Below are 132,613 nucleotides of genomic sequence, written 5' to 3'. Positions count from 1 at the left end.
CGTAAATGCACTTTATCAACACTCATTTTAAAAGTAATCTTTCTCGAAGCAGTTTGTATCTGCACAAATTATTTTGGTTGGAATGAAAGCTGCACATGTCACCTTTCCAACGATCTGACTTACGTAGATAGTGGTATTAATGACAACACATTACGCCCGTTCTAACGCCATCTATTGCAACTCCGCACGAACTTTTGCACTCACCCAATATATTAAGATATTGTTTACAATTGTATTGGAGATTAAGTAACTGATCAAAAGCATAAGTTCATTAAAGTTGTGTACATTTTTTTTAACTAATTGCCTGGTGGGGAATTTATAACAATGTTATTTTGTGTTCACATTATTATAATCTAATAAAGAAAATTAGAAATAGCGGGGGGTTTTTTGAAACATTATGTAGAAAACTAAAATCCATAAGTAAATTGCTAATCTAATGAGAAGTCTATGTATTTTCTCAGTGGGTTCAAGTATCCCCCATGAAGGATCATGTATCCCTTAATGTGGGAATACATGATCCATTTATTAAAATATTGAAAAAAATTATTTTACCAAAACTGTCTGTTTAATATCAACTTAAAAAAAACTGTCTGATAGAGGAAAAAATTACAATTGTTTATGCAATTTTTTTAAAAAAACTGATAATTTGCAGCAGAGAAAAAAATTGAAAACTAAAGTTCAGATCAAGTATCCCCAGTCTCCCCTACATAATAAAATCACTAATATAATTTGAATACCTCATGAGGAATAAATCCGCTATTTTCAAAAAGAGATAAAAGCTTCTTGTCCGTCAGGTCTATTAAAGATTAAAAGTCCTGCTCACTCTTGTTTGAAAAACATGGTGCCTTTTTTCTCTGTATTACCCTGGTATCTGGTGCTGCTGGATACATTATCCTACCCTTTTCTAGCCCCTTGGAATTGCACTAACAGCACAGAGTGTGGTGGCCAACTCTAATGGATAAGACAGAATTCTCTAAAGATTTTTTCCAGAAAAGGATTGACTGACCGAGAAATGACAGCGTAAAATTCTAAAAAAACCTCAATATTAAAGAATGTCGGCAACAAAAATTTTGGACTAGAATAGCAATTGGTTTTCAACTTATAAGGGTTCCTGCAAATGGGTATTAAGTTAGAAAGGTTAGAGAAACCATCTAATGAAATTAGGTGAAAACCGAAGACCTTAGAAGAATTAATGTTAAATCACTGAATATACTTTTTTGCTTCAGCAATTGGAACTTCTCTGATAGGACTAAATCATCCCATCTTATTTTCAGCGCAGTCCCTTAAAGTTTTAAACTTGAATTTTGGTTGAAAAGGCTTCAAATTTGTTGTGTTTGGCTTGTCTTTTTATGCTTGCGATTTCTCAAAATATGACTTCACTTCACACCCGAGGGTCCCCTGTTCCTATCACAGTTGTGACTTGCCCAGATTAGGTAACCCCGGGAAGGCTCAAAATATGAGTGGAAGAAAAAGGTACCACGTCATAAGTTTTATTTCATACTTTTTCGTTAAACTATTTTTTCACTTAAACTTTTAATATCTCCACTCGAGTCCTTATTTTAACCTTTTTTGCAACTATGAATCTAGGACTAAAGGTTGCAAATAAGTTTTTATGTTTAAATACGTATTGGAATATTAATACTCAATAAATGAGAAGTTTTAACTTTTATTTTTATATTAATAAAATATTATTTTAATACACTTTATTCTGTTTTTGAAATTTACTTACCAACTACTATTTCACAAAAAAAAAAAAAAAGTTTTGGGCTGTAGGTACAGGATAGGAGGATATAAACCCAACCAATTCGGATTTAAAATGTCTATAAACATGAAATGCTGTATTTTTCAACCACAGCTGCTTTTAAAAGCTTTCGAATGTTTTTATAGCCCGACGGAGTAGCATAAATGTTATAAATTTTCACTTATCAACTGTACAAATACCATTTACGTTTCTAGGCAATTCTTGCAGTAATTCCGTCAAAACAGGCTAATGCTGAGAACGTCTGGCAGAAGAGATTTTTTATTTAAGACTGTGAGCACAAGGAAGCATCTTATCACTGTGTGTAGCTAGTCCTGGAAGTATCCTAAATTTATCTGCTTTATTACCTTGGAATGTACTGTGGATAAATGGAGCATCAAAAAGTGTCTTGTAAATTGTTCGTAGCAGAGCCAGGAATGCCTCAGAAAGACATTGAGCGCTATAAGTGTTGGCTGAATTTGTAAAATTCTAAAAAATTCTCAAGTTTGTCCTGCCACTGCCATGTTTTCGAATGTGCTTGGGTTCCGACTAGGTGGATTATTTCACTTTCCTGAAATCATCTTGCAGTAGTTCATTCCATTTTTCAGAACATCCCCTGTGGACCAACAGTGAAGGCATGACAAGAAGATTCTAGACATCCTGGGAACCAATTTAATGTGTTGGCCCGTCTCTTATCCAAAACTGAGCTCTTGTTAGCACACCCAATTTTCGGGTACATCTATACAAAACATTTGCTGATCTACTCTTTTGAGTTTGGACTAACAGTGAATAATTTATTGCAAAGCAGCGTCCCCCCGCCCACCCCATATCGTGTATAATCGCAAGCCCAAACAACTGGTTTTACAAAGATCCTATTGGCGTCTCTTCTTTTCATTTGCTGAAAGGACATGAATGTCTACAAGCATATGTATAGATTAAAAGTAGTCTTTTATAGTTTCATTACGGTAGTTCTAGTTCTGCAACAAACAACGCTCCATAATCTTTGCGATGGCTTACGATCAAAGGAAGTGTAAAACTTGAAACAGGACTAGATAAGCCAAATACAGTGAAGCACCGTTTATACGTTTTTGAAGGGACTGCATGAAAAAAGCGTACAAACGAAAAAACGTATAACAGGTATAGGTTAATGTGTATTAGACTTTGCAGGGACCAATTTTAAAAACGTATAAGAGAAACGTATAAATGGTGCTTCACTGTAATACCTTACTGCAGCGGTTCTTAACTTTTTCAATTGTGCGGCCCACCAGTTTTGTATAAAATGCCATTGCGGCCCATTAACTACTATATATTACTTGTACAGCCAAAATTTACTTTCTGGAGGAGAGGTGTAGAGGTGTGAAAGTGTGTTAAAAACAAGAATTCTGGGAGATGTAAATCCCCTTCTCCCCTCATACTTCAACACTGATGTTGGTATACTGTACACGAACAATTTTCAAAATAATTTTTAAGAAAGAAAATAACTTTATTGCATTTACTTATCTGGCATAGCTGTAAGAAAACTCAAAAACAAGTCATCAAAGTTAAAGCTCCATGAGATTTTCGACGCTTGTTTTACTCTTCGAGGAAGTTTATATATGGATTGAAACTGAATAGATTTTAGTCTCAAATAACTCGCAACATTCAATGCATTTCTGTATTACTTTTTTTTTTTTTTTTTTACTGCAATGAAAAGTCTCATAAAAAGCCGTAGGTTTTTAAAAACCTCCTCAAGTGTCTCAATTAACTGGTTAGTCATGCCAGTTCAACAAAGGAAGAGCATTTTTAACTTGGAAACTTGAAGCTAATACTGGTTTCTTTGGTAATTTTCTTTAAAGGAGTTTCTGTTTCATTAAATTTCATCTCTTCAATTATAGGGGAAAGTTCCTAAGAAATATAAAAAATGTTAAACCTAAAGTTCCTTATTGGCTACGAGTCAGGGAGAGCTTTTGAGTGATGGTATATCTAATAAGTGAATTTTCGCAAAAAAAAACGGAAAATTAAGATTCTAAGATTTATTGTGGTTCAGATTCTCGACCATTGTCCACGGCCGTGGACGCGTTTCGCGGCCCACGGGTTGGGAACCTCTGCCTTACTGTGATGTAATCTCGCTAACCATGTCGAGACGGCAGTGCGAGCGGTTGTAACCGTGGCGGCGGCCGAAGCGTTGTCGAACGCTAGTAGGTGACGTCATCGGCAAGTGTGGACATCGAAAACGCGTGCGGTGCTCATCCTTTGTGTACCAATTCCTTATTTCCGAGCATGCCATCGAAATGTCCGCGGTTCTTCTTTATTAAATTCACTCTCTTCCTGTTGGTGACTCTTCAAAGGGACAGAATTGAAACAGAAAAAGGCTCAAGGTAAGAACATCCCAATTATTCCGTACTCCGTCCCTGAAGTCCCATTTGTCGGGGAACTCCCCGACATCTAAAACAGATGAACCGTTAAAACGATAGGTGCGGGGGACTTCAGGGTGTCATTTCATGTCATTCTGCACTCAAGAAACAATAAATATATTCGAATAGTTGCGCCTAAAGTCACTATATGAGTCAGAGGCTATGTTCGCATAGAGCTACCGGTTACTCTATTCGAACATTAAGAATATGAATTGAAGAGCAGGGACTTTGCTGCTATTTCTCTCATTCAAACTATTGCGCTTTGGCGCCTAGTGATAGTGAAATAACAAGAAGCATAGCAATAAACAGTTTATATTATAAATTGTGATTTTTTTTCTCATAATTTTGACAGCATTTAATTTTGAAAGTGACTGCCAGAATTGATTGCGAATGCATAACATTCATACGGCTGAAACTTGGGTTCACTAACTTCCTACCCTAGAGATAACTTCTTTATAACTTCGGTTCATGTTAAAATGCTTTTTACCATTTCCAGTGTTATCAAATTTTTATGTTGAATCTTTGTCATTAGCATTCTGTGTAGCTTAAGAATTTCGGCTTGATATTTTTTCTAGAAGTTAATTAAACCTCTGAAATCATTCGCAATAATTTGTTGTCATAGAGTTATACTATATGAAATTGTACACAAAACATAGAAAATGAATACTTGGAGTCAGTTTTATTCTAGAAAAAATACTACTGAGTTTTTTTTTTCCTAATAAGAACTGCAGAACTACGTTTCAGATAACCAGAAATATTGCGTATTGTTAACCGTTCGTCTGTATACAAATTTTAATGCAAATTTGTTTCCATCGTCATATCATTTATCAGCATATCAGCTTTTCTAGAACATTCTTCAATATATTTTCTAGAACAGCTGCTAGGTATCCATTTTGTTTAACTATTTAATTTTGGAACGAAAATTTTAAATTGGTTAATTACACATAACATTTGCCAAGTGGTATTTGGTAATTCATTTTTACCTTAATTTTCTCCTGAGTTATTTGCATGGACAAATTCTCATGTTGCAATTTAATATATTGTATTTATTATTTTAAGATATAATATTGTTAATTTTGCGTTGTTCAACATTTATTTTTCAGGTGTATGAAGTAAACATGTGGTAAAATCCTGTTGGCAATTTAACGAACCAAATTTTGGAAATAGCCAAATGATGATTAAAAACGAAACAAAGAATGTCTTTTTTTGTTTTAAATGTCTCTCTAATTCTTACAATAACATTATTTATTATGCCAAATTTGGCCTATATAGGCTAAATTTGGCACATACCACTTTCTAGTTAAAACTGTTGAATCCTGTTTAAGCAGAAACAAAGACTCCTAAGATCTCCAACTCATATTAATATAAAATAGTGTTAGAAATTAGAATTTAATTCTTGGCACCATATTAAAAAATTTCCTGCATCAAAATGTACAACGTAGCTGTCATTTTTAATGAATCAATATGCATTCAATGATTATAAAAACATATATTTCACTGCTACGCATTGTCAATATTGTTTTTAAAAATGTCTGAAAATATGCAAGAGTATATTATAATTCAGGTTTAATCTGGGCATTAAATCAAAAATTTTTGTGACAAAATGCAAGTAACAACTGCTCGTTTCTAACACAAACATAGTCATAGAAGTTTTGGTACAATAAAATTTCACTGCAATGAAGTGTTTTCTATGGTTCCTACAACTTCGTTAAAAGGGATTTGACTGCATTTTTTATAAAACTGTTCATAAAATATTGATTTGTTAGTTTTTGCATTTTTTTGTATTATGATTATGTATGTGTTTATATAAAATGAAATTTATCTATTTTTATAGGTTTGCTATCAAGTAAAGATGCATCACTGTATGAATTAACAGGATTTACCCTCAATGCTTGTCATCTTTGTTCATATTCTACATGGGATAAATCAAATTTTAACAGACATGTTCGTCTTCACAGTGGAGAAAAACCATATGTTTGCACTGTTTGTGGAAAACGATTTACACTTAAAGCAAACCTCAAAGTGCATTTAAAAACTCACACTAAATAATATAACTGAACTTCACAAGACATGCAGTTTTATTCATGTAAATTATTTTATAATTTATTTTTTACGTAATGAGGTTTTCAGAAGTATTTTATTTGAAGCATTAATATTTTCTGTTTATTATGATTACTTTTAAAATGTATGACATCTTTTTCAACTTTCTCTATGGGATGCGTGGAAATAGCAAAGAAATGGTTTCTAAATACTCTAATAAAACTTAATACATTGAAGCTGATTTTTTTAATTGCATAATAGATCCAATGCCTTGTCACATCAGGGAGGAAAGATTAGAACACTCTCATGGGCAAATAAATTTAGCAGACGATTTTGATAATTTTAAGAGTAATTTCTGCATTATTATGCTTTTTTTGTCAAGCAACAAAAGTTGGTTGCCAGTTTTAAGGCTCTCTCAATTGATAATATTGAAAAAGGAGCAAGTATTATTTGAGAAATATACTTGTTTAATTGTGGTATTCTTCTCACTTTCAACTTGACATTTTTGCTATTGGCCACAATATAAGATTTAGGAGAAACACAGCATTTTTTTTTGGCAGAAAATTTTAAAATTATTTGAGCAGACAAATTTTATCTGTGTCTATATATGACAATCTTTCTAATTAATACCTCTCATTATTATAGCATTTGGGTGAAATTATATTGCATAGAGTGTGTTATTTAATTGACATTAACCCTTTCACAACGAGTTTTTTTTTTTTTTTTTTTTTTTTTTTTTAAACACGAAATCAATTTTGGCAGCATGAACTATCAGTAAAGGACATTAAAATGAAAAAACTAAGATGATATATTTTTCTGAAAATTTTAAACACCGATTTAGGACCGGGACACATATGTCCCATCAGTCTTCTCCACTGGGACATTTGTTTGCCAGTATTCTTCAATTAGTAATTGTGTAAAATAAAGCAATGGTTTTCTTGTCATAAAAATTTTATTATGAATGGTATGGTCTGAAACAATCAATGCATAGTTTAACATTACATGTCGTGCACATTATTTTAGTGCTCATATCCTTCTTGTTTTGTGCACATTTACGGCACCGTCATCCTGTTTGTGTTGTTACTAGCAGATGATCACCCACATTGAGTAAGCTTCGTGATGTTTTGAATGGATGTCCAGTTCCTCTGCGACGTTGATACTGTGCGTTGAGTTTTCTGGATGCCATCAAGAGTTCTGCAAGAGGTACAATGAAATCAAGCAGTGGGTTTTTTTTTTATATTTGAGTTTGCGGTACGTAATCCATGAATAGACCACTGTTGTCATCAATAGGCAAAAAATTTCCCTTTTCTACCACTTGCAAGATTTTGGATCTAATTTATAGAGATGTGCCATTTGGTCGTCCAGGTCTACGCCTCCCATAATTTTTTTGTAGAATTCAATTGCCTCAGGACACTCAAATTCTTCGTTGTTTCCATCTTGCATGGTGCAATTAACTTTTGCATATTTTGCTTTGTGGCAATTACTTAGAATCATCACTTCCTTTGAATCAAAAGCCACCTTGAAAACATTGTTCCATTTTGAGTTACGAGAAACTCAGACTCACCCTTTTTGTTTAGTTTTGTTGCACATTTAGGAACATCTTTGCGTGTCTTGATGTATGTTCCAACTGCAGGGTACTTCAAGGTTTCCATCAAGTGTGCAGTTGTTTATAAATCGATCAAACGCAAGAACCTTGAACTTCACCCTTTTCTTTTCCGGAATAAATGTTCATGTCATATACACAGTCCAGTCACATTCATGTGACCACCACGTACTTTCCACATCAGAGCTAAATAACCAATCACAGAAGACAGGTGGCAGCACAGTGCAGTTGAGTGTATATAAAAGGTGTGTGAGGGCTTCAGAAAACATTTCAATCGTTGGCGTAATGCAGAAAAGAAGCGATTTATCCGACGCCCAAAAGGGCATGATCATTGGCTTTCGGGCCAAGGGTGGAAGCATTTCCAAAACGGCTGAGTTTGTGAACTGTTCACCTGCCGCCGTGGTAAAAGTGTACCGTGCATGGCAAAATGGGACTGTCCAAAATCAGTGACGTGGCAAATGTGGTGCACCACGGGCCATAGATGACAGAGGCGAACGACGGTTGCGGAGATGCGTTCGGGCAGATAGACGGGCTACGGTTGAGCAACTGACCACCAAAATGAACCAAGGGGCTACCAAAAGTGTCTCCCAAACTACTATTCAGCGAACATTGCTGTGTCTGGGTCTCCGAAGCAGTCGCCTGGTTCGTGCACCTATGCTGACTGCTGTTCATCGACGACGAAGGCTAGAATTTGCACACCAGTACAGCAGCTGGACGTCCACTGAGTGGCGACAGGTAGCGTTTTCAGATGAATCGCGTTTTATGCTCCATTGGACAGATGGACGTTGGCGTATAAGGCGTGAAACCTCTGAAAGGAACCACCCTGCAACCATTGCCTGAACGGTCCAAGCTGGAGGCGGGAGCATTATGGTCTGGGGAATGTTTTCCTGGCATTCTCTGGGTTCACTGATCAATGTGGAAGGCGCAATGGATCAATACAAGTATGCATCGGTCCTTGCGGACCATGTCCACCCCTACATGCGCATTGTTTTTCCTCAAGATGATGGCATCTTCCAGCAAGACAATGCGAGGTGCCATACAGCTGCCAGTGTACGTGCGTGGCAGCTTTCTTCTGGTAGAAACATTTTTCAGCTGCTCAGTGCTTTCATAGAAACTTCTTAAAAATGCATTTGATTATTGAATTAATTAATAAAAACATCTCAACAAACACCTTTTATGGGGTTCTATAATTATGCAATCTTGGAGTGAGACAAGATAGTATTCAAAAGTTAAAACCATAAAAACATTTCTCTATAACTTCAAAGCAGTGATTTGACGACTGGAAGAATTTTTGCAAAACGATTGTTTCAATGGTGAAAAAGCTCATGCCTTTTAGCATGTATGACTTCGTTTGAATTTTTATTCAATTTGTTTGTATTGAGGAAAGTTTTTGAAAAATTCTTTACTCTATCTAAACATCTTTAATCCGCTACCCTTAATTTTTGGAGTATTCAAGCCACAGTTCAATCTACAATTGATCTGTTGTGCAAAATACTACCACCGTAGTTCAATCTACAATTGAAACTGAAAATAGATTTTACATAGATGTATATTTCAATCAAGTGTGAAACTTAAAAAAAAAAAAAACTCTTCCTTCCAGAGCACCAGGATGAGTTTACCGTCCTCCCCTGGCCAGCAAACTCACCTGACTTAAACCCAATCGAGCGTCTGTGGGACCATCTTGATCGAGTTGTTTGCGCCATGGATCCTCAACCGCGTAATCTAACGCAGCTGGCCATGGCATTAGAGTCGGCATGGCTCAACATCCCAGAGAACACCTTCAGGGACTTAAGTGACTCTCTTCCTGCACGTCTCACAGCAGTCCGCTCTGCAAAAGGTGGTTATTCTGGCTTTTGATAGATGGTCACATTAATGTGACTGGACTGTGTACATACGGTATTTTTGAGTCACACCGCTGCCAAATTTTTATCCCTCTTTTGATAGGTTTTAACAGCATATATTGTTTTAGAGATGAACGTCCCTTGAACTTCGTCATTGTTTTGTCAATAGACTGATATGAGCTTTCGCTTCGTCGCTGTTTGAAGGTTTGTTTGGGGCATGATACAACCTTGAGATGTAATATGTTTTACTATCATTTCTCGGCTTTTCTGGTTCAGCAAAATAGAATTTTGACAATAACGTTTTGCATCTGTCTCTTGAAATCGCATTTTTTATTGCTATGTTTCCCAAAGAAGGATTAGATGACCAATTATGAGAGATTTTCGGCACCTTATTGTAAGACATGACAAGCATGCAGCCAAGGACAAGCATAAATTCTGAGGGGTCTGTAGGGGGAATTTTTTGTCCTAACTTTTGAAGTCGTTGATTTGTGCATTGAGATATACAAATGATGAAGCTTTTTGGGAACATTTTGAGAAATACGTCCATTTTGGTAGTTGAATGGTTCATGGCGAATAACAAACTAGGGGATGACTCCACAGGAATTGTCATTCAGGGTTGAAAAGCTGAATCTGCATGAAACTATAAGATTGGTCTTTAGTCTCAAGTATTGGCTGATGGTATCTCGTCAACTGAAGAAAGTGATGCTGTATCAGAGTCACTCAAAACATTGTTGTTCTTTGTATTATGGGGATTGATATCTATCTCATACTCGTCAGAATCGGATGAGTGCTGCAAATTGTGTGCTGAATGTTGATAATCAGGATTATCTATGTCATCATTCAAGTCATAATCTTCGTCATCTAACTCCTAAAAGTTTTTTGATTTCTTCATCAGTCAGTCCCCGGCGTTGACTCATCTTTAGTTTGAATTAATTTCTAAAATCAAAATAATATGTAACAATTTCAGAAGAAACCGAAAAACAGAATATCAAGCTACATGATACATAGGACTGCTGGGACAATGTTTTCCCACTATCCAAAACGAGAGGGACACATATGTCCCAATAATAAAAATGGAAGTAAAAATTTGCAACTTACCAATTTATTAGAAATAATCCATTATATAAGTTACGTTCTAACCTTAGATTTATATTTCAATCAAAATTTAATCTAAAAAATGCGGTATTTTCCAAAAATGTAGCATCTACGTTCATAGCGTACAAAATACACTTCCAAAAGGCGGGAATAGCATTATCTACGGTCGTGGCACCTAACGTCAGTGAATGAAAATAAAGTCAAAAATATGGGCAGGACTGGTGGGAATATCTCCCATTAGACGAAGAAGAGTTGCCTTCCCAAAAGATTTTTTTGAAATTTGCTTATGACATATGTGTCCCGTAAGGCGGGAGAGGATTAAAAAAGATATTTTGCCATTGAATTCAAAGTAATTTGGTACTTAATATTTCTATACTTTAAAAAAGATAAATTGGTTTTAACGCATTCTAAAACACATTTTGAAAGAACGTCAAGAAAAATTGTATGAGGGGTTTTTACTTGGCACCATCTGCTCCAAAACTTTCTCTATCTGCCCTGCTTTTCTATGAGGAACTTTTTAGATCGCTGAATTGATATTTAATTTATTCATTAAATAAGTCTATTTCGATCTAGAGATACTTGAAAACCATGTATTTTCTCAAATACTTCATTTAAAATCATCTTTTTCTTGCTTGAAACTTTGACCCAATCTCCTGTTTTTTTATTTTTGTAAGGTTGGCAGGTCTACCTTGTTAAGTGAAATCTAGAAACTCACCATTAAAGTTTTAATCACGTACTTTTAATAATGCATTGTGAAATATATTATTGATTGTTTTTCTCTTCCAGTTAATATCCAGAAGGTTTCTTTTTCACAAAAAGTGCAGAGAACATTTTTATACTTTAATATCAGAACATGACTCAAGAATAACATTTAAAGTTCTCTAAAAGGGGGAGGAAAGCCTTTCTCATCTTTTATGTTTAACTCTGACTGTGTTCAGCCTCATGGGTTCATAGTACACTTTTGGGTTGCAATATAAATCCAAGTTTTGGAGTGTAGGTCAGTTTCACCTCTGATAAAGTTTTCCTAATATTTGTCTATTGCACAAAACAAGAAAAAGGAGGTAGACTCCCCTCTCTGTTGCAGTTTCACACATCAACAAAAATTTCATTCTGCTTGGGTCTTACTACCAAACAGCACATCCTTGAGGGTCACAGATCTGGATGACATTCTGGATTTAGGTCAGTTTGCCCTAGATATGAACCCAGGTAAAGCAATTTGGCTGCAACCGGGGTTCAAAGTTGTTATTTGGCTCCAGAAAAGAAATGGTTTTTCCTTTGAAATAAAACTTTTTTTTACCCTTTTCTTACATTGTAGTATGAGCCAATCAAATTCATTCTCAAGATAGAATGAATCCCCCCCCCCCCACCGCCTCTGTTGTACTGACAAGAGACACAAATTGGTCTTGAGGGGTAGTCCCAAAGTTTCAATTTCCATTGAAAACACGATTGCAGTTCTGGATCCTACAAATCAGTTGTTCAGATAACACAAATCTGGATAAACTTTTGAATTTAGGTTAGTTAGTACTAGATATGAGCCCAGGTAAAATAGTTTAAGTGTATAGGCTGTAATTTGGCACCAAAGAGGATCTAAATTTGCTTGTTGGCTCCTGAACTGCAATGGTGTTTTCTTTAGAATTTGAAATTTCGGCACAGTATTTGCTCTACTAATATCTGTTGGCATTAACTCTTGTTAGTAACAAAGGTAAAATTTATTCTATACTGTGAATACATTCAGTTGGGCGATACTGCAATGCAATATCAAAAGCGTAGAAAAAAAATAATTTCGAAAGAAAAACCATTGCTTTTCTGGAGCCAAACTAGAAGCTTTGAACCCTGTTACGGCCAAACTAGGGCCTATACAGTCAAACTGCTTAACACTCATTGATATATGTTTCTTAATTCCAAATTAGAATATTTTCCATGTTATGTTTCTATGTTCTTTCTCCCATTGTAATATACCTCTGTTTCAAATTTTGTGGCAACACGATGAATAGCTTTTTAATTTTCATAGATTTTTTTGTTTGTGACGTTAATTTTGAACATGAGTGTACTTTAAATGGTGCTGAAAATCAGGGCCACGAAGAGCCAAGGCAGACAGACTCATTGCTTACATTCGACGACCTCGACCGGTAGCTACCGGTCATTTGATCACGTGAAAGCTAATAATGTCAGCGGTTACTAACCAGTTGCTCACCAACCAATGCTTCATTGAACCTTTTCGGTTGATCACCGATTACTTGCGTGGACGAATAACGTGCAAATGAAAAATACTTATAATTGGGCAAAAATGTCACGTGGTGCAATCAACCAGCTTAACCAGGAATGACATCGGTAGCAACCAGTTAACCGGTAGCTCTCATAGGACTCTGCGATTAGTCACCGGCCAAGGCCGTTGAATGCACCCCTTGTCAGTTTGGTCGTCGAGCTCCTCTCCCCCCCATAAAACTTATCGAATTTATACTACTCTGATTCTTAGCCGGGCCCCGCTCATCCTATAAAACTTGTCACATGAAATATGTTTGAGCCCCTAGTTTCAAACTAAGCTGACCTGGCTTTTTGTCGGCCCTACCCGAAGTAGTAACTAAATATCCTCTTTTCGTGTTCATTTTTGACACATTGAAAAAGTCTTTTGAGAAGAAAGTAGCTGTTTTTTAACACCAAAAACTATTTAATAATTTAAGAAATCCTATACATATAATATTTAACAGTACTTAATTCTGAAAATATAATTTATTCTCATGAACTTTAAAATATCTAAATATAATGAAATCTTTATTTAGGTTTAATTATGATTGTTTTGTATATGTTTGTAATTTAAGTGCTGGTTTGTGTTTTCAATTAAATTTTGTTTAAATAAAATGGAATGTGTATTTGTTTGTTTTTCCAATTGTATTCACTGCTTTACTGTTTAGTTCCATTGAAGACAAGAGTGTTATTTATTTTTGACTGTTAGTTAATTTCTTATATTTTGTGTTTTATTTTTTCAAACTGTTACTTGCAGTATTTTTATATTTAAGCTTTTTTTAGTATAGATTTGAAATGTCATCATTGATAATTTAAATTAAAGAGTGGATCCAGTTTCTGGATTTGAAATATGACCACACAAATCAGAAGGGGAGAGGTCATAAGCGTAACGTATAAGTACAAATAGCTGTCTTCCCTCTTGATTTCTTGAAATTGAAGCCCCCAAAATGCAGTTTTAGGCTATCGTATTAGGCCTCAAAGTGGAAAGTTCAAGGCCCCTTTAATCCACTTGTTGGATTCACCCTTGCTTTGAAACAGATGATGGACAGTAGATTTTTATTTCACAAAATCAAAAGGAGTTATTTCTAGCATGTGAATTGCACATGGTACCTGGTTTTAATTAAGTTGATAACTATATGTTTCCAAAAATAATATCAAAAAATAAAACTTAGAAATCCTAAGTGCTTGTATGTAAAAAAAATTTTAAATATAATTTATGATTCTCAAAAATGCTCTTGAAGAGTAGGAGAAAATTATCAATAATACTAAATGGAAAATATTTAACAAAATGATTGCTATTGCACGATGCAAGAAATAAACTATATATTTATAAAAAAAAAAGGGAAATAGCTATTTACTTTTGAGTATTATCTGTATTGCACAGGCCATCTTACTGTCGGGTGTTTTCCCCTAAATAACGTATTATTCTTTTCTTTCTTTCTCTCTTCTCTTTTCTTTCTTTTTTTTTTTGAACTTATTACATCTTATGTTGTACACTCTGTATTATAATTATGCTGTGAACTATTAATTATTGACCTTTTTGTCTAGATCATCATCATAACATTTATGAATATTTTTTAGTTTCAACAACTAAAAATTATCTTGTATAATATGTTCCTTAGTAATTTTTGTACCATTTGATGCTTTATATTGTTCATCTGAGTTTACTGCCACTTTGGGGCCGCACATAATCCATAGTCTTTAAAATGTTCAACTTTTTTTGATGTATTATAATGTGTTACTTTGAACATTATGTATATATCTACTATTTATTGAAATATATATTTTTTTCAGGTTTACTAATTATAGACAGAGGGGTCTTGCCTTGTACAAGTTTTTCTTTGAACACCTGTCATATATGTTCTTATTCTACATGGGATAAATCAAACTTTAATAGACATGTGAGACTGCATAGTGGTGAAAGACCCTTTATTTGTGACTTATGTGATAAAAGATTTACTCTGAAAGCACATCTTAAAACTCATATGAAGACACATGCTAAATGACTGTTAAATGTGGTAAATTTTTGATTTTTCATGAAAATTAATTACATTTTTAAAGTTTGTAAGTTATTATTTTTGATGTGAATTATCATTACTTGTTTCTCTGTTATATCAATGCCTTGTTGGATTCTATTTACATGAGCATTTATGGAGGATAATACAAATACAAATATCACGACCAGCAACAGGCTCTGGGCACAGCTAGGCTGGTCCTAGTCAGTTCATTAGTTCCCAGTTACGATCAACGGCCCTCTTAAAGCCATAATTTTAAACAAGCTCTGTAATTTTTCCTAATTTCTAGGTTTGCCTGAGATTTGAATAGCTTAAAACAATGACCCCTTATTCTGTTTTCTGTGCAAAAATTTAATCAATTAACATCTTTTATTTTGATAAAATTAAGGGGGTATTCTAGTCTAGCAGCTCGATTTTTAGGCGATTTTTTTGCCCGTAATAAAAAACTGTAAACATTTTTAGTATCAATTTTTTATCAGTTTGTTATTGATACTTGAGAAGTATAAAAATGTATAATAGTGGGGAAACAAATTCAAAATTGAAATCAGAAGGGGCTGGCAGAGTGATGACTCAGTAAAAAAAGGTGTCTACTGGTTGATAAGATTCCAATCCTCCTGGCGATCTGAAACATGAAATTAAGGTTGATTCTTATTAAACAAGGATGTAGAATTGTTTGGGCGTAGCCGATTTGTAAAAAAAAAAAAAAAAAAAAACATTCATAAAATAGTGTCTTTTTGAAAAAAAAAAGGTCATTTTTGCCTCCTTTTTTCAATTTTAGTAATTTTTAAAAATTATAAAAAAAAAAAAAAATACCGAAACTGCTATGTGGAGACAAAGTTGATAGTACTAAGAAAGTCTGTACCAAATTTCAAATAAATCAGTGCATTAGAACTTGAGATATCTTTCAACTGTATTGAAAAAAGTAGTTTCGAGAAAAACGCGTTTCAAGTTTACAGTCACATTTCGGGCAGTCTGATTGGTTTAATGGTATGCTTATATTTTTTTGAACAGCCATCCTTGCCTTATGCATTGTTTATTCCTATACCTCAAAAGCTACATTTTGGTAGATCTTTCAGCCATAAGAGTAGTTCTGCCTTCTTTTGAAGCTTCGGAAACTTGTACCTTGGAGTGTTTGTCACTCTGTTGATCTCGCTTGCTAGCTTTTTCTTTACCTAAACAAAATTAACTTTAACTCTGGAAATAATTCAAATTACCGTAAATCCTCTTAGATGCTTATTCTTGACGGTCTAAACTTTGAAAATATGAAAAGAAAAAAAATCTATTTTTTTGAATTTCTAGACTAGCCCTTACACCCCTAGAACACCCTTAAACTATTGAATCATGTCCCCTCTAACTCTCCTTTGCTCCAGGCTACACATATCAAGCTTTTTAAGTCTGGTAGCATAATTTAAATCAGAAAGTCGTCCCCTCACTAGTCTAATAGCCCTTCTTTGAACCTTTTCCAATAAAGAAATATCTTTTCTGAGATAATGAGACCAAAACTGAACAGCATATTCCAAATGAGGTCTTAACAAACTCCTATATAAACGCAGAAGAATCTTCTTAAATTTGTTCGAAATGATCTATTGATAAACCCAAGCATTCTGTTGACTTTGTTACTAGAAATGTTGCGCTGTTGACTAAACTTGAAATCCTGATTTATTAAGACACTCAGATCAAGAACATTTCCTGCCTGACAAATGACTGAACCCTATAAACGATAACTCATAAACTTATTTCCATGACCTAAGTGTAACACTTGACATTTCCCTACATTAACTACCATACCCCACTTATCCACCCATTTAGTAATATGGTCTAAATCCTCTTGAAGCTGTTTTACTTGTTCTTCCTTTTCTACAATCTGCATAACTTTTACGTCATCAGCAAAACAATTCATGATTCCAGAAATATTTTCAGGAATGTCATTCATAAGAACAATGAACAAAAGAGGCCCTAAAATCCCTGAGGAACCCCACTTAAAACATCACTCCATTTAGAATGATTTCCCCTCACAACTACTCTTTGTTTCCTTCCAGTCAGCCAATTTCTAACCGAAAGTTTTTCCTCCTATTCCTATATCAGCTAGTTTGCTGAGAAGAGCAACATGCAGTACTTTATCAAAAGCTTTTTAAAAATTCATATAAATAACATCCACACACTTTCTGTTATCTAAAGCCGAGGTACCCTTGTCATAGATATTAAGCCATACTTTATTATTAATAATAAAACTTATTTGAAAACATGTATAAATAGGATGAAGAAAGGTACCTTTCCCTGTCTTCATTTTAATTGAAAAATCAAGTAATATTAAGTTGAGTTGTGGTCAAAATGTGAACAAAATTAAATGTTTTGAATTGAACTGGTAGGATTATTGTGGCTGATTTATATTCGATCTTTTTTAATGTAAGTAATACAAATATCTATATGCATAGGAGAAAGTAAATTTAAATATTTTTATAGGAATTCATTATTATGCAGTATATAAAACTGATCATCTTTAGTGATACTAAAGACATCCTGTATAATTTTTGTGCCGTTAAACTAGTAAAAATTATTATTTTTTAAATGTCTTTGAAAAAATGTAGTGAATTGCATTAAAACATTCATGAAACTTAAACAGATTGATGAGAGTACAATCGGATTGATAGTCATTTATGTGTTGATAATTATTTTCTGCAGTTCTACTAGTCACCCATTGTTAACAATATGACTTTTAAATAAAGCTAAAATCTTTTGTTTTGAGATGATGTGACGAATCTGATATCATATTGTGAAAATAATCAAATAAATAACATTCAGTATTTATTGGTTTGGTTATTGCATTGTGTCTCAAAACAGAGAACACAACTTAATTTTGGTACCACAGACTCAACTAGTACTAATGTCAGTGTTTTTATTTACAAACTTTTTTGAGAATTTGTGTTATAAAAATCTTTGGATTCTGACATTACATTATTTTATTCATGAACTGTATTTTTGGAAAATACATATAGTCTGAAATTACCAAAGTGCAGGAAATGCCAAGTACCAGATTCAAAAAATTTTCAGATTGTAGTTGACTGTAAACATCTTTGTTTCTTTTCTTTCCTTCCATTATTATTATTATTACTAAAAACTGTGATGACACTTTTGTGTGATTTTTTAAAATTTTTATGTTTTTAAATTTTTTTTTTTTTTTTAAATATTTCCAAATTTTTATTAGTATTTCTTTTGAGTGTCCTTCATATTTTGTAATGCATTGCTATTTATTGTAATTTGGGCTTGATAAACAAAAGCAAACACTTGTTTGGAGATGGAGAAAGCTGAGTAATTCAAATATCCAGAATAGCAAGTCCTGAGCAAACCGGATTGATAGTTATCTATTGTGTAAGCAGTAAATGTATATACACTGAAAACAAAAAATGTTTTGATCTATGCAGAATACTCTCCCAACAGTTATTCAGGGGGGGGGGGACAAGCTCATGCTTTCATTCCAAACTGCCCTGTTTGAAAATTGTTTTAACTTAACTATCTATTCAAATAACTTAGTTACATTATTTAGTTATTAGTCCTGTCATTATAGTAAGTTCACCTTGGAATTCGAGATACCCTGCTGTAAGTCTGTAAATACTTGTATATAAACCTACATTTGGTAGGATGTACGCAACTATTAAATTTCAAGGTCAAAGGTCACAAAAATCATTTTTTTGCGCTTTTTTTGTAAATATCTCATTTTCTATGGGTTTTTTGCTATTTGTATTTATTATCAATATTGTAGAATACAAAATTCTCTACAAATTTTCTTTAAAAAAATTTTTTTATACGGTGAACCGTTTCCGAGATAGAGGACGGACAGCGCGCGGTCACAGGATCACTGCAGTTCAACCGGTGCCTCCGGTTGAAAACGCGCCATATATAGTTGATGAACTATCGATACATCAATGATTATAAATATTTGTCAATTTTTATTAACTATTATATTGTATTTTATCATTTTTTTCCTAACCTATCCACTTTTTATTCAATATTAATTTACTTAACAACACTTACCTGTCCTTGTAATTGCAGAATTGTTAATGAAAATATAGGAATTATATTTGACCTAATTTTTAACCTAATTAATATTAATAACTTCTTACATGATGAAAAAAAAACAAATTATGAATTCATCTTTTTATTAAAAAATGTCATTCAATACATTTATTTTTATTAAAAGTAAAAAAATGGAATAAAGAGTACAAAAAATACAATTTATAATTTTAATCATCTTCTTCCTCATCATCGTCGTCGTCTTCCGGCTGATGGTAAATTTCTAACTAGTCTTCATTATCATCTTCAACGACATTTGTCTCAAGTTCTTCCATGATTTCGGGGTCAAAGGTTCCATCTTCGTTAATGTCACTCTGATATGGTAGAGCATTGAGACAAGCTTGCCCATTACAGTGGCCACAAGCTAAAGAGCATTGCAAGCCCGCTTTCCTGCATTCGCATCACGAACCACAACCACTCTTGCAGTTGCAGAAAATTGTATATAGATTTAATGCATGAAGAAAATGATAATATATAATATAATAGTTAATAAAAATTGACAAATATTTATCTCATATAATTGAAAACTGAGCGTACCTATGTATCTATATGTCCAAGCTTCTCCCAAACGACACTGAACTGACCATCAAACCAGGTATCGATGGATTCGTAATCTTCCCGTCTTCATGTTTGACTATTTAACATAATCCTCCGATAATAATTAGCGGAGATATCAATTAAAAACTTAATTATGACGCTTAGATTTCGACATCAAATCCCTATTTTTCGAAGGCTTTCCTCCATTTAAATTATCATTCAGTGCTTCATCTCATCTTTCCGCAACAATGCTTTAATTAAAATATAGCGGTGAAGAAAATCATTGAGATGAAAAATCTGTTGCCATTTTTTTTCTTGAATATGAACAGGTAAAATTCTTGTTTTTGTTTTGAGGCTTTTCCTGTAATCAGGGGATTTAAAATGTTTCCTTTTTGGGGTTTCACGCAAAATTTCAATGACTTTTTTTTTTGGTTCAAGCCTGAGTGTTAAACTCACGTCACTTGACATAACTTTTATTTTCGAGGTGGACCGTGCAAAGCCGGGCGACTCAGCTAGTAATCATTGATTTATCGATAGTTCATCAGCTATATATGGCGCGTTTTCGATTGGAGGCACCGGTTGACCTGAAAGTGATACTGTGACCGCGTGCTCTCCACCCTCTATCTCGAAAACGGTTCACCGTATTAAAAAAAATTTTCAAACAAAATTTGTAGAGAATTTTGTATTATACAATATTGATAATAAATACAGATAGCAGAAAACCCATAGGAAATGAGATATTTATGAAAAAAGCTCAAAAAACCAGATTTTTGTGACCTTTGACTTTGAAATTTAATAGTTGCGTACACCGTACCATATGTAGGTTTTGAGACAACTTTTAGGGTGTCAATATACAAGTATTTACAGACTTACAGCTGGGTATCTCGAATTCCGAGATTCTTACCTAATTTAAGGTTAAATGACTGGATTAATGCCCGTCTCTGCTCAGACTTTAAGTGCAATATGTTAACTGGGTGAGATGAACGTACAGTAGGCTTGCCAGACGTCCCGGTTTGACCGGGACAGTCTCGGATTTCAGTCAAAACTTCGGTGTCCCGGCCAGTTTACTTCATGTCCCGGAAAATGATAAATTTGATAAAATATGACCAAAAAAGTCTAAAAATAAGAAACTGAATTATTATTTTCAGGATAGTTAATTTGTCATTTATAACATTAACGTAAAAATTAATAAAATATTAGCTTGTTAAGATTTTTACAACAAGATTAAAAACGAAAAAAGTTCTGGCCAATTGAAAATGCATGAAAATATATTTCGATGTTTTTTTCCTCATTCATATAGTTTCTACTTACTTAAGTAAGAAAAAAATGCTTAAATTTATTTGCTTGTTTCATAGGTTTTGGTTCACCTCTGTTTTCGGTTCATAGTTAGTAACCATTTGTTCATAGCATTGAGAAGAAACTACTGACTAAAATAATAATCTAAAAACTAACCAAGAAAGAGCACCCTTCTGAATATCTGCGACACTGGGGGGGGGGGGGAGGCACTTCTGATGTCCCGGTTGAACATTTCAGAAATCTGGCAAGCCTAACGTACAGTAAACTCCCGATTATCCGCGGAATTGGGAGACAAGTGCCGTGGATAAACAGCAAAAAGGTTAAAATAAAGGACCAAAAAGGGAAAATTTTCCTTCTTCAAAAATTTGTATAAAGCTGTATTAATGCATTATACTTTCTTCAAACTGAAAATACATACAGTACAGTAAAAGTGTTTTGTATTTTTGCACAACAGAACTTAACATCAATAAAGGACAAGTGTATGTACCATGAAGAAAGCACAATAAATAAAACAAAACCAACGGACTTTATTTACAATTTTTTGACAAAAAAAAAGGGCCATTGGTATTTGCTTTTTACTGCAAAAACAGACGATCTTGATTGCTTAATGACTTGCGGTTAATCATAAGTTTACTGTATAACTAAGCCGTAGACTTAAAATCACTCTCAGCCAGCCTTTTTTCACCTGAGACTATATTCATGAAAACTATTTCATGCAGGCCACAGCTTCAATACTAAGGGCACCTTATAAACACGTGTTCTTGTAGTAATATAGCTGATTTTTCCAAACAAAGTCAATGGTTGATCAAATCTGAAATTAATTGTAAAAAGTAAAAGCAGCTGATATTTTTTGAACATGAAACGCACAGACTAACAAGTAATAAATCAGTATATTTAGTGTTATCGTTTGACTTGATACTGAGACTGCTGGTTTGGTTTGGCACACGGTACTAAATGACTTCTCTTTGAGGGAGAGGATAGCAAGAAAAAGAAGTAATTGGTCATGAAATACATTTTTGGGCTGGTTGGATTAGTTGTTATATTCTATTAAGCTTCTAAATTCAATATTTAGTGACTCTAGTTCTTTTGAATATTAAGCTACTTAAAATAGCTAGCTTTGCAGTAGTATTTATTAAATATACTTATTTTTTTAATTCACTGCACACATATATTCTATTAAAAACTAAGAAAAAGGAGGGGGGGTGGCAGGTGATTTTATTTAACTACTGTATTTAACAGTGCGTGCATTTCAAATTGATTTCGTTTTTGTTAGTTATTTTTTCAAGATGATTATAACTCAGGCACGCAATGAAAAATAAGTAAATTCTGAAAAAATGTTTTTAAATTGATGATTTGAATGGAGGAAAGCTTTGAAAAAACCTGTATTACTTTCTTATTTCAAAGTTTAAACAGTTTCAAAGATCCGTAATCTACAATTCTAAGCTTGCTTATATAAGTTCAGTCTTGAATATATATATTTCAAGCTTTATTAGCAATTAACTTTGTAATTACAGTATTCATTTTTGTTTTTGGCAATAAACAATTTAAAACGTCCCAAACTATCCATTTTTTTCTGATGTATTTGACTAATACTATCATAAGTATACATCAAATACACCGCCAGCTCAGTCAATTCCAGCTGGCGGTGTATTTCATGTATTTCTGCCTTAGCCCTGCTATTGGGCGGTAACTTACTGAATATCATAAGTATAGTTGATGTATCTATTGTATATATGATGCATAACCTAGAACCATGTGGAATAATGTAGTTATGAAATAGTGCAATAATTTTTCAAATAGGTGCAATGTTTTTAGAGATTATTCTCTGCATATAAACTGACTTATAGTATAAATTTGAATTTTTCCTTCTAATAAATATAAGTACAGTCGAACTCTGTTATAACAAATTCGGGATATCGATTGAAGTGAACCTTTTCAATGGTACTAATTGAATCCTTATATCATTAATGCATTTTCAAATGCTTGTATTGATCACCAAACGGTAGAAAATTGGCTTTAGAGATCCAAAAGTTTTCTAAAATTCCTGGATTTTCATTGCATTGATCCCAACAACATTTCTTTTACAAATTATTCCCTGTACAAACACCATCTCTTGCAAAAGATTGCCTTTCTCTTCGAAATATTCCATTCGAAATTGCATCCTGCACCTATTGCACTTTTGATAAAGCAACTACTTCCAAAGAGGAGAACTCTTTTCAGGCTCCTCTGTAGTGTTGCTGTTTCTAGTTGAGTGATGTGGTCAGTCATGTGATGTGTATGCTTTTTAGACAATGCACATGAATTTTGTGGTGAAACAAACTCTGGGAATCACTCTAGATTTTCCTTTCTGGAAAAAAAAGCCCCTATGTGCATACATATTTTTTTTCAAGCAGGAAGTGCAAGCTGTAAAGATGTTAACCAAAACAAAACATATGGTCAAAACGACTGTTTATTTTATTTTGCTTTTGACATTTGTTGTCCTGTGAAATGAAATGGGAAAAAAGGGAGTTGAATCGAACCAAGCGTTGCTACCAGAAATATATTGTACTAGTTTGTTGCCCTAAGATTTTATTCAAAATTGTCCTTCAAATAATAATAATAATAATAATAAATAACACTCACACATATGAAAAGAAAAAGGAGCAAGATTTAAAAAAAAATAATCCAAAATCCCGTCCAGTTAAAAAAATAAATAAATAAAAATATGAGACAAACCAAATAGAGAGAGAGAGAGGAAATATGAGCACATTCCAGTGTTACCAGTCTTCAGAGACAAAATTATAAATTTTAGATCCTAAAATTAGGGCATTAATGTAAAAAATGTGACACAAAATTTTTTAGTTATTATTATTAAAAATATATCTATATTTGATCAAAGAGGTGAAAATCTGAGGATCAGTCAAGGTTTTTTTATGAACTGTTGCCCGGCTGGAAGTTGAGGATCCCGCCCTTAAGTACATTTTTCAATTTCCCCCTTAGATCTCAAACCATATTGTGTATTTGTTTTAGACACTAAATTACTTATCCTTTAAAGAAATATTTTTAACTTCAACCCATTATAATCCCAATTTCAAACTAAGTGTTGTATAAAATGTTCTTTATTATTTAATTATTAATTTATTTATTTTGAAACTTTTTGAGAAATTTTTTTTGAAATTTATACTTAATTTAAATAAATGTGCTGTTAGGTGGCACTCCATCCAGCACTTCAACTTAGTTAGGCAGGATTCTTGGTCATTTAACTATTTTGGACTAAATTGGAACTTTTTCTGTGCCATATTTTAAAAATGGGTTGGTATTTTTGATGGGGAACAAAAGTAAAATACAACAAGTATACCAGTACAAATAAAAGCAATTAAACAGAGTTTGAAAGAGTCAATATTGTTTTTAACTCTTTTTTTTTAATTGCTTTTATTTGTACTGGTATACACATTGTCATATTTTACTCATAGTTCTTCGACTGTTTCTTTGTTACAAAGAACATACTCTCTACGTATATATGAACACAACATCAGCTCCAAATTTCATCAAAATTTGAGAAAGAAAAGTCAAATCAATGTATTGAATTGACATGGAAGGAATCACTCATAATTTTAAACTACTTCTTTGTTCCCCCCACGTGAGTTTCATTAACTATTTATCTTTAATGAAAGATATGAATTAACCCTCAATTCAGGGTTCGGTTTTTGACGTCAAAACCAGTTTTTGACATATGTTAAAAACCTGTAGAAAACTAAAACACAACCATTATTGATATTTTTTATAAACATATGAGACTCCTCATCCTGAAATATGATTTTATCATATTTTTTTTTAATCCTTTAAGTAAAATAAAAATTAAATTAAAAAAAATTTCATTAAAATAAAATAAATTCTTTAAAAGTAATGTGTATACCGCAAAAATAGTTACAAGCATTAAAACTTAAATCCAGTTTTTAAAGTGGCTCTGTTTAAACTATTTAATAACTAACAATTAGTTACAAGTAATTTTATCTATCTAAAAATCTTTCTGTATAATTACTTATGTAATATCCTTTTTCTTTGGAGTAAGAGCAAAACTAAATCGATTAGCAGGCAATGATTAATTATGAGTCAGCTAAATATTTTTAATGAATTTTTTTTCTTTTGTAAATCTAGAAGTGAAAAAATATCTTTTGTTGAAGAAAATGAATGTCTTCCAACAAAAGGTGCGGGTCTTAAGAGAGTTCGTCTCCAGCAAAACTATAACTATGTAAAAAAACTACTCTTAACACAAAAAATGATAGCTTTTTAAGCTGAATCTGCATCATAGCCAAGAAATTAGTGCTCGGTTCAGAATGCAGCAATAAGGTTAGTAAGGTCTAAGAAAACCCAATATTTCTGTCAAATTTGTACTACTCATAGTGCGTTTACATTCAAGCACATGTTGTTCAGCATTTATTGAGAGGATCTTCTCTAGTTTTGGATTGATCCATTCTAAACTTAGAAATAAACTTGATACATAAAAGGTTACAAAACTAGTATTTTTCTACTGCGGTCTCCAAGGGAAAAAAATATTAAGAATGATACTAAATAAAATAAGTGACTGTTAAATAAAGATGTCTATTTTATTAAGTCTGTTAGTTTGAAAGTATACTAGATAAATGAGCAATCTTCTTACAGCATTGGAAAATTAAAGGAATTAACAGTCAATAAGTTTAATTTTAGCTATTTATAATCACTATACTTTCTATTCTATAATAATAATAGCGCTTTCATTTATTTCTCTTTTTTTTTCTACAGACGAGCTGCCTGTTGAATCAAAATTATGCTTGGGATTGTTTACTGAACATCATTTTAGAATTCTGAAACTCCAAAAAATTATTCTAGTGTTTAAAATCAAAAACTATAAAACTATGATGAACGTTTTAATGTACTTTTGTAATCAATATTAAACTTAGTCAGGTTTTAGACAGAAGTTAAGGTTTTTGACAATTATGTCAAAAACCATGTAAGAAAGGATTTTTTTTTTTTTTTTTGATATGATGGTTTAAAACCGCGGTAAAAATTGGATAAATCCTACGACTGTCAAAAACTTGCCAACCCTGCCTTAATTAGATGCAGTGAAATTATAAATCTTGTTTGGCAAATTGAATTCCTTTCTCTTGCAGCTGACAAGAGCTCACGAATGAATTGCTTGATCTAAGTCATAAGCTTTTCCCAGATTGGTTACAGTTGATAATTTCAATGATTTTGGAGTTTGGGATAGTCTTCTAAATATAGATTCACATATCTCTACTTTTCTTTTTTTTTTCTTTTTTTTTTTTAATGAGCTTAAATACTGTCACAAGTGTTGTTTGTGAAGTCCCTCACTAGATTATCATCATTTCTCCAAATTGCTGTCTGGTCATCAGCTCTTCTCCAATGATGAAGATTTACAGATGAGTCACATATTAACTCTATTCCCAAACTGCTAGATGCTAGAATACAAAAATGTATCCTGTAGCATAACATGTTACAGTTACAGTGTTTATTAGGTTGAGAGGTAACTGATTGGTTGCTGTATCTATTCTATAAAAATTTCCAGGTAATTCTATTTTGTTTCTGTTCTCAGCCTGTCAGAAAATGTGCCTTCTGGAGGCCCCTTTCATATATGTATATAAATGGTTAGGAAATTTTTCAAAGTACTTCCTAGAAATTAATTGTGTATGAAAGTATTCATATTTTTGGAAAAAATTAGAATTCCAGCAATTGTATTTTTTTTTTGTTGAAACACCACTTGAAATTCTTTTGTAAGTTTATTAAAAATAATATTCTTTCTCTCTTTTTTTTTTTTTGAAAAATACAAAATAAATTAATATACAGATGAATAGTGATCAGTAAATTAAAAAGTAGAAGCAGTAATAAAATAAAATGTCATTTCGTCTTTACTGGGATTCAATAAAGAAACACAGTGAGAATGCCGACTCTTTTAAGTTTTCCATTTTGTAACTGAACAGTTATTAATATTTTATTTTTTTTACCTTAATCAATTATTTATTTATAGATTAAAAGAATTTTAATCAGTTTACAAATTGTTACTGCTGAAAGAAAATTTAGTTACTTTTTTATTATTTTCTAGTGTTTGTTTAGTGTACTCATCATTTAAAATCAGAAACTAACAATGGGACAATTCAAATGAAATTTGCACTTTTTTAAAAAATTGTATCTATATGTGTTACAATCTATGCAATAACTAGTATTGTTAACTACTAACTTGTCTCTAATGTGTAATTCTTTCTGTTGTATCAGTTACCGTAAATTTGATTCCTTATGTAGCATTTTATTCTTTTAAGCTTTTCTAGTAATTCCCAGAAAACATCTTTTTATATAAATCTTCCTAGTTTGAAGTATGTGTAATGACCTGCTGGTAAGAGTCCAATATGTTATTCAGTACCTTAGTAATGTTATATCACTTTAGTTTAAAACTTGCTTTTAGACAAAGTGCTATATTGCTTCTCAATACTACGCTGTGTTTTCAAAAAACTTACCATTCTGCTGTCATTTTTCAATTACTTTTGTTCATGCTGCTGCCATCTATTCAACTTTCTGGGTGCAAATGCATGTAGCTAATACAGAATCCAGTCACATTAATGTGACCACCTGTATATAGCCAGAATAACCACTTCTCGCAGAGTGGACTGCTGTGAGACATGCAGGAAGAGAGTCAATTTAGGTCCTGAAGGTGGCCACTGGGATGTTGAGCCATGCCGATTCCAGTGCTGTGGCCAGCTGCGCTAGATTGCACAGTTGAGGATCCATGGCACGAACAACTCGATTGAGATGTTCCCATGGATTCTTGATTGGGTTTTAGTCAGGTGAGTTTGCTGGTCAGGGGAAAATGGTAAACTCATCCAGGTGCTCCTCGAACCACACGCACGTACACTGCCAGCAGTATGGCACTTTGTACTGTCATGCTGGTAGATGCCATCATCTTGAGGAAAAACAAGGCGCATATGGATATGGTCTGCAATTACAGATGCGTACTTGTATTGATTTATCGTGCCTTCCACAATGATGAGTGAACCCAGAGAATGCCTCGAAAACATTCCCCAGACCATAAAAATGAACAGCGCCTTCAGCTTGGACCGTTCCGGCAATGGTTGCAGTATGTTTGCATTCAGAGGTTTCACACCTTATACGCCAACGTCCATCTGTCAAATGGAACAAAAAACATGACTCCTCGGGAAAACGGTACCAGTCGCCAGTGGACGTCCAGCTACGGTACTGGTGCACAAATTCCAGCCTTCGTCGTCGATGAACAACAGTCAGCATAGGTGCACGATGCAGGTGTCTGCTTCGAAGGCCCAGATGCAGCAACGTTCGCAGAATAGTAGTTTGGAAGACACTGTTGGGGTAGCCCCTTAGTTTATCTTGGTGGTCAGTTGCTCAACGGTAGCACGTCTATTTTCCCGAACGTATCTCCGCAGCCGTCATTCACTTCTGGCATCTACGACCGCCTGGTGCACTACATTTGTCACGTCACTGATTCTGTGCAGTCCCATTTTTCCATGCACAGTACAATTTTACCATGACAGCCTCGTGAACAGTTCACAAACTCAGTCGTTTCGGAAATGCTTCCACCCTTGGCCCCAAAGCCAATGATCATATGCCCTTTTGGACGTTGTATAAATCACTTCGTTTCTGCATTAAGTCAACGATTGAAATGTTTTCCGAAGCCCTCACATACCCTTTATATACCCTCAACTGCACCATGCTGCCAAGTGCCTTTCTATGATTAGTTACCTAATGTTGATACCGAAAGTACGTAGCAGTCACATTAATGTGTCTGGACTGTGTAGTTGGGGCAAACCTAACCTGGCAGCATTGTGTTATTAATAGTTGGAGCAAACCTAACATGGCAGCATCGTAATGCTGTGATTAGGATCTGTGTAGTCTTCACAAATCTGCCAGGTTAGGTTTGCACCAATTAGTAATACTCCCTAAGTTCTAGTGCCTTTAATCTATTCTGTTAAACATTGAAAATTGTGTTTGTGTTTTGAAGTCTCTTTTCAACTGTACTAAATAATGTTTTTGAAAATCATCCTTTATTTTAGTACATTTTTACCACAAATCCAGAGTTTCATGTACAGTGAAATACCATTAGAACAAACTTCAAAGGACAAGAAAATTTGTTCATGGTTACGGGAATTTCATTGTAATGGAATTCAAGCAATCTAACAGCAATGGATGGGGCAATCTAGGGACTAAAAGTATATCTCGTTGTATTGGTATTTGTTATAATGGCATTTCACTGTATATATATATAAAAGAATTCAACGGTTTCGTGAATAACTAAGAAAAAAGTATTTCTTTGTCTAACTTCCTAGTCTAAGTTGAATTTAGCTTTCCAATTTTCTAAACAAATGGATGTTACTGCTGGTGATATCTTTACTAATAATAAAGTTGAAAGTCTCTCTTTCCGGATCGCTCTCTATCTGTCAGGATCTCTGTGATGCTCATAGTACCTAGACTGTTCCTCCGATTTTCATTAAATTTGGCACAGAAATAGTTTGTAGCATAAAGGTGTGCACCTCGAAGCGATTTTTCAAAAATTCGATTTTGTCCTTTTTTATTCCAATTTTAAGAACATTTTCCCGAGAAAAATTATCATAAGATGGATGAGTAAATTGCCAAGTTATCATACTGTGGAACCTTAACATGGGCAAGCCAGTTGGCGAGAAATTCATCATACATTATTTGTAAATATACCGGCGAACCAAAAGACCCTTTAATTTTATACTGCAGGCAAAGCCGTGCGGGTGCCACTAGTGTATAATATTCTGAATGAGTTCTGTTAGAAATCTAATTATTAAGAATGAATTTAAAAAAATAATGCAACTAAAACAATTGGTAATTCATGAATTATGCTTTCTATTATTTTTACTTGCTTTTGAAAGAATACAGATATATCCCACTATACATGATTACATTCATATATACATGAGCACATTTCCTTCATAGCTAGCTTCTTTGTATTACACCATCTTCTTTTACCTTTATATTACACTGCAAATTTCAGTCTTTTTGTATTATAGGAGGAGGGACCCAAAAGTAACCAGATTTTGTTCTAAAATATTTATATATTAGTTTATTCACACAATTTCTTTTGTCTCTTTCAAATTGTTCCCCCTTAGATGAAATGCACTTGTTAATTCGTTTTTTCCACTGTTAGAAGCTCCGCTGTAACTCTTTAACTGTGACCATGTTCAGTGCCCGTTGCAAAGCAGTTTTTACAGCCTCTACATCATCAAAATGCTACAATTTCAGAATTTTTTTCGTGCTCGGGAACAGAAAAAGATCACAGGGGGCTAGGTCTGGTGAAAACGGGGGTCGAGGAAGGACTGGCCACCTCTGAGAGACCAAGTAGTGGTTAATTGTGAAGGCTAAGTGTACAGCAGCATTATCATGGTGAAGGAACCATTCTTCCGATCGCCCGCGGGAGCTCCAACTCACTCTTGTTTCTTCTAAAGTTTCATCAATTGTAAAACCACGAATCTCGTTAATTTTTTGGCAGATTTTTTCAACGTTTTCATCATTTTGAGACGTTAAAGGGCGCTCAGAACGAGCATGATCTTCAACACTCATGCATTTTAAAGTCCCAAACCACTTGAAAACTTGTGTACCGCTCATAGAATTGTCCTTGAAAGCTTGTTGAACCTTTTTGTAAGCTATTCCATTGCCGACTTTTCAAGCACGAAGCAAAATTTCAAGCTTACAGTTTGTTTTTTCAAATTTGCCATAATGAGTTCGCAAGCAGAAAGCAACAACACCCGAGAAAACTAACACTACGATCAGACGTTATCAACTACACTGACGCCACTTGCACAGCTGGTTTGTGAAGGTCTCTACTTAAGCCATCTAGCTGGAGAACTATACTACATCTAGAATTGGCATCTCACCATTAGTCCGGTTTCTTTTGGGTTCGCCCTCATATTTGATGGAATGTTAACCAACATTGTTTTTTATTGCTTTCTATTTGAAAATTATAAAATATTTCATTTTTTGGGAGGGGGGGGGGGGGGGAATAGTTTTTAAATTGAAATAGCTTTAAAACAAATGTTCTTTTTTAAAAGTTCTCATATTTTTTTCTCTTCTAGGATTTGATGGATTACTTGACAACATGGGAATAGCTTCAATGAAAATTTCTATGCATCAATGTACTGAATGCAATTATTCGACCATTCATAAGTCTAACTACAACAGACACATACGACTTCATAAGGGAGATAAACCTTTTGTGTGTACAATTTGCAGTAAAAGTTGTAGTTTAAAGGAAAATCTCAAAAAACATATGATGATTCATGGTGTGGGGAACTCGTTTCAATGTTCCATATGCTTTGAAATGTTTAAACATAAACGAGAGTTGCAGAGGCACTTTTCAGTACACAGTGCTGATGGTTAATAAAACTTGTTGTCTAAGATAAAAAACATATGCGAAATATATATGTAGCTTTGTTATGTACAGATACTCCTATTTTTACTGCTGCAGTAGTTCTTTCTATTTCATTGACTTTTGAATATTATCTTCAAAATAAATTTTTGATCCTTATTTTAATCCCTATTTTTTTAGGTACTTTTGCATGCATATAGTGATTATGCATTTCAGTTCTCCTTTTTAGCTTGGCTTTAGTAAATGATATATTTTTAAAGCTAAGTATGAGTTATTGTTTCAAATAATTGCTACATAAACAGTTACACATGCCTTTCATATTGGAAGTTTTTTCCTTATCTGCTGCATATTGATTTTGTTTTATTTGCTTGCATGTGAGATTTATTATAAAGAAAAATATATGTTATATCATACCCAAAAAATAGTTTTTCAGCAATTATTCGTTTTTTCTTTTTTTTTTATGATCGGCAATGAATCATATTGTATACTTTTATCTAAATACTTTAAAAAATAACTTCTAGGTAAAATTATTCATCATCAACAAACAGTTGTGTAAAAGATATTGCAATAATGCAATTGCTGTCGTGTATTATCTAGCTTACTTTTCATATATGTATAATCTAGGCTGAAAAGCTTCCTTGGATATATGCTTTTTGCAGTTTACCCTCTGATTCTGTCTTTTCTTTTTTCGTTCCACCTTTCGTGGAATATTTTTAGACACCTTGTTGTTTCTCAAAAGTTCACCCATGTCTACCCTAATGCATGAAATAAGGAACATTGGAATTTGAAGGTATTTCCTTGAGGAGTTAAGACAATCTGTTCCATCTCTAACGAGAAAGACTTAAACTGTTGAATTCATAGTTCTCGTTTTCAGTCATGTACAATGCTAAAACATCAGTTCTAGAATAAGCAATGCAACAGCTTGCTACTGAAAGATTAAAAAAAAACCTACTTTTGTTTTAGCTCAATTTCTCGAAATTGAGCTAGCTTTTTTGGATGTCTGGTTCGTTTTTGGCTGTTTTTCAAATCAAAAATTTAGAGAGCAAATAATAGCTCCGTGTAAAATTAATGCAGTCAGATCCCGACTTACGCGAGGGATGCGCTCCAAGACCCCTCACTCAAATTAAAATTTCGCGTTGTGGAACACCGTATGTTGAAATTCTTTTTATAAGCATACCTAATTACGGTGAAGCACCTTTTATAAGTTTCTCTTTTATACGTTTTTATCAATTATATGTTTTTAAAATTGGTCCCTGTAGAGTCTAATACACATTAACCTATACCTATTATACGTTTTTTCATTTGTACGCTTTTTTTGTACAGTCCCTTCAAAAATGTATAAACGGTGCTTCACTGTATTTCAGACATGTAGTTAACACCCCTCAAATTGTTCCAAACCATTTCTTAACTATATATTACCGTATCTTTTATAATGAAACCAAATTTTTACTGTATTTTTGGAAAAGCGTTACTATATAACATAAATTACTGTTATGAAGCACAAAATCTGATTGTTTTCATGATGTTTTTATTTTGCTCAGACACTACTCTGCGAGCCTCTGTATTAAATCTAAGTTCTGAACTTTTATCGAGTTCCTTTTCTTGAATTTTAATTGTACGTGTCAAACAAATTAATTGTACAATTCACTCATACCTAATTGTCGTGCTACCTTCGCAGCACTTTTCAATAGTTCAAGCATGTATATAATCTTGACCTTTTCTTTAATGGTCTGAAACATTCTCCTTTTCTTTCCGCTTTTGCCAACTTGGATGAAAAAGCGCATTTGAGAGCTCTTCTATTTTATCAACGTTCATATGTAGAACAGAAAAAACAAAAAGTTAAGAATCGGAGCGGTTATTTGTATAAACTAAAGCAAAGTGCTGTTTAGACTAATACAGTGTGTGAACTTCTACTTTCAGTGATGCTAAAGGGATGAAGGTCCATTCACAAAACCTATATTTAGTGCCAACGAAGCTTATTCTAACGCTCCGCTGCCCCTTTCCAAAAAAATTCATGCTGCAGGCGAGCAATTTGCCTCAGCAATAAAAAAATTAATTACTCAAGAAAAACTCGCGTTATAGCCATTTCGAGTAAATCGTATCGCATTGTAGCGGGATCCGATTGTAATGTCAAGATGGCATACTAAAGGAAACATTAAGAAAAATAGTTTTTGTGCAAGGTGCTGTGTTAATTTTGTGTAATTCCTGTTTTAAGTTCCAAGAAAATTCTGAATTTTGTGATTGATATTCTACACTGTATTTGCTGTGTAAAAATTGTGGTTTTGTTATGCTTTTTCATGTGACTGTTTTGTGTGCTTAAAAGTTGTATTTGTTTTGTAATAAGCATGAAAGGTAAAAATAGCATACTACTTATAATGTTATCCAAACTGAATAAAATGTTGTTACTGAACTGGAAAGCATTTGTGGTCATATAGTAATGTTGGATTGCATTTTTATGTTATCTATCATCTTATTGATGTTCAAAACGTTTTTTCTTACGTAGTGCAAATGTATTAGCAAGTCATATTGCCTATTATCACTTATCTATTATTATTTATTTATTTATTATTATTATTATTATTTTGAGTGATAAGAAGTTTTTATAAAACAACTTCCTAATAGAACACATTGTATTCTAAAGAAGAAAAAACTAAGAAAATTAAAATTTGAATTCATGATCATTTGTTCCCAAACAGTTTTTTGCAGTTTGATAAAACAAACAAAAGGTGTTTTTGTAAGGATTGGACTTTTTATGCTTTGTTGCTTCACTCTGATTTCTTCCAAAATTTTATCATTTGTCATGGCATAGCCTATTAAGGCTCTTGGGCCAGAAAACCTAATTCAACTAATCACCAATCCTCAAAAATTTCCAAGATAAGTGAATGAATTTCCACTAATCTTTTTAATCATTGCATTTTTGTTTGAAATATTTTGAAATTCATTAATTAACAAAAATTTAGAAAGATAAGAACATTCATGGAATATCTTTTGTAATTGTATGTTTATTGAATGAGTGTAAATAAGACTATCCTATGCTGTACAATTTATAATTTTAATTGTAGCTTACAATTGAGACAGATAAGATTAACATAAAAACAAAAATTGTCAAATTAATTTAGATTAATTCTTCCCAAAGGTGTGTTTTAAAAAATCCCAAACTAGCTGTGTGCATAGAATATTATGTATTTTCCTCTAATCTAATATTTTTACTAATAAATTTTCTTTTGCAGGCTATGAGCCATATCAAGACTTGAAAGGATTAAAATTTCGAATTTTAAAGCGTACATGCACAGTTTGTCCATACTCGACCTATGACAAATCAAACTTTAACAGACATCTTCGATTACACAGTGGTGATCGACCATATATTTGTTCAGTTTGTGGTAAGAGTTGCAGCTTAAAAGAGAATCTTAAAAAGCATTTGTTTTCACATAGAGCAAAATATCCCTATTTGTGCTCCATCTGTCTTCAAATATTCAAATGTGAAAAACAATATCAGTCGCATTATTTGTTGCATAATTTGTGATTTAACATTTAGTGTTATAGTTTTAAAAAAAGTAATATATTACACTTACTTATAAAATTATTGATTCTAATAAATTTTTGAACAGAGTAATCTGTTAAATGCTGTGTCAGTATGATTTTCATAAGGGTTAACATGGGTTCTTTTTATGTCCGTAGAAATTATGTATATATATCCCCCTCTCCCCATCATTGTGTTTTTTATTTGGGAGGTAAATGAAAAACAAAAGTAAAAATTTACAATCCGAAGTAAACATTTTCCTGAATAATGCCAACATTCCTGGCCACTTATGCTCTGGGGTTTGCAAGGGAATTTATTTTAAACTCTCCCTGCTAATACACATTAGGTACAACATGTAATAAATTCTTTTTTGCATATAATTTGGTAAAAAAAGGGGCATTTCAATTAGGCGAAGTATTGGAAATGTATGTAAAAGTATTATTTTGAAAAGAAGTTGTAAATTAAATTTCATAACTTTAGAATCTGGTTCCAGTTTGGCTTTCGAACTAAAGCTTTTTTACCAAATAAGTGGTTGACTGAAACTTAAGATTTTAATAACAGTTGAAAGTTTTTTCCCTGAAATATATTGATACCATAAAGTTCAGGCTGCTTGTCATATCTATCTGTCATCTATACCTGAGTTTGATTCTTGCAATTTCCCAGATATCAGATCCTCTGCTTTTCTTCTCCCCATCCCTGGAATGGGCATGGGAAAAACCTTACATTTATCTCATGATGTTTAGTCTCAAGTCTTCAGTCTTTAAAGAAGGGGTTAGTTGCAGAAAGTAAGTGATTTTTATGTTTCATTTTTAAGCTGAACACTGGCAAAAAGTGGTTTGCTTGTTGTGTATTATCACATAAATTTGCATGTCTAGCAATATTATGATTGTTTTCTTAAAAAATATAGTTAGTTCTACTAAAAATCAAGGTATATAGTTACACAAGTGATTTTCAAAACTTGAAACCCATCTTGTAATATTTTGTGGTTCAAAATTTTTTTTGTTGTTATAAAATTATAAGGTTTCTGTAATTAACAGTTAAAATATTAATTGATCTATTAATGTTCAATGCAGTACTTATTTAGTTAATATGAGGTATGTTTTGATTTTAAACATTTGATGCAATCGTTGAAGTGCATGCTGGGTGAAGTGAATTGGACTAAGTGAAATAGAGAGAAAGTTAGTTCATTTTATTTACTTATTCATTCATTTTATAAATCACCATCGTATTCATGCACTAATTAATTTATTTGCATTATTTCATTTATTAATTCACTTATTCATTCATTCACTTATTTTCTTATTCATTAACTATTTGATTCAATATTTATTAATTCATTTGTTTTATAAAAAATATTTTAAATAAAAAAAAAAAAATTTTAATTAAAAAATATTTATTTTTTATACTACCCCCTGTGTGAAAAAAGTTAAAACTTTTCCTTTTTTGAAGGTACAAATTTGTTGCCAAAAACAAAGATTTTGAAGCAAATTTTATTATAAAATGCATTTTTAATTTTTTATATATTGTACTTTTCAAAACAAGTTTCCATTTTGTTAATCTTGAAAAAAGTAAGTTATCATAAGTATGTCACTTTGCCCCACATTCCCTCATTAATAATAATTTTAGGACTACAAGTAAGTTATGTGGTGCCCACATCAATTTTATTTTTAACATCATGTATATGAAGACTTCATTAATGCTTTCTTACTTTGCATAGTTTGTGTAACACTCAAAGTTTTTGTAGGCTGCAATATTTTGCGTATTAAATCATTTTTTAATTACATTTGCTTTGAAAACTAAAACTAAGAGCATTTTTGAGAAATATTAGTATTTTTATCTGCATGCTAATTGTTTTGTGGTTTACCTTTTATGAATTAAATGCTAGAAAAAAAAGGAAAAAGGTTTACTTCTTTGACTATCTTGCTTTTTTTGTTTTTTCTGAGATGTATATTTAGTTGAACAATATGTGTGAAGTGTGAATTTCTGATTTCTAATTGGCCATGATCTGATTCATTTTATGATGAACTCTATTAATATATATTTTTTTAAATACTCAATAAACAGTTATATGTATTTATATTTGTGTGATGGCTTTTGATTGGTGTATTTTATCAGAAGCTGAGTGAAGTGGAATCATGTTTCATAGATTTGTATTTTCATTGCAAATGATAGATTTTTGTTTATTTGATACCTAGTTCTCTTTGTTTGCTTCTAAAATTTGATCTTGCATTGATTGTTGTTTAATCATTTATGTAAAAAGTTTATTTTTTCAGGGTTGCTCACCTGAAGGGGGGGGGGGTCTCTCACGCTTGAGGATCTTCATGGTATTTAAGGGGTGGCAACCCTGTATTTTGGATAATTCTCATTTTGTATTGATTATACAATTACCGGGGGTGCCAATCACCCTCAAAAGCAATGGTTTATCCTACGCCATGCCCCCTTCCTCCCCGCCCTGTTTTGAGCATCAGAATTGATATGCTCCCAAGGGTATGAATATGAGCATGATTCATGTGCTTATATCATTCCCTTACTATCATAACTCATATTCTCTAAAAAAGTTTCATAAATTATTTTTATGTGGTTAAATTTCATTTATGAGGGAGGGGGTCATGACATGGGAGGCCTTTATAGCATTTAAGAGTGCCATTGCTCTTGGGGGTGTGGGATTCTCTGCAGTGCATCTATGCCAATTAAATTCTTACCTCACATGTTAATCAGTTGAAAGAAGTTTTAGTCATGTGTACTTGTTTGTACAAGTTGTTGATAATGAACAATGAACCCTATGAAGCAAACATAATTGTCAGCCACATTATCACTGATTCAAGACTTGATTCATTACGTGAACAAGATGATAAAATGACTAGCTACAAGTACAAAAGGGATAATCAGCAATAGGATCTATCTCAAGTAGACTGTCATTGCATATCAATGAGCCTAGAGTGACAAGCTGCAAGTTACTGTATCTTCTTTAAAGCTGTACATAACATATGTTTTAAAAGTTTTTTTTTTTTTTTTTGAGTGAAGCCTAAATAATTAGAAATGATAATGTCTGATTCTGCCATCTCAGCAAAATTTTAATCATTATTCATTCCTATAAACGTAAACAGCTAAATCATGTGACTCGACCTTAATCACTATATATATATATTGATCCTTTTAAGCTTGAAATCATGATCGCAATAAGAAAATCAACTTATCAACTTTATAAGTACAAAATGCATTTCAAAGTAAACAGCACTTTAAAAAAATGGGAACACGGGCTTATTTTATTAATTTAGCGAAACTTTTATTTTCATCAAAAAAGTCTCCTTAAGACTCTATTTAGCACTTGTACATGGTCAAGAAGCATGTTAATGCATTTTAGGTTGTTTGCAAGAATGTTCTTTAAAATGTTGGTGCAAGGCTTTTGAATAGCCTCTACATCAGTACAGCACTTTCTTTGCATCTGCAAATGAATTTTTCCAAATAGGTAGAAGTTATACAGTACTGGATCAAGTGAATGCAGTGCGCAGTTAATGGTGAAAATATGATTTTGCCATTAACTTGAGAGTGATTTTTTTGGATTGATTCTTAAGTGTCAATTTATCCAGAACACAAGGGCCTATTTACTCCTATGGATAACACCATCTTCTTCATAGCTATTCTCTACTTTTTGTTTTATGGAGTTCGTCAATTTGATGGTGAGACATCCATATCTCTTTCTAAAATTTAAACATTTTCCTTCTTTGACCACAGAGAAAGGCTAAATTAACTATACCACCGTCAGAAACTTAATCATATCTCCTTCAAAAAATTTTTCTTGGCCAAGCCACTGCTACTTGTAAATTTCACTACAAGGTAATATTTCATTGCCATAACTTTGCTTTATCAATTAAAGTGTTTTGGTAAAAGTTGTTTGTTTGTTTTTTTGTTCAATAGGCATTTTGTAAATGTTTTGTATGAACGATATGATGACAAAAGTTATATTAATTTTCCCCAATCACAAAAGGTCTAAACATGTAAGTAAATAAATTATCTGCTCTGGCTCTCTTAAAAAAGGTCTGTTTGAGTTTTGTGAGTTAGCGAATGTAGGTATTTCTTGCTGTTATTTCAGGTTTACCCTCCAGATTTACTTGCATTTGTTCAAAATTTATCGTAGGTAAGGAGAAAAAAAAGTTACTTTAGGGTATTTCCAATGTAAAAATTGTTTTCAATCTTATCTAGGTTTTTCTAGACTTCAAGTGAGAAATGAATCTGCTGCTACTAAAGGTCTGTTGCCTCCACAAGCTGCCACAACATTTGCTTCAGGGTATGCTGAAGGAAGTAAGACAAATATTTTGAAACCACAGATGAGTAGCGACTCCTACCGGCTTTTCACTTGTGAAATATGCTTCAGACCTTTCAAACTGAAAGGAAACCTCAATAATCACATGAAGATTCACACAGGCGAACGTCCTTTTAAGTGCAGAACGTGTGGTAAAGCATTTGCCAGAAAATGGGACCTTAAAGTTCACTCAATTATTCATGCAAAATCACCTTGAAATATGCATTCTTGATAACATTGTTGTGTTTAAAAAAAAATCTATGTGTATAGTGCTATTTCTTTTCTCGTGTTCAGTATTAACTTTGTAATGAATGAAATCTTTTTTTCTTTCTTTCAAAATATTTTCTTTACTTAGTGGCTGTATTGCATTATTTTAAATGTGAATAATTTGTCAAAATTAGATTTTTTGCATATGAAAAATTGCTAAATTTGTGTTGACAGGTCAGAAAATGTTTTGTTTTTTATTTAAATGACAATAAATTCGAAACTATTTGTCATTGTCATGTTTTTATGTTTTTCATCAAAATGTGTGAAATGATTCAATTTTATGCTGAAAAAGAAAGTATGGTTATTGTTAAGGAACAATAAGAAACAGAAGGCAAGACCAGAGTTGTAAAAATTTGATTTATCTTTATTTTTATACCTGTTCACGATGTAACTCTTAAAATTTCAACTTACATAAAACTATTTTACATATAGTTAGCCATAGTCGTCGTTTATAGCAGGGCCTTATACAAGGGGGAGGTTTATAGGGTTCAAACCCCTTCCGAAAATGTTCATAACTATTTTAAATAATGCTTTTTGTTCATCATAAAGATTTCTCAACAAATGAGTTTGGGAAAACCCTCCCCGAAACAAAAGTCTGGTTACGGCCCTGGTTTATAATAACAACTCTGTTATGACCAGGATTGTAAAATCGGAGTCGGACCGATTTGGGGGCAAAGGATTCGGGAGTGAAAGGTTTAAAATTTCTTGAGTCGGAGTTGGTCATTTCCCCCCAAAGTCCACAACTTTGCCAGTGCTTGCAGAGTCCAAGTCGAAATAGAAGTTGGAATGATTTTGAAGTATAGGAGTCGGAGTTGAAGGTTCTAAAATGCTCGCAATCGGTTATTTTCCCTCTCACTCTACAGCCCTGGTTATGACATCAAAAAATTGCTGTCCTTTCAGTTGCCCATAAACAGTAATGATAATCATCTAACATAGCATTTGGTTATTATCATATATATTCTGGGACCTTCGATGACATCACAACAGAATTTCACTATTTATAATGATGTATTAATACCTTTTTGCTGAAGATACAATTAAGCTCCCTTATAATAAGCCCTTATTTAAAGAGAGAATCCACATTAAGTGAGGAAGCCAAAAAATTTTGGTTGCTGCAATGTTAAATCTTTTAGGAGCGTCCAAACTAAAGCAGATGAAAAAAGTAAAAAAAAGAGACGAAGGAGAAGAAATTGCGTGTGAAGCTGAGCCATCCTCAACAAACTTAAAGGTTTTTAATGCGCAGAAAAACTTGTAACTTTTTTCAAAGCTGCGCAAATGACATTGTTTCTTTCGTGCTAAATATACCTCGAACAACAATAACATAAGAAAGATACTGACATAGTTTGAAATAAATTAAATACTTTGGTACTGTACAAAAATAAAAGACAAACAAAACAAATACAGGGTGTTCCAAAAAAATGTATATGCTCTTTGAATGATTTTAATGGCCACAATTTTTATCGGTTTTCAACTGTGATGGCTTAAAATAATGTCTGAAGCAGGAGTAAAAGTTTTCAGTCTTCATTTAAAAAATCAAAGTGCTGTGAAATAGAATACGATAAAAGTATAAATAATCTGTGAATGAGTGAAATTTGAGAATTTGACATAATTTTGCTTTATTTTATTTAATCATACATTTTTCTTTGAGATATTTTGAATGTAACCAAGGATCAACACAGAAAAATGATCAGATTTCCGGATTTTTGTAAATGTTGTATGTAAATGTTCCATGCATTTTACACAATTTTAGATCACGGACAGTAAAATATTTTTAAAAAATCACCTTTCTTTACATTTTAAAGTACAATTTTCTATATTTTTCATACTATTACATGTGTAGGAAAAGGTTAAAAACTTGTTAATTCATTTAGGAAGTGTTGTTGGCTAACACTCGTACATGAGAACACTCACCCATTCATTTGAGTTATTAAAAGTCATTATTGATTAATATATGTAAAAAGAATTTGTGGGTTTCGCACCAGGTTTTTTTTTTTTTTTTTTGCAAAGCTAAAAACAGCAAGGGAAAAAAATCTAGCTGTTACCCGTGCTCTGAACTAATTTTGTGGCTAACTTTCATAAAAATTGATAGAATTGTCTTGACTTGTGAACCACAAATAGGCAAACATACTCTCACTTATATTATTTGTCAAGGTTTTGTGCTATTCAAATTTTGGAGTTTTGAATTGAAGTCACGATTACTGTATTTATATTTTCCTCTATGCAGCCAAACCATAGCTTTCAATTTAAAATGAAATGACAAATGAAAAACTTTAAGAAATAAATATTTGGTTGAACCGTTTTCCTGAACTTTGATTTACTTTTATAGGTTCCAGTGAGTATTCAGAAGTGCATTTGTCAGAACTAAATCTTAATGTACTTAAATGTTCAAACTGTGCTTACATGACTGCAAGGAAAGACCATTTCAGAACACACATGCTTGTTCACACTCGTGAGCGACCTTACCTTTGCAATGTTTGTCATAAAAGTTTCAGTCAGAAAGGAAATCTCCGAACCCATTTGAAAACCCATACTGGAGAAAAGCCATTTGGATGCCCTATCTGTCAAAGACGATTCTCCCAGAAACATTCTATGTTAGAGCATTATGGCTGTCATCTGAAGTAACTTGTTTTTATTTATGTTTTTATTTATTTTACTGTTGCTGTAACTGCTGTTAACACTTTCAGACGTGGCGTCCGGTATACCGGACGTGAACTTTAAACAGCTGCTAATCATTTATTAATTGAATAAATTACGCAATTTTTTTTCATAGTTAACTCTTTACAGTCTGCTTATTATTATCTGTGCAACAATTTTTCATTTTGAGATTGACAACATTAAGAAATAGGGATTGGGAGAATGGGACTGGCCCATTTTCCCAACCACAGATTCTTGTCGCAAAAGGGAGGGTTTTTTTTTTCTGATATTTTAAGAATATATAATTTTTAATTAATCATTTCAAATGCTTATATTATGTTTTGTTATTGTTTAGAGAATATTTTACAAAAAAATGTGTTTGATATTTCATCGTTTTTTTAATCTGAAATATGTATATTGGACGTCTCATAACTCTTTTAATTTTCACCTATAAACTTGAAATTTTGTCTATAAGATACTCTTTACCATAGTACTCTGTCTACCAAATAAAAACATTTTTGGTTGACTATTTCAAAATTCCGTGTGTAAACTTCCATTTACATATTTCTATTCTAACGATTTGTTATAAAATGCACCCATAAATAATAGGAAATCCTTTTTCTAAATTTCAACAAAAATATTTTATTTAAAAGTATTTTGTTGTTCTCTTATGTGTTACTTATATTTATGCATCATTCTTTGCAACTAATTTACTGAATTTTTATGATGAGGTTGCTATGGTTTCATCTAACAAAAAGTATATACAGTCTACTCCCGATTATCCGTGCTAATCACCAGGCTGCGTAGCACAGATAATCAAAAAACACGGGTAATCCGAAAAATCCTTTAAGGAATATGCAGGGTAACTGTTTAAGGTCAAAATTATAAAAAACTAAATAATATATATATATATACTCACACAAACCAAGAACTTTTCTTCGAAATTTATTGCTTAAAAAAATCGGTGATACATTTTTTTTCTTACTGCAATTATTTCTCCGTAATCGTAACCTCTTTCACTCATGTAATCCAATAAATGTTCCACAGATGGTAGAGTAGTAGAATGTGAAAATGTATTTTCTCCGTGTTCATCTTCGTTTTCGGTATCATCACTTGCGTTTGATTCAGTAACTAGTTCAATGATATTTTCGTCAGTTAGACATTGAAATCCTGATTCACATTCGTCGCTTTTAAACCACTCTTCAACATTTTCAGCGTCAACTGATTCAAAACCTTTGATTTCCTTAACTTCCTCAGTGATGTTATCGATATTATCTTCGGCAATCGAAGATGATTTTTCATCCAATGACTCTTGGATGGCCCCTAATGGACAATGCAACAATAGAACACATGAGGGTAGGACACGTGTCCAATTTGCCCTCTGTGCACGAATAGTACGGTACGCTTCGTATTACCTTGATTTTAGCGCCTGAAGGAGGCTTTAAAAAAGTGTAATTCCGAAATGATGCACGGATAATCCGCACACAGATATCAGGAGTATATTGTAGCTGTTGTTTTTATTGACTTTCAAGAAGCTTTTGATTAAGTTCCACAGGTTGCTATTTAAAAAGACTGGTTTATAGCAGTCGGTTACCGCCCGTAAACCAGGGCTAAGGCCTGGGCTAGAACTACATGCAATATACCAGATAGCCCATTCTGACTGCAGATTCGTTCTTAGTAGAACTGATCAGTCTGGATTAGTGAATAACCAAGCTGGGAGAAGATGTCATCTCATTGAAGTTAAGGGTGCCATTAAACTGGTAGATAAAGTAAATTTATCTCATCAGCGAGTTATTAGTATTCATCAGTCTCAGACTGATGCGTTCTAATAAGAACAAAACTGCAGTCGCTGGATGTGATAACTGGGCTGTCTGGTATATTGCATTTAGTTCTGCCTTAGATCTGGCTTAGGGGTGGTAACTTACGAGTTGGAGATAATTCTTGATAGTCTAAAAGTAAACAAGCCTGGTTGGCTTAAAATTTTTGATGTAAAAGAAATTCTGATACCAAACACTGGCAATTTGTCATTTAGTAACTTAAATTGGCTTATTTAAATGTTTTCTTGCTATTGTATTTCATGTTTTTATACATTAAATATTAGGACTCGACCGATGCATCAGCCTGGCCGATGCATCGGCGCCGATGGTTCAACAATTTAGCCATCGGCATCGGCGGCAACTTGCAGGAAACATCAGCCCATCGGCCTTAAAAACATCGAAAAGCCGATGGAACTGGCTGATGTTTTCGGGGAAAAAAAAACCTTTGCTGTTTTACTTTTTAATGCAAAGTAAAGGGAGTTATTGTTTACATATAAAATTATTTGCTTAAACTTCAGTATTAATTTCTATTTTAGTCACCCCTGAAAGAGTTTTTAGTACTGCATTCAGGTACCAAACAAGTTAATTATTGCGTTGTTTCTTGCGGCTGGATGTACGTATGTATCTCTCATAAGTCATAACTCAAAAATGGTAAGCTGTAGAAAGGTTAAAATTTCACTTGTGGGGTGTGGTACGTTCCAGTTTTGCACTTCCCTTTTTATTTTCAATCAGGTGTTCTAAGAAGTCTATTTACTCTTTTTTTGTGGCTATTATTTACTTATTTCAATACAAAACTGATATAGCGTCTCAGACTGACGATCATTTGGTGATACACTCTATAACAAAAAAATCGACACTCCTAGAACGAGTGATCCTATTGATACGAAAATTGGTGGATAGGAAGACAATGCACAGAATAGTAAATTATTAAATTCTTAGAACAATTGAATAACTTGTGTCAGAGTTACAGTAACAAGTTCAATAAGTTATTGACCCACCTCTAGCCTAGATACAAGCTTAGACACAACGTGGGAAACACCGATAAAGCTCCCGAAGGTTGTCCGCCGGTATTTCCGGCCAAATTAGCTCCAATTATCGGGCGAGGTTATCAACATTCCTTGCCAGATGCAATCGCCATCCCATCATATCCCAGACATGCTCGATGGGAGAGAGATCTGACGATCTGGCAGGCCACGGAAGAGTTTGACAAGCTTGCAGACAGTTCATATCAACACATGCCGTATGTTATCTGGCATTGTTCTGCTGAAAAAAAGCCGAGGGTACTGCAAAAGGAACGGCAACAAAACAGGTCTTAATATGTCGTCGACGTTCTGCACTATGCAGTAAGTGTACTTCTAATTACGGCCTAAGGGGTTAAGTTATCAAAGGAAATGGCACCCCAGACCATAATGCATTGTTGAGGGCCAGTGTGGCATGCAAGAGTGAAACCAGGATCCCTCCTCTGCCCTGGGTGTCTCCAAACACGTCTTCAATGATCGTCATGACACAGTTGGAAGCGGGATTCGTCGCTAAAGACTGTACATCCCCAGTCGGCACCATTGCAACTTGATCGAGCCATGCACCACTGTAATCTGGCTCCGCAGTGTGTAGGCGTCAGTGGCAGGTGGCATAACGGTCGGCGGCGAGCGTAGATTTGGTTGTCCCAACCGTCTGTAAATGGTCATGATGGACACTGGTGTTTCGGTTGAACGTCTGATGGTTCATAGAGATGAAGAAAGCGCTGTGACAGCTGATCAGACAATCACTCTGTCATCACGATCTGTTGTGACCCTAGGTCGACCGCTAACATCTTGATGCTGAACTCTGCCATTTTTCACCCATCCTTGCCAGCATCTTTGAATCGCCACATCGCTTCGACTCAAATGACGAGCGATTCTCCGATTTGACCAATCGGCCTCTTTCAATCCAATGATATGATCTCGTTTAAACTCTGACATGAGCTCGTAATGAACACGAACTATGCGACGAGGCATTTTTAAGTTGTTGAAAGGTAATCTGAATCGCAATCAAACCGAAAGTTTTAACAACTGTTGAAGAACCTCTCTTTATATACATCTGCTGGATGCACAGTTTCGATACGCTGGAGATCGAACTATTCATTCATTGGACACCAAATTTTAATCATTTGTACACCTAATCGAAACAATCATGCGTACAAAATTTCAAAGCAATCGGATGATTGCTTCTTGATGCGTCGATTTTTTTTGTTACAGAGTGTATATTGCCGAATTGGAGACCATAGAAACAAATCTGAAATGGCGAAACCGGTTTTGGTGTCATTTTGTTAGCTTCCCATTGAACCGACGGTAACTTTTAGAACATTTGCGTGCCCCTCCCCCTCAATGTATTTCTGAAATCAAACTCTAGTTACACTTTCAAGTTGTTTAAAACTAACACCATCCATAAAATTAGAGATCTTTTTTTCAGAAATAATCTATTGTTTAGGAAGAATTTAGAGCATTAATGTAAGAAATTGATTAAAGACGTTTTGAATGGTGACATAATTCGGAAATCAAAGGGACTTTTGAATTTTTTCAGGGTGGCGACAGATCAGGGAAATCAGGGAGATCAGGGAAAAGTCAGGGAACTTTATTAATCAGGGAAAAGTCAGGGAAATATCAGGGAATTTTGAAAAAATAACAAAAAATCAGGGAAAATTTATTTTATGAAGAAAATATTTTTTTTTTTTTGCTTTACAAAATTAAGTACTCTAATTCCCTACGCATTTTCTGCCAATGATCTGTTAAAAAAAAAAGTAAAATTAATGAGGTGTGATTATACACTGCCGCATATTTGTGCATCTTTTTTCCTCAACGTCAAAGTATTGAATCTTACTTATTAACCAAAGGATGAACTTCCTAAGATTGCTTCTGTGTCTGTTAGGTTGTTTATTTTACCTAGCTTGAAATTTCCTTTTACGCTTTCAATGCTATGTAAAATAAACAACCATACAGGCAAAGAAGAAGCCTTCATTAATGCCTTAGCTTCTTTGCCTTTATTCCGTTGTCTTGAAGTGATTAGCGTACTGTAATCACGATCTCAAGAAGAAATCTTTGGTTTTTGAATTAATACTATAAAAGCTTAAAAGTTATCACTTCTTTGCATTTTCAATTTAATTGCTAAAACTGAACTTTCAATTAAAAAAAACTTTGTTTTTTGCCGTTATACTATTTGTTGCCACCACAGATTATAAAGGTTTTCTTTTCTTCAGACTTAAGTGATTCTTTAATTTTATAACCAAGTTGTATTCTTTTATATGTTTTGAAATTAACTAATTGCTTTTTTTTCCTTTTTTTTTTCTTGCATTTCAAAGTTTTTTGTTACAAAAGCAATCTAAGATTTTTTTTTTTCATTACATACTGAAATGATTTTAAATAGAGTTAACTTGTGTACTTAAGAAAATTTTTTTATATTGTTAAAATGCTGTATTCATTCATTAAAACCTATGTTCTTGATTAGAGAAAAGCTCCCTATGAATGGATGTCAAATGGTTTCATCTGTTTTGCATAAATATTCTTTTCTTTCACTATTACTTGTTATTCTTGCAATTATTATTAAACTGTTTCAAAACTTAGTTCAAAATGACTTTAATTACTTTTTAGTTCTATCTTAAATACACATATGTTTTTAAGAGTAATTTTAATAGTTTCTTAAAATTCTCATGCTAAGTGGTTTCTGGAAGTGAAGTATTTTTTTTTTTAATTTTCTATAATCTTTCCATTGTAGAAAAATTAAATGTACTGTTTTGTATGTCCCCCCCCCCCCCACCAAAGATTGACTTGATATATTTTTTTAACCATTTTATTTAAAAAAAATTAACATCTTTTGAAAATATATCTTTAGTTCAACAACTTTACACAGCTTAAAACGTTAAAAATACTGCATTTTATACAGATATACAATGGATTTCAAGTAGAGCAAAGAAAGAAAACTATTATCATTGGTAACGTAAATCAGGGAAATTTGGTGAACTTAATCAGGGAAATCAGGGAAAAGTCAGGGAACTTTTTTTCACAGTTCCTGTCGCCACCCTGTTTTTCTTCGGAAGTGCTGAAGTCGACTCAGAAACTCTTCTGAGGCGTTGGTGGTAGCAGTTGTGTACTAAACAAATGAGGCCGAAGTTGGGAACGAAGTTTAATGTTGTGAGTTACTCGAAAATCAGCGGGTGATCCCCCCCCCCCCCCCCCGCACCTCCCTTGTCGTTTCAAGCATTTCTAAAATATTTAGCGATTATTTATTTTGCTCAAGAAATGTCATTTTGCGTATTTCTCATTCCTGTTTCATCTTTATTTCGTAATGCGCCATCTTTTTTGCATCATTTATAGCGATCGATTTTTTTTTTCTATTGTAAGTAACTATTTTCATGTATTTTTTTATAAAATCAATGGACGAGTTATTTTTGTTTTCATCATATTCTTAATAATGTCATAGAAAAGTTTTAAGGATTTTCTATTAAGCAATTTTTTAAATTTCAGCAAATTATTGTTAAATTAAAAAATTTACTTTGAACTTGTTTGTAGTGCTTCTTAAAAGATTTTAATCAATCAAATTGTTAAATATTATGTATGCAAGCATCAGATCAAGTAGTATATGTATTCAGTTCTTATTAACTTGGAGTAAATTTCGAGTTTGTTTATTGTAGCTGCGTTTTAAGAACCTCACTCTTTTCATGGCTATTTCTTTTTTCAGAAAAATTTATGTCACTGTTATAGCTTTTATGAAAAATGCAAATTTTTCTATTCATAAATTTTAAATAGGTACAAAAATATTCCTATTATGATTTAATATTGTAATTTACCTGTTACCTTTTTTGGTTAATTTCATGACTAAAAAGTGTCTACGTGCAATCTTTCCACTCTAATTGCGTAATTTGTTAACGGTTTTATATTTTTATTCTTTTTTTTTTGAAAGATTAAACAACATAACTTAAAGTTTTTTAACTATCTATAGTGTACATAATCCATACATTATTACAATATTGCTGAAATCTTAGTTATATGTTCAATTAAAAAAAAAAAAAATCAGTTGGTTATTGAACAGTGTCTTTGTTTTTCTTACTTTTTTTTTTTTTTTGGCTGTTGTTCTTTCTCTATCATTATACAACAGTCAGAAAAGAGAAGCATAACTACATCCTATATAGATTGAACGTAGTACAATTCAAAATTTCGGGGACAAGCTGTATAAAACTTTACCCAGAGTAGTTCACATTACCGAAGCACATGCACCTTCAAAGAGTCACCTTGAGGGACAAAGTACTTCTGCCAGTGTTCATATAACTTTTTGAAACACTCTTGGAAGCCTTTTTCGCAACCTACTATGATGCAGCTTTATCTTCTCCTGACGGAAGAAAGTGGCGTCCATACAAATGTTTTTTTTGCTGGGAACAGGTAAGAGTCACACGGAGCGAAGTCCAACAAAACGTTATGTTGGTATTTGTTTGTCATATCAGAGCATTGATCAATCAAACTGTGCATCCTCAACATGAAAGTTGCCTTCTTCCCCACGATGAATCTAAAGCAGCAGTGTCTTACAGGAGGTTGCGAAAATGGCTGCCAGGAGTGCTTCTAAAAGCTATACGAACGTTGGCAGAAGTGCATAGTCGTTCAAGGTGATTATTTTGTTGATAAATGTGCTTCGGTAATGTGAACTATTCAGGGTAAGGTTTTATATTGCTTGTCCTCGAACTTTTTGTTCATACTATGTACGTATGAGTTTTCAACTTACTATTTCATAATGTTTCTGAGTGACGCAAGTTTACGCGTATGAAGACATCACAAGAGAACTTGCGATAATTAACTAAGGAGGTGTTTAAAATGAATATTTTGGTCATCTATATGTTCTTAGGTACATATGCGTGTACAGATGTGCCGAAAAAACTTTTGAAGTTAATTGGGTGATCTTAAAATAGAAATTAGGTCGAAATTTGATTTTTTCTTTGTTTTTTGATTACAAGTCTTTATTCGTAGAAAGGAAGCAAAATGAAATGAATAAATGATCCTTTAAATCCCTGACAATGTTATTAGTTTATTTCCGTTAGTTTTTTTTTTTTTTGCCATCGGCCAGCGGCATCGGCAATCAGCCATTTGGAGAAAAACAATCGGCCATCGGCCATCTTTGAACAATCGGCCAACAATCGGCATCTGCCCATCGGCCAAAAAATGCCATCGGTCGAGCCCTATTAAATATAGTGACATATTATCAATCTATATTGTCATTTTACTGATTAATTTGATTTTGTCAAAACATGGCAAATGGTATATGCTTTCTCATTCAATTTTTGATATTTTATAAATATTTCTTTTTTTTTCTTCAAATGAATTGAAGTTTATGATACAGTGTGTCTGATGCAAATTCAAAATAAAAATTTCAAAGTATCAATGTAAAAGGCTTCTTATCTTCAATTTTTTATATGCATTACAAATATTTTTTTTTTTTTTTTTTGTGAGTAGAAACGAAATATCAATCTCGTTTTTGAAGGATTGAGAGATTGCTACCTGAAATACACTATTCAAGTGCAGTTGTATTTAAGCCGAGCACTCAAAAAAACTAGTTCATGAAATTCATTTCGTGAAAAGCAATTAAGAACCGACAAATTTAACTGCTACTTTTTTGCCGAGTATGATGAAGTTGTTTATATTCATTAAGGTAGTTTCATGCAGTTAGTTAGCAGTTTCATAACTTTTGTCTCTAAATCTAATTACGGTAGTTTCGGGAATAAGCGCCTCACCCAGGGTAAGCGCCGTACATTCCATAAGCGCACACCCAACATTAAACAACTTAAAAGCACAAACAGTAAAGAAAGCTGGATTAAATGTAAATAAAAAATATTTTTTTGTTTCTCGTTAGTTTTTTTAACTAACAATAATGAAATATCTTTTAAAATCCCCATTTTGTACTTTTTGCCTTTGGCATCCCTCGATTGGCCATTACTTTCAATGTTTAATTTATCCAATTTACAACAGCAAACACATCTCTCGTCAATGCCAAACTCTCTGGCAGCAATAGGATTTGCAATTGCTTCTGCCTTTATTACCTTAAACTTAAGGGCTGCAGTATAACTTTTCAATCGCTTAGGAGCCATTTCAAAAGCAACTTTGAAAAAATTCCATAAAAAAAGATAAGCTAAGAACGACTTGTGAGGGGGTGGTAAATTCCCTTTACAAATCTAGGCATCCATCCCCCTCCCTTACTAATACTTTTTGCTGCCTCCTCTCCCTGACCCCCTTCGCTCCAATGTGATAAGGCTTACTCGCTCACGTGGATCAGCGCTTCTCTCAGTGAAAAACATGCAATCGCTGACTCACCTTCCCTCCCCCTCTTTGCTTTATTTGTCGCCCAAGGTCTAAAGATTTCGCAAAATAAAAGGAAAAGATGTGGTGCCATCTATTAGCAACATTTTCAACTTTTTTTTTTAATTTGAAAATAAAAAAGACATCCACCGCACTCGTTATATGTGCCTCACCGCCAATTTTTTTACTATTTTTCTTGTATGCGGAATCGCTCTCATTCCGGAAAATACAGTATATATTTTTAGGAACTAAAATATTAATAATAGATTGAGAAATAACACATAAGTTGATAGTTTTTAAAATAAGAATAAGAAAAATTCGTAAAACAAGCCTAAAAAGCAGAACTAATTCAAGACGGACAGAGTCTGGAGTGCGGGGGGGGGGGGGGTACAAGTTAACAGATTTACTTTTTTAAAACAAATTTACAGTTCTTGGGGCAGTTGTTAAGAATGAAGGTCTGAATATTTATGTAAAATAAAAGAGGGTGAAAAAACAGAGAAAATTTTGTTAGAGAACTCAAATTTTGGTGAGAAAAAAAGTGTTTCAGAAGCATATTTTAAGAAATTACACTACTTTTCAGTCAGAAAATAGTTAACAAACTCATTACAGGAATAAATAATTGTGAAAAACATTGGTGATTCATGTAAGGTGCAAAGTAAAGATTGTAACAATTTTATGTGTTTTTTTTTGCAACTGAAGTGAAAAGTTTTGATTGGAACTTATACATCACATAAAAGACTTCATCCCACTCAATCCATTGGAGCCATATAAATGTTTTTACTAGAAATAATCATCCTGGAAGTTTGCACTCCAAACATGATATAAAAACTGGGGACAAGCATAAATTGTTTTTTTTTTTTTTTTTCATCAATACAATTCATTTTTTCTAAAACAAAAGTCAATTCTCATAGATAAACATAAAACATGTTCCTACATTTTGTATTTTATATGCTTTATAATGCACAGGATTTTTTTTTTTTTTTAATTTGCTTTTTGAACATCTGACAGTTGCTGACATGCTTTTGAATCGATGAAAAGAGTTCTAGTGTCAAAGATTCAAGTAAAACCTCGAAATTTTATCATGGATTGCATATGCAACAAAGTTCACTATATGAAAACTGTTTTTTTTTTTTTTTTCAATTGGAAGTGCTTGTAAAATTCATCTAAATTAGCACTTTTCCTCATTTTTAGATATAAATAAGCACAAAAATGGAAATGCAAAAGTGCATATCCTCATTTGCAAACATTTGTAAAGGTTGTTCTGACTTTTTCTCACATTCAAGCTTCTGGTGGTGAAAGAGGCATTTCCATGAACAAGAAAATTAATAAAACAAAGGATGGGTCAAAGATGAGTTTGAAACTCAAGTTTCACTTGGAGTAATAAAAGACTGAAAGATATAGCAGACAATTCAGATGTACATAAAGAAATCAAATGAACTTCAATTACAAAGCAACACAATTTAGAGAACAAATAAGAAAGCCTAGAAGAAATGGAGGGGGGGGGGGGGGTTGTGGGAATTGATCACTTTAAATCCTGTAAAAGTTATGACACAGTCTGTGCTGCTCCTAAAACCCAATTTTTCTTTAAATTCCGCTATTGAGTTTTAGCGTCACTAGTGATTAAATGACCTCTCTTTCTTCTATCTTTTAAACTTTTTACTTCAAATTTTAGTATAACAATTTTCTTGTATGGTATTAAGTTTTCTGAAAGGATTTTTTTTGTATATAAAGAAGTACCTCCTTTAAGGGACAATTTTTTTTTTTCTGGTCCCAGGGTCATTGAATAGGGACCTCCATTTTTTTGCCTCTGATTAAAGAAAACTAGGCTAAAGGAACAATCGGAGAGAAAAAATACAAAAACTATAGATAAATGAACTTAAAATATTGAATTTACTGGGGTTCAAGGTTTGCTTTTTGTCTAAATTTTACTGGTGAAAGCTTGGCATCAATATACAGGGTGTTTCTGAACTGTTGGACAAGTCTTTAAGGGGTGATAATACACATAAGGACAAAAATATAATGGCCAAACGTATTCCGAAGGAGATAGGCGCCATTAAAGTTTAGGGTCCAAAATTTGAAATGATCATAACGAACGGAAAAATTGGTTGATTCGTTTGCGGTTTTCACTAAAATTTTTTTTTATCAACATTTTCTTGAAAATAAATCTTGAAGATGTAGTTTAAAAAATGCCGATAGAGGGCACTTTGAACTTTGCAGTAACGAGCAACTATTTTTTACCACTATTTTTGAATCTCGTTAGATTTTTTCTAATGCTTGAACTTAAATTTTCAGCTCAAAATCAGAATCATTGGGCTTGATTAAGTTGCACAAACTGAATTGTGTTCAGAAGTTGAAATATTGTCTCACAAAAAAATACATTTGCCCAGAAGGAAACTTACGATCTTAACGAAAATTAAATTGAATATTACCTATAACAAGATAAGGAAATGATTACAAATTCAGAACAAAAGATTGTTTTATCAAGAAGTTATGACACAATAAAGGTTACAAAACCGTAAGTTGTATAGCCTCCTCTAGCTTACTTAAGTCCACTATTACCCCTGTAGTTTGCTTGGGGAGAGTTCAGAAGAAATCAGATACGCTGTGATGAGTTTATCCCCTGTAATGTAGAAATCAAGTTTAGTACATAGGAAATCAATACTTGAAATAAAATATCCTTTGAGAAACTACCCCTTTTCTCTAACTTTGAAGCAAAGATCTATTTAATGTCATATAAAGAGATTTAATGGAATAATAGCTATACAAAAATGCAGCATGTTTAAGTTCAAATATAAATATATCTGTGAATATAATGACCAGTTACAGACATTGAACCCAGCTAGACTGGTCCTAGACATTTTATTACACAGCAATAAAATAGGTTTCATGAATAATTTCGAAGGTGTTATTCAAACCACTTCAAAGTCTTACAAATGTGTTTGAATGAAGATGTTTCAACATTTATTATAGTAATTATTTTGGTTACATTATGCTAGCCTCTCAAAAAGTATCTCATCAACCTCAAATCAAGAGACCAAGTTTTTGTTGCAAATTCATGCCTTAAACATGTGTTCTTTGCAAAATCTGTCATAATATTCTATAATTAGTACCGGTTTGTGAACTTACTTTGTATGGTTATTGTAGCTAATAAATTTTCTTTGTGATGTAAGCATTCAAAGTTTTGCTTGGTTTTAATAATTTGACTTTGTATAATTCTGTACTTAACAAAAGCACTTATGCATATTTGTCTTTGCAGATTCAAGATTTATCTTCCAAAACCATCCCAAAAGTTTGAAGATGACCTTCCTCTTTTTTCATGCACTGTTTGTGAATATGTGACAAGTGTTCAGCATAACTTCAACAGGCATATGAAAAGACACTCAGTTCAACCACTTCACTTCTGTGAAGTGTGTCACAAAGGTTTCAAACAAAAACTAACCTTAAAACTCATCTGAGAGTTCACACTGGAGAGCGACCTTTTGTATGTAAAATTTGTTCAAAATCATTTGCAAGAAATGAAAGTTTGAAATTACATAGTGTTTCTCATTTTCGAGAGTTCAAATAAAAGGCATGGAAATATGAATTTTGTGTTTCTCATCCTTCAATTTACGCAATTTTTCTGTTTGAAAAAAATGCATAAGGGGTAATCAGCATTGGCATTTCAAATGAGGATCACTAGGAACCCTAACAGAATTGATTATTATTTAACAAATTAATGCTACTTATTTATTCATTTTAGTTTTTGAATAAGTAATTTATAAATTATGGTATAACCAACTGAAATTCATCACATCCTAGACAGCACTGCCAGTGTTATATATTGTGTAGGTCATTCCAATGCAGAAAAGGAAAGTTAGGTTTGCACTTGTTAAAAGTCACTCTATGAAACTATGTTTTAAAAAGTAAGCATATGAATAATTTGAAAATAGAATGTAGTGAATTTGTGAAAACCAAAACTTTCTAGATTTGGTTCAACACGCTACGGCAGATAACATTTGCTCCTGGGGACGGGGATTTGGGAAATAAAGTCACAAATTGACGTGCAGTTATGTTAGTATGCAGTAGGACTCCAAACATCCAAATCAAATGGGACCGAACCCGATTTGGATAATAAAAACTTCAAATAATTGGATTTTTTGCAAAAAAAAAAAATGTGGGAAGGGGGGGGGGATTCCAAAAAAGGGCCTAGTTTTATAACTGCATGTATGTTGAAAATGGGGGGGGGGGGATTTTGTCTGAGGAAAAGAGTTTTTTATCAAATTAATTAAATGAGTGACAAATGGCAGCCAATAACTGAAGTGCACTATAAGACGGCAACTCATCGTGGCAACAATGTTAGCACTGCACCTACACCAGTTTCTGCGTACAGACAGAACCATTATTTTTCAAATTGCAATAAGTTTCCATCTTCATTTTGTGTATCTGACGTTCTTAAAGCGATTTGGATGATCGGAGTTCGGATAATTGGAGTTCTACTTCACTAGGACTTGAGATATGGCTTAAAACCAGTAATTCTAAGGAGGGTTTAACATCTAAACCCCTCTTGCTCTCCACTGATTTAACCTCATTAATTGTAAAATCAGTGGAGCAGCCAGAAAAAGAATTTGGAGGGGGATATGTTTAAATTTGGAGTGAGTATAACCTCCCTCCCTGAATATACCATTGTGTAAAATAATGTGTTGAAGTAGAACAGTTTCAGGAAAGTAAGAAGTCAAAATCCCCTCTGAAGTTAAATAAGAAAATCGTATGCACTATAAAATGAAATGATCATGAAAAATAAATACAGTCCTATTTAATAGATCGATTGGGAAATTTAAGTGAGAAAGAATGGTGTAAAGTAATAGAAATATGTTTTGCCTGCTATAGATTATTAATGGTTTAATTATACTGTGATATTGTTATCGTATTTGCATAAAATGTATCATTTTTAATAGTTCATGTATCATTATTTGGTTACCATAACACTCAAGTCAAAAGCACGCAAATACACTAGCATCAGTTTCATTGATATACAGATGTATTTTGTGTTTGCATTTATTGGTGATGCAGAAAAATTGCAATTCCACTCTGAGCAATCTTAGCTGCGTATGTAAAGATATGGTGGAAATAATGTTTTTCATTAATGTACTACAGTAAGAAACTGAAAAGTTTATAGTAATTTTCCTCTATTGACTACCTGTAATGTCAATTAACTGCTTGCTTCAATGAAACTATATTTGAAGCTACAGTGAAATGTTAATACAGTGGAGGGTCAAAAAATCACACAACTTGGGAGAGGTGGCTGTTTGGATTTTGGGATTTTGCAGGTTCAGACCACAAAGAAACAAAATTCTGAGCAAGCTAGTATCTTAAAATTGGAAAATTAAAATAGCAAAGTATTTTTGTTGTATTTCTTTAGATGATCTTTTTTTAGCCTGCTTTCCATAAAAGTGAAAGTAGCATAAAAAAAAAACATGCAAGAAGGCTTAACACATCTTTAAAATATCGCTAAAAAAAAAAAAAAAAGTCAAAAATAAGCAAAATAATTAAATAAATGGCAAAAAAATAAAAATTGGAAAGTAGGGTATTAAGATGCGGAAAATGTGGTCTGTTGGTCTCTCTGTAAGAACTTAAAAGCAAATTTGCTTCAAACAAACTTAGTTTGAAAAATCTCTTGACAAAGAACATGTATAGATTTTTTTTATTTGTTCAGTTTTTCGTTTAATTTTGAACAGTGCAAAAAAAAAAGTAACATTTTCGCCTATGAGAGAATTTAAGGCAAATATATATCCCTAACTTAAAGACGGATTTGCTTCAAACAAACTATGTTGGAAAAAGCTCTTGATGAAGAACCGATTTCGACTCTGACTCTTGAAATTTAAACTCTTGACTCCAACTCTGCAGCCCTGGTTTCTACTAGGAAATAACAATTTTTTATATTATTTGTTTTTATTTTCATTCTAAAATTTTAATTTTTTAAATCTATTTTTGGCAATGGGAAACATAAAGGGAAATTCCGAGTCCTTTATATTTTAACAGAATGAGCTGTGGAGACGGTTTTGTTTTTTTGATGATAAAAATGATTGATTAAAGTGGTCGTTTTTTTCTAAAGTTTTTTTTTTCACAACTTGAAAAAAATAAAATACGAGGCACTTTATTTTTACATGGAAGAGCATAACAAAAGATTTTTTTTTAAATAAATTTGATGTAATGTATTTATTTTGATAAGCTTTTATTTATAACCAAAATATTTGTTAGCAACAATTTGAAAAGTTTTTAAAAAATGTATCAAAACTATCTCAATGGTTCGTTATTCACCAGTAGTTTCAATTTGCTGAATAAAACTTCGAATTTTACTGGATAATAAAATATGAGCATGCACACATATATACATGTAATGAGAAAAAGACATTAAACATCTTTTTTTTTTTAAATGACAGTTTTGCAATGCAATCTCCAAATTTGCCAAAACATCAGACAAAATTTGCCAACTAAACAAATGTTTTGAAAGGTCACAGTGACCTCTCTGCAGAGCACGCCAGAATATTTTTGCAATCAAATCCACTCAATACGTGCATTTCTTCACAACAAACAAAATCAAACAAAAATATTCCTGAATTTTGGAAATATACAAAAAGTAAGAAAAGGCAAAGCAGAAAAATAGTGAGCATGAACATTTACTGTTTATGAGTATTTTCATTATTCCCATTTGTTGACCACCTATTCTAGTTACAGAATTTAGTTTCATTTCTACTTGCAAAGTACATTATTTTTCATGGATACTACTTTTTTGAAATTCATTTTTATTTTTTGATTGCCTTAGCAATTAGTTAAAATGTTAGAAATAAGTCATAAATCATGAGTGTAATTATATATTTAAGGGGATTTAATCAGATGACATGTGTTATTTCGACAATTAGATAAAAGTAAAAGGGTGGAAATATGATTTTCTTCTCCCAAAGAAGTTGTCCCTGAGTTATCAATTCTATATAACAGAGATTAAAAATGACTTCTATGACTGCTATACTTTTTGTGTTCTTATTAGTGATTGGCAAATTTTGAGTAACCATTTTTTTTCAATCTAGGTAACCACACAGCAAATGGTGACTGAATCAACTTTTTTTGGGACCTTTTCATTAATTTTTTCTTCTCATTTACATTTTTATTGTCAATTTTTTAAAAAATTCTAAAATAAAATGCTTGCTATTTTTTGCTAAAATTCTATAAAAATTACTGTATTATTCCATATTTTTTTTGAGACACTTAATCTATTTTTATTTACAGGTTATAGCAGTCACACCGCAAAGAACTTAAGAAGCTCTTCTGATGTTTTTATGTGCAATGTGTGTAACTATAAAACAACACGTGCAGATCACTTTAGGCGTCATACATTGGTGCACTCTGGTGATCGCCCTTTTAGTTGTGAAGTATGTACTAAAAGTTTCACCCAGAAAGAGCATTTGAGGACTCATTTAAGGATTCATACTGGTGAACGTCCGTTCCAATGCACCATTTGCCTTAGAACATTCGCTCATAAACAATCCTTGCAAATGCATTATATTACTCACCTCAAATAATATTTAATATAATTATTTGTCATTACAGATATTATCTCATTACATTCAAACTTATGTCGCACACTTTGATTTGGTGGTACTTTAAATACTTCATTGAAAAATTGTAATGAACTTTGTTGTGGATTCAGTATTTAAATGACAACTTATGATTTCTTTTGAAAATATCCTTTTTGTTCTAGAATCAAATCAACAATAAGAAAATATAAGCAAGACAGTAGCTTAATCAATGGTAGAAAGTATTCAGTTCCTTCATCTTGATTTTTAAGAGGATCTGTGCCCTTAAATAAAGTTTTGTTTCAGGTTAAGATAGATTTTTTTCTTATTTGAAATTGTAGCCAGGCTTTATGACCATTTTATTGCAGATGCTGTTTCAGAAATAATTTCTGAGTATTAGCACACACCAGTTGAAAAGAAAAATATGAAATTAATTTCTCATAAAATTTTCTATTATAAATTTTAAAAACATTTTTATTCTGTGTAAGATCTTGTCAAATTAATTAATCTACTTTTAATATTAGTTAATATAATTGTATGCTTTCCTTGTAATTTAAGATAATTCAATAATTTAAGCTTTGTCTTATAGGTGGTAAGTTATATTTTTTATGCTCAGAAAAAGAAAAACCTTTACTATATTCAACTCTTTTTATGATATTTTTTGTTTGTGACTAATTTACTAGACCAGCTAATTTTGTAAGATGTGCTTCGTATTTAACAGTCAGTCATTGTGTTTTGCTTGCTATATTGAGTTTGTATTTGTCATAAATGTTGTTTGGTAATGATTTTTCTTTTCTTTTTTTAATCATTTAAAAATGAAAAGGTTTTGTAGAAATGTTTGCATGCCAAAATAAATAAATACATCAATGAATAAGTAGTAGAGTTTAAAAAGTAAAGAGAATGAATTTAGTAGCCAGTAGCTTGTCTGGAAGATGCTAGAGCTTTTGTGCGCCTATTTATATTACTCTGTCTAAACCCTTACATACTGAAGCTATATTATAAAATTACTAATGCACTAAGTTTTTTAATATTTTTCCTACAATTTTAGTTTGTCATTACCACAAGGATGAGAAAAAAACTGGTTGTGTAAACTTCAATTTAAAGAGGTTTGATTATTTATACGTTAAATAACGTCAATTTATAAAATATTTGTTTGCAGTTTCAGAGAAATGCTTGACTTAATGCATGTAAAGATATTTTTGGATGTGAGTATTTATGTGTGTGGCGCTAAATAAACTTTTAAGTGATAGAAAAATAAATATTGTAATGCTGTAAGATGAGCAGTTAAATTGCTGTAAACTAACTGACTTTTAAGATAGCATCTTTGCTTGTTTTATTGTCTTCATTGTACTTTTTAGATTATGTTTAATTTTTGTTGTAGCAGCCTTTTTTTTATTGCAACATTGTTTTTTTCTTTTGTATAATTTTAATTGTAGTTCTTCCTTTTTGCATTTCTGTTTCGAGTGCTTATTTTTATAATGCTTATTATTTTAGACATAATTCTTCCTTTTTAGCCATGCTTCTTATTATTTATAGTTCTTGTTATATTCATAATGTTTGTTTTCTTGTTATCTTTTTTATTAGTTATGATTTAAACTAATACCAAGTCTTAAATATATACATATTTAATTGCATACATGTATTATATATTTATCTTAGTGTGAACAAATTTTTTTTCAAATCTAATATGTTTTGTCATTACTCAATATTATCAAGAATTTTATCTGGTTGTTCATTTTCATTTTATGTATTTATTTTGTTATTTTTAACATGATTTCTGTCATAAATATTGTTTTTCATTCATTTATTAGTAATATGTTTTTACATAATTATCATTAATTGTTCATTTTGTTCTTTTTTGGTTCTAAGCAATAAATATTGATAATGGTTTTGAAGTAACTTTTGTCTAAGTATTTAGTATTGTTTAGTATTTATGTATTGTATTAGTTAGATAAAAGTCGCAGTTATTAATATAACTATTTTACTAGATTTTATGCATGGTCTATCTAAGATGTTATTCTCTCAAAAACAATAGGCCAGGGAAATATTTACACTATAAATGCCGGCCAGGAAAGCCTTAGTTCTAATACATAGTAGTAACTACCTCAAATACATATATTTAATGAAAATAAATATGAGAAAAATAGAAACATGTTTTTATGAACTTAAAATTGCTATTACTATTACAATTAAATTACCATTCCTATAATTATAATATTATGTAATTATAAGTAATTAAAGTAATGTGTGTAAAAGTAACTGAAATAACTTTTTAATGTGTTTTGATTAATGTAGAAAGAGGTACAGCAATTGCCCCTTAGATCCGTATGTCATTGAATGAAATTAAGTAAGCAATGATTTACATTTCCAGGATTATTCATATTATGAGATTTTTCAGCAATCGAAATTGAACGAGTGACTTGATAATTCTGTACCTAAAAGCCGGACTGATTTAAGTCCAAAAATTGGGATTTTCCGTTTATTAGTGCATTGTAAGTAGAAGTCTATTCTGCATCGAGCCATGTGAACATAATTATTTTGAAAAAAATACTTTTAAATTTTTTAGTAGGGAAAAAAACACTCGTTCCACCCTTTGCATGCACCAGAAAAAAGTTTTTCCTATCCCCTGTAAAATCATCATAATGTGACTTATTCCCTTCTGGATCTGGGGTGCAGAATTGTGCTTGTTGCATTAACTCAATAACTCACTTTGAGGAATAAAATTTATCTGTAGAATGAAATTAAAATTAATTCTTATGAAAAATTAAAATGGCAGGATTTTATATTGAGAATAGAATTACATAACTTGTTTTAAATTAATGTCCAGTCACTACCTTCTTAAATGACTTAGTAGATGCCAGAATGATGAAATAAAAGCATCATCATTTTAAAAAGTTCATTGCATAATCTTTTAAAATAATTTTTTAATTAATAAATAATTTTTTATTTCTATGTCACAAAATGAGTACAAACAATAGATCCTATATACACCATCACATTGTTTACTTTTACAGGTCGTATTACTTATACCACAAGAAATGGAGGACCTAGTTATAGATTTTTTGAATGCTCTGTTTGCTCGTACAAAACAGCTAATTCAAGCCACTTAAAAAGACACATGGCTGCACATTTTGGTAACCGGCCGTTTACTTGTGAGGTGTGTTCAAGAAGCTTTGGTCGTAAAGAACATCTTGAAAGACATTTAAGGACTCATAATGGAGATCGTCCTTTTGAATGTGCAGTTTGTTTCAAAAGATTTGCAAAACAAGAATCATTACAGTTACATTATTCTACTCACATCAAATAATTTTTTTTTGTTTTGTGTAATCTTTAATATTTGTAATTGTATTGTCTGTTGACTCTTATTTTAAGTGAATACGTGTGGAATAGTTCTAGCTAGGACACAAGTAAGCTAAGCATTTCTGTTTCAAAATAAATATTTTAAAGAAACTTTCCTCAATTATTAAGATACATTGTAGATAAATTCACATGTCCCTCACTCCCCCTCCCCCCCTCCCTTCTGGAAATAGTGCTAAAAATCTCAAATTCAAAAGCTTAGAAAAATTGAAAAATTGTTTTTGGATTTCATAAGGAAAGTTCCCAGAATGAAAAACTACTCAGCATGTATGCATTTTATAATGTAATTACCACGGAAAAATATACTTTATGTGCTTGCATTTGATTATGTAGTCAGTATGAAGTATTCAGGAGCTTTTTCGGAGAATTCTGTTTCCAATTTAGTTTTGAATGATAAAGAAACTGTTGTGTGCATGACTGTTTAAGCTGAATAATTATAAAGAAATTTTTGATTACAATATCCTAAATATATGTATATCTTTATCACTTATAATGGCGTTCTCATTTTTGCAAATGAAAGATATAGTTGTGCTCAGCGTCATGTGCATACTGTAAAGTATTGGCAGCTAAAATTCATTAAAAACCTCAATCAGTTCTTTAATCTCCAAAATTACGGTTCCTCAAATCCTTTTTGAAATTAAATTTCCACTAAATCTAAAACTTCAGCATGTATTTTAATGCATACTGTGAAATAGAGGCAGCTTTGGAATTAATTGAGTCACCTCAAGCAGTTGCTTTTCAACCTTCAAAGTTACAGCTTCTTAAATCTGTGTGGAATTAAATTGGCACTTAATCTAATACCTCATGTGTTAAAAGTTACTACTTTGTTTCTTTCATATCATGCATGCAAAGAAAGTATTTTCCAATGAGTCCTTTAAGAAACTTTTAATAAAGTATCTAGCATCCCTTCCCAGATTAGTGTGCATTAGCTTGAACTAAATCGAAAAGAACATTTAAGAATGTTATCAATGCATTAGTGTCAAGCTGCTTTTTTGAATATATTTTTAAGAAGTATTGTATTATAATAATAATCATTATTATTTTAGCTTGTGGAAAAATGAATAGCTTTCTCTAAAATATTTTCCCATCATTAAAATAAGGCATGTGATTAATTTAAGTCATGAAATGATGTTTAACTGGCAAATTAAACAAATTGTAAAATTAGCAAAAAAGAAGTTTTCTTTTCAGTTAACTTTGGACAAATATTTGTTTGTAAAGATACTTAAAAGCTTTTTTTATTTTTAATTCCTTTTTTAAAAAGATTTTCAAATGGTGTAAATATCTTACCTCCTCTTTTGAATCAAAAAATTGAAGATTTTTAGAAAATTGTATGTATTTGCATATTTAACAATCCATACAACGTGTTTTAAAATTTAAACAGTTTTTTTTTTTTTAATTGCCTTGTATATATATTGGGTTTAGTTTTTCATTTGTTTGGTTTGTTGCAATTATAGAAATTTTGGACGAAACAAAATGCCAATTATTTCGTTCACTTCTAAATACCCTCTGACTGTAATGTGTTTCTTCAGATAGTTTTTATCAGTACAGTAGACCCTCGTTTTACGCGGGGGTTACGTTCCATGGAAATGCAGCGTAAATCGAAACCGCATAAATTGAGACCTAATACTAGTGTTAAAATGTGGGTTTGGTTCCATAGATAACAAAATACTTCATTCCTAGTGATGACTAATTGTATAATAAGTTTAAGTTATATGTGTTTTTATATCGATTTTTATGCACAACATGCATAAAGAAACATAAATTAATTTCGTGTTCTGTTTATAAAGAGGAGCTGGCTATGATAGTCTCTTGGCAGTCATAAAGAATTTTTCTCTGTGATTCTTTGCAGAGCATTATCACATCCATAATCACTTGCATCATTTCCATGATAGAATCTTCCTTCAATAACAAATCAGAAAAATCATTTCTATTGTCTAGAAATGACTCAAAATTTTCAATGTGAACATTTTTGGTTGTGCGTCACCGACATTGTATCCTCGTTGGTTTTGGCCTCCTTTGTCACTCCTAAAAGCTCTTCTTCAAGTGAGTTTTGAACTGTGTGAGTTTAATAACTTTACTTCTGGAAAGAGCTCTAGAACCAATCGCATAAAATGTCTCCAGTGGCCCAAGCTCAATTATTAGCACGCCAAAATGCAGTTGATTAATCGTAAACTGCAATCTTTAGGAGTTTGGATTTTAAAAGAGGGGAAAATTTTATCTGTTTGCATTGCTGCATCCGCATAAAACCGAAACTCATCAGCATAAAATAAAGTAAAGGTTCCAAATCTTAAACCGCCTATAATCGAAACCCCGTAAAATAAACCCATGTAAAACGAGGGTCTACTGTACAAACTTTCTATTTTTTTTCCATGAAGCTGCTTCAGAATTAATGGAAAACTGTCTTTTATTGTATCCTTATAGTCAAAACAATAATCGTTAGGGAGATTGGAAGTGTTTTCATGAACTTTCAAAGACATCTCATTGCTTAAAAAGAAGTTTCATAGTTTTTAACAAGGATTAGTAAAAATCTATTTTTTGAAAACATGCCAACCAAGTATGCATTGCCAAAAATTATGTATGCCATGTTTTAAGATTTTAATCATTTTGCATATTGTAAATATTTCTGTTATTTTGAACTTTAAAAGTTTTTTTAACATATGTTCCTTTAAATTTTTCTTTTGTTTTTCATTTTTAATATATTTTTTCCCTTTGTTTTAGTTATTATGAAATTATTGATTGTTTAAAATGTGTCTTATCAATTTATTTTGTCTGTAGGTGATTTTTAAAAACATTTTGTTCATTCATATGTTTTCTATATAGTATTTTAAATGCATTTAATGGCATTATTCTGGTACATGTGATAAGTTAGCATTCCGCTAGAGTTCCATAATTGTTGTTTCTTTGAGTTTCCTTAGAATTACATTCATTTTAAAGTGCCAAACATTTCAATGACTGATAAAGATGATTTTGTCATGTTTTTCCCAATTGATTTCTTTGTTAGGATATTGTGTTAATGAAATGTTTTTATTCTTAATTGTGAGATGATCATTAATTGTTTTTGAAAATATTTTATATGCTGAATTTTGGTTGTCTGCTGAAATTGAATATACTTGTAACTGTGAGTTTTTTGAAAACTTAATCTTATGTCAGTTGTTTATGCCTTTTTGCATTTATTTTTCTCATTCAAAGGTTGTAATCTTTGGATTGCTGCTTAAAAACAATGATTTATTCTGTTTTGTATTAATGTCTGTAACTTTTGTATAAGTAAAGCAAATGGATAATATTGCTTTTTGTGGCATCTTTGCTTTTTTTTTTTTTTTTTTCATTTTAAATTCCAGAATTTATGCATATATCCCCCCCCCCCTCTTTTAAGAGTGTACAATATTTCTGCTATGAGCTTTTTTCATATAATACTTCATCAAAGTCATAATTAAACAGCACAATCAGTACTTTGGCTATAGATGTCTGGTTTGGGGTGGTATAATTTTCCTGTCATTTTTGGATTAATGAGCAGAACCTTTTAAAAGAGCTTGAAAAAGAGTTGATGTATCTAGTGTACCTAAAAACGAACTTTGTGGCAAAATTTACAAATACAAACTTGATGACCAGCAACAGGCGCTGGGCAGATTTATGCTGGTCCTAGTCAGTTTATTAGTCTCCACTGAAGCTTTTGTCAAAAATATGTCTTAAGAATTAGAACAGTAAATAAAATTGTTGCCATAAAATTATATATAAGAAAAGTTAATCAAAGCATACTGTAAAATGAATTTAAAAGTCACTCAGTCTTTATAGAAAACTATTGGCTACTAGCAGTAAAAGAATAAATCTGTTCAAAGTGCAATACAATGCAAGAAATAGAGGAGATATACTAGCTTATATGTAAGGTGTGTGCAGATTAAATTTTGTTCAAATAAAGCAAGGGGAAAAGGTTTCTATGCTTGCATACCTTTAATGAAGCAAACAAGTTAAACAATCATTAAATTACTTTTAAGCTACCAAATAAATAAGTTATAAATGAATAATAATGAAAAAGTTCTGTTTTTTTTTTTTTTTTTTTTTTTTTTTTTTTGCATTTAAAAGTTGCACAAAATGTCTACACCTTTAATAAAATAGTACAAGCCCTAAAAATAATTTTTACATTGTGGTGATAGGTAAAGTTTTAGGCAAAAAAGTTATGTAAGTAAATCCGTATTAGCAATAGAATATTTCAATATTCAAGGTGGTATACAAATACTGGGATGCAGTTTCTTCATTTACCTCTCTTATCTGAAACGTATTTGAATGAACTACAGAATGAACTGCAGTTTTTTTTCCATAGTAACATAAAATATTTTGTGAGTTATTAATTCTGTTCAACATTCTAAAAACTTTTCCAATGAACTGTTTTGTAGCTATACAAGTTTATTGTATAGCTACAATAAACTACTTATTGTATGTAGAATTTATTATATAGTTTCATTAATATATTTGTGCTGATTTTAAAGTGATTTTTCTTTCATATTTTAAAAAACTGTTTCACATATTTTTTTTATTTTTTTGGTTTCTCCACTCTCTAGATTTTAGAACATAAAACTTGAAATTCAAAAATTGTAAAAGAATCTGCTGTTATTTCTTTTATTAAACTTGAAACTTCAAGAACTGTTTTTCAAATTAACTAAATTTTTTTTAAAAAAGTAGAGGAGGAGGGATTTCTCTTGCCCTGAGGGTGATATGATAAGCTTCTATGAACATTGTGGTCTTGGTCCTGAGTGTACTACTGTGCGTGTATTTTTGGGTTACAAGAAGCCCTTTTTTCAATGCAAAAGAAGTTTTTAACTTCCCATTCTAAGCACCAGTCACAAAGAACTTCGTGAACCTTAAAAGTGATTTTGTAAAATCACAAACCACTATTAAGTATTTGCTGCCATGGATAGCATTTGAAAAAATTGTGAATCAAGTAAAACTAAGCAGAATGAAGTAAATGCTTATTACTCTGTTTTAAAATGACTCAGAGTGGAATTTATTGCTGTGGATATGTATGCCATCAAGTTGCATATATAGCATAGCAGCCAGCTCTCCCGGTTCATTTGGGTGACTCCCGAATTTTGTTGCTCTCTGCCGAACACCCTAATCAAGTAAATATCACACGAATCTTTATCAAACCAACAAAATTTTCCAAAGGAGGCATTTAAAAAAAATTTCCAGATATAATATGTATACTATTTATTTCTGTGTGTGTCTGTATTCTGTAACCCTATCTCTTCTGAACTGGCAATGTCTACCAAGTCAATACTGGTACCGTTTTATGCAGTACATCCGAGGAAAGCCATTCTGCCCTGTCTCTCCCCTCTAAACGTTAAGGGCCGGACATCTAGGGGAGAAAATGATTTTAAATCATCAATTGTCACCGACTACAGGCGACTCTGAGCCACCAAAGGTGGCCAGAGAGCAGGAGGTGAAGCCCACTAGTTTAATAATAGTTTGTACAATGAAACAAACTAACATATTTGGAGTTTTTGTAAGGTGATTTGTGCAATAATTAATATATCTGTTACCGTGGAGTTTCTTCTTTCAATTTTTAAACAGATATCCTCATCTAGGTTTGCTCATCTATCCCAAAAAAGAAACAACCCCCCAAGAATGAAAATTCTTAAAACACTCGCTAAAATCAGTGGCACAGTCTACTCTATTGCAGAACAAAAATAAAACCTAAAGTCAAAAGTAGCAAACTGTCAAGATGCAGGATAAAATAGTTATTCTATGGTACATTAAAATTTAGTGAATGATTAAAAAGTAGCTTTACATTTTTTGGTAACCTATATCTATGGTTGTTTCCCTTCTCACTTTTATTTTTCTTCTATGTTACAGATGATATAAATCATTTTATGAAGAGCAGTGGACGTTGGAAAGAAGGCAATTTTGTATGTGATGTATGTGGCTACGCCACAACTCGCAGAGATCATTTCAAGCGGCACTTGATTGTGCATACAGGAGAGCGCCCTTTCTTCTGTGAAGTTTGTTTCAAAGGATTTAATCAGAAAGAAAATCTTCGAACTCACTTAAGGATCCACACTGGAGAACGGCCTTTTGAATGCCCTATCTGTCATAGGAGATTCTCACAAAAGCAAACATTGAGAATGCATTATGTTACTCATGTCAAATAATTTGAAGTGTAACTTCAATATCAAAAAAATGTAATCAAAAAATGTTTTATCAATTTAAAAAAATATATTTTACAAGGAGGAAAATTGCCTTTAAATTTGTAAAACTAACAGTTTAAACTACAGTAGAACCTTTTTAACTCAGAATCCCCGTAATCTGGATGCCATCTAGATGAAATACATGTTCTCTGAATAAAATTAAATTATATTGTTGTTCAGCAAGAACATTTGAAAAATTTTAAAACTGAATAATTAGTAAGTAATAGCACAGTACAAGGACGCCCATAAAGGGGGCAAGGGGAGCGAGGGGCCCGAGCGCCCCCTCCCCCTTTGAAATTAGAACTTCCTTGCTTTTAGTACTTTTTTCTTTGCAAAAATGTAAAAACATTTCTTCTCCAGCCATTAATGAATAAGTTATTAAAAATGTCAAATTTTAATGACTCTAATCTGTCCTGGAATCAGTTTCCACGGGGAAAATATTTGAGCCCCCCCCCCTGCAACTTTGCATATGGGCACCCATGGTACACTACTGTATTGTACTGCTGTTTATTTATAGTATATTTTTTCCAACTTAAATACTCTTTGTATTATACATTTACTACTAATAAAATTAACAATATTTTACTTTGCTGAGCATATCTCTCTTCTGTAACACTTATGATCCATATTAGACAGATTCTAGCTGTTTGTATGTACAATGTACCGGATATGTGAAAAGCATAACATGTTCTGTAATCAAATCTGTTTGATAGTGTGTCCTTTTCCCGAAAGTTATTCGAAACTATAGTTCTAAAATAATCATTTTTGACGATCTTCGGCGATGTTTCGAGCAGTGAGACCCTCTCCTTGGTACTTATTGCGCCGGGGAAGGTCCCCGTGCTGGGCGTCAGCCCAGCTGGGAGTTTACCCCTTAATGTGTGGGTCTTGCTCACCGTGAGATACGGTATATCTCCCCGTACCTCGTTAGTGTGCCATGACCCCCTGAAAGGGAATGGGGTTAGACATAAACATACACTACTGCATGGTTATAAACTACTGCATTTTATAAACTACGGCATAAACATAAACTAGGACACCCCGTCCATGTTGAGAACAGATATCAATCTGTCTCGATTTCTTGGGTGTCCTCTCTGTAATAGAAAACGACTATCGACCGCCGCACTCAGCCGTGCGGGGGGCCCGCTACGCGGACCCCCCGGGCGGTGGAACCTAAGGCCTACGGCTAAGAGGTGGGGTGCGTGCGGAGAAAAGTGAGACCCTCTCCTGGAAAATTTTTCAACCTTGATGTTGTATTCAAAACTTCAACCTTTTAATACTGTGGAGGATTTACTTTTTTTATATCACTAAAATGATATTGGTGACTCCTTTTATGGAAAATGGGGGAGTGTAGCCCTTCTCCCCTTTGGCGAGGACACCCCAAAGGTAAATTTTTGGAAGGGAAAAAATTCTCAAGTTACCGAATGAAACACCGAATTGTACTGACTGATAAAATATGAGTTCACACACGTATCTGCCTGGATCTAATGAGAAGAGACATTAGAAATCATTGTAACAAGTTTTAAAAAAATTAGAATATTGTATCTGAATTTGCCGAATGAAGGAATGTTTGGAAGGTCACAGTGATCTCTCATTTGGACCCAACCCTACGGATTTATATAAGGTAAAGGTAAATAAGTAACTTGCTGTGTTCTTTATTCCTTAGCTTGAATCTTGGGAAACATAAGATGTTTTTACGCTTCCAAACAGCCAACACAAATTATATTTTTTATTAAGAAATATGCTGTCTATTGTTAAGAACTGACAAAAACATATGTGATACATTTCTAAAACTAACCAATAAAGATGACTTTGTTCAAGTATGACTACATTTTTTAAGCACTTTTATTGTACTTGGCCTGATTGTCATGGAGTAATCTGAGGCTTGGTTTTGCTTATATTTTAGTAACTAGATTACTTAGAGACTTCTGAATTTCACTAAATGATTTGCTTTATCTTGACGTACAGCTTAAGGCTGAAAAATTAAAATTGTGAAATAAAATTATTTTGGTTAGGATGGAAAATAGCAAATTGCATGTTATTTCCCCATTGAATGTTTAAATATAAAACCCATTGTTACAAATTTTGTTGCCTTGCAACAGTAATGTTAAAAGCAATCATAATGAAAATTTTGAATCAAAGCTTCTCTGAAGCAAGGATGAAATTAGCAAGCATAAATCCTAGAGAAACAAGGCTTAAATTTTAGTGCCAACTGCTTAAAGTTTTAGACACGTATACAGTTTTTTTCCCCTTTAAGTACCGAGCATTTATATGCAAAAATAAGGTGAAGTTTCGTGATGGTAAAATTATTCTATTTCTAAAATACATTTACACTAAAAAGAATAAAATAACAGAATCTTTTAAAAAATACTAAGTACTTTTCATAACACACTCAAAAGGATAAAATAACCTTTCTGGGACAGAAAGGACAATTTAAGCATTCCTGTAGTTTTCGAAAATTCCAAGAAAATGACACCACAAACAAAGAAAAGTGCGTTCTAGTCATTTCAAACCAAACTTTCCCAATAAGAAAAATACGCATGTTTGAACACTCAGTTATGATTGAAAGCTAGATAATGATAAGAAATTCTAGCATGAACTTGAGCCACACTTTTCTTCTTTGTGTGTCATTTTCTTGGAATTTTCGAAACTACAGGAATGCTTAAATTGTCCTTTCTGACCCAGAAAGGTTATTTTGTCCTTTTGAGTGCATTATGAAAACTGCTTAGTATTGTATTCTGTTATTTAAAAGATCATTTCAGCCTTAGGACAACGTTTAGAAGAAAAAAAAAAAACAAATTTTTAATAGTTATCAGTTTGTGAGAAAAAAGAAAGTTATGGCTAAAATTTAACAAAAGAAAAAAATCCTGAGAAGGGGGAGGGGGAGTAAGTTAAAATTTTACTTCGAAAATATTACATAAAAATTCTTTAACCTTTTCTGCTTCATCTTTATAGCATTTTGAACCAAAGTATGACAAAATGCTTTCGCACTTTCCTTTATACACTATTATATCACAGTATAAAGTTATATATTGTGATTATATATTAACAGCATTATAGTTTGTGTTTATTTGTTAGCATTTGGAAAAGAGAACATTTTTCGCCTTCAGGATTCTTTGAGTCCCCTTAGAACCTATGGGCCCGTAGGCAAGCCTCAGTTGTATATCTGGTAATCCAGCCCTGGGTGGGCGTATTTATGTGATGCATTAGGGGGGAAATGAGTGCTAGTTTTGCTTCCTAAAAGCTGTTTACTTTCACAAAATGAGGAATAAAAGAAAGAAATTAAATGTCAAAATGTCATATTCATAAGTTTTGGGAATAATATAGTCGGCAGAACGCTTAACAAACGAATTTGAAAATTGACACTTATCAGGAGAACCAAAACAGTATTTTTTTTCTACCTGACACATTTAGTAATTTTTAATGTTTTAATTTTTTTGCAGTAGTTATAATCAGTGGGTAGTCTTTTTTGAGTATTACGGCAAACCATGGAATTTGAAAAACTCGTTTCGCGATTTTTCACATTCTTTAGTTTAGCATGGTACCAACAATATTACTGCTAGCAGCACAATGATATATTATTTCAGAAAGGCATATCTGCTGAGCAATGCGCATATATATATACACATGCAGCAGCTAGGGGTTAGTGACTCATTGATTCAAGTGTATATTTTGTGTGAGGATCATTAATGCGTTAAATGGTTAAATTTGGATAAAACCAATTTATAAACTTCCATGTATCAATGAAATTATTTCCATTAAAATTTTTGAAAACTTATAAGCCAAAGTTAAATATTTTTATCAATAAAATTTAACTTTCCTTTTTCTTTTAGATTCAGCTGAATGGGAAATGCATTTGCAAAATCCTAGCTTTTTGAGTCCTAGAAAGACTGGCTTCCATCTCGCTGGACAACCTCATGGTTGCAACTTTTGTCACAAATCTTTTCGCCGAAAAGATCACTTGAAAATTCACATGAGGATTCATACTGGTGAGCGACCATTTGTTTGCAACATTTGTTTTCGTTGTTTCAATCAAAAACCATCCCTTAAAAGACATTTAATTACTCATACAAGATCACTTGATATGTAATTAAAATAATAAAAAGAGAAAAAGTAGATTTTGCTTATTCTGAACCCTTTTAAAAAAGCCCTTTTCTGTGTAACAAAATATTCAATACGAAAGAATGTATTTTTATTTTTTTTTCAATTGCCTTAAAAAATTTATGATCATAATTCTTAGAAAAGTGATATTTAGTGCTTTAATTTTTGGAAGATTTTTTCACTACACTGAAATTGTAATTATTTCTCTGTAGCAACATATCTTGAGATAAAACTTTTATTTTAGCTAAATTGTTTTGGATGTTTCTTCTGCAGTATGTCGAAAACTTATTTTAATTGTGATTGGCATTTTGAATTCTTAAAATTTAAAATTTTCAATGTATTCAATATCTATACACATTTTTTTTTTTTTTTTGAATTTTCAATAACTTGCTGGGTAATTTTCAAAAAAGCAGGTTGAATATATTTAAGTTGAATGGTCAAACATGATTGGAAATTAATAATGCATCATAAAGATTCATTTCTAAAATGTAATTTGTGTTAGGTATTGCTTGCATGTTTCTTAAGGTTTGAAGAGTGCATCATTTTCAGTGTATTTGCTTCCAATCAAAAAATACAGCAAAGTTTTTAGTCCCTTTCTTTTGTTTCATTAGTGCTTTTACTTGAATAAAGGTGGTACAGATAAAAATCGTCATTCATTTTGTAATTGTTAATTCTTATTTACCGTTGGGTAGTTATTGATCCTTACTATTATTTAATTCATAAGTAAGATCTTTGAGTCGTAGATTTTTTCTGTAAAGTAATGAATGTGCACTTTGATTCTTTCCATGCTTTAAAACATTTTCTGTATTAATATTTCTTTTTAAAAAAATATATGAATGTCTTTGCATGAAACCAATTTTTTGTTTTATTTTGTTTAGAGCTAACTACCACTATTTAACTGATTCACTTTTCGTTTTGTCAGATGTCTTTGTTTGTTGCAATCAAGATTGATCAGGTTTTTTCCCTCCATAAAAATAAACTTTCCACTTTACTCTTTTTACCTTCTTTGTTCTAAGTGACTTGTATTTTTTTTGTGACATAATTTTAACACAATATTACAAAAGGAAATTTCGTTCCTTAGGCATACTGACATAGTTGTTTTTAAGGTTTATGACGCAAGCACAAAGAATATTTTCCAGCTATGTAATTTAACTTATTTGAAGAGCAATGGACACATCTTCAAAGTTTTGTAAAAGTTATTCTTTGCCTTAATTATTTGATACCTGTAAGCTAACTACTAATATGACTGAGAATTGTTTGATATTTTTTGCCATACTTTTACCATTTTCTTAAGTACTTAAGATTTTTGAAATTCTGAGTCTCGAAAGTCCATTCATTTCAAGATGATTTATTGAAATTTCAATTTATATTTTTAGTAGCTAAAATTTTTTTTTTTTTGCAGTAAACTCTGAAATTTGTTCCCTTCTGTTAAATTACTTAACTACATGCTGTAAAGTAATAAAAAGGGTCTTGAGAGGTTGGTGTCAACAACACTTGACAAATGGCATGAAATATTTGTCAACTACAAAACATGGCTTTAAACAAAAACTTATTTTTTAAAAACTTGTTTGTGTCTATAAATGGCATAAAATTATGCTTCGCTCAAACCTGCCATTTAAGGGAGTACAGGGCCTGCATTAAGCATTCCCCAGCAAGTCTAATGCGACAAAATTGTGAATTGGACCCCCCCCCCCAAACGAGTGTCTTATTTGACAAGTGAATGCTGCATCTTTAAAATAAGTAATTGATTGTATTGTATGTTTAAAAAAATTACTTTACACTCTAATTGAAGTTTAATGGAAAAAGTTGATAACATTTTTTAAAATGTTTTGTTACAAAAACTGCTTTTGTTTATGAGGAAAAGTTATCATACTTGCCAACCTTTGAAGAAGAAAAAACAGGAGATTCTCCACTAGAAGTATATAGATGACTCACCAGCGACATATTTCACAACAAAATTATTAAATTATTTTTTTAAATAACATAAATACTAAATTTAAAGTGAAATGGGGCTTTTTCTCAGATGTAAGCTCATTGGTACAGAAAGAAAAATAAAAAATACTGCAAAGGAGAAACCAAATAATGAGTGAATGTGCTCAAAGTTTCGTACATTTCATAGTCTCTACCAAAAAAGTCGCTATGAAAATTTAATTACTAATATCCCCCAAAAGAAATCAATATTTTATGAAAATAAAATATAAAATAAGTAGGTATAGGGTAGCACATGTTAAAATAACTTCAAACTTTCAAAATAATGGAAATATTTTCAAGATGCAAAGGGATTGAAATCTGCTGCAATTTTCAGCAAAGTATGTGTTTTGTTGAACATGCAACATGGAAAGCTTCCGAAAATAAATTTTTACAAAATAAGTTATTAAGTTGGAAATATTATTTTCTCCTGACGTTGATAGGTGACTAGAAAAGGGCGCCAACTATTTAGAAGAAAGTGAAACTTTTTAATGATTGGTTGCAAAAACGGGAAAAAGAAGTAAAAAAGGGAAATCGGGAGATGGGAACAAAAAATGGGAGTCTTCCGTTAAAAACAGTAAAGTTCGCAAGTATGAGTTATTATAAAATTAGAAAGTGATCCAAAAAGGTCTTAGGAACTGAAAACAATAATAAAATGAATGCTGAACTTCAAAACATATTAATAGAAACATCATTTACTATTAACTAACTTAAATCTATGCAAGTTTTCAAAATATTATTTAAATTCCTTAAAATGAAGGTTTAAAAAAGTTTTTAATTATTTTTCACTTTAAAATCATATCATTGATTCTAAAATTCAGAAGCAAGTTTCTCACATCATACCCTATCAAAATGCTTTTGCTCCAAGAAGAGACATTTTGCGGCGTTGTTGTGTTTAATAGCTCTTACCAGATGTCTGAAACTGAATAAACGAAACATTTTTTCAACCAAAACTTTTTTATTTATGTACTCAAATGAATTAAAATATGGTGCCTGAGAGAGACTTTCTGAATGAATTTTTTGCCACATATATGACATGAGTATGGACGCTCCCCAGTATGGATCATGGAATGGTTCTTGAGGTGGTCTTTTCTACGGAACATTTTATTGCACACTGGACAAAGATATTTTCTTTCTCCACTATGAGTCTGGACATGCTGATCTAAATTGCTTTTGTAAGGTGTCGTATAAGAGCACATGCTACAGAGGAAGGTAGCATTACCACTTAAAGGTTCTGATGTTTGAACATGGAAACCTGTAAAAATTCATTTTAACATTATGACCACATAACTAAAAAACAGTAATTTTTGTTTCTCCTTCCTCCATTCTCTCTTTTACAAGAGAAAAATCAAAATCTTCTTAAAAGTTTAACTTATTTTATAAGTTATTTGAAGAAAAGGAATATTTTAAATATTAATATTAAACTTGTACAAAAAAAGCGTATTTTACATATTTAGGCGCGGTAAAAAAAAGGTCGTCTGATTGAAAAGTACAGAAACTGAATTTTGGATGTTCAAATTTTTTTGGACAGTTGATCACATGAAACTTTAAGTTCACTTTAAATTATCACAAGTAATAAAGCTAGAGATTACAAATAACTTATTGTCATTGTTTATAAATTGAAACCACCATTTCCCCTAAAAAAGAAATATTTTCATGGATGAGTTCGAAAATTATACATATACCATCTTTAACTTAGTATGTTGCATTTATTTTCATTTTTTCAAAATCAATGTTTTTCCAACTTATGCAGTTTTTAAAATATGTTTTCAAAATAGTGTGAAACATTCAGCTATAGGAATTAAAGAATCATCAACCTTACTAGTTCAAACAAAAGCAACCAAACTAAAATGAATGAGTTGTAAAAAAAAAAAAGAAAAAAAAAACAGGTATGGAATAATGTTTCTTACTGTAACTGGATAACTTTATTCTGTATTGGGAAGATTAAAGTAACAGCATTAAAAAACACACATATAAAAACTTCACTTTTTTACTTTTTGGATTTGAGCCAGTATTATTTTAAGGATTTGATATCAAGTGCATAACAATCAGTTGTACATACTTCCTTATAAGAGCATCTTTTTTGAACTGAAATTAATATTTAGCTGAAAACTGATGTCAAATTGTCAAACACTCTAAAACTTTATTATCAACATGTATTATAGAAAACAAATAGAAATACTAAAAATTTTCAATGTTAAGTGGAAATAATATTTTTTGAACTTTCTGATGAATCATTTTGAACTATGTTTTGGTAAACTGACCATAAGATTAGTGTTAACTGATGTCTTATTTATCAGTTTTGGAAGAAAAAAAAATTGTTAAGGTAATACTTTGCAAACAAATGCATGTATAATTGTATATACATTATTATTTTGTGAGTCACCATCAAAAACCTTTGTGTGCCAAGTAAAACCTATATTTGTAAAATGGGGGCACATCATAACTATTAAAGGTTGTGATGAAGGCAAGAGCACTCAGATAATAAGAAAGATGACAGTTAACAGAGCTGTAATTAGTTTAGGGTCATGTTTCTAAGAGATAAGAATAAGCAATAAAATGAATTATAATATATAAAAAAATGCCTACTTATGGTAACAACTGCATGAGTGAAAAACCTGAATTCAAAAATTTTATTTACTTTATAAAAAATCTCCCAAAAACCATGATCAGAATGTTAAAAAAATGAATTCTATGTGTTGTGCTAGGTAAATTAACTTTGTTATTAAAATTTAAGTGAACAATAGTATATAGTAATGCAAGCAACTTAATTATTCATATCCGTGTGAAGCAATTGAGGTAATAAATTTATTGCTACAAAAATTGCTTATCAAAGCGAAAATTCCATACTAATGGTTGTTGATTTTATTAAAAGACATATTTAGATAAAGAGAATAACTTTAATGACATATATGATTCTGGGAACTGTAAGGTCATCAATTTTGTTATAAACTCAAATACAATCATGTCCAAAATTGAGGTCACAAACATATAATCTGCAAAAACTGAAAAACTATTTACTCTGTTGCCACAGAGATTATGTTACAATGGGAGAAAAAACATAGAAACATAACAACATGGGGAAAAAATTGATTTAGAGTTAAAAAACGGGGTATATCTATGAATCAGAGCTAAAAGATATTTATCTCGGAAAAAGCCTGTCTAATATAGTGTGTGACCATCGTGTACACAAGGTTTTATACTGTTTATGAGGGTGTCAATAAATGCTTCGAAAAACAAATCCCATTCTTCCAAAAGCACGGCTTTTAACTCTTGGTATTAGGAGGGGTTTACATTGTGCAATGGCTCTTCCTAGACCATTCCAAACATATTCAATAGGCTCAAGATCCAGAGACCTCGAGGGCTGACCAGTCCATATGTCAAATATTCTCTTCCTCAACATGTTTGGAGCCTTAGTTTTGGACATGAGTGTAATTATATTTTATTTTAAAATTTACACAGTAAAATTCCAATCAGTAGACAAACTGAAACATTAATTATCACATTTGTACTTTAAAACTATTGTAAAGGGATAGTAAAGTCATTTGAATCATTTCGCATGCGTAAAAGAATGTCTTCTTAATGCAATTTTTTGAATGAACTTTTTACCACAAACATCACAAGAATATGGTCTTTCTCCGGTGTGAATCATTAAATGATTTGTTAAATGTTGTTTAAGTTTAAAGCTTTTCTTGCACTGCACACAAAAATATTGTCTTCTTCCACTATGTACAAGCATATGCTGGTCTAAATTGTACTTGTAAGGTGTTGCATATGGGCATAAAGTACATAAATGCATTCCTTTAACTTGAGAGGCTGATACTTGCAAGAAGAACCCTATAAAATTCAGAAATTCGTAAAATGAAAGCATTGAAAGTATATCACAGTATGTTTACAAAAAGAACAAATCCAAAGAAGTAATCTGTTAAGTAAATTAACTTTCTGCAAATCAAGGGCAGATCCAGAAAATTTTCAAGGGAGATTGATTTTTATTACTTTCTACTATGTATACTCACTAACAAATATTGATCGCAAAGGTGTTTTACTTAAGTTCGAAAAATTTCCAGGGGAGAGCCTCAAACCTCCCTTACCTCAACACAGGGTTCGTACTCAATTTCAGAAATAAAATGAAGGAGTTTTGAAGAAGTAAAATGAGATTTTGAAGGAGTACTAATGAGCAGTCATTAAATGATGTCGCACTTTTTTCAACATATTTGACCCCCTAACCCCTTTATCACAAAGTGTCACACTTCACCTAACTCCTCCTCTTGTCACATATCATTTTTTTTTATAAACATATTGTTACAATAACTGTGTGACGTCACTTTTTGTCACAATCTCTCTTCCCCTCGTTACAATTTCATGAACCCATCTCCCCCCTCAAGACGTGACATCACTTGTGGACGACCCTTTTTACTACATCATAACTGCGATTTACAAAACCAAGGGTTCTCAAAGTAGGTGTGCTACACAATGGGGTGGGGCAAGAGATGGCAAAGGGTGCCGCAAAGTACCTGGGTTTTGTGGCAATTCCCTCCAGAGCTTGCAGGGCCTTTTAAAGAAAATATTACCAATACGGCATCAACAATGACTTTATTGTAGAAACTATACAAGTTTTGGTTCCCAAACGTTCGATACGTGAACTTTTCGTAATGCGACAGATATCAAGTCTGAAGACTAAATCTTCTCTCTCTCACTATAACATGTTACGGTCAATGGTCGTTCAGTTTCCAATAAGAAGGGGCACCCTATAATCTAACATACATTCCCCATTTCCTCAATAATGATCTTTCTAGTCATTGATTTTGACAAGGTTCTGATGACGAAAATCACCTACTTCCGCAGTCACCTTACTCTCCGAATCTAACTCCAGGAGATTTTTTTTACGGTGTTACATCAGAGATCAAGAATTTGTGTCCCATGGGCCATGTGTACGCCAAAAGATCACAACTGCATTTTCTTAGTCTAAGATTGATCGTAATATGTTACAGCTTGTGAAACAAGAATAAGACTTTAGACTTAATATCTACTGCTATATGAAAGGTCCACATATTGAACATTTTGGAAACAAAACTTCTACAATTTCACTTTTCAGTGAAGTCAGCATTGTTCTGTATAGTTAATATATTTGTTTCAATAGGGCTTCTAAACCCAGGAGAGAGTTTTGATATGTTCATGTTTATAATAGAGATAGACTAGATGCCGTGAAAAAATTGAAATTCTTTAAAGGGTGCCGCGAGTCAGAAAAGTTTGAGAATCCCTGTACTAAACTATTGTTTTTGTTAACACAATAACTTAATATAGTACATCTGCTTATGTATTTTTCAATATTTAAATAGTAACTAGACAACCTGACATTTGCAGCTGTGGTGAAGGGAAAAACAATCATCATAAAACTTGATAAAATAGCCAAGTACCATTCAATCATGTTTTACTTCACTTATGAAATGTCTTAGTTATCTAATAATATTTTCACTTCCAATTTTTATGACTTAACTACGATCAATTTGTAAATCACATCTTTATGGGAAAAAAATATATACCCAATTACTACATTAAAATCACCCTTATACAATCGCCCTTGTGATGAAGTTACTTGTCGATCGAAGTATTTTAAGTTACTGTCATAGAGGAAGATTATATAGTCTTGAACTAAAAAAAGGAGTTTGGTAGGAGTTAAAACCAAAATGAAGGAGTTTTGAAGGAGCGTACAAACCCTGTCAACATCATTAAAACTCGTCTAAAATTGCATTTTTGAACTTCAATATTGAAAAATAGTAATATAATGTATTCCAAAAACGTCTGAATAAAATCAGTATGTGTATATCTGCAGCACACGTATGCATGATTAATTTTTGTTCTAAATTCTTAAATAAACTATGTTGCTTCAAGCTGTTCAGACAAGATCAAATCTTTTTTTGCCACTAAAATTTCAGTTTTAAAATAATTGAAAAAAAAAAAGGCTACTTTTCCTAGTTTACACGATTATAGGGATGCGCCAAATATTCGGTTCAGTCAAATACTTTAATATTCAGCTACCAAATGCAGCAGACCCTCGTTTTACGTGGGAGTTATGTTCCACTGAAATGCAGCGTAAATCAAAACTGTGTAAATTGAGACCTAATACTAGTTTTAAAATAGGGGTTTGGGTCCGTACATAACAAAATACTTCATTCTAGTGATGACTAACTGTATAATAAGTTTAATGTGTACTTATATCGACTTTTCTGCACAACATGCATAAAGAAAACATAAATTAATATTGTGTTCTGTTTATAAAAAGGAGCTGGCTATGATAGTCTTTTGGCAGTCATTAAGAATTTTTCTCTAATTCTTTGCAGAGCATTAACGCATCTGTGATCCCTTGCGTCATTTCCATGGTTGGATCAGCCTTAACTAACAAATCAGAAAAATCATTTCTATTATCTAGGAATGACTCAAAATTTTCAATGTGAACATTTTTGGTTGTGCGTCACCGACATTGTATCCTCGTTGGTTTTGGCCTCTTTTGTCACTCCTAAAAGCTCTTCTTCCGGTGAATTCTGAACTGGGTGAGTTTAATAACTTTATTTCTGGAAAGAGCTCTGCAACCAATTGCATAAAATGTCTCCAGTGGCCCAAACTCAATTATTAGCACGCCAAAATGCAGTTGATTATGCGTGACCTGTAGTCTTTAGGAGTTTGGATTTTGAAAGAGGGGAAAATTTTATCTGTTTGCATTACCGCATCCGTGTAAAACCAAAACTCATCCGCGTAAAATAAAATAAAGGTGTCAAATCTTAAACTGCGTATAATCGAAACCACATAAAATAAACCCGCGTAAAACGAGGATCTACTGTAGTAAACAAATTTAGATATTTGACAATTGATAAACAAACACATTTTTTAAGACAATAAATTCAAGTTATAGATATATTAGCGCCAGAGTACAACTAATATTATCACATTCAAAATATTTTAAATGTAAGAGAGAAGACTAAGATGTTAAATTTAAAGTTTGTGACTGTCCAATTTTTCTTAAATCTTATGACACATTACATTAACTTTACTATTACTAACTCATTCAAATATAAAACAGTAACCAAAAGAATATATATATATATATATATCAGGGGTCGATCCAGGTTTTATTTTTTGGATCCTCATTTTGTGAAAAGACAAAATATTTTTGTGAAATTTCGTTATTTTTGTGAAAAAGCAAAATATTTTTGTGAATTTTCTTTATTTTTGTAAAAAAGACCTTCTTGTGATTTTTTTCTTGGAAAAGATTATATTAAAGCATTTTTAGCTGTCGTATCATTATAGAAAAGCCTTAGACAGGTTTCAGGGGTGATTGCAAGTTCTTGAAGAATACCTGAAAGCTGTCAAGAGAAAATGCGCTGGGGGAGGGGGGAAGTAAGACCCTTAACATTTGATTCGTTATTTGACACATACATTACATTTATTGCTTTTTACAAATATACATATGCAAGGCACACTTTCTTAAGTTGAAAGTCTCACAACAGAATTCCTGTTTGCCCCTCTCAAATACTTTAAGAGCAATGAAAATTGCACATGCTGCTGAACGTAATGATAACTCCTAATAAATACAATATGAACAGACTCAAAGATATCACATATTTCTTAACACAGAAGTGAAATACTCATTAAAGATTCCATAAATGTCTTTGAAAAACTTAAAAGTAATTAAAACCCAAAATAATACTGCACCAGCATTCAGCGTTTAATTTTTTGACTTTTGACGTTCTTACAGAGTAGGTATTTCGTTTAAAACTTTGCAATTTAATGATGTTAATAAATATATAAGAAATTTTATTTGTTTGCCTCTTAACAAGGTACAGTAAACATCAAAAAATGCGAAAAATTCGTTTACCATGGCCGATGTAAGGAAATCAAGATCTTCAAAACAAATAAAAAAATAAAAACAGCATGTAAAATAATTTTATTTTAAGTAAAGTTATTTTAGAATTGGATTTTGAAACTCAACACAAATTAATACTAAATATATATTGCGTAATCAAAGTAAAATTTAAGATTTTCCTGAAAACAAGCTACCAATCACAAGTGTCCCTCTCCCGTCGCTCCTCTGACGCTCTCAAGCAAAAACACCTCACGCAGCAAGCAAAAAGATAAGATGGGGGAAGGTGGAAGAGGCTCCCGCGTAGATGCGTACACATTTGCGTTTAAAAAATATTGTGAAAAGGCTGCCTTTTTATAAATTTTTGTGAAGGGGCTGCTTTTACGACGCGGAATTTTGTGAATGGGGCCGCTTTTGCGATGAGGAATTTTGTGAATGGGGCCGCTTTTGTCATGCGGATTTTGGGCATTTGCGATTTGGGCAATCCGGCGCAATTGCCCCAATTTGGCGCTGGATTGACCCCTGTATATATATATATATATAATTAAATGTTCATAAATATGTCAAGTCAAACAACTGCTGAATTTTTATATAAACTATGTAGCTGAAAAAAAATATTTCAAATACTTAAAGAGTTAATTATTAATGTATAAAGAAATAACTTTGATATAAAATAATTTTGCTGTATTTTAATTTCCGATTTTTCACCCCCATATGAAGTATTGAATGTTGTTTAAAAGGAACCTAGTTAAATTAATCATTGTAATCAAATTTAAATAGCCTTTTGCACTTTAAAAAACAATATCAATTGGCAATGTTTGAATTTAGCTCCTTAATTTCAATTTTCATAAAATTATTTATCACTTACTGGAGATACAAAGATTGCAAAAAATCACTTAGATAAATTAGAGTTTATAAGCAACTTGGTTTTGTATCTGTTTATAAGGTAAATGCAACATTCTTGATTTATAACATAACATGTCACTTTGACTAACAGTTATCAAAAAACATATTATGATGAAATTAATTATCAGTTACAGTCAAACCTCGTTAACATGAAACACTCATTTGGTCCTTTGAGTTAACAATCACTAAATAATTTTTCAAAGAAGGTGAAATCGGGTTGACATGAACCTGAATTTTGCATTAATGAGGTTCGGCTGTAATGCAGAACTGCTGATAAATATTAACCAAATTAGCCATTTATTTTATTATTTTGCTTTTGAAATGATTTATTATAATATTTTACATTTATAACTATGCTTAATGTATGTAAACTTAGGATGTTAAAGGGAAATGCATTTATCTTTTACATGAAATAAGAGAAGAATATTAAAGTTAACAAATTTTAATCAAGTATCCCATATTCAGCCAATAATAGATTAATATTTGTTTGCTACTGGGCAAAATATGGTATACAGTGATTCTGGTGCATGTTACCTGCACTGATTTACAGATTTGTTCCAGAATATGAAATCAATCCTATTAAAATAAGCCAGTAGAAGGGATCCAAAATCTTATGAGGAAGCCATTTCGCTTAGGCTCATCTTTGTAGTACTTTAAGACTAGAGATATTAATTTAAATGTCAATTTACATTCTTGTGCTGACTTATGAGTATTAAGTTATTACAACATCTGGCAGATTGCAGCATCAAAGATTCTGACCTAGACTTTGTGATGCTGTCATCTGCCTGAATAGCAACAGCTTAAAATTAGCAAAATAATTAAATGATGTTTTAAACATGGTGGGATAGGTACCACAGGCAGCTGGTTAATTATCTATAGACTAAGCTGGCAAGTGCGACAATTTTTCTGACATCTAATGGCAGATATCTGTCCTAATGCTTATTACAGGAAGAAATTTCTGGCTTTTCCTTCACTGTAGGCTCCCTGCATTTATATTTAAAAATACATCAAAGGCTTTTAAACTATGAATTAATAATTTGTAATTTAATTTTGTAGATCTATGATATAGAGTTAACTAATTTTATGTTGGACTTGTGATACCTGCACGGCTTTGTCCACAATAATTGTCTACCACGGATTTAAGTATTAAATTATTTAATAATTAACACTATTTAATTATTAAAAGGCCATTCAATTTGCTTGTATATTTACAGCTTATGTGTATACAGTCAAATACCTTTATAACGCCAACCTATTTTATGCAATCCTCTATAAACGGAACAAGCTTTCAGGTGTAAAGAACAAGTTTTGCTTGAAAGACAAAAGGAAAACTCCTTCTTATGTGATAGATATTGCAATAACTAGTTAAAATAATAAAGTTTTCATCTGTAAACACATATATTTGTTTCAAATATAAAACATCGACATCGGAAAATTTTGAATGCAAAAAACTGATATTGGGAAAAGAATCAACCTTCAAACATCAATGTTGCACTACTGGTTGGTAACTCGATGGTAAAACATCAACTTTACATTCATTTTCCAATTTTGTAAGTTTTGAACTTTTGAACATAAAATCCAATAAATCATATACGCTAAATGTATTAAGGTACAAATTAAGAATTAAGATTGCATGTATGATTTTGGAATTTGAACAAACAAATTTTTCAGTGCATAAAAAGGAGATCAAGTATTTTTTTAGAACTTTATTTTAATGTTTGGAGAAAAAGTCCTTTTAAATTCAGTATAATTGCGTATTTTACGTGTTCAACACATATCATTACACATACATTGCATTTATATATTTACAATATTACGTGTTCAACACATATCATTACACATACATTGCATTTATATATTTACAATATTATTGCTTTATAGTTATATTTCATTTATATAACTACATTGTGAAGCACAAAAATAGAATTCATGTTGATGCTTTACATTTCTTGTACAAAAGAGGAAATATACAGAGTCTTTTGATTGGGATGGGTAGATATTGGTGGCTATGTTGTTTTAATGACATTTTTTTAAACCTGCTTTTTCTTGTATGGTTTTCCTGAAGTCACAGGTCTATATAAATAAGCTGCAATCTATCGAAGCCCTTAAAGTCAACATAACCAAGGTCATAGCTCAAATTCAGCATTTTCTATGCAGCTGAGTCATTGAAAATTTGACCATTTAGATACATACCACCATGAGATTCGGCAGTAAATAATTTGGAATGTTATATGCCATACAAAATGGCCTGCATGGGCCTTTTGAATAAAAAAAAGAGATTTCGGTAATACCTCAGACACAGCTTTTTTTTTTTTTTTTTCAACATCTGCCCGTTCTTATTAAAAGACCCTCTATATATATACATTCAGGCCTCGATATTGGGTCACATCGCATATAAGGTCATTTTTCTAAAGTCCCGGCTCACTGAATAGGAATTCTATGTTGTGTCTTATCGTATATGTGGTCAGGTCATAATACATTAATCGCTTATAAGGTCACTTCTGTCTGATTTCTTTAAATAATTTCAGTGCTTAATAGATTCACTTCCAAGAATTTTTCGCAATATACGATCCTTAAAAAGTTAAAAGTCATATTCCTATTACGTAACATGTAGTGCACCAAATGCAGTAGAAAGTGAGTATTATGACAGTGAGGTTAAAATATGAAGCAGTAATAATGAGGGCACTCAGTGTGTACATATCGTACTTTTTTACCAGTCATGAGAAGCCGAAGAAAATTTTCAGAAAAACAGTTAGAAACCATTGTGCTTAAACGAAAGAAAAATCCTATCAGTCCTGTATTTATGATAAGTTGCTTATCAGTTCTCTGCTTGGGCATATTTGTATGCAGCTTTACTCTAAATAAAAGTTCTAAAAAATCATTTCAAAATGTCTCATTGCTTTCAAAAGTTTTAATTGGTTTGAATCTATTAAACTATTATAACCTAATTACTGATATTTTTTAATGTATTTAATTTTAAAAATAATTAATGTATATACATGCTAAATTATCAATAAAAATACATGGATCGGTTATAAGGTCACCCAGCTTATAAGGCCAGTTTCGTGAAGTCCCGAGAGTTGACCTTATATCAGGGTCCGACTGTACTTGCTTGAATTAGGAACCTCATAAACTACACATTATTAGAGCAGCACTTGAATGATAATTTGTAAATTTATTTCATATGAGTTAAATAGTGTTTCCTTAATGCAACTTTCTGAATGAATTTCTTCCCACAAAATTGACAACAGTGAGGCCGTTCTCCAGTATGAATCATCAAATGAGTCTTTAAATGTTCTTTTTGTGTGAAGCTTTTGTTGCAAGTGGAGCAAAAATGAGGTCGCTCCCTGCTATGAACTAGCATATGCTTCTCTAAATTTCCTTTATAAGGGGTAGAATAATAGCACATTGAACAATAATTCATGATATCTTTATGGAATTCTTTTAGCATGAGCTCTACTTTTCCTGTAAATGAAACAAATCTACATTTAGTAATGCTTTTTGAGTAATTAGATAAATTCATGAATATTTTTTTTTTTCCGTGCAAAATTAAAAGTTAATGTTTTTCTGATGACACAAACTTAAAACTTTTCTCAGTGCTGAAATTTGGAGCTAAAAGTCAGGTGGATATTCTACAAGATTAGATAAATGTAAAAATATTTATTGCTTTAAAAAACATTCTTAAGTGCTGAGATTCATATATAATTAATCCTAGGGCGGCTTGTACGGGCAACTGCACCCTCGCTTCTAAAACAAAAGGGACCTTGGCCCCCTAACTTTTCAGTATAAAGAATTAACAATCAACTTAGAAACAATTTTTTTTTCATAATGGATTGATTTATTTTGCAAAAATAAAGGCAAAAAATTCCAAATAAATGGACCTCTTACATGTTATTTTATGAAAATGGAAGTTTCAGTTAAGGTCTGCAGTTACCATCTGTCCCAAATTTTGAGGCCACATTCTACTATTTTTAAAGTTAAATCAGTAATAATTCAATATAGCCTGATTTTACAAAAGAAAAAAAATGCTTAAGGGGCACTGCCCCCTAAACCTTCACGCCTCTTTTGACCGTCCACTTTTTTAGTACTCACCCACCTATATAATTAATTAATGGCAGTTTTATCTGACTCTACAATGAAAGGAAAAAATAGGCTGAAACTAAATAGATGTAGGCTGACTCAGTCAACTAATTTGTTTCCTATGCAACCTAATACTCATTAAAATGAAACATTGTTGCAAGTTTGTTGGGCCTATCATGTATCTTTATTGATATCCACAGTAGCATTTCATATTCTTCATTTTTTAAAAGTTAATAAACACCGCAACTAGTGTATTTATTTTCTTCATAATATTTTTCCTTTTTGATTTTGCAGAACTCCTGGGCTCTATGAAGCAGTTTAAAGATCACTGATTTATAGTAAAATATCTGATCAGTCAGACTGAGTTATAAGATCTTTAGCATAAATTTTCAGGGAACAATATATAGGTTAGTTCTATTTAAATACCACATTATTTATGCCTTTCATCTCACTTATAATGGGAAATGTTTTAAAAGTAAGAAACTAATAAGTTTATTTTTTTGAAAAAATGACATTTAATCCTTTGAACCTTGAGTATGGAACCGCTTTTTTGCCCAAAGAAGTTTATTTTCAGAAGTTGGGACTTGAAATTTTTAGTTGGTTCTTAAAACCAAAAGATTCCTCAGAATTTGAACAGTAGAAAAACATGAAAAAAATGTTGGTTCAGAAGGCCTATAATGACAAAAATTTAATGACTCATATTCTAAATATAAACTTTTTGGTACAAATGCTATACAACCCGATGGATTACTCTGTTTGTATTAATTAGATTTGCATGTATACAGTTTCTGGTATGCAGGCTAAGAAGGTTCTTCTGCCTTTATATAGGAGTTTAGTATGACTCCATTTGGAGTATGCTGTGCAGTTTTGGTCGCCTTATCTGAGGAAAGATATTTGTGTATTAGAAAGGGTTCAAAGAAAGGTAACTAGACTAGTAAGGGGACTTTCAGATTTAGACTATGATAACAGACTTAATAGGCTTAATATGTATAGCCTGGAGCAAAGGAGAGCCAGAGGGGACATTATTCAGTTGTTTTAATTTATCAAAACGAATGATGTTAATGGATTAAATTTTTGCACCGAAAGCAGGATGAGGGGTCATTGTTTTAAGCTATTCAAATCTCAGGCTAACCTGGAAATAAGGAAAAACTACTACTTTAGTAGGGTTGTGTGGCCACTTGGAACAGCTTATTGGAAGAGGTGGTAACGAGCAAGAGGGTAGATAGCTTTAAGAGGGCCATTGATTTTCATAGACTAATAAATTGACTAGGACCAGCTTAGCTGGGCCAAGAGCCTGTTGCTGGTCCTCGCATTTGTATTTGTATAAGGCAATGTGAAACTTTGATGAACTTGCACATGTGCCTATGTTCTACTATCAATTGATTATGTCAATGAAAAATGCTTATTTTAAATCTGATTTTAATGCCAAACCTTTCACCTAGTTTCAAGTACAATTCACTGTGCAAAATTTGTGATACAAGAATTGATTTCAATCAAGAGAAAGATCAGTGCTTATAAAACAATCTATGAATATTGTGCCAAAAAATACATACCATTTACAGCGGACATAAATCCCCCCTTCCAAGAGCAGTGATGCACTCTCAATAGCACACAGCACCTCCCCCCTCCCCACCGAAAAGTGTAAAAGATCCTTAAAAACTTTGCAGCCTGCATTATACTACCTCTCCCAAGGGCTAATTTCTAATGAAAGAAGAGCAGGAGCCTTATAGTCAACTTATTATTTTTTATGCATAAATAGTCTGATTTCCATCCAAAACGTGAAAAATGACATAATATTGAAGGGAAGTGCAAGAACTGATCTTCCATGCAAATTAAGTCCCCCCCCCCCCCCCGCCCCTCACACACTCATGGCACCTAACATGGGCAGATCAATCGGATTTTCCAAAAAATAAACATAGTAAAAATTAAATGTCTTTTATTTTCACTTAAAATACTATACATTGTTTTATTTTTAATTATGCAAAGAATTTTCATTTAATTTTCTGAAATATACCACATTTGAACATGTTAGTATAAAGTTGTCAAAGTATTCATAATTTTTGCAAAAGCTATATATTTTTCTTCATAGATTTGGTAATCATGTAGAAAGTTTGTCACCATCAGGCCCTGAATTGTAGCTCTAGCAGTTGTAAAAAATTAACCGAGTTTGTCAAATTTGGCTTGAAAGTCTTCATTCATGATAAAATATAATAAATGGGCTAGTGTTGTATTTGATGATCAAATTCTATAAAGAAAATACTGTTTTGAATTATTAATGCCAATACTAATATCTATTTCTTCGCAATTGAAAGACAAAAAATATTTTACAAATCATGTGATGAACCACACAATAAATCCAAGCAGCACCAATATTAATAAAATTTAACCGAGCAATCTAGATGCAGTGCCACTTGACAACATTTTGAAAGGAGAGCTCCATTATTTTCAGCATTAGTTATAGTTTGCAACATTAGTTACAAAAGATTTATTAATTAGTAGATATGACCTTCTTCACCTCTCATGCTTCAAGAAATGTCTCTGCAAATCAGACTTCTGTATAAAATGTTTACCACAGTATTGGCAACCGTATGGTTTCTCCCCAGTATGAATCTTGAGGTGGGTCTTTAAACTACCTTTCTGGGTGAAACCCTTACCACAAATGTTGCAGATGTGTGGCCGTTCCTTACTATGAACAAGCATGTGTCTCTTCAAATTGCTGTTGTTTGGAGAACAGTACTTGCAGATGGGACAAATATGTACTTTCAGTCCCGCCAAACTCGTCTCAGATTGCTGCCAGTTCTCTATAAATATAATAAAATTAAAATCCATGAAATGTGCACACATTTTGCATACATAATCAAAACTACAAATAAATCTGATTACAAAAATGGGCATAAATTATGTTTAAGAAATAGAAAACAGAAAAACTAAATATTAAGATTATTAAGAGATAAAAAACAAATAAATCTTATAGAAAATGGACATAAAATATATTTAAAAAATAGAAAGTAGAAAAACTACACATGTGTTAAAAGTAAAACACTTTGCAAGATGAAGTCTTTCATTCTTAAATGCAAAATACACCATAAAATTTGAGAATTTTTCAAACAAAATAGAATTTAAATTTGAAATCTTTCCTGTTACACAATCAAGGCTGCCCACCTGGGAGGGGGGGGGGGGAGACATGGCACAGGACTGAGGCATTGAAGTTTTTAGGAGAGGGGTGTATTAAGGGATAATTTTCATTGGGGGGGGGGGGCTCTTGCTTTGAGGGGATCGTTGCGATATTTAGAGGCAGTGTGCCCTTGCTCTTAGGTTTGGTTTAACCTAAAGTGACTTCTTTTTAGCAAAATGTATAAATGTATGTTTAAAGATTAATTATTGAGTGTTTTATAACATTTATGCATTTAATTACATTAAAATATGTTTTTCAAATTGCAATAATATCTAGATGTAACTGATGCAAGGGCATAGTGAAGGAAACTGGTTTGGGGATAAACCCCCAGAACCTTTGGTTTTAAGCCATATTTCCTTTCAGCCCTATAATTTTCAATTTTTCCTGGGGGAGGGGGAAGGGTATGCATATACTCAATGCAAAAAACAGCAAAAACCATACCCACTTACATATAAACTGGGGGGCCCACCTGTGGGGGAATAACGGTGCAGACTGCACCATTGAAATTTTTAAGGGGATTGATTTGAGGGGCATTTTTGTTTTTTTTAGGGGGCTCTTGCTTTTGGGGGGCTTTGCGAAATTTAGGGTTTGGCCACCCCTGATATAAATGTTTGTTCTTCAAAATAGGGGGGAGGCAATTGACCTCCCCCCTAAACGATGGGTCTGTTTCCTACTCTGGTATATTATTTTATATCCACATAAGAAGCACATGTTACCACAAATCCCCGTCCCTCCAAGAAGGTAAATTCTGAATGCAGGTGAACAAAATTAAAATGTTTACTTTTAAGGAATTGTAAATAATGTTTACTCTTTTTTTTTTTTCATAATCTTGTATAGCTTTTGCCAATACATGCTAAAATATTTCTTGAAAATATAAAAAGAAAAATATGTGTCATGAAATACAACAAATTCAGAGGTGCATGAAAATCAAACAATATCAAGTCAAAAAGTCTGCAATTATGTAACTATTTGCATTTGAATTTCCGGTGCATTAATTTTTCATTTTTATGAAAATAAATTGCACAAAAAATATGTAAATAAAAAAGTGCTCATGGAAATAACTAGTTATGTTCTTTTTGCAATGGTTGATCATTGAAAAAATTTAAATTTTAAATCGACTGTAGACTAACATAAACAATGTTTTTAAACAGACTGCAAAAAAAAAATAGCTTTAGTAATTATAATCTGGATGAGAGATTTTTTTCTCAGTGACGTACTTATGAAAGTTTTTTCTCAGTGAAGTCACAGGAGGAAACTATGACCTTCTGAAAAATGTATTGATTCGGCAACTTTTGATGATGATTCGGGAAATTCGGAGACAGATTGGAACATTACTTTTTTATTTTAAATTTTAATTTTTTAATGAAGTCTAATGCTCCCTTTCGTTAGATCTAAAGATGGTATTTGTACATGCTCATGTTTTATCATTAATGGAGAATTTTGCCCCTTCCAAAAATTAAACTAAAATTGAATCAGCACCTGTACCCTCTAATGTGAACATTTGGACCAAATATTGTTTGATTTTGCCTGTTACTTGCTGAGATATAGCAGGCACACATAGCGAGAAAACATTTGATTGCCCTACCCCCTTTGGAGGAATTAGTGCCAAAGACTTAATGACTAACAATTCACACAGGACCACATACGTGTACCAAATTTTGTTTGAGTCATGCAGTAGTTTTTGCTCTAGAGTGGCCACAAAAAACCGGTTATGCATATACAAACACACATTTTCCAAAAATTATTGAAATAGAGTTGGTACATCTCAAAACGTGCAAATCTTTCAAAATTTTTACGAATCCAATAAAGCGAAGAAGAATTTGCTCATTACGTGAATTTTCACTAATGCATATGATGTGGCCCATGTGAATTAGTTGTCATGGTTATATTCAATGGGGTGGGAGGGCAAACTGAAATATTTGGTTTGTTATTTTAAAAAACAAATTTAATGATTTTTTTAAAATTAAATCCCAAAGCAATAACCTAAATTGACTCTTTTTGGCCTCAAAAATCTATGGCATCCACTATAAAAAGGTGTATTCCTCTAAACATTTTTCTCCCATCGACAGCTCGACGCGTATGTGACCAAAAATATATAAAGACGAAAACAAGGCTGAGTAGTGTTGTAATAAAAAAATTCAAATAATAGTCATACTCAATATCAAAATTCTTACACAAACAATCAATAAAATTTTCATCCTTGAAAGCACAAGAAAGTCTATATTCTATTACAGTTTTACAATCATGATATAGTTTGCAAAATTTAAAATTAATTATTAAAAAAAATGACTTGTCTTATACACACTCTCATGAAAAGAGCAACTGTTTTATTGTAAAACTTGATGATTGACAACATATGATATTGTTCCCTACATTAAATATTTATTTGGCAAATATTTCTCGTTACAATTTGCTTAGTATTTTCCAAAATAGAAGATATTACAAAAATAATTGCTGGTTGATAAAGAAATTAATATTTAAAAAGCGAAATCGATATTTGAGGAGCAAAATTTTAATGTTACAAAATGCTAATAATTTTGAAGGTTCTCTTTTAGAAACGTTTTTTGCAAGCCGCTTATAGTATTGCCTTCATTTTTAAAAATGTCATCCTGGTGATCACAATTATGGTTTGAAGTTTCATTTTAGAAAGCAAAAATAGTGTTGATCATAGACCACAAGCTTTGTACAAAAAAGCACTTTGGCTTCTCCATCCTGTTCATTTGTATGCTGCAACCAGACTTTTGCTCACCCAACGCAATACATGTTCCATTAATGTCGTTTAAGACTGCCTGTAAGGTAATTTAAATCTTCAGCTGATTCGTTCTTACAATATGAGTCATATAATGATTCTGCATTGCTTGCTTGGATGTATATTTCTTGTTGCAAACAGGACAAGGAAACGGACGTTCACCAGTGTGAACTTTCAGATGCCTTGTCAGATGAACCTTCTGACTGAACGACTTCTGACAAATTTTACAAGAGTGTGGCTTTTCCTTGCTGTGGACCAAGATGTGTGTCTTCAAGTTCCACGGAAAAGGTGTGGAGTAAGAGCAGATTGTGCAGTGATATGAAGGTAGCTCCGCTCTTGCCAGAAATGAATTATTTATTCTTGAATCTAAATAAAAAGAAAATGAATATTTTTCGATAAAATGTTCATTCACAAAGGCATCTAAAAAGCATTGGAATTATTATTTTTCAACTCTTTTTAGAAATGTTTGCTTCTATAACAACATTTGTTTCCAAGTTTTATCCATCTCATTAAAATGATACACATTTTAAGTGCTCCATTTCTTAACCTACCTATGCCTTGACAATAATGACTCGGAATCATAATAATATAAGTTTTATGGAAGAGAAGGGCTCTCGGAAACCTTGTGTTCATACTTACAAAATTAGGCAAACAACTCAATTTTTCTCTTTGCCACTTTACTCCTTACATTCTGTAAAAATTATGAGCATCACAGATAGTTGTATCAGGATAGCCTTAGCACTCTATTAATTTGAGAACCCATTTTAGAAACACTTTCACAGTTAAAAAAATAGAAACATTTTATCAATTATTCGTCGAGTGAATTTCAATTAATATATATTTTAGAGATATATTCATACATGGGTGCATATGTGTGTGTGGGGGGGGGGGGACAAGTAGAGGGCTCAAGCCACCCTCTTAAAAATTAGAACTTGCTTGCTTGTAGTACTTATTTCTTTGCAAAAATGTAAAAACATTTCTCATCCAGCCATTAATGAATAAGTTATTAAAAGTGTCAAATTTTAATAACTCGAATCTGTACTGAAATTGGTTTCCATGGGAGAAATATACTGCTCAACCATGAGGAAAATATTTGAGCCTCCCCCCCCCCCTCCTTTTTAAATGTAACATTGGGCGCCCATGTATGCATATTCAAAGTAGATATCATAAATAGTGACTGATTTAACTGATATGATACTTTATTTGAAGTTTGACCAGTGTTGTAAAAGGCTTCCACAAAACTATAGAATGACAAAGAAAGGCATTCAAAAGTTTTATTTGACATTGCAAGAACCAGAAAAATACAGATGAATTGGAAAAGCAAACACATTCCTAGAAAAGTAAATCAAATTATAACTACATATATCATATATAGTATAACCATGCAAGTTTCTCAGTTAATCAGTACCGGATCTTTGATTCTTCTAAGCAAGGGAAAACCTTAAAACTACTGCCCTTACTCATCTTCCTTCAAGTTTTTATATCAAGTTTCAACTAAAAACCCACAGAAATAGTATGAATTTGTTTTCATCTGAGGCAAGGACCCCGGCTTGCTCCTCCCTAGATTCTGCACTGTAGTTCATATATTATTATGATATAAATCATGATATATATCCAATATTAGTTTTGAAAATATCACATTTGATATCATTGATATTTAGTTTTGGAATTGTGAAACATGAAATATGAAAATAATACTTATTTATTATAAACTAGTACGTTATATTTTATTTTTAACACAAAATTGTTGCATTTCACAAATCTCATTCACACAAAAATATCATTTAATATACATGATTTTTGTATAAAATATATATAAAAATATAAATCATTTTATAATCCCGAATATATCCAACCCCCCCCCCTCCCCCCAAACTTTTCTGATCCTTGAAAAAAAAAGCAAACAGAACCTTTTTCCAGCTTGGCAAGCATTTTTAAAGTTTTAGTTCCCCCGTCATGTCCAGGTTTTCTTTACTAAAAAACAAAAGAAAGGAAAAAAAAGAAAAGAATATGTTTTGAGAAAAAGAAGCAGTCTTGGAGAAAAAAAAAAAGGTTTCAGCTATTAAGACGACTTTTGATGTAAGAGTGTCTTCTCTTTTCTTTCAAAAATTCACTAAATTGTGTAAGAGATTTCTGTTTTCATTATCACAAGTTTCGTAAAGCGGAGGTTTCAAAGTAACGATTTTCATTACAAATTTGCTGTCGTGATAGCGATTCTTACAAGAACATTAAGATTTTATTGTAACCTTCAATATGCGATGAATTTTTAAGAGATATATTATAGGAGTTTTGTCAACTCAAAGTGCAAAATCCTTTTTTTTTTGGTAAAAAATGGCATCCCCATGCAATTTATTACAACTGGAAAATTATGATAGATTTTTATTAATTAATAAATATTTTTTTATCATTAACCTTTTTTTCTTTTTTGCCTTAATTTTTCAAAAAAAAAACTTTGATCATAACCCCCTTTTCCTCTGAAATTGATCAGTTTTGTTTTGAAAATTGGGGTGGGGGTGGGGGTCATTAAAGATTTTATAAATCAAGAGCGAAGAAAACACATATCCATGGGTGCCCACAAGGGGGGGTGGGGGATAGAGATGAGTTCGGACTCATTTTTGACAGCCCGGGCCCGCCTGAGCCCGAAAATTTGTAACCGAGCCCGGGTGATATTGTCTTGGACCAAAATCCGAGCCCCCCCCCCCCCCCCGAAAGAAACTTTCTTGCATCAAAAATTGAGCTAATTAAAGGCTCACCCAGATTTTGGCCTGAAATTAGTAAAAATAATTATAAATCATGATCAATAATCTTGGAAATTTTAAACAAATTTCATTTCATGCAGAAAAATCTGGGATTTTGTATAGTATTTTTTCACCTAAATATAGTTTAAAATTTTGTTTCAATTTGAAATCATTATGTGATAATTAATCTGATTAGAGAACATTGAATGTTTACCAACTGTGAGGATACACATCAAATTTTTAAAGAACTCAAACACAAAAACTGGGGCAAATTTGTGAAACAGACAAGAAAATGAAGCAGATAGAGTATACTTCGATCATCGAGATTTTGGCACATTCACCAAATTTTGGACAACAATCGCCTTTTTTAGTAAAAACCCGTTAGGCCGAAATACGTAAGCTGAAAATCTTTGGAGTGAAAAAGATTAGCGAACGATTAGAGAGATAAGTTGAGAGACCAAAACATATTAATTTATGAATATTAGCATAAATTGAACCAGCAGAAATAATGCAATTAATGTGAAGCGAAAGAAGTTCCCGCGGATTGATGAGCCATAAAGGTAGGTATTATTTTATAGGTAGGTTATCATTATGGAGCATATATTTAATTAGTAATGGAAAAAATACTAATTTAATTTTTCGAACAAGATGCAAGTGGAGCTGCTTATTTTTTCTCAAATTGCTACTATGAGCTCAAAAACAGTGGAACGTATGAGTTATGTAGCTGCTAACGAAATATTCTATTATATTTCGTATTATCGATTAATTAAGGAACAGATCATGAAACCTGAAACATTTTTATATGCTGTGCCAAAAATGTCAATAAAATTCTGTTCTGATTCTGTGAATTCATGATTTTACGAAACTATAAGGAAGATAATTCACGATTGTTTACTATTTGTACGGGCCACTAGTCCTCAAATTACAGGTGCAGTTAATAATGGTAAAAAGAATATCACTTTTTAGTACTGTTCGGATAGAATGACCGGTGAATAACCAGACGCGCTCTTACGGAACTTCCAATGAAAATATCCAATGAACACGGACACTGACCGCACTAACCACTGACATCATCAAATCAACCAGCAACCAACCGGTTGTTTTTATCAGTTATGATGTCTTGACTGTAACCACATTATTTGATATCGAGGTTGATTTAAATGGCTTGATTTATCAATATTTTGAAAAGAGAAGCATCTGTAATGTAGTTTTCTACTCTACTTCAAGGCTTTGAAACTTAGCTGCATTTTTACTTACATCTCTCACTTCATATTAACAACGAAACAAACAGTTCGCTCACTTCTATTTCATCATATTCCTTAACAATATCTATGTATCTTATGCTACAAATTTTTATATGATTTAGTCCAGTAACAATAATTTTTCTGCTACAGATGAATTCAATAAGAACCGAACATTGTTTCTCCATATTGAAAAAATGACCCATTTGGGATGTATTATCCGTAATTTTCTCTCCCTACAGAATTAAAAATTTCCCCATTTACAAAGTTTCTCTTTTTTAAAAATAAATCTTAGAACACATTTGGTAGGTATGTGTATCTGTTTGGTGACCTCTAAAAGTTGACGTGCCTATTATATTTATAGCGTGTTCTATAAATTGGCTATAAATACAAGTTTATGTGAGGCAATTGTAAATAGCAGATAGTTTAAGCAAACTAATTTTTAATGCCACTAATTTTCGTTAGATCAAAGCAATTTTAAAGTCGTTAGATCTAAATTCAAATACATGATTAAAAAAAATAGTACCCCTGTCTCTGGGACCTCAACTCCCCTGTTACATGTTAAAATTTGGATTTGTTTGTAAGTAATTTAATTTGATTGTATTGCTAACTATTCAGTAGTCTTAAGTAAGTTTGTGTCACACAAAGTTATAGCTAGTGAACATAGTTTTTCTTTAGTGTTAAGACAGATTTAGTAATTTAAGTGAAATTACAATTAAAAAAGATTCAAAGCAAAATTAACATTATTCATGAATTTTATAATTTTAAAATTAAAAATGACTCTTTTGTTGTATTAAAGATCCTTTCTTTTACTGTGGCATATGATTGAAAGCATATAAATCAGACTTTGGCGCTTAGCCTTGGGAGATATTTTAGCAAAATGAAGTACAGGTGAATCAAATCGCACCGCTTCAATCTTATCGCTTTCTGTCAGTATGTAAATCCATTAACAATCTACGCCACTAACAATGATACACACTCTCCTCCAGGGTGCCCCCCCCCCCTCCCTAGAAAGATAGCCCTTCAAAATGAGATCAAAAACCCACTTAATTACTCAGTCCCACACCCCTCTAAAAATATCAATGGGTCTAAGTATCTATGCTATAGACCCCTGCATCCTATAGTATTTCATGACTGAAGAATGGATTGCTTGTAATTCAAATTGAATGAATATTGAAATGTTAAATTCTATTTCAGTCTGTAGGACGATAATTTTCGTTAGTATTTTTTAATGCATTATATTTTAAAATGAACATTTTATGAATGAGGTATTAAGATGTGCATTTAAAGTGTGCTAAACATTACATTTCTTTAAAACTTGCTTTTTGTATAAGATGTTGAAAATTGTAATTAGCATCAAAATGCAGTTGAAATGTGAAATGGGCAGTTCTCAAAAGGTGGGAACAAACACAGACTTCAACTTTGAAGCTTCAACACCAAATAACTTTCATTTTAATTAACTCTAAAATTTTTGAGGTAAATTATAATGCTGTATAGAGACAAGAATTGACATAAATTATGGAAAAAAAGCTCTTCAAATGCCCTTAAAAAAATATTTTCTTTGCTAAAAGGCACAATTTTGGACATACCAAAACGTTAACTGAGCAAATGTACCATTAAAAAAAATTTTTTTTTAATTATTTCCATACGTTTCAAAAAAAAATTAAAGGTATGAATCTTACACTGAATAACTTTTTGTTAATATTTTACACAGATAACAAAAATAAAGATAGATTATTTACTTTGTAAACGATTTTAAAAAAACGTAACTTTGAAATTTGATGTATGTCCAAAAGTTGCGATCTTTAAAATGCTATTATTTGAGAACTAAGTATATGATGTTTTCGTTTTAAAGGTATTTATCGATCCTCAGAATCAATTTTTAATTGTTTGAAAGTGTTTTCATAAGCTTTTATGCAGTATCTTAGAAGAAAAATGATTTTTCTTAAACATACATGTGAGATGTCCAAATGGCGTAACGATCTTGATGCCGATAATTCTGTCCGTTTATTCATAATTTTTGATGATCCACTGTCTTCTAACCTCAATAAAAAAGGTTATTATAATGTTATCTTCTTTAATCCATTGGTATTTTGCATAATTAATACGTTACACATTGAACAATGCATAAATTACAGTAGTAACATGGCTTTCTATGATCGAACGAAAACCATTTTGCGCTAACATCGCCAAGCAAACTTCCGCTGGCGACATTGGCGACAACACAGTATACGATACGCTCAAGGTTACCAGAGGGGGATTCCAGTTTAACAAATGTAGTTAATCGTCAGCTGCACCAGTTTTGGCGACGTTATCACTTGCGCTAGCAATTTTTTTTCCCGCCGCTTTTATTATTTTAGAATTTTTTTTTCTCTTTCTTTTAAACATAATTTAACGATCTCGAAATAGAAATACGAATTTCTTTTTTCAATAATTTTTTTAGACATCGTTTTAATTCTTATGACATTAGAAAAAATATTCGTTATTAAAACTGATGTCATTTTTTACATTCTTTCTTAAAGAATATTTTGTTTATTTTTCCTTTAAAAATATATATGTCGTATTTATTTGTTTCTATTTTTATTCCTTATTTGTCCCAATAAATCAAACTACAAGTTTGTATAATTATTTCCATGAAGCTTTTTTCTACCTTTCATCAACTTCTTCAAAATCATTCCAAAACTTTATTATATGTAAAGAGCAGTATGTATAGCCATTCAAGTACTTCATTAATATCCTCTTTATCATTAAATTGCAAAATTCAAAAAGTAGTAAATAAAATTTTCATTGGAAAAGTTAAAAATCAGATTAACAGTTGTCAAAAATGGTGAAACTTACATTATGATGATGTCCAAAATCCGTTACCTACATGACAACAATGTCCAAAATCTGTTACCTACAGATTGCTGATTTAATTTGCTAATTAACAATTTTTACAAATACCTGCTGTCTTTTCATGTTCATATTTTGTGTTCTAGGTATGCATACTATAGAATAAAAGAAAAATTGATATCAAATTCGAAAATTTTTGAAATTGCTCAAAGTTAACTTTTTTGTTCCCACCTTTTGAGAACTGCCCAAATGGTACCTGTAAGATTCTTTTTCTTCCTGATTACTTTTATATAGAAATGATTTTCTCTATCTTTTGGTACATCTTTTTATGCTTTATGCTCTTTGTTAAACAATAAAAATCAATGTGTATTGAAAAATCATTAACAATCAAAATATATCAATGAAAAATATTTTTAGTCCAACCATTTAATTCTTGAATGTAGTACGAGTAATATTTATTCTTATTATGACTCATTATCTTCAAGCCCAGAAAATTTCAAACACTGCGAAAGCACTTATTTTCACAAAAATAAAGATATCGGTGATTTTGTGAGCTGAAAATTTCGGAAATTAAGAACAAGATCATAAGTTCAAGAATAATAATACACACTTTCACAAGGCTTTAATTTCCGTGATTGCAACAGCCTCTTGAAAATAAGTGCTTTAACAGTAGTAACTATTTAAGCATCAATAAAAATGTTATAATTTTGAAAGTTATTGCTTTTGATAGTGTTTATGTTTGATGTCAATTATTTCTAGTGTGACAAAACATTGCATCAAAATATTTTATGTTTTCTTCGCAGTTTATAATTAGTATTTCATTGTAGATATTTGTTGTATAGAATCTGTTAAATGGCTGATCATGAATGTTGTAGGCATTCCTGATGCATATGTTTTTTTCAATAGAATAGGAAAGCTTAAAATTTCAAATCTTTTATTTTTGTACTTTTTTTAAAACTGATTTTTTTTCTATTTTTTAATGTAATTTTTAGTTTATACAGCTCGTTTCTTTGTGCTAAATTTAATCTTGAATTATTGCACTTTAGAATTAGCAATCTATTTTTAATTTAATTTTTGTAGTTCATGTAAATATACATCAAGTATTTAAGATATTGAAACTATTTCAAGTTCTCTACTTTAGTGTAGTAAATTTTTTGTTTTAAATTTTTTCAAACATTAGTAAATTTTTGTGTAGTTTGGTCGATTTTATGATTTAGATTCCTTAAATTAATGTAAAAAATATTTTTAATATTTTTGTTTTGACAAATTTTATTTCACGTTTTTTAAATGTACTGTGATAATTTGCCATTGATATTTTCTTGTACATTTCATTAGGTACACCATTTAGAGGAATCATCCCCCCCCCCCTCAGCTTTTTCAACTTAAATACAAATTTCTAGTCTGTATGAAGCTATGATCGTATTTGACATGATCATTGATAAGTCAAATTATGTTTACCAATTTAAATACATTTTAAGATGTGATGAAAAAATGTAAGCAGTCCTAAAAATGGCTTCTTTAATCAAAATATTGTTATAATCTCTGAAAAATATATTACTACTAATAACACAGGCCTACATTTTTTTCTTCATGAAAAAGTGTTTCAAGTTTCATAGATGCCTTATAGTTAATGGGGTCTGCCGATCACAAATCTGAGCTTAGGTTTTTCCAGCATGTCAAAAAAGTGTGCTTGAAATTTTTCATAGACACTGCTAAAAATACTGAGAGAATATTTTTAGAAACTATATTTAATGGGACATTCTTACAAAATTGAGTTGTTCATAATAAAAATTTTAAAAAATGCAGTTTTTTCAATGGTAGACAATTGTTGGTTTTTTAAAAAATAAAATTGGTTTTTTGCTTTTTGTTCATTGGTTCTGTCGTTTAAACTTCTGATGATTGCTGTTGGGTGGTTGGAAAAGGTGGAGAAATGAGAATTCCTGATCCATGAGGTACAGGTCGTGTAGCAAAGGGTAAATCAGGATACTGAATTGTATGTTTATTTTTCAAATTGAAACCCTTGACATCGCAGGAGCAAAAGTAAGTCATCTCCATGATTTTTTGGTTTCCTATATACCATAGAAATGCCAAAGGGTAAAGAACTACTTGTAACTTTTGTCCATTTTCTCAGTAACTAAGCACACTTTGTGTGGAGCTCAACATTTGTCCTGATCACCAAGCTTTACACCGACATAAGCATGATGAGCTTTCTTGATAAACACTGTTCTGTTTTGTTGATGCTTTTTTTATCTATAAATCACCACACACATAACAAAACGTATCAGGATTGTTTTTACACTTTCTTGATGACATTATCATGCACTAAACACCCAGAAAACAAGACACAACTTGATGCAAACAACTGATGCAAACTATTTTGTATATTGTAAACAACAGCCAATGCCGTCTTACTGTCAAGTTGACTTTGACAGATGCTAAAATGAAAAAGTGTTGCCACTGAAATGAAATAAACATAACATTATTCTAAAATATTTTTAATCGATGTATCAAGGCTTCGTCAGGGGTCACTAGAGATTTAGTATACCAAAAAATCAACTCCGGGGGTCTTCATAGGATTGAGATACAGAGGGGTGAAAAACCCAACTTGTACTGTTATGTAAACAGTCCTTAGTCATGTGTTTATTTTCTTTCATCTTTCTTGGCTGTGGATATTTGGTTCTGTTGGTGGCAGACATTTGGTTTTCTTGGTGGTAGAACATTTTAGAGAAATAATTTATGCAATTTAAGAAATATCAACCATGTACTTTTTTGCTTTAGTAAAAAGTATTTTTAAATTTTAAATTTTTTAAATTTTATGAAAAATCTTGATGTGATGGGCTCAAACCAAATTCATATTCAGAATCAGTGTACTCGTATTAGCTAAAGGCACTTATCAAATTCAAAACACCAAAAAAAAACATGTAGACCTGTGTAATTAATTTTATCCAAACAATATTTTATCATCAATCTCTGATACACTATCCCTGAAAAATAAAATAAAGATTTTTTGAGTTAGCTGGTAAAGGAACTTCGGATAACTCAAACTACTGATTATTCAAAGGCTCTAGCCGGTCCCTTGGGACTTCGAGTTATTGGGAGTTGATGACAAGATTGTGAAGCTTCTGAGCTCTGATTTAGCTACTTTTAAAACTACAGGATCAAAGATGCTGGAGAAAATTTTTTGACCAAATTTTACCTCTCTTTGAACATACAGTCTAAGGCCCCAATTTCGAAATCCCAAAATTCGGAACACCCGGAACCTGGAATTTTTTAACAACAAAGAAAAAATAAATACATGAAAAGACTTAGTTTATTAAATTTTTGGGAAAAAACAGGTCTGTCTTATCAAAATGTTTTTACTCTTTTGTAATCTCACTTGCATTTTTGAGCTTTGGTTTTATTGCCAATAAAAATTATAAGATAGGCTTTTTGATTTGTATGCTTAGAATTTTGTGTGAATCACATTACTCAGCGAATGAAAGCTTTAAGAAGCAAGTCATTTGTTTTTGTTCATTGTATTTATATAGGTTGCATAGTTTAACTGTACTTTTAGTTTATCACTTATTTTCTTTATAATGTGTCCTTCTATTTTATTTTACTCTTGAAATAGTCTTTATTTTGTTTTTTTCTAGGCTTGCAATCACTAATGAACTTGAATACCTCTAATTGTGGATCGAAAAATGATGTACTTTCCTTCTCAGAGGGCAGTTATTCAACAAGTTATGCTTGGAACATGAAAAAGCATGGTCGCATGTGCAGTGGTGAACGACCTCATGTGTGCAATATTTGTTTTAAAAGTTTTATCAGAAGAGATCATTTGAATAATCATTTGAAAGTGCATTCAGGTGATCGGCCGCATAAATGCTCAGTTTGTGATAAGAGTTTTGCTTTGAAGCATAATTTGCAAGCTCACTTTCGTATACACACTGGAAGACGTCCATTCACGTGTGAAGTTTGTGCAAAAAAATTCACCACGAAACAAAGTTTAAAAAGACACTCTTTTAGACATAGTTTATTTTTTGAGTAGTACTTTTTGAAAAGAGTATGATTTTAAATTTCCAAGTTTTGCTAAATTTGCTTTTAATTCTCTTGAGTATTTATTGTCATGCTGCCCTCCCCTCTTTCTTTCTTGTTTAGTGTCTGAAAGCTCAAAACCTTTTTGGTTTAAAAAGAGTTTCTTTGTAGCTCCAAAAACATTGTGCAATATATTATAAGTGCTTAAATAACAAGTTTCTTTGGATTTTTTTCATTAAAAATAAGATGTTGAATACTTTTTTATGCTTTTTAGGAAAGTTTTTAGAAACTAGTAACATAGTTTTTTTTTTCCCAACTTACTACCAAAATTTCCTGACACTTGCTTTTTCTAATTTGTTATATGTATAACGTATTATTTTAGTTTTGAAGTTTATATATCTAGTATACATGAATGAGGGTCTGGCCAGTGGAAATTTGGTTCATGGATCATTCACAAAATTGTAATTAATCAAAGTGGACCCATTTCAAAAAATTCAGTAAAATCAAACTTTTCACAAAATTATTCATTAGGTATTAGCAAATTTGAAATCAAAACAAGATAAGAAGTAATTTTTCAGTTATTTTACATGTAAGAATAATTTATATAACCAATATTTCGGTGATGAAATTTTACACAATTTTGAAATTAGCGTGCAATGTTTAACAAATTTATTTACTGGTTAAATAAATATTTTTGTCACTTTCATTTTCATTGCTACTGTGGGATTCATTTCTAATGTATTTTTATCGGCATTTTAAGAATTTGGTTTTTATTGTTAAATTTCTGTTGATACTTTCTATTTCATAACACCAACATGATATGTGTAGGTAAAGTCAACTTTCAATAACTCAAAGTCTCAAGGGATGGGTTAAAACTTGAAAAAATGGACTATTTGAGTTATCACATTTTGACAACTTGTTTCTAGACTCCCAAGAAGTTAACTCATATTCTGGTTAAATCGATCAAACTATATTATTGATATTAAAATTCGTCTGAACTCTTTTCAAACTTCTGTAAATCTGAATCCTTATTTGTTTACACTTAAAGAAATAAAAATTATTTTGCTTCTGCATTTTAAATTTTTCAGATAATTTTTAAATGAATCAGAAAATTGTGTAAGTAATAAAAATGAACCTGGTGTTTTATAGAAGATAGTTTTTAAGAAGTGTTAAAGTTTATTGTTTTATGATTGAAGTACATTGTTAATTTAGATCGTAGTTAGGATTGCACCTTAAAAGGTGCGAAATTTTTAAGCTTTTTTTTTTTTACTTTTTAAACCTTAATGGTGAAGAAAGAGCTTTGCATGAAAGATAACATAAAGTATTTAATGAAGAACTTAAAGTATTTAATGAGGACCTATATTTATCGATTTTCTTGTTGTTTTGTTTCTTTTAAATGTTTCAAAATACAGACGAGTTGTTCACTGTTCTGTAATTTAAATTTTATGAATGGATATATTTATCTTGTGTTATCTTACTGTTGCTAAAAGAAATAAATTTATCTAAGCAATTCCTTACTTTTTTACTTGTCTTCTTTCAACGTGCTAGTTATTACAATCATATTAAATGAAGTTATTGTAGAATCCACCATTATCCGGCATACCAGAGATAAGTGAGGTTGACCTGAAGTTTCTGGCATCAGTAATTTTGTGGTTCCTTTGCAGAAAAAAAAAGTAGACTGAAAATCTTAGTTTATTCAATCAAAAATACAAATATTTAAAGTTTAGCAATAAGCAAGATAAAATTAATGTGTTTGTCATTACTGCTTGTCATTCATTATACAGTTGAAGTTGGATAATTCAAGTGCAGGGGGCCATTAAAAAACTTAAAAAATAATTCAAAAAAATTAATTTTTATGCAGTAAAATAATCAATTGCAACAGAAATTTTGCAAAAAAGAGATATTTACTAATTTAAAATGAAAAAGCTACTTTTTGAAATATCGAGCTATTTCAGATTGTTTCAAAGAGCGTACTGATTTGTTTTAACAGAATTTTCAAGAACATATACAGCTCGAAACACAGCTTCACTCATGTTAAACTGTTATTCTGCATAATGACCATATTCTGCTTGATGAAAGACCGCCTCACTTGAAGTTGGAATCGGTCAGTGTTCTTCTATCTCATCTTCATCGTCTTTTGTTGCTATGTTCTTATTATTTGAATCTTCGGATAAAATATCTGTATCAGATAGCTCTCTACAAATGTCCATGTTTTCATCCACGTTGACATAATCATCAAAAAGAATGCTGTCTTCCCATGCAACTGAGGCAGGTAAACTTTTTTCATCAGAAAGCTCATTAGGGAAAGTGCTCCTGATGAATTCAACCTTCCACAAACAATCCAATTGAAATCAGATTTTAGCAATTTTAAAACAGTAAAAACTTTGAATTGAATAAGTTAGACTTTGAAATAACCAAGATTTTGAAGCATTCTGAATACAAGTTTCAAGAAACAGAGAAAATGCTTCAAATTATCCACAAATTTGAATTAAAGACGTTTGAATTATCCAAGTTCGGCTGTAGATTTATGTATATTTCAATAAAATGATGGTCTTGGAAGCAATCATAGCAATTGTGATTCATTTTAAATTTTTGTTAAAAATTAGTTCAAGTTCCTAAATTTAAATATAAAAGTTTATTTTTTTAAATTCAATTGCCTTTCATTTAATGTTGCCAGCTTAAACTCTCATCTAAATCTTTTTAAATAGCAACTCATTTTACTCATTATTGACAATTTATATTGTTTTTATTATTGGTCATCTGCTTAAATATTTATGCTATCCATTAAAATATAGTTTTCGGAGTCACAGTGTATTTTTTGATGCTATTTCAATAATATAAGTGGATATAGGTTCATTCCATTTTTTTCACAGAAGAAAATACATTATATGAAGTTAGAAGCTGCAATATTTTTATAAAGATTTCGTTGAATAAATCAATTGAATCTGGTTATGCTTGAAAAATACCAGAAGTACAGAACTTTGGCAGGTAAGATCTGGTGCTGGTCAATTCTTGCATCTTTGCACCAGTGTATTGCTAAGTTTTATGAAACCGTTTTTACCAATAAAAATCTGTCAAAAGCATTTATTTTACTATCATTTGTTATATTACATAAAACTTTTGTAGTTGAGATCGTGATCAAAATGCTCGATTTTCAACTTTTCAAGCAAAGTTTCAAAGATTTAAAATTTTAATTCATGCAATGTTTTAGTGGATGTTCTTTAAATTGCCTATTTATGAAGGGTTGTTCTCTAACAGCACAATTTTGCTAATGTAAATGAAAGTTGTAAATTTAGTAATTTGAAAAAATATGTATATTTTATTGCAAAAGTAACATTTGAATTAATCAATTATGTTTGACAGTGGTTCACATTTTCTCCTTGAGGCAAAGCATTCAAATCAGTAACATTGTTGTGATACATTTTCAGTGGTGCCAAAAAATCTTGGTTAATGCAGCTCACAAAATTTGATTTTGCATTATTCTTGCTTCTCTCGCCCAGCCCCTCTTGAATCACACAATCACTCATCATATGGTTAATGACCTTCTTTTAGTTTGGGTTCTCAGGTTTTTTTAATTTTTTTTTATGGAATTGATTAACAGGGTTCTCATGTATTTCGCTACTCCAAAATGGATTTTACTTCTCTAAGAAATCTTGAGTACTTTTATACTTTTAGAAAAGCCCTAGTTAGTTCTCCAAATGCGATTTAATCTAAAGACTTTTTAAAACAAAGATATGTTAATGCTCATTTTATTTGCCACACTTGATCATGTTGCATACCTAAGTAGTCAGTGTGCCTGCCTAAACCCTTATATATGCAAACTTAAATGAGTAGAACACACTATTTTGATGGTAATGCTTACTTATTTATTACATTTTGAAATAATAAACTTGTCTGATCCACATTTTCAATAGCCTTTCAGGAAAAATTGCTCCTGAAATACTCTGGCAGAAAAAAAAAGCCCAACATCAAGAAAGACTTGTGCGACTTGTGCTAGAGAAACAAAATTTGGTAGTCCTGTTTATACATCTGAAAGAAGACATTGATTGAAATTTCGCACTTCTTGCATAAGTGTGGCACTTTTAGGGTCACTCAGAACTTTTTAATTAGGGTTGCTTTAAGTGCATGCTGTAAAGTTGGTGAGTGTTTTTTTCTGCGAAATTCAACGTATTGAGTTGATGTTAGACAAGAATGCCTTAAGAAGATGAAGAAGCCATTATCAACAGCTCGCCGAGTTTGATTGAGGTCATGCAATACGGCTCCGAGACGGTGGATTTTCTTTCAGTAATATTGCATCTGAAATGTATCCATTGCATGTGATTGTTTGGAGCTGTGGTCCAGAGATGGTGCTGCCTCTGGAAGATTGGGTTCTGAGCAGTCAAGTGGCACTACTGAGAGGGAAGACCGCTGTATTTGGAATACGGCTGTGGCACATCATACTTCATCTAAGGCAGAAATTCAAGCTGCAGTTGGTACCCGCTGTGACACAACAACTGACAACCATTGGTTACTTCACGGACAGCGTCGAAACAGGCAACCCGTTGCTTGTATTGCACTGACGCCAAGGAATTAGCGTTTGTGATGCCAGTGGGGTCAAGCCAGAACTCATTGGAAAATGGAGTGGAGCCTCATTGTCTTTTCTGATAAAAGCAGATGCTGCCTTGGTGCCAATGATGGCCGTGTGTTGGTCAGAAAGACACCAGGGGCACACTTGGAACCAAACTGTGTGTGGTCTAGACTCACTGGACCTCTGCAGTTATGGCCTAAAGAGCAATTTTCTATGACAGCAAGAACATTCTAATGGTTATCCTAAACACACTGACTGCAAATTTGTACGTTAGTCATGCATTTCAGCCTGTGGTATTGCCATTCAGGAACCACACTTAAGGAGTTTTCCAACAGGATAACGCTCAGTCTCACGCCGCTGTTGCAACGTAACGTACGCTACAGAGTGTTGACATGCTGCCTTGGCCTGCTAGATCACCAGATCTGTCTCCAATTGTGCACATAAGGGATATCATTGGGCGACAACTCCAGCATCATCCACACCAAGCACTGATTGTCCCAGTATTGGCATAACAAGTGCAACAGGCATGGAACTCCATATCACAAGTGACATTCGGCACTTGTATAACACAATGTATGCACGCTTGCTGGTTTGCATTCAAAATTGTGGAGGTCATACCCGCTATTAATGCAACAGCATTTCCCATTTGAAATACATTTTCTTGAGCTTAAATTAATCTATGATCTTGAAAATTTAATCAACTAAACATGTAACTAGACAAATACATTGTCTAAATTTCATTACTCTACAATATTTTTTTTTTTTTTTTTTGGTGTTGGGGTTTTTTTTTTCTTCAGTGTAATTATTTTTGCAGAAGGGCTGTCCACAAATGATGTCAGGCTTTGAGGAAGTGACGGGTGTTTGAAAAATTGGGACAGTTTATGACAAGGGCAACAAAACGTTATACACCACACATTTTTTATAACAATATGCTTATGAAACATTGTGACATGTAACCAGGGCTTGAATAAGATATCAGGGAGGCGCAAAGCCAAACGCTTTTTCGAGGCACCCTTCGAGTCGAAATTTACAATTTTAGCCATTGGCTAAAAAATGTTTAGCCATTTGTGGGCCTACTAAATAGCAGAGGCTATAGACCACAGCCTATTTAGTAATCAAGCCCTGCCAGTGACAAGATGGGAGAGGTTGATGTGTGATACTATGTGACAAAGGAAGTCAAGTTTATCGAAAAGAAATGTTGTCATTTCTTTTCTATCGAAAAGAAATGACAAATTCATTCGCAGAGAATTGTTTTAAGTCCCAAAATACATTCCATTGAAAATTCATACATCAATTCTACATTATGTTATAAACTGATTAAAAATTCAAATTTTCGTTACATTCATGCAATCATACAAGCAATGTCCTAAGTCGTGTATGTGGCATCCTATATTAAGGTGCTGTAAACTTTTCCTAAAGGCATACTTTAAAATTTGTGCTATTTATTTATTATAGATTTTAGTGATTTTAATTAATAAATATATTCATCCCTTACAGGTTTTGGGAAACATAGTCAGTCTACCATAAAATCTTCTGATCCAATTGTCATTAATGTGTGCCCACTCTGTTCCTACTCAACTGTGAGAAGGGCTGATTTGAGAAGACATATGTTGGTTCACAGTGGAGAAAGACCACATGTGTGCCAAGTTTGCAATAAACGTTTTAGCTTAAAAGAAAATCTGAAGAAACATTTAATTATTCATTTGAGACATTAGATTATTCTATAAAAAAAAGAATTAATACTCACAAAATTTCTATTTTTTATGAGCATTAGCTTTTTGAAAATGATATAATTGCTGTTTTTTTTTATGAATGTGTCAAAACTATAGTCATTCAGTTATAAAAACTGAAATATGTGAATTTAATTTATTCCAAAGATGTATATTTTTAGTGCATGAGATAGCCTACATTGTGGTTTAGCTAAATTGTAGTTCAGCTTGATCACCACGCCTGTTAACTCTTCAGTTTTTGATTTAAGACTTTTTTTTAAATGCATCTGCTATGAGTTTTGATATTTTTGCTATCCAAAATCATGCATAGTAAGAGTTCTTCAAGTTTTCACATAACATTGCCTTTTTGAACAAAAATCGTTTTTATACTTTTTCTGTTTATGACTTGAAACAGTTCAAATTCTTATTACTGCAATTCGTTCCATTTCAAGTATTCAAAATAGTAGACCCAATTTTATAACAACTTTTAAATTGCCTCATTTTGTTACCCATCTAGTCATTCATGTTTGTCAATGTAATGCATGTTTGTCCATGTAATAAAATTCATGAATAGATATAAATGTTTGAAAGTAAAAGTCTTTGAATTTGTTTACATTATTGTTATTATGAGTATAATATTTCTTAGTCATATCAAATTTAGTCCTGTTGTGATCACTATTTTCAATATGATCCCCTACATACAACCCCTGAACAAAACTTACGACGTCACAGAAAAGTAGATCCAAAATTGCATTCTGTTGAGTTCCTTGAGTTACAACTTGATATAAGAAAGTCACCCATTACTTTTAAAATTTTGCCTTTGCCATTACTAGACAAAAATGATTCCATTCAATACTCTGAAAATTGAAATCTCCCGTTATGATAACTGATCCCTTTCAGGACATGTCACTAATAATACAATATATCTGTTCATCGTGACCCTGGTTTAAAGTAGGTAGCCTATAAATGTTTTCCAAGCTCAAGTTTTTTGCCCGTATTGCTCATTAACTCCAGCCGAAACATATCATTAGGTCTATTGCAAGTGAAAGCGTCTCTAATATAAAATAAATCCCCACCACCTCTTTTACCTACTCTATCTTGTCTAAACAAATTATGCCCTGCAGTATATAATAAATTTGCATCATTTTCGGTAGCCTATGTCTTGGTAACTCCAATAACATCCAACTTTTCATCTATTATTATGATTTTTAATTCTTCCATCTTGTTTCTAATACTGTGAGCATTTAAATAGAAAACTTTAAGCATGCCCAAATTGCTTTTATCTACCCTCTCCCCCCCCCCCCATAGATCTCTTCCTATTCCTATTCCTATTCAGAGACACAACTGACTACAACTGTATTTATGTCGAAGACTGCATACTAAGTGCCTTGCCTCCATTATTTTATATACCGATAGATGGCAGCACCATCACCGGATCGTACAGTTAATGAGAATTTAGAACTAGTCCAGGAGATAATAGCTACCTGGTGCTAGCACCCCCAGAGGTATCGTTTCACTTGGAGGACATTGAGACCACGAGCATATTTAATGGCGCCCAGTTCCCTTTAATGACGACGGTGGATCTACGACCATCGAGGTTCGAACTCAGGACCCTCCGCCCCCCGAATCCGACACTCTACCGATCGGGCTACCACGTCCCTATAGATCTTTTAATTTATAATTGAGGCAGTAAGAAGCAATTGAGCCGACTTTTTGTGGTTTTGAATGAAACGCGTTTTAAGTTCAGACCCTAATTAGATTTTTGTTGATTTTTTTAAAATAAATCATGCTGTATAGCATCACCTACCATGGATACCAGTACCATCCCTTGGCTCAGTGGAGATAACAGGTTCTCCTACTATTTGTACTTGTTATCTCATTTTTTTCAACTTTAGCACTTACATCCCTTTGCTTCTCACTGCCTCAATTGATCCCTGTAAGTAATAACTTGCTTGCGTATTTCCATGACCTAAATGATGCAAATGACATTTTCCAATATTGAACGATGTACCCCACTTAACTGCCCATTTAGAAATTTGATTTAAATTTTCCTGAAGCTTTCTCATTTGTTCTGTTCTGGTAACAACCCCCCATAACTTTGACTTCATAAACATTAATATTCCTCATCAGCTGCATATATTAATGAATATCACAAAACATTCCATAAGAAGGGTCGTCTTTAAATGGCGACTACTACACTTTGGTGCAAGCATTTGTCAATTGATAGTTCAAGCAATGCCCGAGAAAATATATCAAATGACATGACAATATGGTTTCTAGACATATTAAACTATTTTGGTAAACTGTCTCTCTGTATGTCTAAATCATTCTGTAAGCTAAGTGAGTATATTTTTCAATGCTTTGATAAACTTTTTTTTTTTCCACTACCTAGTACATATTTTTTGCTTTTAACTTTTCTCTCTATCTTTACTTATTTAGTGCATTAATATTGTACTATATTTTCTTAGGTGGTTTATATACCATTTCCTTAGTATCTACAGCAAAAAATGGAAAACAAAGCTGCTTTGGCTGTCCATTTTGTTTTTATTCTTCTGATTTGAAAGAGAACGTGAAAAGACACATGCTGACTCACACTGAATTGCGAGAACACATTTGTACTATATGCAAGAAACAGTTTAGATTGAAGCAGCACCTGAAACGACACTTCGCAATTCATTTAAGGGAACACCTCATCTGAATTTAATCAGCCAAGGTACTAATCTTTTCTTTTGCTCAAAGTTTCATGCAACCCATAAACAATAAAGTTTGTATAATATTTATGTGCCAAACAAACAAATGACACGAAAAAAGTCAGGGTATGAGTTAATGGTACTGTACTTTAATTGAAAATTTTTATACAGTAGAGTGCTCTTTAATCTGCCATAGAACCTCTCAATAAGAGACACCAAGGGTTACTGGAATATTTGTCCCTTAAAGAGAGTTGTCCCTTGTTCGGAGTATGAGTTTAGTAAGACCTCATTTGGAGTATGCTGTTCAGTTTTGGTCCCCTTATCCTAAGAAAGATATTTCTGGGTTGGAAAGGGTTCAGAGAAGGGTTACTAGACTAGTAAAAGGAATTTCAGATTTGGACTATGCTTAATATGTATAGCCTGGAGCAAAGGAGAGCCAGAGGAGACATCATTCAGTTGTTTAAATTTATCAAAATGAAAGATGTTAGCGGGTTAAAGGGCCGGATTCAAGTGAAACACTACACAATCGCAAAAAAGACAATCGCAATCGCCAAGATTTGCAATTGCTGTTGGCAGTCGAATTCAAGTGAAACAATTTGGACAATCGCAAGTGAGAAGTGTGGGTAGGAGCTACTGGTCGATGATAATCGCATGTACTTGGAGCGATTAACTGATGTCAACCAATGAGAGAATTAGGTTTGAGCTCCCTGGGTTTGAGATGGTTAAAATCGTGATGCAATATTTGTTTTGATGTTGAATTCATGTTCGCTCGCGTAATGGATATGTTCTGTGCTATTTTTTTTAAACTTTCAGTTCTACAGTTGGAAAAGAAAGCAAACTGGATAAAAAATGTTGCCGTTTAAGAAATGCTTTATATGTTCCACATGCATATTGTATTTGTTTTGAATAAAACGCATGATGTTTAAAGGAAAATTACGATTTGATAATCATCCGATGAGAATGAATCTAATGTGGATCAAAGATTTTCAAATAATTTTCTCACAACGATAATTGAATAATACTTAGAGAATTTTAAATTTAAACTGGCTATTGTAATATCTGTTTGATTTGAACATGTTTGTTTCCCTACGTTGAATACATTTGCAAAAGTAGTAAGTAAAAATATGTTTACTTATGAAGAAAAATGAGAGTTTTTGTTAATAGTTCGGGTTATGTACAAGTTTAAATTCAAAAGTTGGAGCCAATTTCTAGAATAGTTACAAATAATCACATTGATAAGATACATCCAGTTTTGAAATGGTGATACACATTGTGCAGAGATAAGTTCTTTTTACTTCATCTAAACACATTTTTACTGTATTTTACTTATTTTAGTTCATCTAGATCATAATAGGTCTCTTTGATTTCGTTTAAACAGGTGTGATTGCAGTATGTCTTCTTTGTTATTAAGGAAGTCAATTGTTTTTTCATCAGTAAAATGTAAACTAATTTCTTGTTACCCTGAAATAAGTGTAGCTTCAAAATAGAAATTTTATTCAAATACAAAATTATAAAACCAATTACACCTACATGTACTGAAATACGAACAATGAAAGAACATAGTATGACCAGGGCCAGGCTCGAATCTATCAATTTTGAGGCCCCCTGCCAAAAATCAGCATGGCGGCTAACTGCCTACTAAATTTCTATGTCACTAAAGGTCGGGGGGCACTTTCGGTGGCCCTTCCCACACACACTGCTTTGTCTGCGAGTATGTAGATCCGGGCCTGACCAAGACCGTACAGAGGGTAGGAAAGCAGGGGCAGGGCCATCCGAAGAGACTGACCATGTTATCTTTCCTTTTATTAAAAAAGACAGGAATGTGTTAGTATTTTAAATTAAATCTTTACTAATAATAAAGCTGAAAGTCTCTCTGTGACTCGCATAGCACCTAGACCGTTTGTCCGATTTTCATGAAATTCAGCAAAGTTTGTAGCATGAGGGTGTGCACCTGGAAGCGATATTTCAAAAATTCGATTTTGTTTTTTTTCTATTCCAATTTTCAGAAAATTTCTCCAAACAAATTATCACAACGTGGAATACTAAATTACGAAATCATCATAACGCGGAACTGTAACATGGGCAAGCGAATTGGTGAGAAATTCACCATACATTATTTAAATATACAGGGGAACCAAAAGACCTTTTAATTTTCTACTATGGGCAAAGCCGTGTGGGTAACACTAGTACTGAATAAAAGTAAAAAGAATACATTTTAATGCAGTTAAAGCTCAGTTTAGGGCTCGCTGTCATGTCTTCACTCCTGCCCGGCGGGGGATGCCCTGCTCATCCTTCTCTTTGGACCGCCATGTGCCAGGCAAAAACTCTGAAGCTGGCTCACAAGGTGCCTGCTAGCCCTGGAAATGGACACACAAGAGATGTTTTTGGGCATTGTAGCATAACGAAAAATTTTTTATGTGGAGGTGAAGGTTTACTTATAACCGGGGTTGCAGTGTCAGGCCAATTTTAGGTTAGAAGATACGAGTTGGAAGCTTTGAAATTCTAGAATTTGGAATCATTTTCCCTCTAAACTGTAGCTGTGTCAGGGATACGGAGAAGTAGTGAGAATTGGTTTGCTTTTGGGGTAAAGGCAGGGCAGCTGAGAGCCAAGGAAAACCTGTTGTTAGTTTGGTCCCCATCCCCCACTCTCCTCATAAAACTCTGAGCTGTGACCCCTAGTTTTCGACTAGGCTGACATGGTCTCTCGTTGGCCCTGCGTAAACAAGTCTGAGATTTAAAAATTCAAATGCATTGCTGTAATACAATTTTCCCATCACTGCCGCACGTAAAAAGCATACATTGGCTTTAAAACCAGCCATATACTTCATGTAGTATTACAGAGCTACATGCTGTATAACCCGCCACAAGTCGAACCGCACCATGCTGCGGACACTCACTGGTGTGATAAATTTACTTTGTCTACCATTTTGTTGGCGCTCTCAGCTCCAATGAGTTGATATTTGCCTCCAGCTCGGTTGTTCACACTATTCCAGACTGATGAGTTCTAATAAGAACAAAACTGCAGTCTTTGGATGTGATAACCGGACTGTCTGGTACCATTGCAGGTTATTCTCTCGTACATCAAGTGCCGGATCCAGGGCGAAGGACGCATGTTGTAATATAACTAGATGCAAAACTCAGCTGCAGCAAACCGACTGTGCGGATTTTGAAGTAAATGGGCAAAAACATAGCCAACGAGGATACAATGCTGTTTCCATCCTATCAGAGGCTACGGCAGAAGTTGTTTGTGCACGTCTTGTTCGAGCACTTGTCTATTTACTAAAAGGTCTCAATTACCTACGGAACCGTTTCTTGTAGTGTATCTGGTTAATACAGTCGAATTTGCTTATAACGAGCCCTGTTTTAACGAGAACTTGGATTTAGCGAGGGAATCAAAAAGCTTTGGCTCGTACAATGTTAAGCCTATAAGAACGTAACTCGCCTTATCGAGTAAACCCCGCTTCAAGCGAGCAATATTTTTGTCATTCATAAAATTTCTGTCAATTTCGACTGCAGAAAACATTATTCTATTTCTCGAAAAATTTCATTAACATTTTGAATTAAAAGAAAAAAAAAGACATAAATCCTGAAAAAAAGTGAAGACACAGCCTTTTTTAAAAAAATTCGTGGAGTTTAGGAGGATTTAGAAATTATATTTGTTGAAGCGAATGTTAAATCATTTCCGAGATATACTTCCGAGGATATTGTAGCTCTAAGTCTTAAGCCTTGGACATACTGTCAGACCGGCTTAATCGAATATTGTCGGTTCCAAGAAATTTTATTTACCTTTTTAAATTTACAACTTGTCTTAAAATATAATAATAAAAAAACAAGTTTTTAAGGAAAATAATTAGTGTTATTTCTTAAGTTTTAGAAATAAGCTAAGTAAACAACAAAATAGTTTCTTATATAAACAAGTATATTACAAGTACGTATGAAAATTATAAAAAGTAGCTTACAACTTCAGTTATGAAATCTATTTTTGGCACTTTTTTTCAGAACAACATTGTTTTTTGAAAAATTCCGTATTAGGCGATTGCTCGCTCAAGATCTTTTGGGAACACTTTCTGATACCCTTTCCCCCCTCCTTCTCTACCGTATCTTCCATTAAATATTTGTCAATTTATCATCGTCTAAATTGCGTACAGTATTTATTTGTGTTATTTAATCAGGTTATCAACTGGGCTATTTTTTTTAATGTAAAGGCAGTTGGAAGTAAATATTACTTAATAGTTTAACTCAATGCTTGCTTGCGACCAGCTCAACCAGTTAACCGATCACGTACTTTAATCAACCAATCAACAGCTTAAAATGGTAACCGAAAGATGATAGAACGCTGCAGTTAGTAACTGGTTACTCACCGGTCGACCGGTGAGGTTCGTCGAAATAAGTGTTCTTACTTAATTTTTTTCTAATGAATTCAAAATGTTTCTCATCAAAATTGTTTGTGAAAGCTGATTAATATTTTTCGATTATCCAGGGAAATTATTCGATTAAGCGGGGATCTTTAGCATTGCATCTATGGGGAAATATTCGGTTCCAGGAGATTTTATTCGTATAAAGGGGTTATTTGTTTATCCGTTACTCGATTAAGCGGGGCTTACAGTATTCAATAGTTTCTAAAGTGCAGAAAAAATTCGAACTATTTTAAGCCGCAGATGCCATTGATTGGCGATGTTTTTCATACCACAAAATCCTTGAAAAAATAACAAGAAAGAGAGAACTAAGAAGTTCAAAGCAAATAGCTAACTTTGGTGTTATATTGAAATATAAAAATAACTCAGTATGTATAAATTTTCATGATTTTTTCCACAACTCTTTTTTTACAAGCACTCTGTTATATATAACAAGCAAATGCTGCGGTCTCATTACGCTTGTTTTTAGTGAGTTGGACTGTACTAAATATATGGGAGCAAGCCCTTGCTACAGGCGGCAACTTCTAAAAGGTGGCAAAATTCACCATAATTATTTTCTTCAAATTTGTTCAAACTTGATATAAAACCTTGAAGGTAGATGGGTAAGGACTAGTGATGGGCATAATCGAATCACTCGAGAACACGAATTCTTGGTTATTGAGTGACTCAGCTGGAATTCTCGGTTTTAAAAGATCTGGATTATCAATCGCTCAAGTTCTCGATTTGGAAAGATCTTGATTATCAATTGATAATGCCCATCACTAGTGAGGGCATCAGTTTCAACATTTGCCACAGAAATATAAAAATAACAGAAAAATTAAACATCTGGCACTGCTCGCTTTTCACTATCACCCCCCCCCCAAACCAGTATTAAACGACTGAATTCGAAATTTGCCCCCCTTGTCTGACTACGTTTTGTATATGCACCTTTGTGAAGTACTGCCATTATTTTTTTCCTCATTGGAAAAAAAAAACCAACGGGATTTGGATCGTTATTGTGCAATCACGATTGCTTATTGCTTTCGTTTGACCGTCCTTGATGTTGTGGTTCCTTTTTCAGCTTGGACCAGGGACACCAGCGCCACCGGCCTGTGCAGGTGCGGCTCCGAGCACTGCCCCCTAGAATCCGTTTCTCCAGGTCAGGGGCGTCCATGTCCTACACACACACACGCTCATACACACAAGCCTTTACACACACACACATCTGCACTCATACACACAGGTTTATGCACACATACAAGCCTACACATGCACGCACGCCTACACATACCTGCGCACACACAACTATACATCTGTAACTGCCCAGGAGGAGGGGTAGGCTTGGAGGGACAGGAGCTGTTTCTAGAAACAATAGCCCTTAATGAGTAGGGTCCTGTCGCAACTCGTGATTGCAAAAAACATAATTTGAATTCAAAATTTCAGAATTCAAATTAATTAACTTTATTTTTTTTTTCATTTATTTACAGGGAAATGTTTTTGCCAATTACTTTTTAAAAATCATGTGTATGCAGTACATATATGTTACTGTAAAACACCAAAAGTAAAGAATGTCGACTGTTACTGGCGATTCACCAGAAATATTAAGTTTATCACTGATGCCTTTGGTATGTGTATGTTGATATGCACTGACTAGTGTCGACATTTACCAGATTTCAGACTTTCACAGTTTAACTTTTACAATGCATGTCATAGTAGGAACTTATGTGGGGGGGGGGGGGCTTGTAGCTAAGTTTGATGCATTTTGTTACTGTACCATAATATGCAAGTAAATGCAATTTTAGCAAATAATTAAAAAATACTATCCTAGAATTGAGATTTTATATTAGTAAGATAGTGAACGTTAAACAAATTTACTCACTTTCAACAGTCCCTTTTCTTTTTCTTTCTCAACTAGTATAATACTAACTAGTAAAATTACAACAATGAAGAGAATTTAATTATATCTTCTCATCACAGTCGTAATTCAACTTGTACTGTTGATCTGCCGGAAAAAAATTCCGTTGATTTCTTCAAAACGACGAAGTAGTATAATGACTATGCAGAATATTATGCCATCAAGTATTAAGTCATAATTAAAATAAGTACTGCATTTGTTGGATGAAAACAATGTTAAATTGAAGAAGTATTGCATATTTTAAGTAAATAAAACTAATTATACTTTCAATTTAAAATGAAGGCTACAGCAAAAATGCTACAGTAAACAAAAAACGAGTCTTGCATTGAATTGCCAATTTAGAATTGAAAATTTTCAACAATAACATTTTATTAATTCTAAAATAGACTTTGCATTCAAAACAGACGCCATTGATGTTTTTCTGCACTTGCAAAGGATTTTCCAGAGTTGTGATAGCTCGAGAGCAATTGCAAATTTTGCAAGGGAATCGCGACTGAAGACAATCGCAATGTTACACTTGAATCCAAATTGGGGAAATAGCGATCGCATCGGTTCATTGCGATCGGCCGTGTTTCACTTGAATCCCTGTGTAAATTTTCTCACGGAAAGCGAGACAAGGGGACATTGTTTTAAACTAATCAAAACTCAGACTAACCTGGAAATTAGGAAAAATTACTTCTTTAGTAGGGTCATGGGCACTTGAAACAGCTTACTCGAAGAGGTGGTAATGAGCAAGGGGGTGGATAGCTTTAAGAGGGCAACTGATCTTCACTGGGGATTGTAAATTGACTAGGACCAGTCTAGCTGGGCCCAGAGCCTGTTGCTGGTCGTCACTTTTGTATTTGTATTTGTATAATAAACATGAATTATTAACATTTAAGAGAAAAATTGAAAATGTTAAAAAAATTCAGAGTCCTTCAATTAAAAAAATTGAAATTTAATCAAACATTTAGAAGAATCAGAGTTATGTAATTTATAGAAATAACTTTGAAGTAGTTGTTTCACGGCTTTGCTTCATGTCATATAGTTTAGAATGCAATACAATGTAAATAACAGTGTAATCAAATTTCAAATTTTCTATAAAAAGTTCGCCACGAGCGGTGTATTATCCGTTGAAGCTGAACCCATATGAATAAACAGCTGAGAGGGAAAAGCATGAATGTAAGTTTCAGCAAGAATTTTAAAATACATACAGTAAACTCCCGATTATATGCAAAATAGGGTGGCATGGTAACCACAGATAAGCTAAAACCACGTATAGTCCGAATAATAGTTGAAAAACGATACTACTGTATACAATAGCTAAAAATATGAATAACACACACACATACATTTAAATTTTTGCTAAAAACATTGCTACATTCCATCTACTAATATTGAATGTAAAAAATATACATATGTAAAAGCTAAAAAAAAAACAATAACACAATCATAAGTTTACAAAACATTTAATGACTGTTAAAAGAAATAGTGAAAAAACCTGCGAATAATCCGAACCGCGGAATAACCGACCGCCGATAATCGGGAGTTTACTGTATTTGCTGCTTAGTATGTTAATATCAGAACAAACTTTCACCAGTTAATTTTTGGACAAAAATAAATAAATAAATAAATAAAAATATTTCAATATATATTCAATTGGTATGCATTTATTTCTTATGCATTTATAGGTTAGTTAGTGCAATTTTTCTCTGTAATTGTCCCTTAATCAGAGGTAACTGCATGGAGGTCACTATTTAAAGGGTCCAGGACCAGAAAAGGTGTCCCTTAAACAGGGCTTGACAGTAATTCTTGAAGACACTGGCACAAAATTGCTTTGATGCCCCCCCCCCCTCCTTCATATTCTATGTAGTGAAGCAGTAAAGTATTTTGACACTTGCATAACACAGCCATGTTAAATTTGGCAGCACCTTATATTACAATATACTATATACATTATACAAAATAGAAGTGTTATAGTATACAATAATTAAACCTTCTATGTAAGATGTCGTCAAACTTTGTGCTTTTCAATAAACCATAAAATTCAAAACAGAGTTGGCAAGGTTTTGGACACTATGGTAAAAACCACGGTAAAAACCCTGGTTTTTACCGTCCTGTCCAAAACCCTTGTGTCCAAAACTATACTTTTAGAGAAATTGTATTGTGTGAGAAAACATCAAAAACAGAATAAAATGCATCAAAGTAAAGTTTTATATTGAACATTTATTCAATGTGAACATACAACTTATTTATGCAGCCGATTTTAATTTAGTTACAGAAGTTAAATTCTTGATTTAAATTTCAATTTTTATGCATGAGTTTATTTTATTTATTTATTTATTATTATTATTATTATTATTATTCCAATTTTTTTTTCATACTAGTAACCAAATTTACTTATGCTTGTGCATGTGTGCAAATGAAAGCAGGGTTGGCAAGGTTTTTACCATCCGGTTTCAAAACCCTTGTATCCAAAATTGTCCAAAACTATTGTTTGAAAAACCATATTGTGTGAGAAAATATCAAAAACAGAACAAAATGTGTCAAAATGTTTTTTTTTTTTTAAATTTACTATTTAATATATTTATTTAATGTGAACATTCAAGTATAAATGTATATATAGCTTATATATACAGCAGATTTTAATCTAGTTACGTAGAAATTGAATTCTTCGTTAAATATTTCAATTTGTATGCATGAGTTTTTTCTCTTTTTTGTTTCAATAAACCAAATTTTTTGACATATATGCATGTGTCGAAAGAAAGTGTTCAAAATATACTGCAATAATTGACTTAAATGCAATAAATGACAATTTTTTGTAGTTACAGAATGTATTATATTAAATATATGAACTAAAAAAAGAATAGCACAATTTTTAAAATATGAGTTGTGTTTAATCATTAATTTATTGTTCTTTAATCTATGATTTAAAAAATAATTTTCATTAAAACATCACGCAAAATTTATTTGCAAAAACCATTAAAAAAAATGAAGCTTTTTAAAAAATGTTATACATTTAAAAACATTCCTGAGTTATAAATTGAACTGAAATTAGTTGTCTTGGTAGCAATGTGAATTTCCTTTCATGTCTCTACCAACTGTTACAAAAGGAATTTTTTTTGTGATAGAGATATTGGCATTTTATTTTAATTAAAATATTTTTTAAATGAACATTTTAGAGAAAAATATTATCAAATACTCATTAATTAAACCTCATTAATATTTATATTTATGCATTACGAATATTGTTGTAAATACAAACTGATTAGATTACACCCCTTTAGCTTTAGCATAGTTTTGGACAGTTTAAGACCGTTTCGGACAGTTTTTGACGGTAAAAACCACCTGTCCTGTCCTAAACCAGTTTTGGACAGTCCAAAACCCAACCCTGATTCAAAATAATCGATGATAAACTTTTAATAGAGTAAATACAGATTAAACTTGGAATGGTTCTGAGATTTGCAAAAGAGTTAAAATTTTTAAGTGTAGCTTTTTTTTTCTTTCTAGATTTAATATTTGCATCTTGCTATAGTGTGATTAAAATTTTACCTACAGATTTGGTGTATCCTAAATCTTGGTGCCCTGGGTCCTGGCCCCATGCCTTAATCTGGCCCTACCCTTAAATACAGGTGTCCCTTAAAGGAGGTACTACTGTATATCATGCAATTCTCTATAAACCACACAACTTTTTAGCATTAAACATTAAGCTGTGTAGTTGAAAAAAAAAAAAAAAAAAAACCTATTTCTACCTTTGAAACATTGTAGCATTATTTGGCTAATTAAGTTTTGAAACTGTTTCTCATCTTTCCACCTTAATCTAAAGCTCTTAAAAGCAAAATAGTGAAGTACCATGTTTTTGGGCATTCCCAAAGCGGCACCTATGAGAAAAAAAGTTTTCAAATTGCCAATTTTTTTTTCAAAAGTTTTGCAAATAGTGTGGCACATACAATGTCTTTTTATTTAATGTTTCACTGGATTTTGGAGAAATTGAACTCGTTTGGAAAAAAAGAATACAAAATGTAATGAACATACTTCAAAAACGATCAGAAATGTATCCAACTTTCAATCTTGTGCATGAAGAGGTTTTATTTTTGCAATCCTGAATTTTGAAACAGGCTAGTTTCCAGGATTTCTTTTTTTATATTAATTGTTACTTTTACTATAAATTAATATCATAAAAACATCCTACTTAATTTCTTGTAGATTTCTTCATGTGTATTTTTTTTAACTAACTCATTTCCTAGCACTCAACTATGTAAAAAATTGATCAATCCATAATTTGATGTTTCTCACATTTTTTTTCCTAGTCTTACTTTTATTGTAATAAATGGTCAAGCAATGTAAATTTTTCAAGAGTGCATCAATATTTATTTCTTTAATGTTTTGTTACATGGGTTGAACTAAAGTTGGAAAAATGTTAATGTTTTCGATTACTATTCGGGAAAATTTTTTGTAACTTTTATTTCATGAATAAGTCCGATCCTTCAGGTTTAAAAATCTATTCTTGGAATAAATTTCTGAAATTTAGGCTAACATATACGGTAATTATTTCAATGATAGTTCATAACTTTTTTAAACATCCATTAAGGTTCAATATTTTTACATCCATCATATTCAAATTTTTTGTAGCGATCCAAATATCAGCAAAGTTTGTTTTTGGTGGAATTAGAGTCCTAAAATATAAGTAATAAACACAATTTAAACCATTAAGTACAGGATAATGCTCCATTATAATGTGAATTTCTGAATGATAATTAAATTGCATTATTTGAATCTTTATATACTCAATTTAATAAAAACTTATTCTGATGTGTAAATAGATTGATGTATTCTGAATATTTTTTATAAATTTGCGAAATGATCTACATGACACAAAAAAAACCTTGTAACACAAGATATTTGGTCCCAAAGTGTGAGCTATATCACTGCCATGCGCAGGTAAAGGGCAGTATCTGCAGAAATGAATTTTCGAGATATTTGAAGAAATGTGTGTTGAATTCAATATTAACCACAGGGAAATCTTGGAAATAGACGTTTTTTTCAGCAGAAACCAAATAAGCAAGCTTGTACAATAAAGCTAACATACAATCGATGACAAAAATGAAAAATTTTCAGTTACTGCCCTTTACTTGCACATGGCAGAACAGTGATGATGCAAGATTTAGTCTTTATTATTTATTTATGTATTTATTTTTTCAGATATGCTGCAATAAAATCAGAGCTCATGTTTACATTTTTTCTTTGTACTTGAACCGTTTTCATGGGATCACCAGAGGTGCCCCAATGAGACGTCACTGTGAGCCCCCAAAATTGCCTTTTTTGGCACATTTCCCTGATGTCTGCAAATTCGGAGACAATATTGCAGGAAAAATAGAATACTTAGCAGCCACTTTGTTACTGTACTTACATATTATGAGAAGGAAAAAATCACACAGAATCGGCGATAAATGAAGCTTTGTTGCAAGTTGGCGCAGAAAACCAATTTTGGCTCTCTCTAGCATAATTGTCATAGAATTCCCATATGTGGGGAGAAAAATTGGTTTCAGTCCATATTCTTATGCACTATATGGAATTCTACTCTCTTCTGGCTTTGGTAGATGACTAGAAACAGGCGCCATCTATTGAAAAGAAAGTGAAACTCTTTGGTTGATTGAAAAAACTGTTAAAATGTGAGAAAATGATAAAAAACGGAAAAATGGGAGATGGGTGTAAGAAATTTGAGTCGTTCTTTAAAAACAATAGAGTTGGCAAATATGTTTTAGGTATTCAGAAAAACTGATCACTTTTCAAAAATTGCTGAAAATATGTTTTCTTTTTTTAAGGGAGAAAAATCGAACAAAAAGTTTCCAGTTTTCTCAATCACAGATAATAGGTTTTGGGATTTCACGGTTTTTAGGACATTTATGTAGAATCTGTAACATGAATATTTTAGCCATAATTTTTTAATTTACTGCTTGATTAGCATATTATTTTATTTTGAGTTTGTCCTACAACACATATAAACTCAAATAAAAATGATTTGCAATTCAAACAGTAAATTAAATAGTTATGGCAAAAAAAGTGTCATGTTACGGACTCGACATTTGTCCGAAATGCTGTGAAATGGCCCCTTTGTACTGTACTTCTGCATTTTAAAGAGAATAATTTAATGGTACAATTTTGGTTTACTTTTTAAAACCAGTTTACTTTTGCTTTAATTTTTAATTTCTTTTTTAGGTTTGTGGAAAAAGTTGTTGTAGAAGTTGTTTTATAACAACCGTGCAATATGTTGATGAAAACTTATGAATTTTTTTTATGTTTTACAAAATGAATTTTGTTGCATATACTTTGGTGAAATTCTTATGTTGTTCAACAATAAATGTCATTTTAAGACATTCATTTCTTTATTTCCCTTTTAGTACATTTTTGTGCATTTGACTGATTTTTAGTTTTTGTAAACGCTTTGTCTAATTTTGTATGTATAATGTCCTGGCTAAAACTCACTTGAAAAGCAGTGAAGTTCGGCGTATGTGTAGTTTCTAAGGAACTCAAATGTTGAGTTTTAGAATTCAATCTAGAAAATTTTATGATATGTTTTGGGATACATCTTTTTCCATTTACAAGGCTCTCCTGTACTTCTACTAAAATATTTTAATTAAAAAAAGTCAAAACGTTTCATATTATTTAAGGGACTGAGGTGTTAAGAAAAACCCAGTAAACTGTCATGCTAAGCATAAAAGTTGTATCTGCAGCTGAGCTTAAAATGAGGTATTTCTTTTAAAGTTTTACACCTCTATATTCGCGTTTCAGATACAACTTTTTGAGAATTGTTTTATGTTATCATAAAATAAAAAGCTATTGAGAAACGAATCTAACTTCTGTGAACTGCTTTAAAAATTAATTTGATTTGAGAGTCTAGTAAAACCGACATTGAACAAATAACTAGAGTTTATTTGAACACACAAAAAACTCGTAAGCGTATGTAGTTGCAATATGCATCCTTGACTGCAGAAGTACTTAGAAAATTCTAAGGGCCGGCATCCAAATCCTGGAGTTCATTTTCTCAATACAGTCACAGTAAGTGCGAATTCCATCAGAGTAAATCGTTTCATTTGTTTGCTTCCTGGGACCCATGAAATCAGCTTTACAAACTTAAATCACTTTTTAGCATTTGAACACTGCTTTGGCTGTAGGATTCATGAAGATATGATGCAGAATGTTGCCCCCAACAGCCTTTTTGAACTGACAAGGAAAAATGAGATGAATATCTACAATTCAATTTGATTCAGGTTATTTTCAGTTTGAGTTGCTGTCTTGACATTTGCATAAAGTTTTGCATGGATATGAATCCATTATACAAATACAAAAGTGGCGACCAGCAACAGGCTCTGGGCCCAGCTAGCTGATAGTTCACAGCACACTAAACTCAAAAATATATTGCATTAGTGAGTTAATTTTAAAATAAGGTAAATGCATGCAGCTAGAATAAATTGAATAGTTTGATTGTTTCAAAACAACTAACCACAACCAGACCACAGGGAACAAATCAGAAAATGGAAATCAACCACATTTTTTCTCGTGCGCTGGAAGGACAGAAACATATAATATTCGTTAACATTTTAAAAATATTTCCTGTTGATAAATGACCATAAAAATTGCATATGTTCGTAAATTATGTCACAAAGAACTACCGCGTGACAATAACTAAATTTTGAAAAAGGTACAGATACAATTTCTGTGCAGCATAATACAAATGTGACAACCAGCAACAGGCTCTAGGCCCAGATAAGCTGGTCATAGTCAATTTATTAGTCCTCAATGAAGATCAATGGCCCTCTTTAAGCCTATTAAGTTTGGTATCATAACCAAAATCTGAAAGTCCCTTAGTAAGTTACCCTTCTTTGAACCCCTTTCCAATACAGAAATATCTTTCTTCAGATAAGGCGACAAAAACTGAACAGCAAACCCCAAATGATGTCTTACTAAACTCCTATATAAAGAAGAACCTTAAACAGTTTGTTTGAATTATATCTTTTGATAAATCTGGAACCCATATAACTGGATAGGCCCCACAATAGGGGGCTTAGAGAAACCCAAGTATTATATTGGCTTTGAACCCTGTGAACGATAACTCATACGCTTATTTCCATGAGCTAAATGTAGCTCTTGACATTTCCCGCATATCCACCCACTAGAAATGGGGGAGAAAAGAGTTTTGAAGGGAATGCCGAAAAAGGATACATTAAACCTGACAACAAAGCTTAATGACAAAAAAAAAAAAAAAATTAAATACAATAGTTTTTGCTCTGCGACTGGGTCTGCGCAATATTGGGGAGGGGGGGGGGGGGGAACCTTGTTCATAGGGTGGTGGGAACACCTTGCTCTACTTTTAGAAAACCCACAAAAACGAAAACTTTAGAATTGAAGAGCAAAATTCTAATAATAGCAATAACAGTGAAGTTAATACTTGAACTTGTTTTTCAAAATCACGAAGGTTGCATTCGACGAGCTTGACCGATGACTTACCGGTTACTAACCGCAGCGTTCTATGACCTACCGATTACCGTTTTAGTTGATCAACCAACCGAACGCTACCGGTCGAAGTCGTCGAACGGTCGAACGTAAAGCGCTTATCACACGATCCAACATGAGACAAGTCCAAGCAACGCTGAAGTTCGAGCTATCCTCTATACCAGCCAACACTGGCAGAGCTCAGACTTGTTTCTAAACCATGACGTCATCGTTAACATTGTGGGTTGCCGTAAAAGTTCGGATCGTCTGCTCTCAAAGCAAATACTTGGTTTGCTAAAATAAGTTTTTATCTCTTCATGCGGGCTTTTTTTTTATTTGTTTCATCGCCGATAGTTTTAGTAAATAATGTTTGAAAAAAAGGACTTTATTTTGATACATTTTTTTTTTGTTCCGTATGCTATTTTTTGACTTCCTTCCTTTTTTCAATAAAAATTTTGTCATTGTTCACTTTCAAGTAAAAAAAGGTGCTAAATTTTAACTGCATAAAAATTGTCTTTTTTGTCTTCATTTGTTTGGTTATTAATTTTTCCCTATGCAGATTCAAAATAATGCCTTATGAAAAATGGCTTTTATAATTTAGTTCCATGATTTTTTTTTCACCTAGTTTGTGCGCAGAAATGCAGAAAAAATTTATTGAATTTAAAATTTTCCTAAAAAAGTGCTATTAATGTAGGTTTAATTAATTAAAGACAAACAGCTGAAGTAAATTAATTTTATATCAATTTTATAATAACAAAAAGGCTTTTTTTCCCACAGAATACATTTAGAAATCTGCTGCTCCCCTCCCCCCCCCACACATAACTTTTGAGTGAATAGTCAGATTTGAACAAACTTTCTGTTTGAAAAATTTCAGCGAGCACACCTCATTTCCAGATTTTACTTTTTGATTTGAAATATATTTTGTTCCATTTTTTACGCATCAAAGGAATGTAACATTAGCCTCTAAGGGAAAATTTAAGGCAAAGATAAATCCCTAACTTATAGGTGAATTTGCTTCAAACAAACAGTTGGAAAAAGTTCTTGGTGATGAACATGTATATAGAACAGGTATTTGTCAATTTAACTATTTTAAAAGTATTTTTTGAACAACTGAAAATTTTTTAACATTCAGAATGACAGAAAACATTATTTTTTATCACCTAAAAAAATTAAGGGGGGGGGGGGATTTGTGCAGATTTTGAATACATTCTCAATTTTTGGTATCAAGGAATAGATAAAAAAGCTATCACTAACATTGAAATGCCATATCTCGTAGACCTGAATATTGACACAAGAGATAAACATGACTGAACCAAAATGAAAGGAATATGAAATGCAAATGGTTTTACTAATGCTGCGGAATTGAAGGGAAATGCCTAGCTACCAATTCTGACTTCTGTACCATACAATTAGTCGTAATCCGACTCCCCAGCTGTGGCAGAAATTCATTACTTCCATCTTTTTTTTTTTTTACTTCATAAGTTAATTTATTATATTTTCCCTATTCAGATTAAAAATGTACATTATGAAAAATTGTTTGAATAATTTATTTCTATGATTTTCTTTCTCCATGCATGTACAAAGAAATGCTAGAGAAAATTTTAGGGCCTCCAACTCCGACTCCTGCACCCCCAAAATTAGTCGTACTCCCACTCTGCATCTTCGGCAGAAATTCCTTATTTTCATCCCTTTTGTCTTACTTTATTGAGTACCGGTACTGGCACGGCTTTGCCAGTAGTAGAAAAATAAAAGGTGGTTTGGTTTGCCTGTATATTTACAAATAATGGATGATGAATTTCTCGCCAATTTGCTGTGTTCATTTGCTCTCAAATGTTACGGTTCCATGTTATGATAAATTGGAAATTTATTTGTCCAGGTTATGATAATTTCCTTGGTAAAATATTCTTAACATTGGAATAGTAAAAGAACAAAATGGAATTTTCGAAAAAACTCTTCGAGGTGCTCTCCCCTATGCTACAAACTAATTCTGCGCCAAATTTCATAAAAATCAGCCGAGCGGTCTAGGCGCTATGCGCGTAACAGACGTACAGAGATCCAGAGACAGACACAGACTTTCATCTTTATTATTAGTAAAAGATTATTTTTTCCCTATTCAGGTCAAAAATTTTACAAAATGAAAAAGGTTAAATTACTAATTCAATGATTTTCTTTCTCCATGCTTGTACACAGAATTTTTTGAAAACATTTTAGGTCCTCTGACTCCTGTATCCCAAAACTAATTGTACTCCGACACCAGTACGTAGTGTTTTCAACCCTAATACTACCCTAATATTAATATCTGTACCTCGGGTCAGAACAACGTAAGTCATATAATTGTAACTTTAGAGGCGAGAGGAAAAAATTTTGTCTGCCGCATGCAAAAGATTGAACATGCGCTCAACACAGACACAAATGCCTACATACACACACACGAACTCCTACACACACAGCACTGCATACACAACACGCACACACATGCATACATACACATATACACGCACCCACATACATGCGCCTACACAAACACACACGCGCATTCATACACACACACACTCGTGATTGCGAAAAACATAATTTGAATTCAAGATGCCAAAAATTCAAATTAATATAATTTTTTTTAGAATTGCATTCACATGGCTTGATGCGGAATGAATAGGATTCTACGCACAATATAATAATGAACGAATTGAAAATCACAATTTTTGGACTTACATCAGTCCTGGCTCTGAGGTACAGGTATTATGGAAGAGGTATGGAAAGTGGTCACATATGCAGGAAGATGTTATATTCACAAGTACCCCATCTTATCTACCTTACAGCTGACTTTCAAAAGAAGTTGATTCAATTTAAAAAGTTATGTCATAAATTCACTTGCATGTTCATATAATGGTTTGCAACAGCTAAGTTTAGCTCCATAATTAGTTTAAAATATGTTTTTACAAGGAAAGGACATATTGGTAAAGTTATATACAACACCCGCTAAAACAAAGATTATGTCACCAAGAGGTAGGACTGGTACTGTCATATTTTGAGAATTTTAAATATTTTTTGCTTGAGGTTATCTTAGTAAAACATGCCATGTACACATGTGACCCATGTTCAAATGTGCCCCTTTTTCCCCTACGTAGTCATAAAAAATGCAAATTAACATCTAAAATACATCATTAAGAGTTGTGCTAAAAATGTTTATTTTTTAAAAAAGAAATTAATAAACTCATAATTAAAAAATCAACTTTAAGAAATCTTACTGTGTTCAAAAAATTCAGGTAGAGTCTTAAAAAATGCAAATTATTATCTTAACTACTAAAGGCAAAACTTGATGAAGGAAACATGAAAAGTTATTACATCATCCCATTTAATTGAAAATTTTCCATCAAACCCCACTTCATACCGGATAATCCCCACATATATATCGGATAACTCCCATATCAATATCAGATTAACTACTGGATATCCTGCAAAAATCTGTCGGATATCCCGTACGGTGTGGGTTGGCTGGATCAGATACGGGATTGTTAAAAAAAAAATAGCCGGAAACCGAATAGTTCCCAAATAATTGGTGTAACATTGTTAACATGTTCGCAAAGTAATGACATGAACAGCAAGTACACCAAATTGAATAACAATGTTTATTTTAAATATAAAAACTATAGCAAATGTTCCAATCATGCTTTACTCAGGTAAAGAACTATTCCTTAAAAAAATAGCATAAACTATAATAAAAGAACAGAATAAAAAAATACTATGAAATCGTAATAAAAATTGGTAGAGGGAATACATTTCTAGGTTTTTCAAAGTAATGATGCTTGGGTTCAAATCTTCATTTCTTCTTGGTTAAATGCAATGAATTCTCTTCAAATGGGAAAAACTTGGGGTTTTTTTTCTTGAATTAAAACATAGCCATCACCAACTGAACTATTACAATTGTAAATGCCTCAGTGACTTCTGGTTTTCTTCAATTACTTTGGCACCGGAACTCAAAGGATGAAAAGATTAACCAGCAAGTTAACCAATATGACAGATAATTTAATTTATTTAACCTGTCAATATCGACAAACCAGCTAGCGTTTAATGGTAAGATTTCACTAAAAGGTCTTTCTCATATCCTTCTTCATTCATTTGCACAGATGAATGGCTGAAAGGGATCCTTGTAACTGAGAAGCAAAAATTATGTACAGCTCTCTTACAAAATGATTCAGAAACTCACTTTTAAATCATGATAAAGCAATAACATAGATTAATTTAAATTTTTTTTTTACATTAAAAGCAAGACAAAATGATAATTATTTGCAAGCAGGATTAATACTGATTTATTAGCACTGCAAAATGAAAAGTTGTTTTTGAATCTTATGAAATTAAGAATTTCTCACTATTCTAGAACACCTCAAAAACTATTTTACAAACATTTAATATAAAAATTATGTATCAAGCATCAGCCTACTTTTTATATGATACTGTTTTATGTAAACAGTTTTACATTTCGCACATACGCACTATGAGAAATAATACGGCAAATAATCAAATTAAGATTGTTATTTTTTCCAGTAATTTGACAAGGATTCAGTAAAATGTAAACAATCATTTGGCGTCGATATGTACCGGTACTGTCGCCAATGTACCTTTAACCAAAACTACGAATTAATATAAGAATTAGCCAAATTTACAGGCGAATTTTCAGCACGAATAACAATAAAACTAAAGGTATCACAGCATTTAAGATTTTTCTTTCACGCACTATATCAAGCAAATAAATAAACATCGAAAAGGATATCTTTACCGTATGTAAGGAGTATGCATGCTTTCGGCAATCGCTGATTAATCAATTCCTTGAAAATACTCCCTCATTAACCATATCCTATAAATCTTCATGCAGTACAAGGGACTTTTAACATCCCTTAGACATTTTTTCTCGCTAATAAAGTCCATTATTTAATAAATTTCTTAGTCTTCTACTTCGGATTCAAGCAGTCAGCCATGTTGGATTTGCCCGTGCACTCAGATGCT

The 132,613-nt window shown here is 32.2% G+C and overlaps 3 protein-coding genes across 3 annotated transcripts; 2 read left to right on the top strand and 1 right to left on the bottom strand.

Annotated features, from left to right (window-relative positions):
• The first annotated feature begins 27,935 nt into the window (after window positions 1-27,935).
• Window positions 27,936-86,044, top strand: LOC129220798 (zinc finger protein 45-like). The gene is made up of 8 exons (XM_054855229.1): window positions 27,936-27,978; window positions 30,971-31,030; window positions 34,494-34,646; window positions 38,990-39,088; window positions 67,872-68,127; window positions 71,156-71,169; window positions 72,034-72,189; window positions 85,724-86,044. The coding sequence occupies exons 1-8, from the start codon at window positions 27,936-27,938 to the stop codon at window positions 85,996-85,998; spliced, it is 1,056 nt and encodes a 351-aa protein (XP_054711204.1). The 3' UTR covers window positions 85,999-86,044.
• A 164-nt stretch (window positions 86,045-86,208) lies between these two features.
• Window positions 86,209-90,030, bottom strand: LOC129220398 (zinc finger protein 555-like). Its single transcript, XM_054854812.1, has 2 exons — window positions 89,768-90,030; window positions 86,209-86,498 (listed from the first exon to the last, which is right to left on the bottom strand). The coding sequence occupies exons 1-2, from the start codon at window positions 90,006-90,008 to the stop codon at window positions 86,209-86,211; spliced, it is 531 nt and encodes a 176-aa protein (XP_054710787.1). The 5' UTR covers window positions 90,009-90,030.
• An 18,133-nt stretch (window positions 90,031-108,163) lies between these two features.
• On the top strand, window positions 108,164-110,144 carry LOC129220797 (zinc finger protein draculin-like). Its single transcript, XM_054855228.1, has 2 exons — window positions 108,164-108,395; window positions 109,927-110,144. Exons 1-2 carry the CDS (start codon window positions 108,164-108,166, stop codon window positions 110,142-110,144), a joined length of 450 nt encoding a protein of 149 aa, XP_054711203.1.
• The last annotated feature ends 22,469 nt before the right edge of the window (window positions 110,145-132,613 follow it).

The sequence above is a fragment of the Uloborus diversus genome, chromosome 4 (assembly GCF_026930045.1).
Source record: "Uloborus diversus isolate 005 chromosome 4, Udiv.v.3.1, whole genome shotgun sequence".
Lineage (NCBI taxonomy): Eukaryota > Metazoa > Arthropoda > Arachnida > Araneae > Uloboridae > Uloborus > Uloborus diversus.
The sequence above is the reverse complement of the archived record's forward strand: the minus strand, read 5'-3'. Positions and strand labels throughout refer to the sequence as shown.

Coding starts and splice junctions, on each gene's coding strand:
- LOC129220798 (XM_054855229.1), top strand. CDS start 27,936: ATGAACAGCGCCTTCAGCTTGGACCGTTCCGGCAATGGTTGCA. Junction 27,979..30,970: donor CCGTTCCGGCAATGGTTGCA/GTATGTTTGCAT, acceptor TTTCTCTTCTAG/GATTTGATGGATTACTTGAC. Junction 72,190..85,723: donor TCACATGAGGATTCATACTG/GTGAGCGACCAT, acceptor GAGGGCACTCAG/TGTGTACATATCGTACTTTT.
- LOC129220398 (XM_054854812.1), bottom strand. CDS start 90,008: ATGCCCATTTTTGTAATCAGATTTATTTGTAGTTTTGATTATGTATGC. Junction 86,499..89,767: donor ACACATCTGCAACATTTGTG/GTAAGGGTTTCA, acceptor TTTCATTTACAG/GAAAAGTAGAGCTCATGCTA.
- LOC129220797 (XM_054855228.1), top strand. CDS start 108,164: ATGTATCCATTGCATGTGATTGTTTGGAGCTGTGGTCCAGAGATGGTG. Junction 108,396..109,926: donor CACGGACAGCGTCGAAACAG/GCAACCCGTTGC, acceptor CATCCCTTACAG/GTTTTGGGAAACATAGTCAG.